Source organism: Macaca fascicularis, chromosome 3 (assembly GCF_037993035.2).
Source record: "Macaca fascicularis isolate 582-1 chromosome 3, T2T-MFA8v1.1".
Classification (NCBI taxonomy): Eukaryota; Metazoa; Chordata; class Mammalia; order Primates; family Cercopithecidae; genus Macaca; species Macaca fascicularis.
This window is the reverse complement of record NC_088377.1, coordinates 74,401,692-74,545,870: the sequence shown is the minus strand read 5'-3', so window position 1 is coordinate 74,545,870 and position 144,179 is coordinate 74,401,692. Positions and strand designations below refer to the sequence as shown.

The window sequence follows — 144,179 nt, the reverse complement described above, 5'->3', positions numbered from 1 at the left end:
AATCGCTGGGAGGTGGAGGTTGCAGTGAGCCAAGATTGTGCTACTGCACTCCAGTCTGGGTGACAGAGCGAGACTCCATCTCAAAAATAAATAAATAAAAATTTTTTTTGAGACTGTCTTGCTCAGTTTCCCAAGTTGAAGGGCAGCGGTGCTATCAACCTCCTGGGCTCAAGTGATCCTCTCACCTCAGCCTCCTGAATACCTTGGACTACAGGCTCGTGCCATCACACCTGGCTAATTTTTGTAATTTTTGCAGGGATGGGGTCTTACTATGTTGCCTAAGCTGGTCTTGAACTCCAGGCTCAAGTGACCCTCCTTCCTTGGCCTCCCAGCTAACTGGGACTACAGGCACGCACCACCGTACCTGGCTAATTTTTTATTTGTTGTAGAGGTGGGCTGTCATTATATTGCCCAGGCTGGTCTCAAACTCCTGGCCTCAAGCAGTCCTCCTACCTTGGTCTCCCAAAATGCTGGGATTACAGGTGTGAGCCACCGCATCTGGCCAAAATTTTTTTTAAAAAAGAAAAACTAGTGGACGGGAATGGTGGCTCACACCTGTAATCCCAGCACTTTGGGAGACCAAGGCAGGTGGATCTCCTGAGGTCAGGAGTTCGAGACCAGCCTGGCCAACATGGTAACCCCCGTCTCTACTAAAAATACAAAACTTAGCCAAGTGTGGTAGCTCTTGCCTGTAATCCCAGCTACTCAGGAGGCTGAGGCAGGAGAATCGCTTGAATTTGGGGGACAGTGGTTTCAGTGAGCCGAGATCGTGCCACTGCTCTTTAGCCTGGGTGTCAGAGTAAGAATCTGTCCCATAAATAAATAGAAAAAATAAATTGGCAGAGCCACACAGAGTGTAAGAAACTAATCAGATCTGTTCAGCTGGAAAAACAGTTTTGCACAACTGTGTCCATTTTCCCCCCATGGAGTTTCACACCTTGATGCAAACAGGGAGATTGTGGGAAAGTGGAATTTTTTTTTTTTTTTTTTTTTTTTTTTTTTGAGACGGAATCTCGCTTTGTTGCCCAGGCTGGAGTGCAGTGGCCGGATATCAGCTCACTGCAAGCTCCGCCTCCCGGGTTTACGCCATTCTCCTGCCTCAGCCTCCCGAGTAGCTGGGACTACAGGCGCCCACCACCTCGCCCGGCTAGTTTTTTGTTTTTTTTTTTAGTAGAGACGGAGTTTCACCATATTAGCCAGGATGGTCTTGATCTCCTGACCTCGTGATCCGCCCGTCTCGGCCTCCCAAAGTGCTGGGATTACAGGCTTGAGCCACCGCGCCCGGCCTGGAAAGTGGAATTAATGTTAATTTGCATTTCTGACCTTGGAGGGGTAGGTGAAATGCGCCTTCTTTTCTATGGCATAGATAAGACAGTGGCACTCTGAGAGGCTCAAAAGGAAGCTTCCTCCCCCAAAAGCCATCCCCAGCATAACCATAAAACAAAAATGGCGCATCTCAGAAGGACCTTGGTGGTGTCGTTGGAAGGTTGATCAACAAGCATGACACCTGCAAGCTGTAATTGCACTTGCATTCCCTGAAATACGGTAGGTGCCCCATAAACATCTGATGGGATGAATTAATAAGTGAATGAGCTCTTTACTCAATGGTCCAACCCCAAACCAGCATCCCTCAACCAGTCCTTCCATAACCATCTAGGTGAGGGGGGGTTGTTAATGGAAAAAGGTAAGAACAAAATTTTCAAACTCCCCTGTTAGCTTCACAATAATTCATGCTCATCTGCATCTAACAAAATATGGAAGCAATTTTACAGGAACATTTTGTGCTTTAGCGATTCATTTAACTCTTTCCTCCAGGGGGCAAGTCGTATATCCTCATCCAGATATGTGGGAAGTTCCGTGAATACATCTGCAAATATCTTATGATGAGATGCTCTTCTCCCCGCCGGGCGCCTGACTGTAGTGAAGGGAAGCTTGAACGTGAACACCAACCGGGCTTACGCTGACCTCCTCTCCTACCCATGGTTTCGTGCCCCTGTGTCTGTCCCACTGCCAAAGTAACCTGAAATGACTAGAGGAGGTGAGCGCTGAAGTCACAGAGCCAAGGATATTGTCCTCTAGAGCCAAGTCCACCCCTTTACTTGGCAGGGCCTCCAAGAGATGAGCTGCTGTCCACCCCATCAGCCCTCACCACCAGACCACCAGGAAGGACAGACGCTCAGGTGCCAGAGCTGCTGCCACCGTCCCCCAAGACACCACAAACAGTCCCTTCACTGCTTCCAGTTGTGTCCGCCTCTGCGCACTGCCCCCAAACTCCTTGCAGATTTGAAAACTGAGGAATAAAAATGAGCAACACTTGCCCTGAGCCGCCTTATTGCTCCATTCACATCCGGATTTTCTGGGTCACCAATTTTCCAGGTTTTTTTTAATTAAACTCTTCATTTTCAGATGATTGTGGATTCACATGTGGTTGTAAGAAGTACTACAGAGAGCTCTTGAACTGTCTTCCCTGCTTCCCCTGCAGTGGTAGCATCTTGCAAAACTATAGTACAATATTGGGTTATCTTTTTGTGGTTGTTTTGTTTTGTTTTGCTATGAGATGGAGTCTCGCCCTGTCTGGAGGCTGGGGTGCAGTGGCATGATCTCAGCTCACTGCAACCTCCACCTCCCAGGTTCAAGCAATTCTCCTGCGTCATAATCCCAGGGAGCTGGGATTACAGGTGCCCGCCACCACACCTGGCTAATGTTTTTGTATTTTTAGTAGAGACGGGGTTTCACCATGTTGGCCAGGCAGGTTTCAAACTGCTGACCTCAGGTGATCTGCCCGCTTTGGCCTCCCAAAGTGTTAGGATTACAGGCGTGAATCACTGTGCCTGGCCCAATTTTTTTTTTTTTTTTTTTTGGTAGAGGGCCTTACTCTGTCACCCAGGCTGGAGTGTAGTGGCACAATCATAGCTCACTGCAATCTCTACCTCCTGGTCTCAAGCAGTCCTCCCCAGCTTCAGCCTTCCAGGTAGCTGGGACTACAGGTGCGCACCACTATGTTCGGCTACTGTTTAAAAATTTTTTGTAGCGATGGGGTCTTGCTATGTTGCCCAGGCTGGTCTCAAACTCCTAGCCTCAAAGGATCCTCCCACCTTGGTTTCCCAAAGTATTGGGATTACAGGCATGAGCCACCACTCCTGGCTGGTCTGCAATTTTTTTTAAATGTAATATCCTATCTTTATTTTATAATATTTGGTAGGAAGCTTATTTTCACCAAACAGATTCTTGACCCCACCTGCCCACTCTAAAATCTGCTTGACTTGTTTACCCGATATTTCCCATCTGGATAAAGGGCGCTCATTGCGCAAGTCCCAGCCCACATGCAGGAGTGATTCCTCTCTCTTCCCTGCTTTCTCCCACCCAAATCCCAAATATCAGCCAGTCTTACGGATCCTAGCCAAAAAGTCCGGAATTCACCCACTTCTCACATCCTCTTCCACGATGACCCTGACGTTACCCACTGGCCCTGCCCTTCAGCAGAACTCCCTGTGGAACTTCTGGGGCCCAGTGAAAAACCAACACAGGGAGCCCCCTGTACAAAAATTATTAAGAATTTCAAGCCGGGCATGGTGGCCTCGACCCGGGAGTTCAAGACCAGCCTGGGCAACATAGCAAGACCCCCACCTCTAAAAAGAAATTTTTTTAATTAACTGGGCATGGTGGCCGCACCTGTAGTCCCAACTACTCAGGAGGCTGAGGCAGGAAGATCGCTGGAGCTCAGGAGCTTGAGTCTGCAGTGAGCTGTGATCACGCCACTGCAGTTTAGCCTGGGGAACAGAGAAAGAGACCTTGTCTCTAAAATATTTAAAAGAATTCAATATGGCAGCAGCCAAGCATTAATCTGGTCAAGGGATTAATGCTTCTAAGCCCAGGACTTTGTGGATTGCACAGGTCCACACACATGAAGCTGGCCCTGCCCCTCCAAGACCACCAGGAACACACTGACAGCCGAACAAAGTGATGCGATGCAAGAAGAGCACACGGATCATGGAAAACCCTAGGGCACCTCAGTAAGGATGTATTTAGGATTCATGCTGGTGTTGTATGCTTTGGAAAATAGCACAAGGAAGCAAGGCTTTGCTCTGGATTGCATGTTATTAAGAACCAGGTCATTCCACAACTGAGCATCTTTTTTTTTTCTTTTTTTTTTAATTTAATTTTATTTTACATTCTGGGATACATGTGCAGAACATGCAGGTTAAATATGTGCCATGGTGGTTTGCTGCACCTATGGAACCATAGGTATTAAGCCCCGCATGCATTAGCTGTCTATCTGGTGCTCTCCCTCCCCTGCCCCTCCAACAGGCCCCAGTGTGTGGTGTTCCCCTCCCTGTGTCCATGTGTTCTCATTGTTCAGCTCCCACATAAAACTGAGAAATGCGGTGTTTGGTTTTCTGTTCCTTGCTGAGGATAATGGCTTAGCTCCATCCATATCTCTGCAAAGGACATGATCTCATTCCTTTTTATGGCTGTGTAGTATTCCGTGGTGCATATGTACCATATTTTCTTTATCCAGTCTATCATTGATGGGCATTTGGGTTGATTCCATGTCTTTGCTATTGTGAAGAGTGCTGCAATGAACATACGTGTGCATGTATCTTTATAATAGAATGATTTCTGTTTCTTTGGGAATATACCCAGTAATGGGATTGCTGGATCAAATGGCATTTCTGGTTCTAGGTCTTTGAGGAATCGCCACACTATCTTCCACAATGGTTGAACTAATTTACATTCCCATCAATAGTGTAAAAGCATTGCTATTTCTCCACAGCCTCACCAGCATCTGTTGTTTCTTTTTAATAATTCCATCCTGACTGGCCTGAGAATGTATCCACAATTGAGTATCTTGATAATTCTTTTTTTTTTTTTTTTTTTTTTTTTTGAGACTGAGTCTTGCTCTGTTGCCCAGGCTGGAGTGCAGTGGCACACCTATAGCTCACTGCAGTCTCAATCTCCTGGACTCAAGTGATCCTCGTGCCTCAGCTTCTCTAAACGTGTTTCTCCTCCTCTGTGCCCTGTCCCAAAGAGCCACCCATCATTCTCTACCTAAGTCATTCAAATCCCTGACTCCTCCTTCTCCTTTATCACCCCACTGTCTGTGTCAAAGTCCCGTATATTTTGAGACAACTGTTCCCCACGTTCCATTCCTTTTTTTTTTTTTTTTTTTTTTTGAAACAGAGTCTTGCTGTGTCACCATGTGGAGTGCTGTGGCTTAGTCTCGACTCACTGCAACCTTCGACTCTGGTTCAAGCAGTTCTCCTGCCTCAGCCTCCCGAGTAGCTGGGATTACAGGCACATGCCACCACGCCCAGCTAATTTTTGTAGTTTTAGTAGACACAGGGTTTCACCATGTTGGCCAGGATGGTCTCGATCTCCTGACCTCGTGATCCTCCCGCCATGGTCTCCCCAGGTGCTGGGATTACAGGAGTGAGCCACTGTGCCTGGCTTCCATTTTTCACAAATGTTACCTTGCCTCAGGTCAGCCTCATTTCTTGCCTGAATCACTGAAATTGTTTGTCATTTGTTTTCCCTCCTGACAATTTTGCTAGCTAATATACTACTGAGAGATTTCTAAGTATAAGGCCCACTCCATGACCTCAAAAAACTTACCCTTCTCTCTGGTGGGAGGGAAGAACACATGAGCAAATAATTACAATCCTATCCCATGAGAGGCTTGCAATGAGAGAGGGGAGAAGCATAGTTACTATGGGATCATGGAGGAAGACTAGCCAATTCTACCACCAACCCATCCCTCAAAAACTATGCAGGTGAGGCCAGGCATGGTGGTTCATGCCTGTAATCCCAGCACTTTGGGAGGTCAAGGCAGGCAGATCAAGAGGTCAGGAGTTTGAGACCAGCCTGCCTCAGCCTCCCAAAGTGTTGGGGTTACAGGCGTGAGCCACCATGCCCGACCCGTAGTTCATTCTTTAAAATTCTTCTATTTTCCTGTTTTGTAATATATACAACATATTAGTACTTGGGTACATGTAAATAATTTCTAAATAAAAATATACATATATTGAATTGTGTGTGTCTTTTAAAATTTAATTTCCAGTTGATGGCGTGAAACAACAGAAAGCTTCAAAGGCCAATAACCTACCTCCTGTGTCAATCAGTTCTCCAGAGAAAGAGAACTGATAGGATTTATTTATCTTTTCTCCCCTAGGGATGAGTGTTATGAGAGAGAGAGAAAGAGAGTTGAAGAAATTGGCTTTTATGATTGTAGGGACTGGTAAGTCCAAAATGTATAAGGGCAGGCTGGAAACTGGGGCAGAATTAGTCTATCACAGTCTTGAGGTAGAGTTTGTTCTTCTCCAGAAAACCTCAGAGATGGAGTTTCACTCTTGTTGCCCGAGCTGGAGTACAATGACACGATCTCAGCTTACTGCGACCTCCGCCTCCCTGGTTCAAGTGATTCTTTTGTCTCAGCCTCCTGAGTAGCTGGGATTACAGGTGCCCGCCACCACGCCCAGCTAATTTTTGTATTTTTAGTAGAGATGGTGTTTCGCCATGTTGGCCAGGCTGGTCTTGAACTGCTGACCTCTGGTAATCTGCCTGCTTTGGCCTCCCAAAGTGCTGGGATTATAGGTGTGAGCTACTGTGCCTGGCCCTCAGTTTTACTCTTCAGGCCTTCAACTGAAAGAAGAATCCATGGGTGGGAAGAGGAATCCACCCATTTCACAGACTTTACTTAAGCCCCCTTCACTTAAAGCTACTTTAAAGTCTATGGATTGTTCAGGTGTGGTGGCTCACACCTGTAATCCCAGCACTTTGGGAGACCGAGGTGGGCGGATCACCTGGGGCAGGAGAATCACTTGAACCTGGGAGGCGGAGGTTGCAGTGAGCCTAGATCATGCCACTGCACTCCAGCCTGGGCAACAGAGCAAGACTCCGTCTCAAAAATAAGAAGTAGTCAATGGATTGGAGCTGTTAATCACATCCACAAGACACCTTCACAGAAACACCTAGATTAGTGTTTGATTCCATAAGTGGGTACCACAGCCTAACCAGGTTGACACATAAAACTCACCACCCTACCCTGTTGCCAGGTTCCCTAAATTGGCATCCCAATTCTAGTCTCCCCTGTTCTGAGCGCCTTCCATGCCACTTCCAGGCTAAGCTTACTAAAGGAAATCTCTGGCCAGGTCTCTGCTTAACTTCCACCACCCCGAGATGTTTAGACTGACATCTGCTGCTCTTTATAGACTGTGGTCCAAGCTCCCCCTATCCCTCTCCCCTGGCTTTCTGTCAACATGAACGTCTCATTCATGCTCACTCTTCCTCCCTGCGGCTCTCCACCCTATCACAGCCCCACACCTGGGCTTTTCTGTAACTGTGCCCTGTGTTAGGCCATTCTCGCTTTGCTATAAAGAAATACCTGAGACTGGGTAATTTATAAAGAGGAGCTCCTGGTTCTGCAGGAGGTATAGGAAGCATGGAGGAATCTGCTTTTGGGAAGGTTTGAGGGAGCTTTCAATAATGGCGGGAAGCAAAGGGGGACGCAGGCACTTCACATGGCTGGAGAAGGAGCAAGAGCAGGGGAGGAGGGTGGGGGCGGTGCTACACACTTTTAAACCACCAGATCTCAAAATAACTCATGATCATGAGAACAGCACCAAGTTTAGTGTTAAACCATTCATGAGAAATCCACCCCCATGACTCAATCACCTCCTACCATGCCCCACATCCAACACGGGGAATTACAACTGAACATGAGATTTGGGTGGGAACACACATCCAAACCACATTACAGCCTGTAAAAACATGCCATTCCCATCAGTTGGTACATATTTGGCTTTGCCTGTCAAATTCCTACACTCTTCAATCAATATGTCTACTCTCCAACCTTACCTTACTCTGAAATGTGCTTCTTCCACTGTATTTCTGGGGCTCAGTTAATGCATTACTTCCCCTGGCATAAGCTAGAAACTGCAAATACAAATTAAATAGACCTCAGAGTGTGGGAAGAAATTCCCAGTGCCTAAAACAGTCAAGGGAATAATTTCTAGAGTACACAAAGAAATCCTCCAATGACAAAAAGGACAAAAAAAAAAAAAAGAAAAATAGGCCAAAGATATTTCAAGGCAATTCGCGGAAGAAGGAGCTCTGGTAGGCAAAAAAGAATATAGATAAATACCTAAATGAAAAGTAGAACAGCATTGAGGTGCTGTCTTATAATGGCCCAGTTGGCAAAAATTAGATAATACCAAATATTGTACAGCAGGTGACTGACTTCATGTCTTTCTCTGTCTTTATCACTCTATTGATTTTTGGAGTCATCGAATTCCTTAGCTCAACTTTGTTTCTGAACCTTATACATGCAAATCCAACCCATTTTAGACATCTCTGCTTCAAAGATCCATTGGTTTGTTAAATACAACATGTCCCAAACTGAACCTATGCTATGCTTCTCTAAATGTGTTTCTCCTCCTCTGTGCCCTGTCCCAAAGAGCCACCCATCATTCTCTACCTAAGTCATTCAAATCCCTGACTCCTCCTCCTTCACCCCCACCATCTGTGACAAAGTCCTGTATATCTTCCAGCTAAAGCATAGCAGACATCTGATGCCCACATTCCATTCTTTTTTTTGAGACAGAGTCTTGTTCTGTCGCCAGGCTGGAGTGCTGTGGCATGATCTCAGCTCACTGCAACTTTTGACTCCCTGGTTCAAGCAATTCTCCTGCCTCAGCCTCCCAAGTAGCTGGGATTACAGGCACGTGCCACCATGCCCAGCTAATTTTTGTAGTTTTAGTGGAGGCAAGGATGTTGGCCAGGATGGTCTCGATCTCCTGACCTTGTGAGCCTCCCACCATGGCCTCCCAAAGTGCCGGGATTACAGGCGTGAGCCACTGTGCCTGCCCTCCATGTTTCACAAATGTTAGCTTAGTTCAGGCTAGCCGCATTTATTGCCAGAATTACTGAAATTGTTTGTCATTTGTTTTCCCTCCTGACAATTTGCTAGGTAATACAATACTGAGAGATTGCTAAGAATAAGGCCCCACTCCATGACCTCAAAAACTTGCCCTTCTCTCTGGTGGGAGAAAGGACACATGAGCCAATAATTACAATCCTATTCCATAAGAGGCTTGAAATGAGAGAGGGGAGAAGTGTAGTTACCGGCCGGGCGCGGTGGCTCAAGCCTGTAATCCCAGCACTTTGGGAGGCCGAGACGGGCGGATCACGAGGTCAGGAGATCGAGACCATCCTGGCGAACACGGTGAAACCCCGTCTCTACTAAAAAAATACAAAAAACTAGCCAAGCGAGGTGGTGGGCGCCTGTAGTCCCAGCTACACAGGAGGCTGAGGCAGGAGAATGGCGGGAACCCGGGAGGCGGAGCTTGCAGTGAGCTGAGATTGGGCCACTGAGCTCCAGCCCTGGCGACAGAGCGAGACTCCGTCTCAAAAAAAAAAAAAAAAAAAAAAAGAGGTGTAGTTACTATTGCAGCAGCGAGGAAGACTAGCCATTCCTACCACCAACCCATCCCTCAAAAACCTTGCAAGTGAGGCCGGGCATGGTGGCTCATGCTTCTGATCCCAGCACTTTGGGAGGCTGAGGCGGGTGGATCACGAGGTCACACGTTTAGGACCAGCCTGGCCAATATGGTGAAACACTGTCTCTACTAAAAATACAAAAAATTAGCCAGGCATGTTGGCGCACACCTATAATCCCAGCTACTCAGGAGGCTGAGGCAGAAGAAACGCTTGAACTTGGGAGGTGGAGGTTGCAGTGAGCCAAGATTGTGCCACTGTACTCCAGTCTGGGTGACAGAGTGAGACTCCATCTCAAAAACAAAACAAAGAAAACCATACAGGTGATCTTCCTAAAACGCAGGTTCTGACCAAATGCCCCAGTTTTAAAACTGTCCAAAGGCTGCTTTTAGGATGAAGCCCTTGACACAATGTGAGCCATACATGGGCCGTCTTTGCCTACTTGCATAACTCTTACAAATTCTCAGGCAATGATAAACGTCTCAATACTCCACACACACACAAATCATCCTTTCTATTCCCCTTTGATGGATGAACCTTTAGGACCTGTTTTAAATTGAATGTTAATTTGGTTGGTGAAAAAAAACAAGTTCCAGTTTGGATAAAGTTGCATTTAAAATATTCGCAGTTGCCTTCTGTCACGTCCTTGATCAAGGAAGTAAGTAATAATGCAACAGACATTACTGTCATTAAATGCCAGCAGTGTGCAATGCAGTATGCTAAACATTGTGGGGGAGGCAAAGAGGATGTAGCCAAACTCAACCACCTGCTCTCTCCCGGTCTCTCTCCCGGTCTCCAGAGCTCCACATCAACAAGCTGTCTCTAGACAGACTTGAAGCTCTTTGTCCTTCCATCTCTCCACACTGAACTCCTACCTCTCCCATGCGGCAGGCATCCTTCCTGTTCTGTGTTATTGCTGCTCATGTACACAGCCAATCCCTGCCCACATTCAGAGTCTGGTCTCCTTTAATGGAGGGGTGCTCTCTGATTAAACTTTGTATGGTGTCTGGCACAGTCTACTACTGAATAAATTCACTGAATTAATGATTATTGGGAAATCTTGGTTTGTTTGTTTGTTTGAGACATTGTCATACTCTGTTACCCAGGCTAGAGTGCAGTGGCACAACCCCAGCTCACTGCAACCTCTCCCTCTTGGGTTCAAGCGATTCTGCTGCCTCAGCCTACCGAATAGCTGGGATTCCAGGCGCCCACCACCATTCCTGGCTAATTTTTGTATTTTTCAGTAGAGACAAGGTTTCACCCTGTTGGACAGGCTGGTCTTGAACTCCTGACCTCGAGTGATCCACCTGCCTCAGCCTCCCAAAGTGCTGGGATTATAGGCATGAGCCACTATGCCCGGCCAATAATTTTTGTTTTCCAGGAGCTCACAATTGTCTACTGACTATGGTATTAAGAGCAGATTTTCCAGCAAAGATGTCAGAGCCTTCTGGAACTAGGCACTGCCTTACCTGGTCAGCTGGCCTGACTCATTCATTCATTTAAACAGTGTCCATTGAGATGAACATTAAAAACATATATTGAGAACCTACCCCATACTAGATCCAGTTCTAAGATGCTCAGGATAAAATAATTAAAAAAAAAAAGGTTGGATGTGGCCCTTGCCCAACTAGCATGTATAGGAGAAGGATGAAACCAACCCTAAATAAATGAACAATAATTACAAATTGTGAAAAGTGCTATGAGATAAACAAATGGTGTTTTATGAGAGCACTTAGTGGGGGGTGCTCAGCTATTCCCTTGGCTGAAATATTCATTGAACGCTGTCTGCCAATCTGAACCCCAGATCTCTTTAAACCCATGGCTCACTTCTGGGAAGCCTTCCCTGATGACTGCAAGCCCTGCCTGACTCCTAAAACATTTAGTATGTGTTCACCAAATCTGTAGAACTCTTCCAGCCAGGAAAGCTGCATGGAGCCTGTGACACATTGTTATCTGGTACGTGAGCCACATAGGTGACGTCATTGTGGCCACCACGCCTCCTTCAGTTATCCATCATGCAGGCCCTTCCATGTGTATAGAACCAGGCTCATGGGCAAAATGGTGCAATTTCTGGGATCTTTATGCATACTCATTTAGCAATGGAGAGAAAACTCACATACAACGCAGCCACCCCAAGGGCACAATCACAGTAAGTTGATTGCAAAGTTCTATATCCATCCCTCTAACTTATCCTTTCTTGACCCTGGCTTGATTCATCCTCTCTAGGAGCTAGCCATAAATCTTTCTTCCCTTTCCTGCCATCTCTACCTCATGCTGAAGAGTTTACTCATGGTTCACTCATTTGTAATAGTTCAGTCATTTTTGTTGATGTTTGCGATAGATCGCTCAGTTCCCAAAGCCTAGCAGACTCTCCACCTGGAATTATACCTCTTGGGTGGGTCTCTTTGGCAAAGCAATGGGCAGTTTTATATGCAGACCATTACACTAGGCAATCATGAATAAACAGTTGAGAGGTGAGGGTGGAGGGATCTGGAGGACACTAGTGTTTGAGATATATTATAGATCACAGTTTATATTTATTAATGCTAATTTGAAGCATTCTTGTAAGGTAAAATGATCATTCCTACTTTTAAAAGATGAGGAAAATTAGGACACAAGAAGGTAAAAGAAGTTGGCTAAAAGCTAACTCTTGTAGGACAGAGTCATATGTTTAAGCACGTGATTTTGAAAGTGCAGGAGGTATGGTAAAGTGGAAGTTTGCATCGAGCTATGGTTCTCTAATGTGAGTGTGCATCAGAATCATGGGAAAGGCTCCTTAAAGCGCAGGTTGCTGAGTCCCAGCCGCAGTTTCTGATTCAGTGGGTCCACGATGGAGCCAAGTAATTTGCATTTCTAACACATGTTAAGGTACAAAAAGCTCACTATAATAATAACAACAACAAGTGGTATTTCTCCAGCCTCTATTACAGTGATACTGGCCTAATATGTGCCCAGATGATGCTGCTGCTTCTGGTCCAGGGACCACAATTTGAGAAGCACTGGCATCAAATATGGTGTGAACCCAGAGGAGGGCGCCAAGGGATGGCTTCACAGGGAAAGGGGCATCTGGATTGGGCATTGAAGATCACATAGGAATTCTCCGACCCACTCCCATCTGCCATTTGTTGGTCATAGAGGAAAGGACTGAGCACATGCTATGTTCGGACCCACAGGCACAAGTCAAGTTCAAATGCGGTGAATGTTCAGTGAGTGTATGTAATTTCAGGTGGCTCAGCAGAGCTTGTACTGACAGGGAAGAGGCCAGTGGGTGAGCGTGGCGCCAGATGGAAAGCCACGCGACAGAGTTCAAATTTCATCCTTTGGGTATCAGGCTTTTAATCAGAAAAGTAATGCAATTCTCTTTGCTTAATTGGGTTCTAATTGTTCATTCATTAAAAATAAGATGATATTAATCACTCACTACACCAAGGAATGCTAAGGTATAAAAAGCTCACTATACAAATAATAACAACAAGAAGTGGTATTTCTCCAGCTCTTACCACAGTGATACTAGCCTTGCGTGTATGATATGATTTGCTCCCTACAGCAATCCTTTGCAGCTGATGTTACTGTTATCCCATTTTAGAGATGAGGAAACCGAGGTTTAAGGAGGCAAGGGCACAGTGCTTCAAAGTAGCTGAATAGCAGTCGGGCACGGTGGCTCACGCCTGTAATCCCAGCACTTCAAGAGGCCGAGAAGAGAGGATCACTTGAGGCCAGGAGTTCCAGACCAGCCTGGGAAACATCTCTACAAAAAATAAATATTTACAAAATTAGCTGGGCCTGGTGGCACACGCCTACGTACCAGCTGCTCAGAGGCTGAGGCAGGAGGATCACTTGAGCCCAGGAGTTTGAGGCTTCAGTGAGCTATGATCACGCCATTGCACACACTTCAGCCTGGGCAACACAGGGAGACCCTGTCTCCAAAAATAAAGAAAGTAGCTTATAGCAATTTGGGGTTAAGTGTAAAGGGTTATTTTTGCATCTTAAACTTTGCTTTCCATTATGACATCCTTGAGTTCAAGGACTGTATCTCTACCTTCCCTCTCACCCAAATGTTGCCTTTAACATGAAGCTTCCCCTACTGTGTTTCGTAAAAGTAGCCCAGGCTCTCCCAGCAATGCCCTTTCCCTTGCAGGTATTGTGACCTCTACACAAAGACATGAGGCAACCAGGAGCTACTGTTTGTTACTGGAGGATCTGTGGTCTTCAAAGTGGGAATGTCATCCCGAGGGGACAGTAGGATCTATTGCTGTCATACCTGAGGCCCTATTTTTTTTTTTTTTAATTCTTGCAAACTCAGGACTTTTCAGATATTTAGGGCTGATTAGAGATAGAGCACTACAATAGACAGCTTAAATTGCAGCAAGTGGGGAGAAGAGACAAAGAGAGGTACCACGCATAAAATAAAGTACATTGTCTTTTTTTGGGAAGAAAACACATACTTCTTGGTAAGCACAGCACAATAAAAGTTCTTGGACAACAGAGAAGATCTTTGTCGGAAATTGTGTCTCATTTAGCAACATTGTTTCACTGTGTTCCTTTCAGAATGAAATTGATTCATGTTGCTTTTGTTTCAGGTTGCTTTTATTTTTTCCCTTCCTGGGAAATTTCTCTTCCATTAGGAGGCAAGCACTTTTTCCTTTCACCTGTCATCACAAACCAGGACTTTTCTTCTGCAACGTGTTTATGCTCAGCTCTCACAGTCCAATTTAATGATATATATATATATTCATTTTGCCAAGTAGTGATTCAGTTAACATGGACAATATTGATGTGAAAGGGGTTAAAAATATTTTAATGATTCCCTTCATTGGAAGTGGTGTGTGTCTGTGTGTGCATTGCATACAAAAAACATAGTCATTTACTCACTCAGGAAGTATTTTTGCATTTTTTTCTAACTTCATTGTGCTGCTGAGGACATGAAGTATTTGCTAGGAGGCAGTCATTGCACTGGGCGTAGCTCTAAAATGAAAAGCAACACAAAAAGTAGTTAATTACGGTGGGAATGTTGAAGAGCAAAACGGTATGATAAGAGATACCCCAAGGGCAACTTTAGAGGCTCTGTTCACTGCACCGGGAGAAAGGAGGAGAGGATTCATGATGAAAATTCATAATTCATTTAGACTTTTATCAGAAAGCTTTTTGACAAAAGAGACTGAAGTAACACGAATATCTTCTCGGACGCACTGTGTCTGCCAGGTAATAACCACTTTATTTCATTGTCTCTGTTCCGCTTCAAGCAGCCTTAGTAGCAAGGTGCAGTGGCTCATACCAGTAGTCCCAGCACTTTGGGAGGCCAAGTTGGGAGGATCACTTGAGGCCAGCAGTTTGAGACCAGCCTGGGCCGCATACCAAAACCCCATCTCTACAAAAGATTTAAAAAAAAAAAATAGCCAGGTGTGGTGGTGCACACCTGTAGCCACAGCTACTCAGGAGGCTAAGGCAGGAGAATCCTTGGAGCCCCGAAGTTTCAGGCTGTGGTAAGCCATGATCGCACCATTATACTTCAGCCTGTGTGACAGAGTAAAACCCTGTCTCAAAAAAAAAAAAAAAGCAGACTGATTAAGGGACCTAAGTTTATAGCAATTGAGCACCTAAATTTACAATTGAGCAGCCTTCAGAAAGCTGTATAGCTCAAGGACTGGTACAGTGGCTCAGGCATGTAATCCCAGTACTTTAGGAGGCCAAGCCAGGCAGGTCACCTGAGGTCAGGAGCTCAAGACCAGCGGCCAACATTGTGAAACCCCGTCTCTACCAAAAATACAAAAAATAGCCGGGCATTGTGGTGAGCACATGTAACCCTAGCTACTTGGGAGGTGGAGGCAGGAGAAACACTTGAACTCAGGAGGCGGAGGTTGCAGTGAGTCCAGATCGTGCCATTGTACTTCAGCCGAGCTGACAGAGTGAGACTCCATCTCAAAAAAGTAAAAAAAAAAAAAAAAAAAAAAAAAAAAAGAGTCCTTTCAGCACTGAATGCTTTTGGTTCTAAGTCATTTGACTACATATACAAGGGTTTATTTCTGGACTTGATTCTATTCCACTGGTCTGTGTGTCTGTCTTCATGCCCTATCGGTTGATTTACAGCACTAGAAGGTTAGTTCCATGAGGGCAGGTGGCTTGCCTGGCTTTCCACAGCCCCACCTCTGGCACAGAGGGGCTCACTGAATTTCCAGTAGCTGACCAGCTGTGACAGTTTCTAGCTTTCCCTTGCACAGCCCAGATGGACTTCCCCGTCTGTCTCCAGCTTGTCCTGTGTTGGGCATACCACCTGTCCTGGGCAGTCTGTCATGCTCTTTTTCCTTAGACTTCAGAGGGGTCCTGCCTTCCCTCCAAACTCATCTCAGTGTCTGCTGGATTATTTGACCCAGCTCCTTCCTCCTTCTGTTCATAAGTGGTGCTTGTGCATCCAGCATTTGCCATTTGCTCACCCTTCTTCCAGGCATCCTCCCTGCACCTATGTTCCTGTCCTCCTCAGACCTGTGTCCACCAGACTCTCATGGACCCCCACCTGCTTTCTGGGATTTTCCTGCTTCACTTGAGTCCTGGCATCTCAGGGGCATGTGGAAAGCTAAGCCTCAGGCTCTGTTCCAGCCTTGTTTAAGTCACATCAAAAGGCGATCCTGTTTTTTTTGTTTTTGATTTTGTTTCCATTCTCATAAATAAGGCCTCCGTAATGGCAGGAGGAAATCCAGAGGGCAGGAACACAGCATTACATCATCACATTACCTACAGGGATGCATTTTCAAGGCCAGCAAACTCAATTAGCTTGTTGGTAATAGCGGATCCAGCACCAGGACGCGTACAGCAGAGTTCATCATGCTGAAGGACACAAACGACAGGTGAGAGTGTGGTCCACCATGCAGATCTGCCAGCAAACTAGCCCAGAGAGACAGCTCCAAATGTGATTTCCTTTCAATAATCTTGGGCTGTTATAATCTTGAGAAATTGAATGCTATTTGTTAGCTTCATCTTCGTTATTTGTTTCATCACCCATCCTTGAGCAACTTTTCTTTTCTCCTGCAAATTTCCAGCTATTGCGCCGGACCCTTGTTGACTCCAGTAGAGATGGCACCATGTCCCAGAAGCCAAAGAGGAGACCCAGAGCCAGTGAAGGTGACAGGAGGAAGTGGCAGGAGGAAGACAAATTCCTAGGCAGCCAGAGGCAGGTCCCTGGTGAAGTCCGACCTTCAAGCCAAAGACAGCTCAAAGCCTGAAAACCTAGTTATTACAGCCCAGGACTGGAGTGAGAACTTCCTCTATGCCTTTTTAGACAATCAAATGATGCTTTTTCCAGGCCCACCCATGGATCAATCAGCACGCACTCCCCCATTCTGAGCCCATAAAACCCCAGACTCAGCCACACACTGGGACTACCTGCCTTGGGGAAGGGGCTACACTTCGGGTTCCCCCTCATGTTGAGAGCTGTTATGTTGCTCAATAAAACTCTTCTCCACCTTGCTCTCTCCGGTTGTCCACATAACCTTATTCTTGGTCATGGGACAAGAACCCAGAGCTTGCTAAATGGCAGGAGCGAAAAGGGCTGTAACAAGTTCCTGGCTGGCCAGCCAAGAAGTGGGTGGTGACACACTCATTTGCTGGACTACAAGGGAAGAGCGGTAAACCTTCTGGGGTCCCAGGTCTTGGGACTCCCTAATCCACAGCTGTGACACGGTGTAACATGCACTTAGGCCTCTGTGGTTGCTGGTGTCTGAATTTTCAGGAACCATCATGTTCCCCTTATCCAGATGCCAGCACCCAAGGCGGAAGCCACTTGAGGCACATCTGGTCCAGCCACAGCCTTGTACAGAGCTTGTGCCTGTGCTGGTGCCTGGAGCTGCCCACCCCACCTTAGCAGGTGGTGCACTTGGCTGTGCCATGGCTGTGCCCCATGCTTGCTCGCTCACACAGCCCTCGCCACTCTGCACCTGGCTCACTCACAGCGAGTGTGGGATCTGGGCCGGTATTGAGAGCTGAGCACAGCCTGCTGGGCTGAGTGGGCAGAGCCAACCCAGCGGTCATAAGCAAAGCTCAGACAGAGGTGCTGCCAGCCACAGAGGTTTCCAGCTGGCGAAGCGGCACCCAAAGAGTCCTGTGACAAAAGGGTTTATTGAGGACTTACAAATGGTGCAGTCCAGGAGTGGCAGGCTGGACAAGAGACTCCCTACCTTTTACAAAAATGTATGCAGGTTATAACGTTTTTTCACTTAGCAACCCCCACCTAGCAACCTGTATGTAACCCAAAACAAAGGGCCTCGAGCCCCTGTAGAGCCTGCATTTCAAGGGGATGGGCCAGGGCTTCTGATGTCCTTCACAGATAAGGAGTGAATCTTCAGGTTGGCCACTTCTGGATTCCTTAGCTTGGAACTTTGAACACACATTTCCTTAGACCATAGTGTTATTTTCAGGCTTAAGTTATTGCTATCAAGTATGTCTTCCATACACCAGCATTGAGACCTAGAGAGGTTAGAACACTTACCTACATACATTTAGCAAGTGGCCTTTTCTCAGTCACCGTTTAGTCATTGTTCAGCGTGTCAGATCATCAGCTGCGCTAATGTTTTGGGTAAGTTAGAGCAGGCAGAAAATCTCTGTTGAGAATCAATGGGGAAGAAGGACAGTCAGGGTTACGAAGAAGTCAAAATAACTTACTATTTTAACCACAGTGTCCTGAAAGCAGGGAATGTTTTAGTTCAACAGTTCTTAGTTTTTATTTATTTATCTATTTATTTTTTGAGACAGCGTCTAGCTCTGTCACACAGGCTGGAGGGCAATGGTGCAATCTCGGCTCACTGCGACCTCTGTCTCCCGAGTTCAAGTGATTCTCCTGCCTCAGCCTCCCGAGTAGCTGGGATTGCAGGCACATGCCACCACGCCCGGCTAATTTTTGTATTTTTAATAGACACGGGGTTTCACCATGTTAGTCAGGTTGGTCTCAAACTCCTGACCTCGTGATCTGCAGCCTCCCGAAGTGCTGACATTTCAGGCATGAGCCACCATGCCCGGTCAGTTCAACAGTTCTTAGAATTAAACTTGTCCGACCTTGTAATTTTACAGATGAGAAAACCAAGAATCATAGAAAGTTAAATCATGTCTGCCGGGCGGCCATGGCTCATTAGCACACGTGCAGAGTGACTATAAATAACCCACAGTCCACTTACGGAAAGCTGGTCTTGCAGAGTCTCTTCAGAGCGTGCTTTATCACCCAGAGATGAGGTGGATTTCAAAGCAGCACACAGTGGGCCTTCAGGTGCTGTCAATCTTGTGTTGATGGGGTATTTGCTTTTGTCTGTAAACTAAACAAGCCCTTCAGAATCTCAGTCAGCTTTCTATTTTCAATAAGGAGTTCCTTGTTCATAGTGCTAAGAGAAGTGTTAGTTATGCTGCTAAACATGAAAACTGTCAGAGGCATTCAAATTCTTTTGCAGGAAGGTTATGTGAACCTGAAAATGTGAGACAGGTCTCAGTTAATTGAGAAAGTTGATTTTGCCAGGGTTGAGGGTGCACACCTGTGACCCAGCCTCAGGCGGTCCCGACGACATGTGCCCAAGGTGGTCAGGGTACAGCTTGATTTCACACATTTTAGGGAGACATGAGACATCAATCAATATGTGTAAAATGTACATTAATTCAGTCCAGAAAGGTGGGACGGCTGGAGGCAAAGGCCAGGCGACTCGAAGTGGGGAGAGGCTTTCGGGTCATAGGTACGTAAGAGACAAGTGGTTGGATCATTCCTGATGAGCCTTTGTTTCAAATGAGGCAATCAGATATGCTTCTATCCCAGTGAGCAGAGGACTGACTTTGGATAGAATGGGAGGCAGGTTTGCCCTAAGCAGTTTCCAGCTTGACTTTTCCCTTTAGCTTAGTGATTTGGGGCCCCCAGATTTATTTTCCTTTCACAGTTACGTCATACTTCTCTCAAAGGAACCTCTGTTTTCCAGGCCTCTTTAGCCGTAGATGCATTTTTCATCTCCCCCCTTTTCTGGAACAAGAAGAGGAATCCTGTGTACAGAGGCCCTTATATCTTGGATACCAACAATCCCTGCTTCTATGCAGAACGCACTTAGAAAGCATGTGGATTCTGGCATGTGTTCTACATGGCTCATTAATCATGCATTTCCTTTTTTTTTTTTTTTTGTCAAAATTCATCTTTATTAATAGAAAATAAACACTTATTCCAGTTTCAAAGTTGTTATACTTGAAGTCGCTAATTTTAAAAAATGAATTTTAAATAATCACTTAATCCTGCTTTGACTAAGACAATGAAATATGGCTTAAAAAAAATGTGTTCACCACCATTTGCTCATAGGTCTTTCAGAGTTTGTTCTTAAAGTTTCTGGAACTTTCCTGTCTGTAAAGTATAGGAATTACTGAGCTCCATTGGAAAGCTTCTCTGGGACAGGCAATGGGGGTTAAGCAGTCATCATAAAGGAATCAGTGTACATTCAGCATGGTGACTTGGACTACACAACAATCCCTTCCCCTCTATAGTAGCTCAAGAGAAACATGCTTCTAAGCTCTGAGGTATGAGAAGTCTCAGACTGTTATTTGCTGTTAGAATTGGTCTTCCCAGCTAATAACAGTGAATATCTGGCACAGATGCTAGTGGTCCTTAAAGTCCTGTGATTTTAGGAAGTAGTTTGGATTTAGTTCAATTTATTCAGAAATCAAACATGTTTAATTAGCTTCACTACTTTGGCAGAGTAAGGATATGCTGGTTTAGTGTCTTTATAAAATATACATAATGTATAGGTAAATCATAGTCTTAAATCAAATACCTAGAATACTATATTATTTAAACCAATATCTATTTTAACAAAATGTTTATAACTAAAAGCAGCAGATGAAACTAAATCCAAAGGTATGACAAAGAGGACTCAGCTCTGTGTTGCTTAGAGAACTTTTAAAAGGCATGTGCCCATAAAGTCATTCAAGGAGAGGGAAGGAGGCCCCCTTCGCCTCCTCCTTACTATAGAATTCCTGTTGGGGCTGGGCCAGAAATGAGCACTTCTAAATATTTCAGAGAAATCCAAAGTGTTAAAAAGTATTTTATGCAAAAGAACGTCTTTCTTCATCAGTGAATAGTAATGCTCATCAGAATTTCCTAATAACACAAAAACAAAGCCAAGATACATTTGATCAGATGTCAAAGTAATGGGAGGTGGACTATTATGTCAACCTTAGTCAGAGCTCCTGCTGGCTTCTTCCTATACACTGTTCACCAATTTGAGTAGTGGACTTTGTGAGAGAATAATGTTTGATGGCCAGGACCTCTCTTGGGCATTTCTTCCTAAGTGGAATACACAACAGATAAGGGAGTAGGGGAGGTAATACAGGGAAGCTACTCTTTCCAGCTCAGAAGGAGTTGATGAAGCCCATATATGCATTCAAGAAGCCCATGGGATCCTCTAGCTGTGGATAGTGGCTAATGCGGTCATTCAGAATCGACACTGTGGACCGCGGCAGCATTTTCCTGTACAGCTCCAAAAACTCTGGATAGGGATTTACAGGATCCAATAGCCCATAGATAAAATGAATGGGGATAGTTATAGAGGCAAGAGCTCCCACCCAGCGCCTTCTGAACTTCTTCCGCTGATTGATGTACTGTAAGAGACTGTCAATGACTAAGTTCCCATCATTGTTGCGGATCCCTGCCCACATGTCCCACAGCTCACTCTCAGAGGGCCGAGTATAGGGCCCAAAGACTGGGGTGAGACCTCGAGAGAACACGAAGAAGTTCATCAGTCGTGTGAGGATGGGTGACAGCACACCTCCGTCTTTGAGTAGCTTTTGGAGAAGGAGTGGACGGTGAGTCTCAGGAAAGATACCTCCATTTGACAGACAGAGACTCTTTATGGTAAGCCCACCAGATCGATTCTGCTTGTACCTGTAGAGAAGCTCCTGAGCAACCGTATGTCCATAGTCATGAGAAAGAAGGTTGATCCTGCGGTTCTGGAGCCCCAGATGCCGCAAAAGTGCTTCCACGATGCTGGCCTGCTCAAACATGGAATAGTGATGTGGTCTCAGTTTGTCACTGAAGCCAAAGCCTAAGAAATCAAGGGCAATCACCCGATGAAACCTCAAGGTCAGACCTTCCCAAATCTTGTACCAATCGTAGCTGGATATTGGAAAACCGTGTAAAAGCACAACTATCTCTGGACTTCCAACCACACCCACAGAGTCTTGGTAGAAGATACACAGTCCCTTGTAAGTGAAAAACTTGCCTGAAGGCTTCCATGAGTGAAGGGCAGGGGAAAGCTGAGGGGGTGGGATGTGCAGGTACACAGCAAGCAGGGGCACGGCCAACAGCCCCACCTGGACCCACCACTCCCTCATCCTCCCCCCCAGGACTGCTGTGGCCCACGCACACGAGCCACACCCACCAAGGAGCGCTAGTTCCAGTCCTGAAGCGGGCTGCGAGGGTGCACGGGGAGATCACTCCTTCCTCCCCGCCTCTTACCTGATTCAGGTAAGACCTGGGCTACAGGACTCCATGTTTGGGAGAACTAGTTGCCTGCATTTTCTCAAGAAGGATTCTAAAGAGCTTCAATTTGCTGGGAAGCTTTCTCCTCAGGTGGACTAGCAAGTGCAGAGTCTTGCAGTTCTTTCATCTATTTATAGCTCAGAGAAGCCACCCGGGTGCGGATGTGTGATTCCAAAGCAGAAATCACTCAAATTCATGAAGATTCTCCCTCTGCCCTTATAATGGAGGCACATCGTTAAAAGGACTTTGTTGAAGCTATGCTAAAGTGTTGGACATTTCAGTGGATAAACAAAACAATATAAACAGTCAAGATGGTTTTCTAGTTACGGGACTCGGAATACTCTACTTGAATTTAGCAGGGTTTAGGTATATGTGGATGTTGTGACTTCCTTCCTCCTCCCTCACTTCCTTCCTCATTTTCTCTGTCTGTATCTCTGTAATGAGGCCATGCATGTTACTGGGAAATATAGTAGATTTGGAGACAGGTGTGGGTTCCCATCCAAGGTCCAACACTCAGAATTGAGTGATCCCATACACATTATGTGAGTGTTCTAGCTCTTAGTAATTGAAGGATAACAACAAAGTAGAGAAAAATTGTATAAGATTATATATAAATGGATTAAATTTTATATAAATTGTGTAAGATTATATATAAATGGATAGATGGATGGCTAGATCGATGGATAAATGGATGGATAAATGGATGGATGGATAAATGGAGGGATGGATGGATGGATAGATGGATGAATGAATAGATGGATGAATGAATAGGTAGCTAGATGGATAGTTGGATGGATTAATGGATAAATGGATGGATGAATGGATAGATGATATACAGATATGTAGATGGATAAATGGATGGATGGATAAATGGATAAATGGATGGATGGATAGATGGATGAATGAATAAATGGATGAATGAATAGGTAGCTAGATGGATAGTTGGAAGGATGAATGGATAAATGGATGGATGAATGGATAGATAATATACAGATATATAAATGGATAAATGGATGGATGGATGGATGGATGGATGGATAGATAGATGATACATAGATGAATAGAGTCTGCAAGACAATGCATAATAGGTCAAAGACTTTTTTCATTCTTTTTTTGTTTTTTCTTTTTTAGTGATGAAGTCTCACTCTGTCACCCAAGCTGGAGTGCACTGGTGTGATCATAGCTCATTGCAGCCTGGAACTCTTGGGCTCAAGCAGGTATTTGTCATCATGCTTAGATTTTTTTAAAAAAATTTTTGTAGAGATAGGGTCTTGCCGTGCTGCCCAGGCTGGTCTCAAACTTCTGGCCTCCAGTGATCCTCACGCTTTGGTCTCTCAAAGTGCTAGGATTACAGACATGAGCCACTATTCTTTATTCAGTAAAAGTCTGTTTCACTGAGCACATTCTTTGGCCATCCCACTTGTAAATGCTAAGGATATAACACTGAATAAAACCGACAAACCCCTGCAGTTGTAGAACTGATATTCTAGTGAAGGAGCCAAACATGAATCATAGTATATAGAAGGCAACACCCACCATAGAAGGAAGTAAGGCAGGGAAGTAGGGCAAGAAATGTGACTGGGGTAGAGGTGTTTCAGATTTTAAATGGGTCATCAGGGAAGAACCTATGCAGAGGATGGCATTTGAATAGAGACCTTGAGTGGTGCTGGAGGCTGCAGCAGAGGTCCAGGGAAGAAGTATCACTATTGAAGTAGGCCCTGCCAGAGGCCTACTGCAATACACTGCAATAATTTCCATGTAAAGAGAAGCTGTTCTGCCTTCTTGTGAATGGGATGAAGTTACAAAGCAGTTGCAGTTCTTTATACCAATCTTTTTCCCACTTATCTTCCTCAGATGTTGGAGCACAGGGGATGAGTTGACCAGTTACCCAGCTGCTGTGCTCAGAAATCTACCAATCACCATGGTTCCATGGAGGCCAAGCTTTCCCGACTGCTCCCAGGCAGTGATTGAGCATGGCAGGATTCTCAGGCAAGCCCACTCCTGGGAAATGCACCACTCCTATCATGGGCTCCCCATTAGCTTTGCAGAAAATTCTGCAGAACCTCGTGTGAAGTCTTGCCCTGCACTGTGTTCCCATCCTTCCCTTCTCCACTGGTGCTAGACTTGCACTGAGGTCTGATGACTCTCCTGGACTTTGCTGGCTCCCTTCCCATTTTCTCTTGCAGAATTTTCCCTAATAAATTACTTACACTCTATTATTAGAGTTTTCTCAAATAAATCCAGACTTAGCATCTGCTTAGAATACCAGGACTGACACAGGCACCACTGAGGAACTGTAGGTGCCCAGCTAATGGCCAGCACTAACTGTTGGACCTTTAAGTAAGGCCAGCTTGGACCTTCTTGTGCAATTGATATGCCCATAAATTACAGTCATGTGAGATATTGAAGCTCTTGTGAACTATTGGTAGGAATGTAACACGGTACGGCCATTGTGGAAAACAGTGTGGTGGTTCCTCGAAACATTAGAAGTACAATTGGCCAGGCATGGTGGCTCATGCCTGTAATCCCAGCATTTTGAGAGGCTGAGGCGGGCAGATCACCTGAGGTCAGGAGTTCAAGACCAGCCTGGCCAACATGGTGAAACCCTGTCTCTACTAAAAAATACAAAAATTAGCTGGGCGTTGTGGCGGGTGCCTGTGATCCCAGCTACTCGGGAGGCTGAGGCAGGAGAATCACTTGAACCTGGGAGACGGAGGTTGCAGTGAGCCGAGATCACGCCACTGCACTCCAACCTGGGCCACAGAGAGAGACTCCATCAAAAAAAAAAAAAAGAAAAAAAATTACCATATGATGCAGCAATTCTACTTCTGGTTATATACTCAAAAGAATTGAAAGCAGGGACTCAGAGATCCTTGTGCAGCCACATTCAGGGTGGAATTATTTACAATGGCTAATACATGGAAACAACCCAAGTGTCCATTGCACATGAATGAATAAACACAATGTTCATTTAACACAATGAAATACCATTCAGCTTTAAAAATAAGGAAAATTCTGACACATGCTATACAACCTGGATGAAACTTAAGGACATCATGCTAAGTGAAATAAGCCAGCCCCTAAAAGGCAAATACTGTATAATTCCATTTATATGAGGTACTTAGAGTAGTCGCAATCATATAGACAGAGAGTTGATTGGCAATTTCCAGGGACAGGGGAGACAGGAAAATGGGGACTTCTTGTTTAATGTATATAAAATTTAAGTTTCTAAAGATGAAAAGAATTATGGAAGTGGGCGGTAATAAAGGTTGTACATTATAAGTGTATTTAATGCTACCAAAATGTACACTTAAGAACGGGTGAGTCAGTCTGTTTTGCCATGCTGTAAAGGAATACCTGAGGCTGGTAACTTACAAAGAAAAGAGGCTCACACCTGTAATCCCAGTGCTTTGGGAGACTGGGGCTGGAGGATTGCTTGAGCTCATGAGTTTGAGACCAGCCTGGCAACATGGTGAGACCCTGTCTTTTCAAAAAAGACAAATATTAGCCAGGTGTGGTGGTGCATGCCTGTAGTCCCAGCTACCTGGGAGGCTGAGGTGGGAGGATGGCTTGAACCTGGGAGTTTGAGGCTGCAGTGAGCTATAATCACACCACTGCAGCACTCTATTGTGGGTGATAGAGCCAGGCCTTGTCTTCAAAAAAAAAAGAGGTTTATTTGGCTCAAGGTTCTACAGGTTGTACATGCAGATTTTACATGCATGACACTAGCATCTGCTAGGCTTCTGGTGAGGCCTCAGGAAACTTACTCATGGTAGAAGGTGAAAAGAGAACAGGCAGGCACATCACATGGAGAAAGAGGGAGAGAGAGGGAGGAAGAGAGAGAGAAAGAGAGAGAGAGAAGGAGGTGCCAGCTCCTTGAAACACCCAGCTCTTTTTTTTTTTTTTTTTTTTTTTTTTTTTTTTGAGACGGAGTCTCGCTCTGTCGCCCAGGCTGGAGTGCAGTGGCCAGATCTCAGCTCACTGCAAGCTCTGCCTCCCAGGTTCCCGCCATTCTCCTGCCTCAGCCTCCCGAGTAGCTGGGACCACAGGCGCCGCCACCTCGCCCGGCTAATTTTTTGTGTTTTTAGTAGAGACGGGGTTTCGCCGTGTTAGCCAGGATGCTCTCGATCTCCTGACCTTGTGATCCGCCCGTCTCGGCCTCCCAAAGTGCTGGCATTACAGGCTTGAGCCACCGTGCCCGGCCAAAACACCCAGCTCTTGTGTAAACTAACAGAATGAGAACTCTCTCATCACCATGGGGAGGGCACCAAGCCATTCACAAGGGATCCACCCACATGACCCAAACACCTCCTGCCAGACCTCACTTCCAACAATGGGGATCATATTTCACCATGAAATTGGAGGAGACACACATCCAAATCCTATCAGATGGTAAATTTTATGTCGTAGTTTAGCACAATTTTAAAAAAGAAAAAGCAATTATAGCCAGATGAATGAGCCCAGGAAAAATCAGTAAAGTAAAGTTGCACCCAATGCATAGAAGTGTAATTGTTTTCAAGCACTAATGTTTGGGTGGCTTGTTACATGGCAAAGGCTAGGGACACAACACCACAGGAAGACTTAGAGGATCCAGGAAAAAAGGAATAAACTAGCAGCTGAGGCAGAAGTTGCAGTGAACTGAGAGTGCATTCCAGTCTGAGAGACAGAGGGAGACTCACTACAAAAAAAAAAAATTAATAATAATAATAATAAACGAACTCATGGTTCTGCAGGCTGGCTCAGGTATAAAGGGAAGATATGACCAACCCAGCACGTGCTGAGGATCGCTGCCTGGGTTCTGAGCTGAGCAAGCATTCCTGGGCCAGACTGTCTTTCCATAACCTACTCCTGTCGACCTGATTGTTTAGTATAGTGTCATCCTATGCCTGCGTTCACACTTTGATTTAGGCCTCAGTATGTCCCACCATTGGATCCTGTTCCTGCCTCTAACTGGGCCATTTAATGTCCACCCATTCCTGCCTTACCAATATATATTCAGAATTGGGCTTTTTAATTAAATATTCAGCTGGGCACAGTGGCTCACACCTGTAATCCCAACACTTCGGGAGGCCTAGGCAGGAGGATTGCCTGAGGCCAGGAGTTTGAGACCAGCTGGGGCAACATAGTAAGATCCCCAGGTCTACAAAAAATAAAAATACTAACTGGGTGTGGTGGTGCATGCCTGTATTCACAGTTACGTGGGAGGGTGAGGCTGGAGGATGGCTTGAGCCCAGGAATTCCAGGCTGTAGTGAGCCAGCAGTGAGCCATGCAGCCTGGAACTCCTGGGCTCAAACCATCCTCCAGCCTCACTCAGCCTCCCAAGTAGCACTTGTACCACTGTGCACCAGCCTGGGCAACAGAGGAAGGCCCTGTCTCAAAAAATAAAATAAAATAAAAATATTAAGTGTTCACCCTCCTGCAACATCTTTTGCTGTTCCCTGCTGATCTCCTAAATCTGACCTGGCTCACCACCTCCTCATTCTGGTCCTAGGTTTCACCTTCTTACTCCACCCCTATCAGGTACCCCAGCAAACCTGGCATCAAGAAATTGTCATCACAGCTGAACCTTGGGGCTGGAACCCAGCCTCGGTTCTCTTTCATTGTTTCCTTCTCAACATTGCACTCTATTCTGCCACCTGAAGCCTGTCTTCTCCTTCTCCTTCTTCTTCTTTTTTTTTTTCAGATGAAGTTTTTGCTCTGTTGCCCAGGCTGGAATGCAATGGCATTATCTCAGCTTACTGCAACCTCCCCACCTCCTGGGTTCAAGCAGTTCTCATGCCTCAGCCTCCTAAGTAGCTGGGATTACAGGCACCTGCCAACACGTCCCCCTAATTTTTTTTGTACTTTCAGTAGAGACAAGGTTTCACCATGTTGGCCAGGCTGCGCTCGAACTCTTGACCTCAGGTAATCCACCCACCTCGGCCTCTCACAGTGCTAGGATTACAGACATGAGCCACTTTGCACGGTCCTGAAGGCTGTCTTCTAAGGCCCTCCTGAATCCCCCACTGTTTGTCCCTGTGTTCTCACAGCTAACCTGCTTTCCAGCACATCAAGATGTCACTTACTGAGAATTTCAGCTTCTGCCAGCCAGTGCCAGGCAGCCTGATGCAGGCACCTCTCTCCGCCTGACCCTACAGAAGGGCAGCACTTCCGACGCCAGTGGCTGCTTCCTCCAAAGGGTTACTCAGGACTTTCCTGGCAAGGGCGGATGATTATGCCTGCCACAAAATTTATTGACTTGCGAATCCCTGATGGAGGACTTGCACCTGAAACTGTTGTCAAGTAGCAAGAATGCACTTGATTCATGGAGAGAGGCATTTTTTATTTGAGAAAAAAAGTAAATCCCTTTTCTGCACTCCAGTAAATGAAAAAATCCATACTATTAAATAGCACTAAGAAAAACTAGCTCTTAGAGGACTAACAAATACTTTCAAATCATGGTGAAACAAAGGCGTACAGAGGGCAATATCACCAATATAAGATGTTCTTTTTTTTTTTTTTTTTTTTTTGATGCTCTGTCATTCAGGCTGGAGTGCAGTGGTACGATGATAGCTCACTGCAGCTTCCAACTCCTGAGCTCAAGCATTCCTCCTGTATTAGCCTCCTGAGTAGCTGGGATTACAGGTGCACACCACCATGCTGGGCTATTTTTTGAATTTTTTGTAGCGACGGGATTTTGCCATGTTGGCTAGGCTGGTCTCGAACTCCTGACCTCAAGTGATCTGCCCACCTTGGCCTCCCAAAGTGCTGGGATTACAGGCATGAGCCACCGCGCCTAGCCCATAACACTTTTTGATCCTAAAAATCCTAAAAACACTATAGGCACAAGCCACCAAGCTTAGCTAAATTTTTGTTTGTTTGTTTTATAGTAGAGACAGGTTTTCACTCTGTTGGCCAGGCCGGTCTCGAACTTCTGACCTTAAGTGATCTGCCTACCTCGGCCTCCCAAAGTGCTGGGATTACATGCATGAGCCACTGTGCCTGGCCCCTAGAGATTCTAAGTAACGGGAAAGCTATTACTGCTCGCCTTGATGCATATCACTATATCACTTTTCTTTTTTTTTTTTTTTTTTTTTTTTTGAGGCAGAGCCTCACTCTGTCGCCCAGGCTGGAGTGCAGTGGTGCAATCTTGGCTCACCGCAACCTCCACCTCTTGTGTTCAAACGATTCTCCTGCCTCAGCCTCCTGAGTAGCTGGGATTACAGGCGTGGACAACTATGTCCAGCTAATTTTTATATTTTTGGTTCGCCATGTTGGCCAGGCTGGTCTCAAACTCTGGACCTCGAGTGATCCGCCTGCCTTGGCCTCTAAAGTGCTGGGATTACAGGCGTGAGCCACCACGCCCGGCCAAACTTGCCTAGTGCTCTTTAAGGAAGGTCTGTTATCTGTCAGAAGTTTTATGCTGTGACTGCTGCTTTAGCAGTGCGGTGGGGGCAGGAGGCATTTGAATTCTCCATGAGCAGTCACTGACATGGAAATTCATACATCATTGTAGGTGAGCTAGACAACCAACCACACGTGTAATGCAAAATACACACGTTCTACATAGAATGTGCTATGTAATCCAGATGTTTCAGGGCAGTGTTATAGTCAATTACCTTTTCTTTCTTCTTTCTCTCTTCCCTTCCCACCTTTCCCTTCCCTTCCCTTCTCTTCTCTTCCCCCCGTTCCTCCTTCTCCCCTTCCTCTCCTTCCCCTCCCATCCCCCCTCCCCCTCCCTCTCCCCTTCTTCTTCTTCCTCTTCCTCCTCTCCTTCCTTCCTACCTTCCTTCCTTCCCCCCTCCCTTCCCCTCTTTCTTTCTCCCTCTGTCTTTCTGGCTCTCTCTCTCTTCCTCTTTCTCTTTTTCTCTTTCTTCCCTTCTTTGCAACAAGGGTCTTACTCTGTCCCTCAGGCAGGAGAGCAGTAGTGTGATCATAGCTCAGTGGAGCCTTGAACTCCTGGGCTCAAGCAATCCTCTTGCCTCACCTTCCCAAGTAGCTGGGACTAGAGGTCTGCCACACATGCATGGCTTTTTATTTTATTTTATTTTTTTTATTTTGTGTAGCGATGAGGGGTCTCATTATGTTACCCAGGCTGGTCTCAAACTTCCGACCTCAAGTGACTCTTCTGCCTTGGGGTTCCAAAGTGTAGGGTTTATAGGCATGAGTCACTGCACTCAACCTACATTTTCTTATATACTGCTACTATATTAGAAATTCTGTATTTCTGGAAATAATGACTTAGTTAATCTAGTCTACAAAACTAACAAATGAACAAGCTGAGATTTCCCAAAAAAGGAGTGTAATGGTGCCTCCTGTCCTCTGTAGATGTGAATGATGAAAGGGACCATGTACGTTTCTTATTTACACGTACAGCAAATTTGACTTTTTCCATGTAATTTTGTATAAAAGATAATATAATAGATAACATAAAAAGATTTTTTTTTTTTTTTTTTTTTTTAAGATAGAGTCTCGCTCTGTCGCCCAGGCTGGAGTACAGTGGCGTGATTTTGGCTGACTGCAACCTCTGCCTCCCGGCCTCAAGGAAATCTCCTGCCTCAGCCTCCCGAGTAGCTGGGACTACAGGCACCCATCACCATGCCCAGCTAATGTTTATATTTTTACTAGAGATGGGGTTTCACCATGTTGGCCAGGCTGATCTCAATCTCCTGACCTCAGGTGATCCGCCCGCCTTGGCCTCCCAAAGTGCTGGGATTACAGGCGTGAGCCACCACGTCTGACCAGAAAGAAATTTTATGTTTACATCTAAGACTTTGGAATCATTTAATAATGCTTTTGACTACATGTAACGTGAAATCAAACTAATGGTAGCCAAAGCAAGAAAGCCATTACACTTTTCACATACCAAAAAGTTGTAGGTAGATTCTTCCAGGGTGGGTTCATCAGCTCAGTGGCATCAGGGTGCTGGCCTTTCTTCCTTCTTAATCCTTCCTTTCTTCCTTCCTTTCCTCCCTCCCTCCCCATCTCTGTTCCTTCCTTCCTTCCTTTCCTCCCTCCCTCCCCATCTCTCTTCCTTCCTTCCTTCCTTCCTTTCTTCCTTCCTCCTTCCCTCTCTCTCTCTTTCTCTTTCCCTCCCTCCCTCCCTCTCTCCTTCTCTCCCTCCCCCTCTCCTTCCCTCCTCCCCTCCTCCCTTCCTTCTGTTCCTTTCCTTCCTTCCCTTCCTTCCTTCCTTCCTTGGTCTTGCTCTACTGCCCAGGCTACAGTGCATTGGTACAATCATAGCTCATTGCAGACTTGTACTCTTGGGCTCAAGCAATCCTCCTGCCTTAGCCTCCGGAACAACCAGGACTTCTCTGCTTTCTCTTGGTTTTTCCTCACAGTCACAAGACAGTTGCTGCAGCTCCAGTCATCCACATCACACACAGGAATCTTAAACTGAAAGAAAGTATCTAAAGCAAAACTGAATTTTCTTCAGCAGGTTCCTTTTACACACTTTTTCCTTGAAAGACAGAGAAGGAAACATTTTCAAGTTTTCCTTTTTGACTTCATTTGGTAGATTCATGTCACATGTCCATGTGACAAGGGAAAGTTAGAAAGTTAGAATCTAGCTGTATTAGTCCATCTTCGCATTGCTCTAAAGAACTACCTGAGACTGGGTAATTTATAAAGGAAAGAGTTTTAATTGACTCACAGTTCTGCATGGCTGGGGAGGCCTCAAGACACTTACAGTCATGGTGGAAAGTGAAGGGGAAACAATGCACATCTTACATGGTGGCAGGAGAAAGAGAGAGTGAAAGGGGAAGTGCCACTTTTAAACCATCAGATCTTGTGAGAACTCACTCACTGTCACAAGAATAGGATGGGGGAAACCACCTCCATGATCCAATCACCTCCCACCAGATCCCCCCTTCTACACATGGGGATTACAATTCAAGATGAGATTCGGGTGGAGACACAGAGCTAAATCATATCACTAGCAAAGAGAAGTTCCATGTATACTTGTTGGTTGTGTCAAGCTGCTATCAAAAGGACTCCAACATAAAGTAACCTAAATAATCTAAAGGTTTTATTAATAAATACATATAAATTATTTCCTCCTCCTCCTCCTCCTCCTCCTCCTCCTGATGGAGTTTCACTCTTGTTGCTGTTGGCCAGACTCGTCTAAAACTCCTGACCTCAGGTGATTTCAGCCTGGTGTGATGGCTCACACCTGTAATATCAACACTTTGGGAGGCCGAAGTGGGTAGATCACCTGAGGTCAGGAGTTTGAGACCAGCCTGGCCAACATGGTGAAACCCCGTCTCTACTAAAAATACAAAAAATTAGCCAGGCTTGGTGATAGACACCTGTAATCCCAGCTACTTGGGAGGCTGAGGCAGGACAACTGCTTTAATCTGGGAGGCAGAGGTTGCAGTGAGCTGAGATTGCACCAGTGCACTCCAGCCTGGGCAACAAGAGCGAAACTCCATCTCAAAAACAAACAAACAAACAAACAAACAAATAAATACATACATAAAGTAGAAGTTTCCAGGTGTGCATTTCAGGGTAACAGGAAGCTTTACTCCATGTAGTAGCTCCGGAATTCAGGCTGATGGCCTCAAAAGTTACTCTGAGTGTCACCTTTCCTGCCAGTGGGAAGATGGAAAGTATGGAAGTTTAAACCCCCGAATTTCCTTTTCAGTAAATGAGGCAGAAATTGCACATATTACTTTGTTTCCAGTTCCACCAGCAGGTCACCCTAGGGAAACAGGGCTGGAAAATGCAGTCCCAAGCTGGACACAGGTCTGCTACAACTATAGCAATAGATGTGTAGAAGAGCTCGGTTGCAGCTTGCATCTCTACCACACCATGACTGGCATAGACAAATTATGATTCATACCACATTGTGGATGAGCGACATTCCTTCCTGAGATCAAAGGATGAGATCCTACTACCTGCACTCAACATGGAGATTTCATTAGGAAAAAAAGTGAGGATTGGCTATAGGTGAGGTAATAAATAGTGTCGACTATATACTTCTCATATAAATAAACTGACAGTTGGGAAAACATAAATTTAGGCATTATGTCTCTGCTTTGGTTTTATTACTCTGTGTCTGACATGTTTAATTCTATGTGAGTTTTCAGGACCAGACTCTGTCCTCTGAGGACAAGGACTTTGTTGATGACATCCCTTTGCCCCCCACCTCTCCCTGTGGCTTCATGCTTGAAACACTGGAGGTGTCCCATGTTTGCTAATGGCCAGAACGTACAAGGTTGAGGTTTCCCGACCATAGCCCTGGGCTCTGTATCTACCCACACCAAGGAGAACAAGGAGTTGGCCATCAGGGTGCTCCATGGTTTTAACCATTGAGCCAACTTAGACCAATGGTTGAGGACAGAAACAGAGTGACAATAAAGTGAGCACACGTGGCTATAGTTATTGGAACATTGAGTTGGTATCAACGTCCTCGGCCTCTGTGTTCTGGGTCAGCTCTATGCGTATGTATTGAAATTTTCTCTGCTTCCCACTCTCCTGCGGTGTATACACTTGGTACATTGCTCTGTATAACTCAGTTATGTTGTCAAAATAACTAACTGTGTATATATCACTTCTCTTTCCTTGAGAATTTAGGATCCTCAACATCAAGGGACATTTATTAATCTAATTTTGTTCCAGCATCTTTTATAATGCCTAGGAGGAAGGGTTTTTTTTTTAAACATTGAGAAAACTAAAAGAAAAAAGAGTTTGCTTATGTTGACTTAATACATCTTTCAAAACTCCTGACATGACTGGCCAATTATACAAATCTTACTCACCATGACTTCCGGGCAATATGCAACACTATTGAATTTATAGATTAAACACATATTTACTGAGCATCTGTTATGCACAATAAAGTCATCTACTACACAGCAGGGAGTAGTTCAAATGCAAAGTGACTCCGTGCAGCGAAGGCATTATCTAACATTCGTAATTATGGGAATATGGACCCTTTTTCTATTTAAAGTAGAATTTAGCGATTAGTGAGATGTTATGGGAATTTCTACGAAATAGTGAGCTTTCTACAATTAGCCATATCCAAGTAGATGGTGAATGATCACCTGAACAGAATATTACTCAAGGGAAGTAAAGGTCAGTTTCTGGAAAAGTCTCTTCCAAAACAAAGTTTCCATAATTATAAGGGGAAAAGGGTCATCCTTTGGCTATATTCTATAGGAACTAAACTTACACTACCTTGTTCAACCATTGGTAAAGACTTTGACCATTCTTAATGAGTTGAAATACCAAGATAATTTTTTTTTTTGGAGACAGAGTCTCACTCTGTCACCCAGGCTGGAGTGCAGTGGCGTGATCTCGGCTCACTGCAACCTCCCTTTCCTGGGTTCAAGTAATTCTTGTGCCTCAGCTTCCTGAATAGCTGGGATTTCAGGCATGGGCCACCATGCCTGGCTAATTTTTGTATTTTTTGGTAGAGATGGGTTTCACCGCGTTGGTTCAGGCTGGGATGGTCCCGATCTCCTGACCTCAAGTGATCCACCCACTTTGGCCTCCCAAAGTGCTGGGATTACTGACATGAGCCACTGCGCCCAGCCAATACCAGGATAATGTGATAGTGATAGTGTGTTTAGGGTCTAAGAATGCTCTAATTTTGTCCAATGCCCTAATCACTCATCATGGTGATATAGAAGTTAAGAAGAAATTACTTAGGCAGATAATGAGGGTTCAGGAGTCCTTGATAAGGTTTTCCTTTTTAATGAAAAGCAGCATCAAAATCTTTTTTTTTTTTTTTTTGAGATGGAGTCTCACTGTCACCCAGGCTGGAGTGCAGTGGTGCGATCTGGGCTCACTGCAACCTCCACCTCTGAGGTTCAAGTGATTCTCCGGCCTCAGCCTCCTGAGTAGCTGGGATTACAGGCACCCGCTACCACACCTGGCTAATTTTTTTGTATTTTTAGTAGAGATGGGATTTCACCATGTTAGCCAGGATGGTCTTGATCTCCTGACCTTGTGATCTGCCTGCCTTGGTCTCCCAAAGTGCTGGCATTACAGGCATGAGCCACCATGCCCGGCCTCCTCTTCCTATAAAACCTCTGCTCCTAAACTCCTCGTGTGTGTCCATGTCCTAAATTTCTTGGTGCAAGACGACAAAACCGCAGGTATTTACTCCAGACAACAACGCTGCTTCAATGGTGAGTTTCAGAAGGAGATGTCCTCACTTGAGAGGCAAAGCCAAAAAAGAGAAAAAAAAAAAAAAAAAGAAGACAAAAAAAACACAACATGACTAAGAATAGGACCTAGGTCCTAGACCCCAATTCAGAGCTCAGATAAGCTCTATTGAACAAGTTAAAACATTTTTCCTAAATTGTTAGGTATTAACTTCTTCAAATTAGAGCCCAATTTCCTATACCTGCCAGTCCCAATGGAGAATCAGAGGACATATTCATGAAGATTGTCAGTGCTGGCCGGGCGCAATGGCTCATTCCTGTAATGCCAGCACTTTGGGAGGCCAAGGTAGGCAGATCATGAGGTCAGGAGATCAAGACCAGCTTGGCCAACATGGTGAAACCCCATCTCTACTAAAAATACAAAAAAAATTAGCCAAGTATGGTGGAGCACGTCTGTAGTGCCAGCTACTTGGGAGGCTGAAGCAGGAGAATTTCTCAAACCCGGGAAGCAGAGGCTACAGTGAGCTGAGATGAGATCATGTCACTGCACTCCAGCCTGGGCAACAGAGCGGGACTCTGTCTCAAAAAAAAAAAAAGAAAGAAAGAAAGAAAATGATTGTCAGTGCTGGCCAGGTGCAGTGGCTCATACCTGTAGTCCAAGCACTTTGGGAGGCTGAGGCAGGTGGCTTACCTGAGGTCAGGAGTTCAAGACCAGCCTGGCCAACATAGTGAAAACCTGTCTCTACTAAAAATACAAAAATACAGTCAACTGATAACAATAGTGATATGAATCCAATGTTTCAATTATCTGATAAGGATTCTGTAGCTGTTGTCATAAAAAAGCTTCAGTTACCAGTGACAAATTTTCTTGAAACAAATGAAGAAATATAAATTCTCAGCAAAGAAATGGAAGTTATGAAAAGGAATCTGTATTAGTTCATTTTGATACTGCTATGAAGAAATACCTGAGACTGGGTAATTTATAAAGGAAAGAGGTTTGATGGACTCACAGTTCCGCATGGCTTGGGGGGACCTCACAATCATGTTGGAAGGCAAGGAGGAGAAAGGCACGTCTTACATGGCAGCAGGCAAGAGAGAGCGTGCAGGGGAACTGCCCTTTATAAAACCATGAGATCTCGTGAGACTTATTTACTGTCACAAGAACAGCATGGGAAAAACCTGCCCCCATGATTCAATTTCTTCCCACTGGGTCGCTCCCATGACACATGGGGATTATGGGAGCTACAATTCAAGATGAGATTTAAGTGGGGACACAGTCAAACCATATCAGAATCAAACGGAAATTACAGAACTTAAAAATACAACAGAAAATAATTTGCTCAGTAGGCTCAATAGAGGAGTTGATAAACCATAGAAAGTTGGATGAAGCATAGAATCATTGGGTTTAAGGATAAGCGAATGAAATTTGTTCAGTTTGAACAATATACAGAAAACAGACTAAAAAAAATGAAAAGAGCCAGGGCCTCAGAGACCTACGGAACACTAACACAAGATTTGTTATTCATACCATCAGAGTCTTAGAAAGAGAGGGAAAACACAGTGAGACTAAAGAACAATTTGCAAAAACAATGAATAAAAACTCTCAAAATTTGGCACAAAGAAAAACTTATAGATTCATGGAACTGAGAGAACCCTAAACAGCATAAATACACACACACACAAAATCATGCCAAGACACATCATAATTAATCTTCTGCAAACTAAAGAAGTTGAAAAAAGCCTGATAGAAACAACACATTACCTATAAGGGAATACCAACTACAATAATTGAATTTCACATCAGAACCCCTGGAGGCCAGAAAAAAGTGGCAGAATATTTTTTGAGTGCTGAAAGAATAGAAGTAACAGTCAAAAATTCTATATCCCGCAAAAGTATCCTTTGGCAAGGAAGGAGAAATAACATTCTCATAGTAAAAAAAACTTTTTAAAATAGTCCCTGACTTAAAGAACTGGCTAAAAGAAGTTCTTCATACTAAAGAAAATGATAAAAGAAGAAATCTTAGAACATCAGGATGGAAAAAAGAACAATGGAAAGAGCAAATCTGGGTACATACAATAGACTATTGTTTTCCTCATGAGCTTTGTAAATTATATTTGATGATTGCAACAAAAATCATGAAACCATCTGATACTCAGGACTGACATGTTAAAAGGTAGAGAAGGTAAAGGGACCCAACTGAAAGTAAGATTTTCATCCTTCACTTAAATTAGTGAAATTCTGGTACCCTTAGAGCATGATAAGTCACATTATATATATTTTAATTTCCATAGCAACCACTTAAAATACTATACACAGATAAGTGCCGTGGCTCACTTATATCCCAGCACTTTGGGAGGCCGAAGTGAGTGGAACATGAGGTCAGGAGATGGAGACCATCCTCGCCAACATAGTGAAACCCTATCTCTACTGTAAATACAAAAATGAGCTAGACGTGGTGGTGTGTGCCTATAATCCCAGCTACTCAGGAGGCTGAGGCAGGAGAATCGCTTGAACCAGGGAGTCAGAGGTTGCAGTGAGCTGAGCTTGCACCACTACACTCCAGCCTGGCAACAGAGTGAGACTCCATCAAAACAAACAAATAAACAAAAACACTATACAAAGAAATACAGTCAAAAACATTACAAATTAACTGAGATGGAATATTTAAAAAACATTCAAGTGGTCCTCAGGAAAGCAAGACAAGAAAAGAAAAACAGAGGGAACAATCAGGAAAAAAAGATATATTTAAGCACTAATGAGTCAATAATTACTTTCACTGAAAGTGGCCTTAACATATCAACAAAATGTAGACATTGGTAGGGTAGATAAAAACATTGTGATACAACTGTATGATGTTTACAAGAAACTCACATCAAATCCAGACATAGGTAGGTCAAAAGTAAAAGGATGGAAATATACAGGAAATAATAAAAGAAAATCAAGGGTGGCTATAATACTATCTGTTAAAGTAGACTCATAGCAAAGGAAATTACTACAAAGAGAGACATATCATTATTATATACGGTAAACCAATTCTCAAGGAAGACTTACTGATCCCAAATGTGTATGGACCAAAGAACAGAGCATCAAAATCCATGAAGCATCGAATGATTATTTGCCTGGAGGAAGAAGTTCTTCCCTTCATCCCATCTGCTTCAGAACATATGCTCAAAGATTGTGAAGCAAAAGACCTCCAGGAGTTCATTCCTCTTACCACCCAGATTACGGCCAAATTGAAGACACAGGTATCCCCGTTTTTACCACAGATATTCATGCCCCTGCTTCATGCAAGGTTTGAAGTGCTGCTCCGGCCAGCGGAAGAAAATGACTAGTCTGCTGCTTTAGAGAAGCATATGTTGCGAAGGAGTTACTTTGTTTTCCTGCGAACAGTCACAGGCAGTGGGATGAGCGAAGCTATAGCAAATCAAGATGCAGAAAATGTAGAAAGAGTGCTGGTTACTGTTACCCAAGGAGCACTTGAATATCCAGATCCAATTGCACAGAAAACATGTTTTATCATCCACTCAAAGTTGGTAGAACCCTGGAGAGGTAAAGATGGACCAGTGGGATTTGTTGATTTTGTTTATAAGCACATTGTCCCCACATGTTTCCTGGCACCTTTAAAACAGACCTTTGACCTGGCAGATACACAAACAGTATTGTCTTTATCTGAGTGTGCAGTGACACTGAAAACAATTCATCTCAAACGGGGCCCAGAATGTGTTCAGTATCTTCAACAAGCATACCTTCCCTCCTTGCCAGTAGCTCCAGAAATAATTCAAGAGTTTTGTCAAGCACTTCAGCAGCCTGATGCTAAAGTTTTAAAAAATTACTTGGCTGGGCGCGGTGGCTCACGCTTGTAATCCCAGCACTTTGGGAGGCCGAGGTGGGTGGATCACGAGGTCAGGAGATCGAGACCACGGTGAAACCCCGTCTCTATTAAAAATACAAAAAAAAAAATTAGCCGGGCGTGGTGGCAGGCGCCTGTAGTCCCAGCTACGCAGGAGGCCGAGGCGGGAGAATGACGTGAACCCGGGAGGCGGAGCTGGCAGTGAGCCGAGATCGCGCCACTGCACTCCAGCCTGGGCGACAGAGCAAGACTCTGTCTCAAAAAAAAAAAAAAAAAAATTACTTAAAGGTGTTCTTCCAGAGAGCAAAGCCCTAAGGACTGGATTTCCCTGTGCTTACTAAGATGAGGAATTCCAGTTAGTTTATAAAGAAGTGATTTTGGCTGGGCATGGTGGCTCACGCTTGTAATCCCAGCATTTTGGGAGGCCGAAGCGGGCGGATCACGAGGTCAGGAGATGGAGACCATCCTGGCTAACACGGTGAAACCCCATCTCTACCGAAAATACAAAAAATTAGCCAGGTGTGGTGGCGGGTGCCTGTAGTCCCAGCTACTCAGGAGGCTGAGGCAGGAGAATGGTGTGAACTCGGGAGGCGGAGCTTGCAGTGAGCCGAGATCACGCCATTGCACTCCTGCCTGGGTGACAGAGCGAGATTCCGTCTCAAAAAAAAAAGGCCGGGCACGGTGGCTCAAGCCTGTAATCCCAGCACTTTGGGAGGCCGAGGCGGGCGGATCACAAGGTCAGGAGATCGAGACCACAGTGAAACCCCGTCTCTACTAAAAATACAAAAAATTAGCCGGGCGCGGTGGCGGGCGCCTGTAGTCCCAGCTACTCGGGAGGCTGAGGCAGGAGAATGGCGTGAACCCGGGAGGCGGAGCTTGCAGTGAGCCGAGATCGCGCCACTGCACTCCAGCCTGGGCAACAGCGTGAGACTCCGTCTCAAAAAAAAAAAAAAAAAAAAAAAGCGATTTTAGTGTGCCATTCACACTGGTCTTTTTCACATTGTTTTGAGCTTATTGCAGTATATGTTTGGGGATTTTTCTGTAAAATGGGTGTAATTTTCCTAATACAGGTATGTAGCAACAAAAGAAGTTGCCTGCATGCTGGTCCAAATTGTTCTGTATAAAGATGCCCTTGAAAGACACAGAGTTATCTTAGAACCTTAATTCTTTTTTATTTGAAATTTTAAGTCAAGTCCTTTGTAAAGACCATAGCAGTAGAAAACAGTGCACTTTTTAAAAAATTACTGAATATAAAATGTTTGAAAATTTTCTTTATGTGTGAAGACACATGAAGTATGGGGGGAATACAACAATCAAAATTAGCCTTTCGTAGATAGCCATTTCATTGTTTTAAACTGTTTCGATGCCAATATGTATTCTACAAAAGAGAGTGGTTTTAGGCTCCAGTGTTACACTTTGTAAAATATATATATACACATACATTTTACGTAGTGAAATCTAAAAAATTCCCAAAAAACAAAAAACAAAACTTTTATTTTTTTCTTTTTTTTGAGAGGGAGTCTTGTTCTGTGCCCAGACTGGAGTGCAATAGCGCCATCTTGGCTCACTGCAACCTCCGCCTCCCGGGTTCAAGTGATTCTCCTGCCTCAGTCTCCCCAGTAGCTGGGACTACAGGCGCCCGCCTCCATGCCCGGCTAATGTTTTGTATTTTCAATAGAGACGGGGTTTCACCGTATTAGCCAGGCTGATCTGGATCTCCTGACCTTGCGATCCGCCCACGTTGGCCTCCCAAAGTTCTGGGATTACAGACATGAGCCACCGCGCCTGGCCAAAAAAAACTTAACTAAACATTATGTTTAAAAAGTGGTTGTGATAGTATGAGATAAATTGTTTGTAAAATAGCCGTAAGCTTGAAACGCTAAAATATTCGTGAAATTTACCTACAGCATGATTATACTTACATTAAATGGATTCAAATGAAGCAAAATAAAAAGGGTATAAAATGTAAAATTAGGCTGGGGCACGGTGGCTCACTCCTGTAATCCCAGCACGTTGGGAGGCTGAGGCAGGTGAATCACCTGAGGTCAAGAGTTCAAGACTACCTTGGCCAAAATGTTGAAACCCTGTCTCTACTAAAAATACAAAAATTAGCTGGGGCGTGGTGGCAGGTGCCTGTAATCCCAGCTACTTGGGAGGCTGAGACAGGAGAATAGCTAGAACCTGGGAGGCGGAGGTTGTTGCAGTGAGCTGAGATTTTGCCATTGCACTCCAGCCTAGGCAACAAGAGCAAAACTCCATCTCAAAAACAACAACAACAACAACAAAAACATAAAATTAAAGGAAGAGGCTGGGCGTGGTGGCTCAAGCCTGTAATGCCAGCACTTTGGGAGGCTGAGGCGGGTGGATCACGAGGTCAGGAGTTCCAGACCAGCCTGGCCAAGATGGTGAAACCTTGTCTCTACTAAAAATACAAAAATTTGCCAGGTACAGTGGCAGGCACCTGTAATCCCAGCTACTCCAGAGGCTGAGGCAAGAGAATAGCTTGAACCCGGGGGGTGGAGGTTGCAGTGAGCGGAGATCAGGCCACTGCACTCCAGCCTGGGCAACAGACTAAGACTTTGTCTCAAAAAAATAAATAAATAAAATTAAAAAAACAAATGCCGGACATGGTGGCTCACACCTGTAATCCCAGCACTTTGGGAGGCCAAGGTGGGAGGATCACAAGGTCAGGAGTTCAAGACCAGCCTGGCCAAAATGGTGAATGTCTGTACTAAAAATACAAAAATTAGCTGGACGTGGTGGCGGGCACCTGCAGTCCCAGCTACTCAGGAGGCTGAGGCAGGAGAATTGCTTGAACCCAGGAGGTGGAGGTTGCAGCGAGCCAAGATTGTGCCACTGCACTCCAGCCTGGGCAACAGAGTGAGACTCCATCTCAAAAAAAAAAAAAAAAAAAATTAAAGAAGAATGGAAAAGTCAAAAGGAGGTAAAATACACTATGTTAAAACTTTTATTTTTATAATGAGCATATCAGACTTTTATAATAGGAAAAACTTAATTTGATTACATATATACTTTTTTTTTTTTTTTTTTGAGACGGAGTCTTGCTCTGCCGCCCAGGCTGGGGTGCAGTGGCCGGATCTCAGCTCACTGCAAGCTCCGCCTCCCAGGTTTACGCCATTCTCCTGCCTCAGCCTCCTGAGTAGCTGGGACTACAGGCGCCCGCCACCTCACCCGGCTAGTTTTTTGTATTTTTTAGTAGAGACGGGGTTTCACCGTGTTAGCCAGGATGGTCTCCATCTCCTGACCTCGTGATCCGCCCGTCTCGGCCTCCCAAAGTGCTGGGATTACAGGCTTGAGCCACCGCACCCGGCCTAAAATATATACTTTTAATCATTCTGATTTTTTTTGGGTTCCTGGAACTTGTAGCATTATCAGAATCACCTACTTTTCTCTTGCTTAAGGCTGCTTACATGGCTTCCTTGTAGATTTCTTCCCCATTCCTCTGCAATCTACTTTGGACCTGTCTTGAAATTATCCATCTGTGAAGACACAGAATTTCAGATTTGCCTGCCTATGCACAGACATCAACACAGCAGGGAGGGTTCTATAGGGAAAAGCTGAAAGCAAATGGAGATGCTAGAGGAGTTTGGAGAAGATTGTTTTTTACATGGACAGTTCTGGGTGCAATTAAGTTGTACTCAAAACCAGATAGGCTAGAAAATATTGGGGAGGTAAATGTGGTTCCATTCTTCGAACAAAGAATGGTGTTTCATATCTGGATAAAAGAAAACCATCAGTGAATCGCAAAATCATTAGAGGCAGAAGGCACCTGAGAGACAGGTCACCATGTAGAACAATTCCAGGTGGCTCCATTCACATTTAGCCTATGTACGTGGCGGCCCCTGGATTGTGCAGTGTGCACCTTATACAACCGTATGCGGGGATTCTGCTGAATCCAGTCATTACCACCCTTGCCCTTCCTCACACACAGATCTAGGATCCTTTTACAGAGGAGGAAAGGGAGGCCCAGAGGAGCAAAGCAAGTTGTTCAAAGCCACACAGCTAACCGCAGAACCAGACTAATATCCAGATTCTTGAATTTTAGAACAATATTCTTTCCTCTCTACAATGATGGCTGGAAAGGATATTGTCACTCAAAACAGCCACTTCCACCACAGCAGCAAGTTCATTCTTTTTTTTTTTTTTTTTTTGAGACGGAGTCTCACGCTGTCGCCCAGGCTGGAGTGCAGTGGCGCGATCTCGGCTCACTGCAAGCTCCGCCTCCCGGGTTCCCGCCATTCTCCTGCCTCAGCCTCCTGAGTAGCTGGGACTACAGGCGCCCGCCACCGCGCCCGGCTAATTTTTTGTATTTTTAGTAGAGACGGGGTTTCACTGTGGTCTCGATCTCCTGACCTTGTGATCCGCCCGCCTCGGCCTCCCAAAGTGCTGGGATTACAGGCTTGAGCCACCGCGCCCGGCCCAGCAAGTTCATTCTTAAAAGCATTTGTTTCACATCCACATGGTGTAGGCTAAACCAGGGCTGTTTTTATAGCACCCCAAATTCTAAATTGAGTGCAAATTCTAAGCACACTTTTCTCACATATGAATTGACAACAATAATAGTACCTACCTCTTAGGATTCTTCTGGAGACAGATGAATTAATATTTGTAGAACTCTTGGAACAGTGCCTGTCATATAGAAAGTACTATATAGGTATTGGATATTATTGTTATTATTTCTATTAGCATGTATTTCTCCCCCATTAATATGAAGATTCTTCAAAGACCACATATTTTTTTTTTTTTTTTTTTTTTTTTTTGAGACGGAGTCTCGCTCTGTCACCCGGGCTGGAGTGCAGTGGCCGGATCTCAGCTCACTGCAAGCTCCGCCTCCCGGGTTCCCGCCATTCTCCTGCCTCAGCCTCCCGAGTAGCTGGGACTACAGGCGCCCGCCACCTCGCCCGGCTAGCTTTTTGTATTTTTTAGTAGAGACGGGGTTTCACCGTGTTAGCCAGGATGGTCTTGATCTCCTGACCTTGTGATCCGCCCGTCTCAGCCTCCCAAAGTGCTGGGATTACAGGCTTGAGCCACCGCGCCCGGCTAAGACCACATATGTTTTATCTGTGGTTCCATAGGACCTGGCATGGCTTTGAGGAGTGACGTATTAATGTTGTTTGATGATGGTTGGATGGATGAATGGATGGATGGATGAATAGATGAATGAATGGATGGATAGTTTAATGGATGGATAGATGGACAGATGAATGGAGAGATAGATGGATAAAGGAGTATGAATGAATGAAGGAGGATAGATGAATAGATGAGTGGTGGATGGATGGTTGAAGGAGGATGGATGAATAGATGGATCGTGGATGGATGGATGAAGGAGGATGGATGAATGGATGTGTGGTGGGTGAATGATTGAATTCAAGCTCTTGTGAGTAACACCAGGGAATGAGTATTTCATTGGACTTTTTTCATGAAGAACAAAGATATGACACCACTCACAAGTGATATGTGAATGCTTTCATTTCATTGAATTCTAGAACTGTCAAGGCCTTTGATGATTCATCTTACCCGACTTTTGGCTTGATGCAGGAAATCACATGACCAGCAGCCTGAACACACAGCTCTGGTTTAAAACTGTGGCAAAGTGAGAGCTCCTTCCCTAGGAGGCAGATAGTCCTGTGACTATACCAGTGTAATGATTAGCAAATTATTCTTAGGTCCATTCTTTTCTTTTTTTAGATGGAATCCTGCTCTGTCGCCCAGGCGGGAGTGCAGTGGTGCGATCTCTGTTCACTGCAAGCTCCTCCTCCCGGGTTCATGCCATTCTCCTGCCTCAGCCTCCTGAGTAGTTGGGACTACAGGTGCCCACCACCACACCTGGCTAATTTTTTGTATTTTTTAGTAGAGAAGGGGTTTCACCGTGTGAGTCAGGATGGTCTCCATCTCCTGACCTCGTCATCCACCCACCTCGGCCTCCCAAAGTGCTGGAATTACAGGCATGAGCCACCACCCAGCCCTCTTCTTAGGTCCATTCTATTCCTTCAACTTACCTGCACCTCCTGATGACATTAAGAGTTAGTCTAATTTCCCCACCACCAGGTTTTTTGTTCACTTGTTCAGCAAATATTTAGTGACCATACAATGATTAAAGAGTAAATATGGTTCCTGTTGTCTTGGAGTTGACTTTGCTATGGAAGAGACAGAAGAGAAAATAATTAGCTGAAGATTTAAGGACACACTATGGAAAGTGCTACAGAGGAAATGCACAGGGGGAACTGTTTAGACCAGGGCACCCTGAATCTGCCCCGAGATGCAGAAGAGAGGAGGGGCTGCTGGTTTTCAGTGCTGCAGAGTCTTGGATCTTGGCTCACTGCAACCTCCACCTCCTGGGTTCAAGCAATTCTCGTTCCTCAGCCTCCCGAGTAGCTGGGATTACAGAAGTGTACCACCACACCTGGCTAATTTTTGTACTTTTATTAGAGACACGGTTTTACCATGTTGGCCAGGCTGGTCTCAAACTCCTGAAATCAAGGGATCTTCCTGCCTCAGTCTCCCAAAATGCTGAGGTTGCAGGCATAAGCCACCATGCCCATACTCCTATGCCCTTACTGTGGTCTTAACCCCACAATGTGACTATACAACTAATCTCAACAATGAGGCTATATTAGAATCAATTCTTTATTCCTAAGATACCAATATCATCAGAATCCGTGTTATCATGTCTTTCTTCTCTGTTTACTTATGCCACTAGGAGAACTGAAGATATCCATGACAATACCAGCAGCAGACTCTCATCTTTTTTTTTTTTTTTTTTTTTTTTTTAGACGGAATCTCGCTCTCTTGCACAGCCTGGAGTGCTATGGCGTAATCTCAGCTCACTGCAACCTGCGCCTCCTGGGTTCAAGCAATTCTCCTGCCTCGGCCTCCCAAGTAGCTGGGATTATAGGCACGTGCCACCAAGCCTGGCTAATTTTTTGTATTTTTAGCAGAGACAGGGTTTCACCGTGTTAACAAGGATGGCCTCAATCTCCTGACCTTGTGATCCACTCACCTCAGCCTCCCAAAGTGCTGAGATTATAGGCATGAACCACCACACCCGGCGTCTCATCTCTTTATGTGATGCAAACCCCTACATTCCCCTGACCTTCCAAATCCTTCCACTGTTTTCTCTGAAACAGTGTGGCATCAGCCAAAACCCCTTCGTGTTAAAGCTGTCCGCCAATGTTTTTCTTAGCCTCTTGATCTTACTAAATTTAAACCGTCCCCTGAGAGGTGCCTGTGCAACCCTATCAAACAACAATGCTTTCTCCCCACCCAACATCCTACCAAATTATTATTATTATTATTATTTTGAGATGGAGTCTTGCTCCGTCACCCAGGCTGGAATGCAGTGCCGTGATCTCAGCTCACTGCAGCCTCTGCCTCCCAGGTCCCAGTGATTCTCCTGCCTCAGCCTCCTGGATAGCTGGGATTATAGGCACATGCCACCATGCCCAGCTAATTTTTGTACTTTTAGTAGAGATGTGGTTTCACCATGTTGGCCAGGCTCGTCTCGAACTCTTGACCTCAAATGATATGCCCACTTTGGCCTTTCAAAGTGCTAGGATTACAGGCGTGCGCCACCGCGCCCAGCTGTACACAATCATGATCACTGCTTCTAGGTTACTCCTTTCAGCCTCTCCATAAAGTCTCCATCTTTGGGGGAGCTTATTCTATAAGACCACACTGTTGTTGTGACCATCTACAGCTCTGCAGGCTTCCCTTCTTCTTCGCTCTTGGAAGAGTTTAGTTTCTGGATTGACACCTTCCTCTCCACCAATAGTCCCATTGCATTTTTTGGTTGTTTCTGCAACTTCGCAAATGATCCCTCTAATCATTTGACCTTACAGTTCCTTGGTTTTCTCGTCTCTGATGGTTGCTTTTGACCCACCTATGCAACTTGCAGCCTCAGGGATAGCCAAGATGCCATTGTCACTCACTGTAATTCTCTAAAATCTGGGTCTGACCACCACATTCCACCTTTTTGCCTCATTCTTTCTAAAACCAACCCTCCAAGAGTCCTTCTACTCCACCCAGACATCCAATCCATTGATCCTCACACACAGACCACCCTCCTTGTGTTCTCTGGCTCATCTCCAGAGACACTCTCTTGCATGCACTCTCAACTTTTAGGCCCAAGTATTCCACCTTTTTGCTCTCCTTTCTTTTGTCACAATTGTCCAGTAAAACACCAAGCCTGATGAAAATCTAGCTCTTCATACTCCATCCACTCTTGCCCCTGAAAAGCTGAATATAGAAAGAGTAAACAAAACCAATCTTGCTAGTTGGTCTCATTTTTAAAATTAATGACCACAAAAGTGAGTCCTCCACCATGCTTAGCAATCCCATAACAATTCCCGAGTCAACACACTCCTCCATGATCTGGAAAAACTATTTCATCTTGTATTTTCTCAAACCTCTGATTCCCCCACTTTCTTCCTCTTCACACTAATCCGGTGGTTCTCTAGATTGAGCACACATCATCATCACCTGGAAGGCTCATTCTTTTTTTTTTCTTTTTTCTTTTTTCTTTTTCTTTTTTTGAGATGGAGTTTTGCTCTGTCTTCCCCAGGCTGGAGTGCAGTGGTAGGATATCAGCTCACGTCAACCTCTGCCTCCCAGGTTCAAATGATTCTCCTGTCTCAGCCTCTGGGGAGCTGGGATTATATGCGCTCGTCACCACACCTGGCTAATTTTGTATTTTTAGTAGACCTGGGGTTTCACCATCTTGGCTAGGCTGGTCTCGAACTCCTGTCCTCAGGTGATCCTCCTGCCCCGGCCTCCCAAAATGCTGGGATTACAGGCATGAGCCACTGCACCTGGCCTTGGAAGCCTCATTCAAACGCCGATTCTGGAACCCCTTTCCAGGTTGCAGTTGTGGTTGGGTAGACCTGCGGTGGGGCCCAGGAATTCGTATTTCTAACAAATTCTCAGGTGATGCTGATACTGCTGGTCTGAGGACCACGCTTTGAGAACCACTGCGCTAATCTAACCTCACATTTCATTGGGGAATTAGAAACAAACTGAAAAGGACCACATCATCTTCCTACTACGCATTACTAGTATGCGTACACAAGTGTACGCATTATCTTTATGTCCACCCACATTCTCCCTCATTACAATGGTGGTGGATCTCTGCTCCAACCCACGGCCAATCTTCCTGTGCATTTGTCTTATCCCTTCTTGCCTACAAGATAAGAACTGTGCTTTTGCAATTGCCCTTTTGTTTTTTTCTCCTAAGCATGCAAACATGCTGCAATATCTCCTCTTTGGGGAAACTCCTCACTTGATCTCACATATTTATTTAGCTGCCAACTAATTTCTCCGCTTTTCCTTCAGAGCAAAATCCTCAATAACTTTCTGTGTACCTCCAATTAGTCTCCATATTATTCTCTCTTGGACCCACCGTGTGGACTTTCTTCTCCACAACTGAACCGAAACTTCTATTGTTAAGGTCAACAGTGGCTTCACGTTGCTAAATGTAAGAGAAGTCTCAGTTCCCATCTTACTTAACAATGCTTGATGCAGCTGATCCCTCTCTCCTTCTTAACTTTCTTCCCTTGGATTCCAGAATACCACTTTCTCAGTTCTACCCCTCCTACCTAATTCGGAGGCTACTCCTTCTTAGACTTTTTGTTACATTCTTGTAGTCTTCCTGATTTTTTTTTTTTTTTTTTTGAGATAGGGGCTTGCTCTGTTGTCCAAGTTAGAGTGACACGGCACAATCTTGGCTTACTGCAGCCTTGACCTCCTAGGCTCAAGCCTCCCAAGTAGCTGGGACTACAGACGTGCACCACCACACCAGGCTATTTTTTGTATTTTTTGTAGAGATGGGGTTTCCCATCTTGTCCAGGCTGGTCTCAAACTTCTGAACCCAAGTGATACACCCACCTCAGCCTCCCAAAGTGCTAGGATTACAGGCGTGAGCCACCTTGCCTGGCCTCTTCAGATTTTTCAACACCATAGTGCCCAGGGCTCAGTCCCCACCTGCCTTCCCTCTTTTAGATTAACTTCCACACAGGAGATTTCATACACCCTAAGAATTTCAATGTCATATATATGCATTGATGGATTCTAAATTAATACCCAGCCTCTCCCCAAAACTGCAAGTACTTAATGTTACCACTTATATTAACAGGTAGCTTTATTTTATTTTATTTATTTTTATTTTTTTTTTGAGGCAAAGTCTTGCTCTCTCATGCAGGCTGGAGTACAGTGGTGTGATCTCGACTCACCGCATCCTCCACCTCCCAGATTCAAGCGATTCTCCTGCCTCAGCCTCCCAAGTATCTGGGACTACAGGTGCGCACCACCACGCCTGGCTAATTTTTGTATTTTTTTTTGACTCTTCACTGCTTCTTTATTATGATGCATCCACAGTACAGAATCTCTCACACATCTGTGAAAGGGGAAGGTTACATTTCCTTTTGGGGAGCACCTTCATTTTTGTTGCTGTTACCACCTTGAAGAAAGCAAATCATTTCCAAAGAAGAACATTTTAAATTCCAAGTGTTTAAGACTCAGCTTGCTTTTGTTGTGTTTGAAAAGGAAGTAGCATGTTTTAGCCAGAGGTGGAAGATAGTTTTGTGACATCTTAAGTTTGATGTGGATCAGAAGTCTTCACTGTCTGGATGAACAGGTCTATAATTTTCATATGCAACTTTTCATGTCAAAACTGTTTCACTTTTAACCTGGGAGGCAGAGCTTGCAGTGAGCTGAGATCACATCACTGCACTACAGCCTGGACAACAGAGCGAGACTCTGTCTCAAAAATATAGAAATAAATAAATAAATAAATAAATAAATAAATAAAACAGAAATGTTTCATTTTTACCTCTACTCACAAACAGATGCTGTTTAAACACACACACACACACACACACACACACACACACACACACACAGCTAAATTTAAAACCAATCATGAACCACAGCATTACTAACAGGGAAAATGAACTTTTGCTGCCCTTTCCTGCTAAAACAATGAAATACTAAAACACCAAAAGATTTATGAAGCTAAAGTGAAGTCCTCAAACCAATAGCAACAGATATGTCATTCTCATTATACTTCAATAAAAAATCAGACAACAACCAGCAAATGCATTGGTAATATATATATTTGAAAGTTCACCATTGATTCATGAGGTTTGGATTACAATTTATTTACAATAAGTGAGTTCAAAAAAAGTAAACAAAGAGGAAGGGAAGAGGGAGGGAGGAAAAGAGAAGCTCAGAGAGAGAGAGAAAAAGAGAAAGGTGGGGGAAGAAAGGAGGGAGGGAAGGAAGAAAAGGAAATCTATATTCGTAGACATCATAATATGGGATGTTTATTTCCAAGAGAGATACTATTGCTGCTATCGTGCACAAGAAGCAGCACAAATTCACATTCCGCTAGATCACAATTTGCTCAACTTTCTCTCAAGATGCACAATCCTTTTTTTAGATTTTCAAAATTAAATATAGAGGAATATAAAATGCAATGCCAATATACCTACTACAAAAACCCTTTGTGGCTCATTCCTTAACTCCACTCAGAGAAGCAGCTGAGCCAGAATACAAAAATGAAAATATTGATGTGCAAATAAAACATCAGTGATCATGTCTGGTGCCACCTTTTTGTTACAGGTGACTGTCACCTTATGATAACATTGGTAATAGCATCAAAAGAGAATCTCTTCATTTCCTGGGCAGGTCGGTGCATCCAATTAAAAGGAAAAAAGGAAAACGAGGGAAAAAAACCACCCCAAACCTCGCAAAACTCTAAACACTTAAAAATGCCAGTAACATCCATACATCCCTTTCCCATCCCACCCTCATCCCCACAAAAAATAAAAAAGCTTTTAAAGCTCTAAATATACTTTTTTTGTTGTTTCTTTCCATAGTGTGATTGAGCCTAAGCCTATACATTTAAGTATAGCAGGTGCAATTACAAGCAAGTCCTGGCTCTGCACCCTGGACTATCCCACCCATAGGAGGTACAAAATAAATTAAACCCTTTCATTTGGGCAAACAAGCCCAAGACGAAGGAGCATAACCCTGCTTGTGAGTATCCAGTGGCATCAAGGGTATTATTTATTTCTTATTTTTTTATTTTTTCTTTTCTTTTATAAAAAGCAGTCAAATGTTAGGGAGAGCAACATATAATAAAATTCAAAAGGACAAAAACTCAACACTGAAGGAAAACAACTGGGGATACTTGCACAATGAGAAAAAGAAATGCATGCTTGATTCAAAGTATGAGATGGGTGAATTCACTCACATGATCGTTCTAGGCCCACAGCCTAAGGCCTCAGCATCCTTCTAAACCACAGGGTTATGTGTATTTTTCTCTTCCAAAGACACTCTTAATCCTATCCCTGAAACCCATATGGTAAGGATAAGGTTGGAGTGATCATCACTCACTAACTACAGTATTTGCTATTTTAAAACTTATGTTTATATATAGTTCTGGAAATTATGAAGCAAACAAAATGTAACACAAAGATGCATTTGTCACAATTAACTCAAGTTGCAGCAATGGCAGAATTGTGGGAAGGGGCAGAGACAGAGGGCTGCTGCAAATGCAGCAAGTAAGTCCTGAAATATATCACGTAGTGCAACAGTCAGATTACCTCAGTTACTCTGTGTCACCGCACACAACATGACTAATGTCAGGCTGTCACTTTCCACTAAAAGAGAAAAAGACAATGTTCCTTCACAGAAGTTGCCCTATGAATTTTAGACATATAGCTTTAATTGATTCTTTAAATATGTCTAAAATTTGGCTTTATTCTTCTCAGTTTGGAATGATCAACATACAAAATTGACATCAGGGAGGAGAGCTGTAAGTGTTCACCTTTACTCTCGAAGACAGGGTAAGGAGCAAAAAAGGATCCCGGCCTTTCTCATTTCAAATGACTGCATTTCCTCCCAATGGACAGAGATTCTTCATAAACCTGTGATTTTAGTGTCTTCTACCTAAAAAGATGAATTAACAGCAAACAAAAGTTTACGCCATCAAAAATAGATATAACGCGGAGTTGAACCTAAAGGGCTAAAATGACAAGGACTAAAAAGAAGAAGATTCGTTACAAATTTATTTTTTATCACTTTGTTCCAGCATTTTTAAAGTCAGTTGTTTTGTCTTTGGCAGCCTCTGCCAACCTTACAGTGAATCCCCATCAATGTTCTTTTTTTAAAAAAAAATCTATTAATTCCATTAAACCATGTTGTGTCTAGTGTTGCATATGACTTTTTTTTTACTGCTGGTTTTTTTTTTTTTAAGGAATTAACGATGCCAGTTTTGTTTTTGTTTTTTTTATTTTACAAAGTTACTGAGATAACAATATCCATAAATAGCTGACTCTTACGCACACACTGTGACCTGATAATCCTGAAAAACTTTATGGGAGAGAAAGTCAGCAGCTCTTTTTCCTTTTTCTTGAAAACAATAAAACTGCACATTCTACTTTATATTTCAATGTAAGGAAGAAAATATACAAGCCCATATTTATATTGTATTTCTATTAAGAGCAACAGTAGTTCATACGTTCATGTTTGCTACCGTCACAATTCAACGCAGGAACACAGAATCAGCTCTATACCATGAATACTGCTGGAAGTGATGGTTTAGGATTACCAGCTCACTGCTGCCATGTCCATAACAAGCAAACGCATCCTGGAAATAACCCCCCAAACATATATCTTTCAGTATGCAATAATGCAACTGCATTAGGTAAGTACATACTGTACACAAGTTTTATTAGCAGTTTACCTACCCTAGAACATCTCTGGTATGTGTGTTCAATGATACATGCAGCTAATACTGGTCAGGTACTGAAATCTGTGATGTCCCAGTGCCTGTTTTCAAAGGATTCAAGCCATTGATTTGGATTCACCATAAACTGATGCATGAATTCAAAATTCCCTTCCCTACTATGTTTATCACCTCTTCTCTTTTAACTCCTAATTTTAAAACTAAAGGAGTACCAGGACTACCTGGTTACTGGAAAGATGTTCACCCCAGTAAACAGAACTTTTATCAGGGACCTTTATAATTCATGACTCCATTCCACGTGGACATTCAACTCAGGAAGATGTGCAAAAGAAAAAGATGTCAAATTACAGTCAAGTTATCCAGAGGAGGATGTTACACAAACTTATAAGGAAATGACAGTCTTTTTTTCTTCCTTTACTATAAATACATTTAACAGCTTAGCAGAAAGACAAGCTAAATTTAAGATTGTTCACATTTGAAAATTGTATCATACTCTCTGCTAGTGATAAAGAACTCCCAATAATGGAATTTTAACATAGCAATTTCATTAACAAATCTTTGAAGCCCGATTTTTTTAAGAGGGTTAGAACAGTGATTATGTTTGCAAAGTTTTGAGAAGTCCATCTGCTGTCCAAACTGTGGATTGAAGACCTTATTTTTCTTTTCCTTTACTTAGAGACAGGTATATACAGTGCTGTTGTAATAATGAAACAAATGCAAAATCTACCGTAAAGTTGCACAATACAGAAAACTGTTGCTCCATCTTCTGCTACATAAATGTGTGACTCCACCAATTAGCAATGTTGCTGTCATTGTTTTTGTTAAGTTGGAATTATTCCATCACATCCAAGACCTCTCTTTAACTCCGGATCTTCCCATTTTTTCCACAATTCTTCAGCTCCTTTTCTTTCTTTTTCTCACGCTGATGATCTGACTTGTATGTGGCTGTCAGCTCGTCAAACACGGTGCTGTTCATTTCTATAAATGCCTTCAACACATTGTACACCAACGCCACAATAGCCGGATTCTAACGTTCTTTCGAAATCCTGTAAAGCCTGGAAAACATGATGCGAAGGATGATGTTAGAGTTTTCTTCTATCAAACTCATGATGAATTCATTATTCCAATACTAGAGTGCTCTTCCTGCCACCTGAAAATGAGGGCTGGATCCACACTTGGTGATTTGTTTGAACAAAGGTTCTTGGATTTTAACACATTGTGAAGGTTCAATCACATCCAGTATTTCTTCCAGTTCCCTAAGGAACATGACCTCTTTCTGACTACATGTTTTAGACCAAAACTTCATTAACCCCCTGATAACTGGTTCTGTGAGTGAAGGATCTTTCTCCAGAAACTGCACTATACAATATGCCAGCTGTGCATGGCAGAGTGAGAAGCTCCTGACAGTGTGTAAGGGGACCAATACTTTCACCGGAAACTGTGTTCTGCCTGAAGAGGTAAAGCAAAGCCATTGATAATACTTTCTAGTATTTCCAGCAGTTCAGCTACACCATTGAAGTGTTCCGTTTCATAAACAAACCTTAGGAAAATATTGTTAATCTGTTTTCAGATGAATGCTCTAAGACTGAGAAATTTGCCATAAATTCTATGTTAAGACTGTTTTTAAAGTAGTCCCATTCCCGAGGGTCTTCGCTGTCAAATAGCTCCAGAAGTGAGATCATCAGGCAATTTTCCAAGCAATCTACTTATTAATCCTCCCGAGGAGGTGTAGTTTTGTCCCCCTTTTACAGAAGAGGAAACTGGGGCACATAAGGGTTAATGAATGTGCCCATGGTCTCACAGCTAATAGGTGGTAAAGCTAGAATTTGAACCCCAGCAGTTAAGGCCAAAAGTCCATGATCTCAACCACTGCACTATACTACCTACTGATATTCCAAATACCATTTTTGTATTTTTAATAGAGATCGGGTTTCACTATGTTGGCCAGACTGGTTTCGAACTCCTGACTTCGTGACCTGCCTGCCTCGGCCTCCCAAAGTGCTGGTATTACAGGCGTGAGCCACTGCACCCAGCCCATTAACAGGTATCTTATTCCAAAAATAAATTCTTGATTTCTTTCCCCAAACTTAACTCCTGCCCTAGTTTATCTTAGCTTCAATGGCACCTCCAGCCTTAAAGTTGCTCAGACCAACTTTGGAGATGTTCTGAATTCTTCTCTCTCACTCTGTAGAACAAATGCGTGAGCAAATCCTACCTATTATTACATGTGAAATGTATCCAGAATCCAACAATGTCTCCCCATCCCATCTCAACCATCCTAGACCAAGCCATCAGCATCTCCTTTTTTTTTTTTTTTTTTTTTTTGAGACAGAGTCTCACTCTGTCACCAGACTGGAGTGCAGTGGCACTATCTCGGCTCACTACAACCTCCGCCTCCCAGGTTCAAGTGATTCTCCTGCCTCAGCTTCCCGAGTAGCTGGGACTATAGGCGTGTGCCACGACACCCAGCTAATTTTTGTCTTTTTAGCAGAGACAGGGTTTCACCAAGTTGGCTGGGATGGTCTTGATCTCTTGACCTCGTGATCCGCCTGCCTCGGCCTCCCAAAGTGCTGGGGTTACAGGTGTGAGCCACCGCACCCGGCCTATCACCTCTTTTAATTGATCTTCCTGCTTTTACGTCTGTCTTCCCATAGTCTAACCCCTCATTGCATGATCTGGTCCTATCTATTCTCTAACTGTGTCTGTCACTGCTGTCCTACTCTCTCACTCTGACCCAGCTGCACTCATATCTTAATTGTTCCTGGGGCAAGCCAAGCGTGAGTTCACCTCGAGGTCTTTGAAATGCCTCTCCATCTGAAATGCTGTTGAGTTGCAGGTGATCATTTCCATTTTCATGGTTCTCACCTTATGGCTTCCTTGCCAAGCTTGTCTAACTCACATTATTTTGTTGTTGTTGTTGTTCTGTTTTGTTTTAGGCTTTTGGCAGCCTGAAGTCATGATTTTTAGTTTCTGTCTCTAGTGATAAGTGGAAAAGAGGGATAAGGAAGGGGCTTTAATGACCCCACAAGAAACAGAAACTAAGAACCCATAACAGTATTTTCTCCCTTGGACACCCTTGCTTCCTTCTGCTGTAGTTGAGATAAGAAAATTAATGGCAGGGAGAATGGTGGGGCTCTCCTCCAGATATGGGGAGGTGCCAAAGACTTATGTTTATGCCTCTGCAAAATTCATAGGTAGAAACCGAATCCCCAAGGGGATAGTATTTGGAGGCAGGGCCTTTGGGAAGTGATTAGGTCATGAAGGCGGAGCTGCAGTGAATGGGATAAGTGCCCTCATCAAAAATGCTTGAGCGGCCAGGTGCAGTGGTTCATGCCTGTCATCCCAGAACTTTGAGACCCCGAAACGGGCAGATCACTTGAGGTCAGGAGTTTGAGACCAGCCTGGCCAACATGGTGAAACCCCATCTCTACTATAAATACAAAAATTAGCCAGGTGTGATGGTACTTGCCTGTAATCCCAGCTACGCAGGAGGCTGAGGCAGGAGAATCACTTGAACCCAGGAGGTGGAGTTTGCCTGGGTGACAAAAGCGAGACTCTATCTCAAAAAGTAATAAAAAAGAAAAATGCTTGAGGGGATGAATACCGCGCTCTCCATGATGTAATAATTACACATTGCATGCCTGCATCAAAACATCTCATGGGCCGGGCACGGTGGCTCAAGCCTGTAATCCCAGCACTTTGGGAGGCCGAGACGGGCGGATCACAAGGTCAGGAGATCGAGACCATCCTGGCTAACACGGCGAAACCCCATCTCTACTAAAAACACAAAAAAAATTAGCCGGGCGAGGTGGCGGCGCCTGTGGTCCCAGCTACTCGGGAGGCTGAGGCAGGAGAATGGCGGGAACCCGGGAGGCGGAGCTTGCAGTGAGCTGAGATCCGGCCACTGCACTCCAGCCTGGGTGACAGAGCGAGACTCCGTCTCAAAAAAAAAAAAAAAAAAAAATCTCATGTACCCCATAAAAAATATACCTATTATGTACCCACACAAATTAATGCAAAGTATCCCCTCATTCCTTCTGCCACGTGAGTACATAGCAAAAATACAGTTGTCTATTAATATAAATCAGGAATTGGCTCTCACTAGGCACCAGATCTCACCTTACCACTTACGTTAACAGGTATCTTATGCCAAAAGTAAATTCTTGATTTCTTTCCCCAAACTTAACTCCTTCCCTAGTCTACCCTATCTCCAGTGGCACCACCAGCCTCAAAGATCTCAGCACCACCAGATCTCACCCTTACCACTTACATTAACAGATATCTTATGCCAAAAATAAATTCTTGATTTCTTTTGATAAATCAGAAGAGGGGCCAGACACCTTGATCTTGGACTTCAAGCTTCCAACACTGTAAGAAATATATTTTCCTTGCTTGTAAGCCACCCAGTCTATGTTACTTTAGTATAACAGCCAAATGAAATAAAACAAGGGTGACTGTGGAAGGCGACCCTGGTGGGGAGTCTGCCATCATGAGATTGAGGGCTATATCACTATCCATGGAGGCATCTGGGGCCTAGAATGCTATATAAGTCTATTTTGTCATGAAGAGTTTTGAGACATAGTCCCTCTGTGGCCCATAAACTTAACAGAACTTCTTCTTCTTTTTTTTTTTTTTTGAGATGGAGTCTCATTCTGTTGCCAGGCTGGAGTACAGTGGTGCAATCTCAGCTCACTGCAATCTCTGCCTCCTGGGTTCAAGTGATTCTCCTGCCTCAGCCTCCCAAGTAGCTGGGATTGCAGGCACCCACCAGCACGCCTGGCTGATTTTTTTTTTTTTTTTTTTTTTTAGTAGAGACAAGGTTTCATCATTTTGGCCAGGATGATCTCGATCTCATGACCTTGTGATCTGCCTGCCTCGGCCTCCCAAAGTGCTGGGTTACAGTCATGAGCCACTGCATCCAGCCCAGAACTTTTTTAAACTTTATTTTACTCTAAGTTCTGCGATACCTGTGTGGAACATGCAGGTTTGTTACATAGGTATACATGTGTCATGGTGGATTGCTGCTCCTATCAACCCATCATCTAGGTTTTAAGCCCCGCATGCATTAGGTATTCGTCCTAATGCTCTCCCTCCCCTTGCCTGCCACCCCCCGACAGGATTGATCATGCCCATTTTACAGATAGAAAACTGAGGCATAGTGAAGGCAAAAAATTTGTACACAGTGGGGTCAGGAGAAAACCCAAATATCCTGGCCTTACAGCCTTATGACATTGGCATTAAAACTGTGTTAAATAATGTTCAATAGAAGAGTACCTGTCTGAGTGAATATAGAGCTGAATAACCGCTCAGGTCTGGTCAGTTCTTATGAGGAAGGAACATGGATAGTAACAATCCTCGAATCAGTGGTATATACTTCTGGACACAAATGATTCCTCATGGAAAGGGTTAGACATTTCTGCCATCTGGACCTTACGAGTTCCTGACAAGTCTTTTACATATGTATCCCTAATGGATGGCTCAGAAAAATCACTGAAATATATTATGTGTGGGAAAGAGAAAGGAAGAAAATAAGTAAGCGGGTTGGGGTGTCAGAGGCATTCGAACCAAGAGTGACTCCATTTTGAACAGGGGCTGGGTAAAATGAGGCTGAGAGCTGCTAGACTGCATTCCCAGCAGGCTAGGCATTCTTAGTCACAGGATGTTTATGGTTAAGGGAACAGGTTAATATTGTTTGCTAAACAGACCAAGGATGTAACAGACCCAGGAAATGGCCTGATGTCTTGATATCAAAAGCATGATTTGTTTAAGTTTTGCAGCTTGGCCTGCAATCCCAGCACTTTGGGAGACAGAGGTGGGTGGATTGCTTGAGCCTGGTAGTTTGAGACCAGCCTAGGAAACCCTGTCCCTATGAAAAATAAAAAAATTAGTCCCGCATGATGGTGCACCCTTGTAGTCCTAACTACTTGGGAGGCTGAGATGGGAGGATTGCTTGAGCCCAAGAGGTTGAGGCTGTAGTGAGTTTGATCACACCACTGCACTCCAGCCTGCGTGACAGAGCAAGACCCTGTCTCAAAATAATAATAATAAGAAGAAGAACAGAATGAGTTTTGCTTTAAATATAGTGATACAGATCTTGCAGAAAACAGTAGTTACAGAAAGATGAAAAATCCTTTATCCCAGCACCTTGTAGTAGAGCCACCACCCCGTGAGTTTTTGACATTTTTATCTTATATTTGAGCAAACATTGTAACTAAGGTGGGCGCGTTCTTCCTTTTGCTTTTGGGAATGTCCTGCTCTGTCTATGGAGCAGCCATTCTTTTACTCCTTAGTTTTTTTTTTTTTTTACGGAGTCTCGCTCCTTCACCCAGGCTGGAGTGCAGTGGCGCCATCTCAGTTCACTGCAAGCTCTGCCTCCTGGGTTCAAGTGATTCTCCTGCCTCAGCCTCCCGAGTAGCTGGGACTACAGGCACCCGCCACCACGCCTGACTAATTTTTTGTATTTTTAGTAGAGACGGGGTTTCACCATGTTATCCAAGATGGTCTCAATCTCCTGACCTTGTGATCCACCCGCCTCGGCCTCCCAAAGTCCTGGAATTACAGGCGTGACCCACCGCGCCCAGCCTATTCCTTTACTTTCTTAATAAACTTGCTTTCCCTTTACTCTGTGGACTTACCCTGAATTCTTTCTCGTGTGAGATCCAATAACTCTCTCCTGGGGTCTGGATCGAGACCCCTTTCTGATAATAGGGGGAGAAGATGGAAGACGTGGAGGTGAAGGAAAGGAGAAAAGAGAAGGTTTAGAAAAGGAAGGAAAAGCAATTCAAATTCTATTGAGGGTAGAGAATCTTCCATTTGTCTCTGACAACCACTGATACTCATTCTGAATGTAGCATTAATCTGTCTACGCAAAGGCTTGGAGGATCATCAGGGCTCACTGTTGAACAAGGTAAAGAAACTGTAGCCTGTCTTCTATCTAAGTCCTGATGTTTACTGGCCCAACCTCTTCCAGAGTGGGTAAGGGGCCTGCTTGGTGAGACCCTCACAGCTTCCCCCTTTCTCAAGAATAGGAGCATGTAGACAGTGCGACACATCCAAGACAGAAGCGAAATCCTCTTGGCTTTCTCAACATCCTTCCCCTACCCCCAAGTATGCTGACACTATTCAATAACTCACATTGACTTTTGAGGAGAAAAAAAAATGTAATTGTTAAAGTGTAAATCCCCTTAAATGCAAAGATCAAAAGGAAAGTTTCCACCCAGTGACATGAAATTAAATATGCAGACGTGCCCCACTCTGATTCATGAATGCTTATGCACTTCTCAATTGTTGCCAGGAAGATCAGGGCCTAAGAAAATTAAAACCATTATGCCTCAAAAGGATACATGATTTTCACAGCTTTCTAACGTGATTTCCTGTCATGCAGAACTTAGTGTTTTCCCATATTCCCCTCATGCCTCTATACTGATGTTCAGGACTGAACAGAAGCAGCTTTGCAAACATCCTTCAGTAGAGAATTCCCACAGGCCCAGCCTGAGGTGAGCATAGAAACAGACAGCAAGGCCTAACATTGTCCTACGGCTTTATGTTCAGCCAGAGGATAAATGCCCCCTTAGACAAAGTACCCTGAGGGTAGTCTCAGGCTGGGGTTGAGGAGAAGGCAGCATTGTAAGTAAAGTTACAATGTAACCCAAAGTTATGAGGTGTCTCCATTTACATCAGGGTGACTTGCACAATTTATTTAGCTTCTCTATGCCTTAATGTCTTCTGTTGAGTTCTCCCAGAAGTAGACTCAGAGACAAGTATTTTAGCACAGAAAAATACAGGAAACAGCAGTAGAAGACTGGGCAGAGAAGGAAAGTATACTAATAAAGCCACTTACCACTGTGGAGCCTACCAGGGAGTGCTGGGTAATGGTGGAGAAATTCTGACACAGAATTCTCTGTGTCCCCACCCAAATCTCATGTCTAACTGTACCTCCGGTGTGGGAGGAAGGACCTGGAGGGAGGTGATTGAATCATGGGGGCAGACTTTTCTCCTTGCTGTTCTCGTGATAGAGTTCTCACGAGATCTGGTTGTTTGAAAGTGTGTAGCACCTCCCCCTTCACTCTCTTTCCCTCCTGCGGCCATGTGAAGATATCCCTCCTTCCCCTTCACCTTCTGCCATGATTGTGAGTTTTCTGAGGCCTCCCCAGAAGCAGAAGCCTGTAAGCCTTAATGTCTTCAGTTGGGAACCTCGAGCCAATTAAACCTCTTTTCTTTATAAATTACCCAGACTCAGTAATGTTTTTATAGCAGTGTGAGAACGGATAATGCAAGTTCACTTAAATGCTTTCTCTCCCAGGCCTGGTGCGGTGGCTGATGCCCGTAATCCCAGCACTTCGGGAGGCCACGGCGGGGAGATCATCTGAGGTCAGGAGTTCAAGACCTGGCTGGCCAACATGGAGAAACCCCGTCTCTACTAAAAACACAAAATTAGCCAGACATGGTGGTGCATGCCTGTAATCCCAGCTACTCGGGAGGCTAAGGCAGGAGAATCGCTTGAACCCAGGAGGCAGAGGTTGCCATGAACTGAGACCGTGTCATTGCTATCCAGCCTGGGCAGCAAGAGTGAAACTCCATCTCAAGAAGTAAAGAAAAAAAAAAAAAGCTTTCTCTCCCAAGAGGCACGGAAGTTGGAAATGTATCTAACTCACATTGGACACTGCCTGAGGTTATTCACAGGGAATGGTAATACTTCTCTTTGCCTGGTAGAGCAACCCTCCTGGCATCAGAAAAAGGCCCCCAGAAAAAGAGACAAAGGTACTAGCAATTGTAAATTATCCAGAGTCCTTATAAGTTGTAAGATCTGAAGGAAATGCCCGCCATCTATATTCTCAGCCACACTTAGTTTCTTAATCAGCAAAATGGAGTTAATAATAGTACTTACTTGATGAGGCTGTTGCAGAAATTCATTGAGTTGCTACACGCAAATCACTGAGAATCCAGCTGGGCATATAATAAGCATTTTATTGCATGGCATTATTGTCATTTTTTTTTTTTTTTTTGAGATGGAGTCTTGCTCTGTTGCCCAGGCTGAAGTGCTGTGGCGCAGTCTCTGCTCGCTGCAAGCTCCATCTCCCAGGTTCATGCCATTCTCCTGCCTGTAGCTGGGATTACAGGCACCCCCCACCATGCCTGGATAAGTTTTGTATTTTTACTACAGATGGGGTTTCACCTTGTTAGCCAGGATGGTCTCGATCTTCTGACCTTGTGATCTGCCCGTCTTGGCCTCCCAAAGTGCTGGGATTACAAGTGTGAGCCACCGCGCTGGAGTTTTAGACCAGTCTGGCCAACGTGGTGAAACCCCGTCTCTACTAAAAATACAAAAAATTAGCTGGGCGTGGTGGCAGGCACCTGTAATCCCAGCAACTCAGGAGGCTGAGGCAGGAGAATTGCTTGAACCCAGGAGGTGGAGGTTGCAGTGAGCCAAGATCACTCCATTGCACTCCAGCCTAAGCAACAAGAGTGAAACTCCATCTCGAAGAAGAAGAAGAAGGAGAAGGAGAAGGAGAAGAAGGGGGGGAGGAGGAGGAGGAGGAGGAGGAGGAATAAGAAGAAGAAGAAGAAGAAGAAGAAGAAGAAGAAGAAGAAGAAGAAGAAGAAGAAGAAGAAGAAGAAGAAGAAGAAGAAGAGGAAGAAATTTATATGTATTTAATAATGAAACCTTTAGATTATTTAGGTTACTTTTATGTTGGAGTCCTTTTGATAGCAGCTTGACACAACCAGCAAGTATATATGGAACTTCTCTTTGCTAGTGATATGATTTAGCTCTGTGTCTCCACTCGAATCTCATCTTGAATTGTAATCCCCATGTGTAAAAGGAGGGATCTGGTGGGAGGTGATTGGATCATGGAGGTGGTTTCCCCCATCCTATTCTTGTGACAGTGAGTGAGTTCTCACAAGATCTGATGGTTTAAAAGTGGCACTTCCCCTTTCACTCTCTCTTTCTCCTGCCACCATGTAAGATGTGCGTTGCTTCCCCTTCACTTTCCACCATGACTGTAAGTGTCCTGAGGCCTCCCCAGCCATGCAGAACTGTGAGTCAATTAAAACTCTTTCCTTTATAAATTACCCAGTCTCACGTAGTTCTTTGAAGCAATGTGAAGATGGACTAATACAGCTAGATTCTAACTTTCTAACTTTCCCTTGTCACATGGACATGTGACACGAATCTACCAAATGAAGCCAAAAAGGAAAACTTGAAAATGTTTCCTTCTCTGTCTTTCAAGGAAAAAGTGTGTAAAAGGAACCTGCTGAAGAAAATTCAGTTTTGCTTTAGATACTTACTTTCAGTTTAAGATTCCTATGTGTGATGTGGATGACTGGAGCTGCAGCAACTGTCTTGTGACTATGAGGAAAAACCAAGAGAAAGCAGAGAAGTCTTGGTTGTTCCGGAGGCTAAGGCAGGAGGATTGCTTGAGCCCAAGAGTACAAGTCTGCAATGAGCTATGATTGTACCAATGCACTGTAGCCTGGGCAGTAGAGCAAGACCAAGGAAGGAAGGAAGGAAGGGAAGGAAGGAAAGGAAGGGAAGGAAAGGAGGAGGGGAGGAGGGAAGGAGAGAGGGAGGGAGAGAAGGAGAGAAGGAGGGAGGGAAAGAGAAAGAGAGAGAGAGGGAGGGAGGAAGGAAGAAAGGAAGGCAGAAAGGAAGGAAAGAAGGAAGGAAGGAAGGAAGGAAGGAAGGAAGGAAGGAAGGAAGGAAGGAAGGAAGGAAGGAACAGAGATGGGGAGGGAGGGAGGAAAGGAAGGAAGAAAGGAAGGATTAAGAAGGAAGAAAGGCCAGCACCCTGATGCCACTGAGCTGATGAACCCACCCTGGAAGAATCTACCTACAACTTTTTGGTATGTGAAAAGTGTAATGGCTTTCTTGCTTTGGCTACCATTAGTTTGATTTCACGTTACATGTAGTCAAAAGCATTATTAAATGATTCCAAAGTCTTAGATGTAAACATAAAATTTCTTTCTGGTGAGACGTGGTGGCTCACGCCTGTAATCCCAGCACTTTGGGAGGCCAAGGCGGGCGGATCACCTGAGGTCAGGAGATTGAGATCAGCCTGGCCAACATGGTGAAACCCCATCTCTAGTAAAAATATAAACATTAGCTGGGCATGGTGATGGGTGCCTGTAGTCCCAGCTACTCGGGAGGCTGAGGCAGGAGATTTCCTTGAGGCTGGGAGGCAGAGGTTGCAGTCAGCCAAAATCACGCCACTGTACTCCAGCCTGGGCGACAGAGAGAGACTCTATCTTTAAAAAAAAAAAAAAAGGCCGGGCGCGGTGGCTCAAGCCTGTAATCCCAGCACTTTGGGAGGCCGAGACGGGCGGATCACGAGGTCAGGAGATCGAGACCATCCTGGCGAACACCGTGAAACCCCGTCTCTACTAAAAAAAAAATACAAGAAAATTAGCCGGGCGCGGTGGCGGGCGCCTGTAGTCCCAGCTACTCAGGAGGCTGAGGCAGGAGAATGGCGTGAACCCGGGAGGCGGAGCTTGCAGTGAGCTGAGATCGCGCCACTGCACTCCAGCCTGGGGCACAGAGCAAGACTCCGTCTCAAAAAAAAAAAAAAAAAAAAATCTTTTTATGTTATCTATTATATTATCTTTTATACAAAATTACATGGAAAAAGTCAAATTTGCTGTACGTGTAAATAAGAAACGTACATGGTCCCTTTCATCATTCACATCTACAGAGGACAGGAGGCACCATTACGCTCCTTTTTTGGAAAATCTCAGCTTGTTCACTTGTTAGTTTTGTAGACTAGATTAAGTCATTATTTCCAGAAATACAGAATTTCTAATATAGTAGCAGTATATAAGAAAATGTAGGTTGAGTGCAGTGACTCATGCCTATAAACCCTACACTTTGGAACCCCAAGGCAGAAGAGTCACTTGAGGTCGGAAGTTTGAGACCAGCCTGGGTAACATAATGAGACCCCTCATCGCTACACAAAATAAAAAAAATAAAATAAAATAAAAAGCCATGCATGTGTGGCAGACCTCTAGTCCCAGCTACTTGGGAAGGTGAGGCAGGAGGATTGCTTGAGCCCAGGAGTTCAAGGCTCCACTGAGCTATGATCACACTACTGCTCTCCTGCCTGAGGGACAGAGTAAGACCCTTGTTGCAAAGAAGGGAAGAAAGAGAAAAAGAGAAAGAGGAAGAGAGAGAGAGCCAGAAAGACAGAGGGAGAAAGAAAGAGGGGAAGGGAGGGGGGAAGGAAGGAAGGAAGGAAGGAAGGAGAGGAGGAAGAGGAAGAAGAAGAAGGGGGGGGAGGGGGGATGGGAGGGGAAGGAGAGGAAGGGGAGAAGGAGGAACGGGGGGAAGAGAAGAGAAGGGAAGGGAAGGGAAAGGAAGGGAAGGGAAGAGAGAAAGAAGAAAGAAAAGGTAATTGACTATAACACTGCCCTGAAACATCTGGATTACATAGCACATTCTATGTAGAACGTGTGTATTTTGCATTACACGTGTGGTTGTCTAGCTCACCTGCAATGATGTATGAATTTCCATGTCAGTGACTGCTCATGGAGAATTCAAATGCCTCCTGCCCCCACCGCACTGCTAAAGCAGCAGTCACAGCATAAAACTTCTGACAGATAACAGACCTTCCTTAAAGAGCACTAGGCAAGTTTGGCCGGGCGTGGTGGCTCACGCCTGTAATCCCAGCACTTTAGAGGCCAAGGCAGGCGGATCACTCGAGGTCCAGAGTTTGAGACCAGCCTGGCCAACATGGCGAACCAAAAATACAAAAATTAGCTGGACATAGTTGTCCACGCCTGTAATCCCAGCTACTCAGGAGGCTGAGGCAGGAGAATCGTTTGAACACAAGAGGTGGAGGTTGCGGTGAGCCAAGATTGCACCACTGCACTCCAGCCTGGGCGACAGAGTGAGGCTCTGCCTCAAAAAAAAAAAAAAAAAAAAAAAAGTGATATAGTGATATGCATCAAGGCGAGCAGTAATAGCTTTCCCGTTACTTAGAATTTCTAGGGGCCAGGCACAGTGGCTCATGCATGTAATCCCAGCACTTTGGGAGGCCGAGGTAGGCAGATCACTTAAGGTCAGAAGTTCGAGACCAGCCTGGCCAACATAGTGAAAACCTGTCTCTACTATAAAACAAACAAACAAAAATTTAGCTAAGCTTGGTGGCTTGTGCCTATAGTGTTTTTAGGATTTTTAGGATCAAAAAGTGTTATGGGCTAGGCGCGGTGGCTCATGCCTGTAATCCCAGCACTTTGGGAGGCCAAGGTGGGCAGATCACTTGAGGTCAGGAGTTCGAGACCAGCCTAGCCAACATGGCAAAATCCCGTCACTACAAAAAATTCAAAAAATAGCCCAGCGTGGTGGTGTGCACCTGTAATCCCAGCTACTCAGGAGGCTAATACAGGAGGAATGCTTGAGCTCAGGAGTTGGAAGCTGCAGTGAGCTATCATCGTACCACTGCACTCCAGCCTGAATGACAGAGCATCAAAAAAAAAAAAAAAAAAAAAAAAGAACATCTTATATTGGTGATATTGCCCTCTGTACGCCTTTGTTTCACCATGATTTGAAAGTATTTGTTAGTCCTCTAAGAGCTAGTTTTTCTTAGTGCTATTTAATAGTATGGATTTTTTCATTTACTGGAGTGCAGAAAAGGGATTTACTTTTTTTCTCAAATAAAAAATGCCTCTCTCCATGAATCAAGTGCATTCTTGCTACTTGACAACAGTTTCAGGTGCAAGTCCTCCATCAAGGATTCGCAAGTCAATAAATTTTGTGGCAGGCATAATCATCCGCCCTTGCCAGGAAAGTCCTGAGTAACCCTTTGGAGGAAGCAGCCACTGGCGTCGGAAGTGCTGCCCTTCTGTAGGGTCAGGCGGAGAGAGGTGTCTGCATCAGGCTGCCTGGCACTGACTGGCAGAAGCTGAAATTCTCAGTAAGTGACATCTTGATGTGCTGGAAAGCAGGTTAGCTGTGAGAACACAGGGACAAACAGTGGGGGATTCAGGAGGGCCTTAGAAGACAGCCTTCAGGACCAGGCAAAGTGGCTCATGTCTGTAATCCTAGCACTGTGGGAGGCCGAGGTGAGTGGATTACCTGAGGTCAAGAGTTCGAGCGCAGCCTGGCCAACATGGTGAAACCTTGTCTCTACTGAAAGTACAAAAAAAATTAGGAGGACGTGTTTGCAGGTGCCTGTAATCCCAGCTACTTAGGAGGCTGAGGCATGAGAACTGCTTGAACCCAGGAGGTGGGGAGGTTGCAGTAAGCTGAGATAATGTCATTGCATTCCAGCCTGGGCAACAGAGCAAAAACTTCATCTGAAAAAAAGAAAGAAGAAGAAGGAGAAGGAGAAGACAGGCTTCAGGTGGCAGAATAGAGTGCAATGTTGAGAAGGAAACAATGAAAGGGAACCGAGGCTGGGTTCCAGCCCCAAGGTTCAGCTGTGATGACAATTTCTTGATGCCAGGTTTGCTGGGGTACCTGATAGGGGTGGAGTAAGAAGGTGAAACCTAGGACCAGAATGAGGAGGTGGTGAGCCAGGTCAGATTTAGGAGATCAGCAGGGAACAGCAAAAGATGTTGCAGGAGGGTGAACACTTAATATTTTTATTTTATTTTATTTTTTGAGACAGGGCCTTCCTCTGTTGCCCAGGCTGGTGCACAGTGGTACAAGTGCTACTTGGGAGGCTGAGTGAGGCTGGAGGATGGTTTGAGCCCAGGAGTTCCAGGCTGCATGGCTCACTGCTGGCTCACTACAGCCTGAAATTCCTGGGCTCAAGCCATCCTCCAGCCTCACCCTCCCACGTAACTGTAAATACAGGCATGCACCACCACACCCAGCTAATATTTTTATATTTTGTAGACCTGGGGATCTTACTATGTTGCCCCAGCTGGTCTCAAACTCCTGGCCTCAGGCAATCCTCCTGCCTAGGCCTCCCGAAGTGTTGGGATTACAGGTGTGAGCCACTGTGCCCAGCTGAATATTTAATTAAAAAGCCCAAGTCTGAATATACATTGGTAAGGCAGGAATGAGTGGACATTAAATGGCCCAGTTAGAGGCAGGAACAGGATCCAATGGTGGGACATACTGAGGCCTAAATCAAAGTGTGAACGCAGGCATAGGATGACACTATACTAAACAATCAGGTCGACAGGAGTAGGTTATGGAAAGACAGTCTGACCCAGGAATGCTTGCTCAGCTCAGAACCCAGGCAGGGATCCTCAGCACGTGCTGGGTTGGTCATATCTTCCCTTTATACCTGAGCCAGCCTGCAGAACCATGAGTTCGTTTATTATTATTATTATTAATTTTTTTTTTGTAGTTAGTCTCCCTCTGTCTCTCAGAGATCCTTGTGCAGCCACATTCAGAGTGGAATTATTTACAATGGCTAATACATGGATCTCTGGAATGCACTCTCAGTTCACTGCAACTTCTGCCTCAGCTGCTAGTTTATTCCTTTTTTCCTGGATCCTCTAAGTCTTCCTCTGGTGTTGTGTCCCTAGCCTTTGCCATGTAACAAGCCACCCAAACATTAGTGCTTTAAAACAATTACACTTCTATGCATTGGGTGCAACTTTACTGATTTTTCCTGGGCTCATTCATCTGGCTATAATTGTTGTTTCTTTTTTAAAATTGTGCTAAAATACGACATAAAATTTACCATCTGATAGGATTTGGATGTGTGTCTCCTCCAATTTCATGGTGAAATATGATCCCCATTGTTGGAAGTGAGGTCTGGCAGGAGGTGTTTGGGTCATATGGGTGGATCCCTTGTGAATGGCTTGGTGCCCTCCCCATGGTGATGAGAGAGTTCTCATTCTGTTAGTTCACACAAGAGCTGGGTGTTTCAAGGAGCTGGCACCTCCTTCTCTCTCTCTCTTTCTCTCTCTCTTCCTCCCTCTCTCTCCCTTTTCTCCATGTATGTGCCTGCCTGTTCTCTTTTCACCTTCTACCATGAGTAAGTTTCCTGAGGCCTCACCAGAAGCCTAGCAGATGCTAGTGTCATGCATGTAAAATCTGCATGTACAACCTGTAGAACCTTGAGCCAAATAAACCTCTTTTTTTTTTTGAAGACAAGGCCTGGCTCTATCACCCACGATAGAGTGCTGCAGTGGTGTGATTATAGCTCACTGCAGCCTCAAACTCCCAGGTTCAAGCCATCTTCCCACCTCAGCCTCCCAGGTAGCTGGGACTACAGGCATGCACCACCACACCTGGCTAATATTTGTCTTTTTTGAAGAGACAGGGTCTCACCATGTTGCCAGGCTGGTCTCAAACTCATGAGCTCAAGCAATCCTCCAGCCCCAGTCTCCCAAAGCACTGGGATTACAGGTGTGAGCCTCTTTTCTTTGTAAGTTACCAGCCTCAGGTATTCCTTTACAGCATGGCAAAACAGACTAACTCACCCGTTCTTAAGTGTACATTTTGGTAGCATTAAATACACTTATAATGTACAACCTTTATTACTGCCCACTTCCATAATTCTTTTCATCTTTAGAAACTTAAATTTTATATACATTAAACAAGAAGTCCCCATTTTCCTGTCTCCCCTGTCCCTGGAAATTGCCAATCAACTCTCTGTCTATATGATTGCGACTACTCTAAGTACCTCATATAAATGGAATTATACAGTATTTGCCTTTTAGGGGCTGGCTTATTTCACTTAGCATGATGTCCTTAAGTTTCATCCAGGTTATATAGCATGTGTCAGAATTTTCCTTATTTTTAAAGCCGAATGGTATTTCATTGTGTTAAATGAACATTGTGTTTATTCATTCATGTGCAATGGACACTTGGGTTGTTTCCATGTATTACCCATTGTAAATAATTCCACTCTGAATGTGGCTGCACAAGGATCTCTGAGTCCCTGCTTTCAATTCTTTTGAGTATATAACCAGAAGTAGAATTGCTGCATCATATGTTAATACTTTTTTTTTTTTTTTTTGATGGAGTCTCTCTCTGTGGCCCAGGTTGGAGTGCAGTGGCGTGACCTCGGCTCACTGCAACCTCCGTCTCCCAGGTTCAAGTGATTCTCCTGCCTCAGCCTCCCGAGTAGCTGGGATCACAGGCACCCGCCACTACGCCCAGCTAATTTTTGTATTTTTTAGCAGAGACAGGGTTTCACCATGTTGGCCAGGCTGGTCTTGAACTCCTGACCTCAGGTGATCCGCCCGCCTCAGCCTCTCAAAATGCTGGGATTACAGGCATGAGCCACCATGCCTGGCCAATTGTACTTCTAATGTTTCGAGGAACCACCACACTGTTTTCCACAATGGCCGTACCGTGTTACATTCCTACCAATAGTTCACAAGAGCTTCAATATCTCACATGACTGTAATTTATGGGCATATCAATTGCACAAGAAGGTCCAAGCTGGCCTTACTTAAAGGTCCAACAGTTAGTGCTGGCCATTAGCTGGGCACCTACAGTTCCTCAGTGGTGCCTGTGTCAGTCCTGGTATTCTAAGCAGATGCTAAGTCTGGATTTATTTGAGAAAACTCTAATAAGAGTGTAAGTAATTTATTAGGGAAAATTCTGCAAGAGAAAATGGGAAGGGAGCCAGCAAAGTCCAGGAGAGTCATCAGACCTCAGTGCAAGTCTAGCACCAGTGGAGAAGGGAAAGATGGGAACACAGTGCAGGGCAAGACTTCACGTGAGGTTCTGCAGAAGTTTCTGCAAAGCTAATGGGGAGCCCATGACAGGAGTGGTGCATTTCCCAGGAGTGGGCTTGCCTGAGAATCCTGCCATGCTCAATCACTGCCTGGGAGCAGTCGGGAAAGCTTGGCCTCCATGGAAACATGGTGATTGGTAGATTTCTGAGCACAGCAGCTGGGTAACTGGTCAACTCATCCCCTGTGCTCCAACATCTGAGGAAGATAAGTGGGAAAAAGATTGGTATAAAGAACTGCACCTGCTTTGTAACTTCATCCCATTCACAAGAAGGCAGAACAGCTTCTCTTTACATGGAAATTATTGCAGTGTATTGCAGTAGGCCTCTGGCAGGGCCTACTTCAATAGTGATACTTCTTCCCTGGACCTCTGCTGCAGCCTCCAGCACCACTCAAGGTCTCTATTCAAATGCCATCCTCTGCATAGGTTCTTCCCTGATGACCCATTTAAAATCTGAAACACCTCTACCCCAGTCACATTTCTTGCCCTACTTCCCTGCCTTACTTCCTTCTATGGTGGGTGTTGCCTTCTATATACTATGATTCATGTTTGGGTCCTTCACTAGTATATCAGTTCTACAACTGCAGGGGTTTGTCGGTTTTATTCAGTGTTATATCCCTAGCATTCACAAGTGGGATGGCCAAAGAATGTGCTCAGTGAAACAGACTTTTACTGAATAAAGAATAGTGGCTCATGTCTGTAATCCTAGCACTTTGAGAGACCAAAGCGTGAGGATCACTGGAGGCCAGAAGTTTGAGACCAGCCTGGGCAGCACGGCAAGACCCTATCTACAAATTTTTTTTTTTTTTAAATCTAAGCATGATGACAAATACCTGCTTGAGCCCAAGAGTTCCAGGCTCCAATGAGCTATGATCACACCAGTGCACTCCAGCTTGGGTGACAGAGTGAGACTTCATCACTAAAAAAGAAAAAAACAAAAAAAAAATGAAAAAAGTCTTTGACCTATTATGCACTGTCCTGCAGACTCTATTCATCTATGTATCATCTATCTATCCATCCATCCATCCGTCCATTTATCCATCTACATATCTGTATATCATCTATCCATTCATCCATCCATTTATCCATTCATCCATCCAACTATCCATCTAGCTACCTATTCATTCATCCGTCTATTTATTCATTCATCCATCTATCTATCCATCCATCCATTTATCCATCCATCCATTTATCCATCCATTTATCCATCGATCTAGCCATCCATCCATCCATTTATATATAATCTTATACAATTTATATATAATTTAATCCATTTATATATAATCTTATACAATTTTTCTCTACTTTGTTGTTATCCTTCAATTAATAAGAGCTAGAACACTCACATAATGTGTATGGGGTCACTCAATTGTGAGTGTTGGACCTTGGATGGGAACCCACACCTGTCTCTAAATCTACTATATTTCCCAGTAACATGCATGGCCTCATTACAGAGATACAGACAGAGAAAATGAGGAAGGAAGTGAGGGAGGAGGAAGGAAGTGACAACATCCACGTATACCTAAACCCTGCTAACTTCAAGTAGAGTATTCCGAGTCCCGTAACTAGAAAACCATCTTGACTGTTTATATTGTTTTGTTTATCCACTGAAATGTCCAACACTTTAGCATAGCTTCAACAAAGTGCTTTTAACGATGTGCCTCCATTATAAGGGCAGAGGGAGAATCTTCATGAATTTGAGTGATTTCTGCTTTGGAATCACACACATCTGCATCCCGGTAGCTTCTCTGAGCTATAAATAGATGAAAGAACTGCAAGACTCTGCCCTTACTAGTCCACCTGAGGAGAAAGCTTCCCAGCAAATTGAAGCTCTTTAGAATCCTTCTTGAGAAAATGCAGGCAACGGGTTCTCCCAAACATGGAGTCCTGTAGCCCAGGTCTTACTTGAATCAGGTAAGAGGCGGGCGGGGAAGGAGTGATCTCCCCGTGCACCCTCGCAGCCCGCTTCAGGAGTGGGACTAGCGCTCCTTGGTGGGTGTGGCTCGTGTGCGTGGGCCACACCAATCCTGGGGGGCAGGATGAGGGAGTGGTGGGTCCAGGTGGGGCTGTTGGCCGTGCCCCTGCTTGCTGTGTACCTGCACATCTCACTCCCTCAGCTCTCCCCTGCCCTTCACTCATGGAAGTCTTCAGGCAAGTTTTTCACTTACAAGGGACTGCGTATCTTCTACCAAGACTCTGTGGGTGTGGTTGGAAGTCCAGAGATAGTTGTGCTTTTACACGGTTTTTCAGCATCCAGCTACGATTGGTACAAGATTTGGGAAGGTCTGACCTTGAGGTTTCATCGGGTGATTGCCCTTGATTTCTTAGGCTTTGGCTTCAGTGACAAACCGAGACCACATCACTATTCCATGTTTGAGCAGGCCAGCATCGCGGAAGCACTTTTGCAGCATCTGGGGCTCCAGAACCGCAGGATCAACCTTCTTTCTCATGACTATGGACATACGGTTGCTCAGGAGCTTCTCTACAGGTACAAGCAGAATCGATCTGGTCGGCTTATCATAAAGAGTCTCTGTCTGTCAAATGGAGGTATCTTTCCTGAGACTCACCGTCCACTCCTTCTCCAAAAGCTACTCAAAGACGGAGGTGTGCTGTCACCCATCCTCACACGACTGATGAACTTCTTCGTGTTCTCTCGAGGTCTCACCCCAGTCTTTGGGCCGTATACTCGGCCCTCTGAGAGTGAGCTGTGGGACATGTGGGCAGGGATCCGCAACAATGATGGGAACTTAGTCATTGACAGTCTCTTACGGTACATCAATCAGCGGAAGAAGTTCAGAAGGCGCTGGGTGGGAGCTCTTGCCTCTGTAACTATCCCCATTCATTTTATCTATGGGCCATTGGATCCTGTAAATCCCTATCCAGAGTTTTTGGAGCTGTACAGGAAAATGCTGCTGCGGTCCACAGTGTCGATTCTGAATGACCGCATTAGCCACTATCCACAGCTAGAGGATCCCATGGGCTTCTTGAATGCATATATGGGCTTCATCAACTCCTTCTGAGCCGGAAAGAGTAGCTTCCCTGTATTACCTCCCCTATTCCCTTATCTGTTGTGTATTCCACTTAGGAAGAAATGCCCAAGAGAGGTCCTGGCCATCAAACATTATTCTCTCACAAAGTCCACTACTCAAATTGGTGAACAGTGTATAGGAAGAAGCCAGCAGGAGCTCTGACTAAGGTTGACATAATAGTCCACCTCCCATTACTTTGACATCTGATCAAATGTATCTTGGCTTTGTTTTTGTGTTATTAGGAAATTCTGATGAGCATTACTATTCACTGATGAAGAAAGACGTTCTTTTGCATAAAATACTTTTTAACACTTTGGATTTCTCTGAAATATTTAGAAGTGCTCATTTCTGGCCCAGCCCCAACAGGAATTCTATAGTAAGGAGGAGGCGAAGGGGGCCTCCTTCCCTCTCCTTGAATGACTTTATGGGCACATGCCTTTTAAAAGTTCTCTAAGCAACACAGAGCTGAGTCCTCTTTGTCATACCTTTGGATTTAGTTTCATCTGCTGCTTTTAGTTATAAACATTTTGTTAAAATAGATATTGGTTTAAATAATATAGTATTCTAGGTATTTGATTTAAGACTATGATTTACCTATACATTATGTATATTTTATAAAGACACTAAACCAGCATATCCTTACTCTGCCAAAGTAGTGAAGTTAATTAAACATGTTTGATTTCTGAATAAATTGAACTAAATCTAAACTACTTCCTAAAATCACAGGACTTTAAGGACCACTAGCATCTGTGCCAGATATTCACTGTTATTAGCTGGGAAGACCAATTCTAACAGCAAATAACAGTCTGAGACTCCTCATACCTCAGTGCTTAGAAGCATGTTTCTCTTGAGCTACTATAGAGGGGAAGGGATCCTTGTGTAGTCCAAGTCACCATGCTGAATGTACACTGATTCCTTTATGATGACTGCTTAACCCCCATTGCCTGTCCCAGAGAAGCTTTCCAATGGAGCTCAGTAATTCCTATACTTCACAGACAGGAAAGTTCCAGAAACTTTAAGAACAAACTCTGAAAGACCTATGAGCAAATGGTGCTGAATACTTTTTTTTAAAGCCACATTTCATTGTCTTAGTCAAAGCAGGATTAAGTGATTATTTAAAATTCATTTCTTAAAATTAGCAACTTCAAGTATAACAACTTTGAAAATGGAATAAGTGTTTATTTTCTATTAATAAAGATGAATTGTGACCAAATAAAAGAAAATGCATGATTAATGAGCCATGTAGAACACATGCCAGAATCCACATGCTTTTAAGTGCGTTCTGCATAGAAGCAGGGATTGTTGGTATCCAAGATATAAGGGCCTCTGTACACAGGATTCCTCTTCTTGTTCCAGAAAAGAGAGGAGATGAAAAAATGCATCTACGGCTAAAGAGGCCTGGAAAACAGAGGTTGCTTTGAGAGAAGTATGACGTAACTGTGAAAGGAAAATAAATCTGGGGGCCCCAAATCACTAAGCTAAAGGGAAAAGTCAAGCTGGAAACTGCTTAGGGCAAACCTGCCTCCCATTCTATCCAAAGTCAGTCCTCTGCTCACTGAGATAGAAGCATATCTGATTGCCTCATTTGAAACAAAGGCTCATCAGGAATGATCCAACCACTTGTCTCTTACCTACCTATGACCCGAAAGCCTCTCCCCACTTCGAGTCGCCTGGCCTTTGCCTCCAGCCGTCCCACCTTTCTGGACTGAATTAATGTACATTTTACACATATTGATTGATGTCTCATGTCTCCCTAAAATGTGTGAAATCAAGCTGTACCCTGACCACCTTGGGCACATGTCGTCGGGACCGCCTGAGGCTGGGTCACAGGTGTGCACCCTCAACCCTGGCAAAATCAACTTTCTCAATTAACTGAGACCTGTCTCACATTTTCAAGTTCACATAACCTTCCTGCAAAAGAATTTGAATGCCTCTGTTTGACAGTTTTCACATTTAGCAGCATAACTAACACTTCTCTTAGCACTATGAACAAGGAACTCCTTATTGAAAATAGAAAGCTGACTGAGATTCTGAAGGGCTTGTTTAGTTTACAGACAAAAGCAAATACCCCATCAACACAAGATTGACAGCACCTGAAGGCCCACTGTGTGCTGCTTTGAAATCCACCTCATCTCTCGGTGATAAAGCACGCTCTGAAGAGACTCTGCAAGACCAGCTTTTCCGTAAGTGGACTGTGGGTTATTTATAGTCACTCTGCACGTGTGCTAATGAGCCATGGCCACCCGGCAGACATGATTTAACTTTCTATGATTCTTGGTTTTCTCATCTGTAAAATTACAAGGTCGGACAAGTTTAATTCTAAGAACTGTTGAACTGACCGGGCATGGTGGCTCATGCCTGAAATCCCAGCACTTCAGGAGGCTGCAGATCACGAGGTCAGGAGTTTGAGACCAACCTGACCAACATGGTGAAACCCCGTGTCTATTAAAAATACAAAAATTAGCCGGGCGTGGTGGCATGTGCCTGCAATCCCAGCTACTCGGGAGGCTGAGGCAGGAGAATCACTTGAACTCGGGAGACAGAGGTCGCAGTGAGCCGAGATTGCACCATTGCACTCCAGCCTGTGTGACAGAGCTAGACGCTGTCTCAAAAAATAAATAGATAAATAAATAAAAACTAAGAACCGTTGAAATAAAACATTCCCTGCTCTCAGGACACTGTGGTTAAAATAGTAAGCTATTTTGACTTCTTCATAACCCTGACTGTCCTTCCTCCCCATTGATTCTCAACAGAGATTTTCTGCCTGCTCTAACTTACCCAAAACATTAGCGCAGCTGATGATCTGACACACTGAACAATGACTAAACGGTGACTGAGAAAAGGCCACTTGCTAAATGTATGTAGGTAAGTGTTCTAACCTCTCTAGGTCTCAATGCTGGTGTATGGAAGACATACTTGATAGCAATAACTTAAGCCTGAAAATAACACTATGGTCTAAGGAAATGTGTGTTCAAAGTTCCAAGCTAAGGAATCCAGAAGTGGCCAACCTGAAGATTCACTCCTTATCTGTGAAGGACATCAGAAGCCCTGGCCCATCCCCTTGAAATGCAGGCTCTACAGGGGCTCGAGGCCCTTTGTTTTGGGTTACGTACAGGTTGCTAGGTGGGGGTTGCTAAGTGAAAAAACGTTATAACCTGCATACATTTTTGTAAAAGGTAGGGAGTCTCCTGTCCAGCCTGCCACTCCTGGACTGCACCATTTGTAAGTCCTCAATAAACCCTTTTGTCACAGGACTCTTTGGGTGCCGCTTCGCCAGCTGGAAACCTCTGTGGCTGGCAGCACCTCTGCCTGAGCTTTGCTTATGACCGCTGGGTTGGCTCTGCCCACTCAGCCCAGCAGGCTGTGCTGAGCTGGCTGTGCTCGGCTCTCAATATCGGCCCAGATCCCACACTCGCTGTGAGTGAGCCAGGTGCAGAGTGGCGAGGGCTGTGTGAGCGAGCAAGCATGGGGCACAGCCATGGCACAGCCAAGTGCACCACCTGCTAAGGTGGGGTGGGCAGCTCCAGGCACCAGCACAGGCACAAGCTCTGTACAAGGCTGTGGCTGGACCAGATGTGCCTCAAGTGGCTTCCGCCTTGGGTGCTGGCATCTGGATAAGGGGAACATGATGGTTCCTGAAAATTCAGACACCAGCAACCACAGAGGCCTAAGTGCATGTTACACCGTGTCACAGCTGTGGATTAGGGAGTCCCAAGACCTGGGACCCCAGAAGGTTTACCGCTCTTCCCTTGTAGTCCAGCAAATGAGTGTGTCACCACCCACTTCTTGGCTGGCCAGCCAGGAACTTGTTACAGCCCTTTTCGCTCCTGCCATTTAGCAAGCTCTGGGTTCTTGTCCCATGACCAAGAATAAGGTTATGTGGACAACCGGAGAGAGCAAGGTGGAGAAGAATTTTATTGAGCAACATAACAGCTCTCAACATGAGAGGGGAACCCGAAGTGTAGCCCCTTCCCCAAGGCAGTTAGTCCCAGTGTGTGGCTGAGTCTGGGGTTTTATGGGCTCAGAATGGGGGAGTGCGTGCTGATTGATTCATGGGTGGGCCTGGAAAAAGCATCATTTGATTGTCTAAAAAGGCATAGAGGAAGTTCTCACTCTAGCCCTGGGCTGTAATAGCTAGGTTTTCAGGCTTTGAGCTGTCTTTGGCTTGAAGGTCGGACTTCACCAGGGACCTGCCTCTGGCTGCCTAGGAATTTGTCTTCCTCCTGCCACTTCCTCCTGTCACCTTCACTGGCTCTGGGTCTTCTCTTTGGCTTCTGGGACATGGTGCCATCTCTACTGGAGTCAACAAGGGTCCGGCGCAATAGCTGGAAATTTGCAGAAGAAAAGAAAAGTTGCTCAAGGATGGGTGATGAAACAAATAACGAGGATGAAGCTAACAAATAGCATTCTATTTCTCAAGATTATAACAGCCCAAGATTATTGAAAGGAAATCACATTTGGAGCTGTCTCTCTGGGCTAGTTTGCTGGCAGATCTGCATGGTGGACCACACTCTCACCTGTCTTTTGTGTCCTTCAGCATGATGAACTCTGCTGTACGCGTCCTGGTCCTGGATCCGCTATTACCAACAAGCTAATTGAGTTTGCTGGACTTGAAAATGCATCCCTGTAGGTAATGTGATGATGTAATGCTGTGTTCCTGCCCTCTGGATTTCCTCCTGCCATTACGGAGGCCTTATTTATGAGAATGGAAACAAAATCAAAAACAAAAAAAACAGGATCGCCTTTTGATGTGACTTAAACAAGGCTGGAACAGAGCCTGAGGCTTAGCTTTCCACATGCCCCTGAGATGCCAGGACTCAAGTGAAGCAGGAAAATCCCAGAAAGCAGGTGGGGGTCCGTGAGGGTCTGGTGGACACAGGTCTGAGGAGGACAGGAACATAGGTGCAGGGAGGATGCCTGGAAGAAGGGTGAGCAAATGGCAAATGCTGGATGCACAAGCACCAGTTATGAACAGAAGGAGGACGGAGCTGGGTCAAATAATCCAGCAGACACTGAGATGAGTTTGGAGGGAAGGCAGGACCCCTCTGAAGTCTAAGGAAAAAGAGCATGACAGACTGCCCAGGACAGGTGGTATGCCCAACACAGGACAAGCTGGAGACAGACGGGGAAGTCCATCTGGGCTGTGCAAGGGAAAGCTAGAAACTGTCACCGCTGGTCAGCTACTGGAAAATCAGTGAGCCCCTCTGTGCCAGAGGTGGGGCTGTGGAAAGCCAGGCAAGCCACCTGCCCTCATAGAACTAACCTTCTAGTGCTGTAATTAACCGATAGGGCATGAAGACAGACACACAGACCAGTGGAATAGAATCAAGTCCAGAAATAAACCCTTGTATATGTAGTCAAATGACTTAGAACCAAAAGCATTCAGTGCTGAAAGGACTCTTTTTTTTTTTTTTTTTTTTTTTTTTTTTTTACTTTTTTGAGATGGAGTCTCACTGTGTCAGCTCGGCTGAAGTACAATGGCGCGATCTGGACTCACTGCAACCTCCGCCTCCTGAGTTCAAGTGTTTCTCCTGCCTCCACCTCCCAAGTAGCTGGGGTTACAAGTGCTCACCACAATGCCCGGCTATTTTTTGTATTTTTGGTAGAGACGGGGTTTCACAATGTTGGCCGCTGGTCTTGAGCTCCTGACCTCAGGTGATCTGCCTGGCTTGGCCTCCTAAAGTACTGGGATTACATGCCTGAGCCACTGGACCAGTCCTTGAGCTATACAGCTTTCTGAAAGCTGCTCAATTGTAAATTTAGGTGCTCAATTGCTATAAACTTAGGTCCCTTAATCAGTCTGCTTTTTTTTTTTTTTTTTTTTTTTTTTTGAGACAGGGTTTTACTCTGTCACACAGGCTGAAGTATAATGGTGCAATCATGGCTTACCACAGCCTGAAACTTCGGGGCTCCAAGGATTCTCCTGCCTTAGCCTCCTGAGTAGCTGTGGCTACAGGTGTGCACCACCACACCTGGCTATTTTTTTTTTTAATCTTTTGTAGAGATGGGGTTTTGCTATGTTGCCCAGGCTGGTCTCAAACTGCTGGCCTCAAGTGATCCTCCCAATTTGGCCTCCCAAAGTGCTGGGATTACTGGTATGAGCCACTGCACCTTGCTACTAAGGCTGCTTGAAGCGGAACAGACAATGAAATAAAGTGGTTATTACCTGGCAGACACAGTGCGTCCGAGAAGATATTCGTGTTACTTCAGTCTCTTTTGTCAAAAAGCTTTCTGATAAAAGTCAAAATGAATTATGAATTTTCATCATGAATCCTCTCCTTCTTTCTCCCGGTGCAGTGAACAGAGCCTCTAAAGTTGCCCTTGGGGTATCTCTTATCATACCGTTTTGCTCTTCAACATTCCCACCATAATTAACTACTTTTTGTGTTGCCTTTCATTTAGAGCTACGCCCAGTGCAATGACTGCCTCCTAGCAAATACTTCATGTCCTCAGCAGCACAATGAAGTTAGAAAAAAATGCAAAAATACTTCCTGAGTGAGTAAATGACGATGTTTTTTGTAATGCAATGCACACACAGACACACACCACTTCCAATGAAGGAAATCATTAAAATATTTTTAACCCCTTTCACATCAATATTGTCCATGTTAACTGAATCACTACTTGGCAAAATGAATATATATATATATCATTAAATTGGACTGTGAGAGCTGAGCATAAACACGTTGCAGAAGAAAAGTCCTGGTTTGTGATGACAGGTGAAAGGAAATAGTGCTTGTCTCCTAATGGAAGAGAAATTTCCCAGGAAGGGAAAAAATAAAAGCAACCTGGAACAAAAGCAACATGAATCAATTTCATTCTGAAAGGAACACAGTGAAACAATGTTGCTAAATGAGACACAATTTCCGACAAAGATCCTCTCTGTTCTCCAAGAACTTTTATTGTGCTGTGCTTACCAAGAAGTATGTGTTTTCTTCCCAAAAAAAGACAATGTACTTTATTTTATGCGTGGTACCTCTCTTTGTCTCTTCTCCCCACTTGCTGCAATTTAAGCTGTCTATTGTAGTGCTCTATCTCTAATCAGCCCTAAATATCTGAAAAGTCCTGAGTTTGCAAGAATTAAAAAAAAAAAAATAGGGCCTCAGGTATGACAGCAATAGATCCTCCTGTCCCCTCGGGATGACATTCCCACACTTTGAAGACCACAGATCCTCCAGTAACAAACAGTAGCTCCTGGTTGCCTCATGTCTTTGTGTAGAGGTCACAATACCTGCAAGGGAAAGGGCATTGCTGGGAGAGCCTGGGCTACTTTTACGAAACACAGTAGGGGAAGCTTCATGTTAAAGGCAACATTTGGGTGAGAGGGAAGGTAGAGATACAGTCCTTGAACTCAAGGATGTCATAATGGAAAGCAAAGTTTACGATGCAAAAAAACCCTTTACACTTAACCCCAAATTGCTATAAGCTACTTTCTTTATTTTTGGAGACAGGGTCTCCCTGTGTTGCCCAGGCTGAAGTGTGTGCAATGGCGTGATCATAGCTCACTGAAGCCTCAAACTCCTGGGCTCAAGTGATCCTCCTGCCTCAGCCTCTGAGCAGCTGGCACGTAGGTGTGTGCCACCAGGCCCAGCTAATTTTGTAAATATTTATTTTTTGTAGAGATGTTTCCCAGGCTGGTCTGGAACTCCTGGCCTCAAGTGATCCTCTCTTCTCGGCCTCTTGAAGTGCTGGGATTACAGGCGTGAGCCACCGTGCCCGACTGCTATTCAGCTACTTTCAAGCACTGTGCCCTTGCCTCCTTAAACCTCGGTTTCCTAATCTCTAAAATGGGATAACAGTAACATCAGCTGCAAAGGATTGCTGTAGGGAGCAAATCATATCATACACGCAAGGCTAGTATCACTGTGGTAAGAGCTGGAGAAATACCACTTCTTGTTGTTATTATTTGTATAGTGAGCTTTTTATACCTTAGCATTCCTTGGTGTAGTGAGTGATTAATATCATCTTATTTTTAATGAATGAACAATTAGAACCCAATTAAGCAAAGAGAATTGCATTACTTTTCTGATTAAAAGCCTGATACCAAAGGATGAAATTTGAACTCTGTCGCGTGGCTTTCCATCTGGCGCCACGCTCACCCACTGGCCTCTTCCCTGTCAGTACAAGCTCTGCTGAGCCACCTGAAATTACACACACTCACTGAACATTCACCGCATTTGAACTTGACTTGTGCCTGTGGGTCCGAACATAGCATGTGCTCAGTCCTTTCCTCTATGACCAACAAATGGCAGATGGGAGTGGGTCGGAGAATTCCTATGTGACCTTCAATGCCCAACCCAGATGCCCCTTTCCCTGTGAAGCCATCCCTTGGCGCCCTCCTCCGGGTTCACACCATATTTGATGCCAGTGCTTCTCAAATTGTGGTCCCTGGACCAGAAGCAGCAGCATCATCTGGGCACATATTAGGCCAGTATCACTGTAATAGAGGCTGGAGAAATACCACTTGTTGTTGTTATTATTATAGTGAGCTTTTTGTACCTTAACATGTGTTAGAAATGCAAATTACTTGGCTCCATCGTGGACCCACTGAATCAGAAACTGCGGCTGGGACTCAGCAATCTGCGCTTTAAGGAGCCTTTCCCATGATTCTGATGCACACTCACATTAGAGAACCATAGCTCGATGCAAACTTCCACTTTACCATACCTCCTGCACTTTCAAAATCACGTGCTTAAACATATGACTCTGTCCTACAAGAGTTAGCTTTTAGCCAACTTCTTTTACCTTCTTGTGTCCTAATTTTCCTCATCTTTTAAAAGTAGGAATGATCATTTTACCTTACAAGAATGCTTCAAATTAGCATTAATAAATATAAACTGTGATCTATAATATATCTCAAACACTAGTGTCCTCCAGATCCCTCCACCCTCACCTCTCAACTGTTTATTCATGATTGCCTAGTGTAATGGTCTGCATATAAAACTGCCCATTGCTTTGCCAAAGAGACCCACCCAAGAGGTATAATTCCAGGTGGAGAGTCGGCTAGGCTTTGGGAACTGTGCGATCTATCGCAAACATCAACAAAAATGACTGAACTATTACAAATGAGTGAACCATGAGTAAACTCTTCAGCATGAGGTAGAGATGGCAGGAAAGGGAAGAAAGATTTATGGCTAGCTCCTAGAGAGGATGAATCAAGCCAGGGTCAAGAAAGGATAAGTTAGAGGGATGGATATAGAACTTTGCAATCAACTTACTGTGATTGTGCCCTTGGGGTGGCTGTGTTGTATGTGAGTTTTCTCTCCATTGCTAAATGAGTATGCATAAAGATCCCAGAAATTGCACAATTTTGCCCATGAGCCTGGTTCTATACACATGGAAGGGCCTGCATGATGGATAACTGAAGGAGGCGTGGTGGCCACAATGACGTCACCTATGTGGCTCACGTACCAGATAAAAATGTGTCACAGGCTCCATGCAGCTTTCCTGGCTGGAAGAGTTCTACAGATTTGGTGAACACATACTAAATGTTTTAGGAGTCAGGCAGGGCTTGCAGTCATCAGGGAAAGCTTCCCAGAAGTGAGCCATGGGTTTAAAGAGATCTGGGGTTCAGATTGGCAGACAGCGTTCAATGAATATTTCAGCCAAGGGAATAGCTGAGCACCCCCCACTAAGTGCTCTCATAAAACACCATTTGTTTATCTCATAGCACTTTTCACAATTTGTAATTATTGTTCATTTATTTAGGGTTGGTTTCATCCTTCTCCTATACATGCTAGTTGGGCAAGGGCCACATCCAACCTTTTTTTTTTTAATTATTTTATCCTGAGCATCTTAGAACTGGATCTAGTATGGGGTAGGTTCTCAATATATGTTTTTAATGTTCATCTCAATGGACACTGTTTAAATGAATGAATGAGTCAGGCCAGCTGACCAGGTAAGGCAGTGCCTAGTTCCAGAAGGCTCTGACATCTTTGCTGGAAAATCTGCTCTTAATATCATAGTCAGTAGACAATTGTGAGCTCCTGGAAAACAAAAATTATTGGCCGGGCATAGTGGCTCATGCCTATAATCCCAGCACTTTGGGAGGCTGAGGCAGGTGGATCACTCGAGGTCAGGAGTTCAAGACCAGCCTGTCCAACAGGGTGAAACCTTGTCTCTACTGAAAAATACAAAAATTAGCCAGGAATGGTGGTGGGCGCCTGGAATCCCAGCTATTCGGTAGGCTGAGGCAGCAGAATCGCTTGAACCCATGAGGGAGAGGTTGCAGTGAGCTGGGGTTGTGCCACTGCACTCTAGCCTGGGCAACAGAGTAAGACAATGTCTCAAACAAACAAACAAACCAACCAAGATTTCCCAATAATCATTAATTCAGTGAATTTATTCAGTAGTAGACTGTGCCAGACACCATACAAAGTTTAATCAGAGAGCACCCCTCCATTAAAGGAGTCCAGACTCTGAATGTGGGCAGGGATTGGCTGTGTACATGAGCAGCAATAACACAGAACAGGAAGGATGCCTGCCGCATGGGAGAGGTAGGAGTTCAGTGTGGAGAGATGGAAGGACAAAGAGCTTCAAGTCTGTCTAGAGACAGCTTGTTGATGTGGAGCTGGGGAGACCGGGAGAGAGCAGGTGGTTGAGTTTGGCTACATCCTCTTTGCCTCCCCCACAATGTTTAGCATACTGCATTGCACACTGCTGGCATTTAATGACAGTAATGTCTGTTGCATTATTACTTACTTCCTTGATCAAGGACGTGACAGAAGGCAACTGCGAATATTTTAAATGCAACTTTATCCAAACTGGAACTTGTTTTTTTTCACCAACCAAATTAACATTCAATTTAAAACAGGTCCTAAAGGTTCATCCATCAAAGGGGGATAGAAAGGATGATTTTTGTGTGTGTGGAGTATTGAGTCGTTTATCATTGCCTGAGAATTTGTAAGAGTTATGCAAGTAGGCAAAGACGGCCCATGTATGGCTCACATTGTGTCAAGGGCTTCATCCTAAAAGCAGCCTTTGGACAGTTTTAAAACTGGGGCATTTGGTCAGAACCTGCGTTTTAGGAAGATCACCTGTATGGTTTTCTTTGTTTTGTTTTTGAGATGGAGTCTCACTCTGTCACCCAGACTGGAGTACAGTGGCACAATCTTGGCTCACTGCAACCTCCACCTCCCAAGTTCAAGCATTTCTTCTGCCTCAGCCTCCTGAGTAGCTGGGATTATAGGTGTGCGCCAACATGCCTGGCTAATTTTTTGTATTTTTAGTAGAGACAGTGTTTCACCATATTGGCCAGGCTGGTCCTAAACGTGTGACCTCGTGATCCACCCGCCTCAGCCTCCCAAAGTGCTGGGATCACAAGCATGAGCCACCATGCCCGGCCTCACTTGCAAGGTTTTTGAGGGATGGGTTGGTGGTAGGAATGGCTAGTCTTCCTCGCTGCTCCAATAGTAACTACACTTCTTTTTTTTTTTTTGAGACGGAGTCTCGCTCTGTCGCCAGGGCTGGAGCTCAGTGGCCCGATCTCAGCTCACTGCAAGCTCCGCCTCCCGGGTTCCCGCCATTCTCCTGCCTCAGCCTCCTGTGTAGCTGGGACTACAGGCGCCCGCCACCTCGCCCGGCTAGTTTTTTGTATTTTTTTAGTAGAGACGGGGTGTCACCGTGTTCGCCAGGATGGTCTCGATCTCCTGACCTCGTGATCCGCCCGTCTCGGCCTCCCAAAGTGCTGGGATTACAGGCTTGAGCCACCGCGCCCGGCCAGTAACTACACTTCTCCCCTCTCTCATTGCAAGCCTCTTATGGAATAGGATTGTAATTATTGGCTCATGTGTCCTTTCTCCCACCAGAGAGAAGGGCAAGTTTTTGAGGTCATGGAGTGGGGCCTTATTCTTAGCAATCTCTCAGTATTGTATTAGCTAGCAAATTGTCAGGAGGGAAAACAAATGACAAACAATTTCAGTAATTCTGGCAATAAATGCGGCTAGCCTGAACTAAGGTAACATTTGTGAAACATGGAGGGCAGGCACAGTGGCTCACGCCTGTAATCCCGGCACTTTGGGAGGCCATGGTGGGAGGCTCACAAGGTCAGGAGATCGAGACCATCCTGGCCAACATCCTTGCCTCCACTAAAACTACAAAAATTAGCTGGGCATGGTGGCACGTGCCTGTAATCCCAGCTACTTGGGAGGCTGAGGCAGGAGAATTGCTTGAACCAGGGAGTCAAAAGTTGCAGTGAGCTGAGATCATGCCACAGCACTCCAGCCTGGTGACAGAACAAGACTCTGTCTCAAAAAAAAGAATGGAATGTGGGCATCAGATGTCTGCTATGCTTTAGCTGGAAGATATACAGGACTTTGTCACAGATGGTGGGGGTGAAGGAGGAGGAGTCAGGGATTTGAATGACTTAGGTAGAGAATGATGGGTGGCTCTTTGGGACAGGGCACAGAGGAGGAGAAACACATTTAGAGAAGCATAGCATAGGTTCAGTTTGGGACATGTTGTATTTAACAAACCAATGGATCTTTGAAGCAGAGATGTCTAAAATGGGTTGGATTTGCATGTATAAGGTTCAGAAACAAAGTTGAGCTAAGGAATTCGATGACTCCAAAAATCAATAGAGTGATAAAGACAGAGAAAGACATGAAGTCAGTCACCTGCTGTACAATATTTGGTATTATCTAATTTTTGCCAACTGGGCCATTATAAGACAGCACCTCAATGCTGTTCTACTTTTCATTTAGGTATTTATCTATATTCTTTTTTGCCTACCAGAGCTCCTTCTTCCGCGAATTGCCTTGAAATATCTTTGGCCTATTTTTCTTTCTTTTTTTTTTTTGTCCTTTTTGTCATTGGAGGATTTCTTTGTGTACTCTAGAAATTATTCCCTTGACTGTTTTAGGCACTGGGAATTTCTTCCCACACTCTGAGGTCTATTTAATTTGTATTTGCAGTTTCTAGCTTATGCCAGGGGAAGTAATGCATTAACTGAGCCCCAGAAATACAGTGGAAGAAGCACATTTCAGAGTAAGGTAAGGTTGGAGAGTAGACATATTGATTGAAGAGTGTAGGAATTTGACAGGCAAAGCCAAATATGTACCAACTGATGGGAATGGCATGTTTTTACAGGCTGTAATGTGGTTTGGATGTGTGTTCCCACCCAAATCTCATGTTCAATTGTAATTCCCCGTGTTGGATGTGGGGCATGGTAGGAGGTGATTGAGTCATGGGGGTGGATTTCTCATGAATGGTTTAACACTAAACTTGGTGCTGTTCTCATGATCATGAGTTATTTTGAGATCTGGTGGTTTAAAAGTGTGTAGCACCGCCCCCACCCTCCTCCCCTGCTCTTGCTCCTTCTCCAGCCATGTGAAGTGCCTGCGTCCCCCTTTGCTTCCCGCCATTATTGAAAGCTCCCTCAAACCTTCCCAAAAGCAGATTCCTCCATGCTTCCTATACCTCCTGCAGAACCAGGAGCTCTTCTTTATAAATTACCCAGTCTCAGGTATTTCTTTATAGCAAAGCGAGAATGGCCTAACACAGGGCACAGTTACAGAAAAGCCCAGGTGTGGGGCTGTGATAGGGTGGAGAGCCGCAGGGAGGAAGAGTGAGCATGAATGAGACGTTCATGTTGACAGAAAGCCAGGGGAGAGGGATAGGGGGAGCTTGGACCACAGTCTATAAAGAGCAGCAGATGTCAGTCTAAACATCTCGGGGTGGTGGAAGTTAAGCAGAGACCTGGCCAGAGATTTCCTTTAGTAAGCTTAGCCTGGAAGTGGCATGGAAGGCGCTCAGAACAGGGGAGACTAGAATTGGGATGCCAATTTAGGGAACCTGGCAACAGGGTAGGGTGGTGAGTTTTATGTGTCAACCTGGTTAGGCTGTGGTACCCACTTATGGAATCAAACACTAATCTAGGTGTTTCTGTGAAGGTGTCTTGTGGATGTGATTAACAGCTCCAATCCATTGACTACTTCTTATTTTTGAGACGGAGTCTTGCTCTGTTGCCCAGGCTGGAGTGCAGTGGCATGATCTCGGCTCACTGCAACCTCCGCCTCCCAGGTTCAAGTGATTCTCCTGCCCCAGGTGATCCGCCCGCCTCGGTCTCCCAAAGTGCTGGGATTACAGGTGTGAGCCACCACACCTGAACAATCCATAGACTTTAAAGTAGCTTTAAGTGAAGGGGGCTTAAGTAAAGTCTGTGAAATGGGTGGATTCCTCTTCCCACCCATGGATTCTTCTTTCAGTTGAAGGCCTGAAGAGTAAAACTGAGGGCCAGGCACAGTAGCTCACACCTATAATCCCAGCACTTTGGGAGGCCAAAGCAGGCAGATTACCAGAGGTCAGCAGTTCAAGACCAGCCTGGCCAACATGGCGAAACACCATCTCTACTAAAAATACAAAAATTAGCTGGGCGTGGTGGCGGGCACCTGTAATCCCAGCTACTCAGGAGGCTGAGACAAAAGAATCACTTGAACCAGGGAGGCGGAGGTCGCAGTAAGCTGAGATCGTGTCATTGTACTCCAGCTCAGGCAACAAGAGTGAAACTCCATCTCTGAGGTTTTCTGGAGAAGAACAAACTCTACCTCAAGACTGTGATAGACTAATTCTGCCCCAGTTTCCAGCCTGCCCTTATACATTTTGGACTTACCAGTCCCTACAATCATAAAAGCCAATTTCTTCAACTCTCTTTCTCTCTCTCTCATAACACTCATCCCTAGGGGAGAAAAGATAAATAAATCCTATCAGTTCTCTTTCTCTGGAGAACTGATTGACACAGGAGGTAGGTTATTGGCCTTTGAAGCTTTCTGTTGTTTCACGCCATCAACTGGAAATTAAATTTTAAAAGACACACACAATTCAATATATGTATATTTTTATTTAGAAATTATTTACATGTACCCAAGTACTAATATGTTGTATATATTACAAAACAGGAAAATAGAAGAATTTTAAAGAATGAACTACGGGTCGGGCATGGTGGCTCACGCCTGCAACCCCAACACTTTGGGAGGCTGAGGCAGGCTGGTCTCAAACTCCTGACCTCTTGATCTGCCTGCCTTGACCTCCCAAAGTGCTGGGATTACAGGCATGAACCACCATGCCTGGCCTCACCTGCATAGTTTTTGAGGGATGGGTTGGTGGTAGAATTGGCTAGTCTTCCTCCATGATCCCATAGTAACTATGCTTCTCCCCTCTCTCATTGCAAGCCTCTCATGGGATACGATTGTAATTATTTGCTCATGTGTTCTTCCCTCCCACCAGAGAGAAGGGTAAGTTTTTTGAGGTCATGGAGTGGGCCTTATACTTAGAAATCTCTCAGTAGTATATTAGCTAGCAAAATTGTCAGGAGGGAAAACAAATGACAAACAATTTCAGTGATTCAGGCAAGAAATGAGGCTGACCTGAGGCAAGGTAACATTTGTGAAAAATGGAAGCCAGGCACAGTGGCTCACTCCTGTAATCCCAGCACTTGGGGAGACCATGGCGGGAGGATCACGAGGTCAGGAGATCGAGACCATCCTGGCCAACATGGTGAAACCCTGTCTCTACTAAAACTACAAAAATTAGCTGGGCGTGGTGGCATGTGCCTGTAATCCCAGCTACTCGGGAGGCTGAGGCAAGAGAACTGCTTGAACCAGAGAGTCGAAGGTTGCAGTGAGTCGAGACTAAGCCACAGCACTCCACATGGTGACACAGCGAGACTCTGTTTCAAAAAAAAAAAAAAAAAAAAAAGGAATGGAACGTGGGGAACAGTTGTCTCAAAATATACGGGACTTTGACACAGACAGTGGGGTGATAAAGGAGAAGGAGGAGTCAGGGATTTGAATGACTTAGGTAGAGAATGATGGGTGGCTCTTTGGGACAGGGCACAGAGGAGGAGAAACACGTTTAGAGAAGCTGAGGCAGGAGGATCACTTGAGTCCAGGAGATTGAGACTGCAGTGAGCTATAGGTGTGCCACTGCACTCCAGCCTGGGCAACAGAGCAAGACTCAGTCTCAAAAAAAAAAAAAAAAAAAAAAGAATTATCAAGATACTCAATTGTGGATACCATCTCAGGCCAGTCAGGATGGAATTATTAAAAAGAAACAACAGATGCTGGTGAGGCTGTGGAGAAATAGCAATGCTTTTACACTATTGATGGGAATGTAAATTAGTTCAACCATTGTGGAAGATAGTGTGGCGATTCCTCAAAGACCTAGAACCAGAAATACCATTTGATCCAGCAATCCCATTACTGGGTATATTCCCAAAGAAACAGAAATCATTCTATTATAAAGATACATGCACACGTATGTTCATTGCAGCACTCTTCACAATAGCAAAGACATGGAATCAACCCAAATGCCCATCAATGATAGACTGGATAAAGAAAATATGGTACATATGCACCACGGAATACTACACAGCCATAAAAAGGAATGAGATCATGTCCTTTGCAGAGATATGGATGGAGCTAAGCCATTATCCTCAGCAAGGAACAGAAAACCAAACACCGCATTTCTCACTTTTATGTGGGAGCTGAACAATGAGAACACATGGACACAGGGAGGGGAACACCACACACTGGGGCCTGTTGGAGGGGCAGGGGAGGGAGAGCACCAGATAGACAGCTAATGCATGCGGGGCTTAATACCTATGGTTCCATAGGTGCAGCAAACCACCATGGCACATATTTAACCTGCATGTTCTGCACATGTATCCCAGAACGTAAAATAAAATTAAATAAAAAAAAAAAAAGAAAAAAAAAGACGCTCAGTTGTGGAATGACCTGGTTCTTAATAACATGCAATCCAGAGCAAAGCCTTGCTTCCTTGTGCTATTTTCCAAAGCATACAACACCAGCATGAATCCTAAATACATCCTTACTGAGGTGCCCTAGGGTCTTCCATGATCTGTGTGCTCTTCTTGCATCGCATCACTTTGTTCAGCTGTCAGTGTGTTCCTGGTGGTCTTGGAGGGGCAGGGCCAGCTTCATGTGTGTGGACCTGGGCAATCCACAGAGTCCTGGGCTTAGAAACATTAATCCCTTGACCAGATTAATGCTTGGCTGCTGCCATATTGAATTCTTTTAAATATTTTAGAGACAAGGTCTCTTTCTCTGTTCCCCAGGCTAAACTGCAGTGGCGTGATCACAGCTCACTGCAGACTCAAGCTCCTGAGCTCCAGCGATCCTCCTGCCTCAGCCTCCTGAGTAGTTGGGACTACAGGTGCGGCCACCATGCCTAGTTAATTAAAATAATTTCTTTTTAGAGGTGGGGGTCTTGCTATGTTGCCCAGGCTGGTCTTGAACTCCCGGGTCGAGGCCACCATGCCCGGCTTGAAATTCTTAATAATTTTTGTACAGGGGGCTCCCTGTGTTGGTTTTTCCACAGGGAGTTCTGCTGAAGGGCGGGGCCAGTGGGTAACGTCAGGGTCATCGTGGAAGAGGATGTGAGAAGTGGGTGAATTCCGGACTTTTTGGCTAGGATCCGTAAGACTGGCTGATATTTGGGATTTGGGTGGGAGAAAGCAGGGAAGAGAGAGGAATCACTCCTGCATGTGGGCTGGGACTTGCGCAATGAGCGCCCTTTATCCAGATGGGAAATATCGGGTAAACAAGTCAAGCAGATTTTAGAGTGGGCAGGTGGGGTCAAGAATCTGTTTGGTGAAAATAAGCTTCCTACCAAATATTATAAAATAAGGATGGGATATTACATTTAAAAAAAATTGCAGACCAGCCAGGAGTGGTGGCTCATGCCTGTAATCCCAATACTTTGGGAAACCAAGGTGGGAGGATCCTTTGAGGCCAGTTTGAGACCAGCCTGGGCAACATAGCAAGACCCCATCTCTACAAAAAATTTTTAAACAGTAGCCGAACATCGTGGTGCGCACCTGTAGTCCCAGCTACCTGGAAGGCTGAAGCTGGGGAGGACTGCTTGAGACCAGGAAGTAGAGGTTGAAGTGAGCTATGATTGTGCCACTACACTCCAGCCTGGGTGACAGAGTAAGGCCCTCTACCAAAAAAAAAAAAAAAAATTGGGCCAGGCACAGTGATTCACGCCTGTAATCCTAACACTTTGGGAGGCCAAAGCGGGCAGATCACCTGAGGTCAGCAGTTTGAAACCTGCCTGGCCAACATGGTGAAACCCCGTCTCTACTAAAAATACAAAAACATTAGCCAGGTGTGGTGGCGGGCACCTGTAATCCCAGCTCCCTGGGATTATGACGCAGGAGAATTGCTTGAACCTGGGAGGTGGAGGTTGCAGTGAGCTGAGATCATGCCACTGCACCCCAGCCTCCAGACAGGGCGAGACTCCATCTCATAGCAAAACAAAACAAAACAACCACAAAAAGATAACCCAATATTGTACTATAGTTTTGCAAGATGCTACCACTGCAGGGGAAGCAGGGAAGACAGTTCAAGAGCTCTCTGTAGTACTTCTTACAACCACATGTGAATCCACAATCATCTGAAAATGAAAAGTTTAATTAAAAAACAACTGGAAAATTGGTGACCCAGAAAATCCGGATGTGAATGGAGCAATAAGGCGGCTCAGGGCAAGTGTTGCTCATTTTTATTCCTGTTTTCAAATCTGCAAGGAGTTTGGGGGCAGCGCGCAGAGGCGGACACAACTGGAAGCAGTGAAGGGACTGTTTGTGGTGTCTTGGGGGACGGTGGCAGCAGCTCTGGCACCTGAGCGTCTGTCCTTCCTGGTGGTCTGGTGGTGAGGGCTGATGGGGTGGACAGCAGCTCATCTCTTGGAGGCCCTGCCAAGTAAAGGGGTGGACTTGGCTCTAGAGGACAATATCCTTGGCTCTGTGACTTCAGCGCTCACCTCCTCTAGTCATTTCAGGTTACTCTGGCAGTGGGACAGACACGGGCACGAAACCATGGGTAGGAGAGGAGGTCAGCGTAAGCCCGGTTGGTGTTCACGTTCAAGCTTCCCTTCACCACAGTCAGGCGCCCGGCGGGGAGAAGAGCATCTCATCATAAGATATTTGCAGATGTATTCACGGAACTTCCCACATATCTGGATGAGGATATACGACTTGCCCCCTGGAGGAAAGAGTTAAATGAATCGCTAAAGCACAAAATGTTCCTGTAAAATTGCTTCCATATTTTGTTAGATGCAGATGAGCATGAATTATTGTGAAGCTAACAGGGGAGTTTGAAAATTTTGTTCTTACCTTTTTCCATTAACAACCCCCCCTCACCTAGATGGTTATGGAAGGACTGGTTGAGGGATGCTGGTTTGGGGTTGGACCATTGAGTAAAGAGCTCATTCACTTATTAATTCATCCCATCAGATGTTTATGGGGCACCTACCGTATTTCAGGGAATGCAAGTGCAATTACAGCTTGCAGGTGTCATTCTTGTTGATCAACCTTCCAACGACACCACCAAGGTCCTTCTGAGATGCGCCATTTTTGTTTTATGGTTATGCTGGGGATGGCTTTTGGGGGAGGAAGCTTCCTTTTGAGCCTCTCAGAGTGCCACTGTCTTATCTATGCCATAGAAAAGAAGGCGCATTTCACCTACCCCTCCAAGGTCAGAAATGCAAATTAACATTAATTCCACTTTCCAGGCCGGGCGCGGTGGCTCAAACCTGTAATCCCAGCACTTTGGGAGGCCGAGACGGGCGGATCACGAGGTCAGGAGATCAAGACCATCCTGGCTAATATGGTGAAACCCCGTCTCTACTAAAAAAAAAATACAAAAAACTAGCCGGGCGAGGTGGTGGGCGCCTGTAGTCCCAGCTACTCGGGAGGCTGAGGCAGGAGAATGGCGTAAACCCGGGAGGCGGAGCTTGCAGTGAGCTGATATCCGGCCACTGCACTCCAGCCTGGGCAACAAAGCGAGATTCCGTCTCAAAAAAAAAAAAAAAAAAAAAAAAAATTCCACTTTCCCACAATCTCCCCGTTTGCATCAAGGTGTGAAACTCCATGGGGGGAAAATGGACACAGTTGTGCAAAACTGTTTTTCCAGCTGAACAGATCTGATTAGTTTCTTACACTCTGTGTGGCTCTGCCAATTTATTTTTTCTATTTATTTATGGGACAGATTCTTACTCTGACACCCAGGCTAAAGAGCAGTGGCACGATCTCGGCTCACTGAAACCACTGTCCCCCAAATTCAAGCGATTCTCCTGCCTCAGCCTCCTGAGTAGCTGGGATTACAGGCAAGAGCTACCACACTTGGCTAAGTTTTATATTTTTAGTAGAGACGGGGGTTACCATGTTGGCCAGGCTGGTCTCGAACTCCTGACCTCAGGAGATCCACCTGCCTTGGTCTCCCAAAGTGCTGGGATTACAGGTGTGAGCCACCATTCCCATCCACTAGTTTTTCTTTTTTAAAAAAAATTTTGGCCAGATGCGGTGGCTCACACCTGTAATCCCAGCATTTTGGGAGACCAAGGTAGGAGGACTGCTTGAGGCCAGGAGTTTGAGACCAGCCTGGGCAATATAATGACAGCCCACCTCTACAACAAATAAAAAATTAGCCAGGTACGGTGGTGCGTGCCTGTAGTCCCAGTTAGCTGGGAGGCCAAGGAAGGAGGGTCACTTGAGCCTGGAGTTCAAGACCAGCTTAGGCAACATAGTAAGACCCCATCCCTGCAAAAATTACAAAAATTAGCCAGGTGTGATGGCACGAGCCTGTAGTCCAAGGTATTCAGGAGGCTGAGGTGAGAGGATCACTTGAGCCCAGGAGGTTGATAGCACCGCTGCCCTTCAACTTGGGAAACTGAGCAAGACAGTCTCAAAAAAATTTTTTATTTATTTATTTATTTTTTATTTTTTTTTTTTTTTTGAGACGGAGTCTCGCTCTGTCACCCAGGCTGGAGTGCAGTGGCCGGATCTCAGCTCACTGCAAGCTCCGCCTCCCGGGTTTACGCCATTCTCCTGCCTCAGGCTCCCGAGTAGCTGGGACTACAGGCGCCCGCCACCTCGCCCGGCTAGTTTTTTGTATTTCTTAATAGAGACGGGGTTTCACCGTTTTAGCCAGGATGGTCTCGATCTCCTGACCTCGTGATCCGCCCGTCTCGGCCTCCCAAAGTGCTTATTTATTTATTTTTGAGATGGAGTCTCGCTCTGTCACCCAGACTGGAGTGCAGTAGCACAATCTTGGCTCACTGCAACCTCCACCTCCCAGCGATTCTCCTGCCTCAGCCCCTACAGTAGCTGAAATGGCAGGCGCATGCCACCGTGCCCAGCTAAGTTTTTAGTAGAGACAGGGTTTCGCCATGTTGACCAGGCTGATCTCGAACTCCTGACCCCAGGTGATCCACCTGCCTCAGTCTCCCAAAGTGTTAGGATTACAGGCATGAGCCACTGTGCCCTGGCAAAAATTTACTTATTTATTTTTATTTTTTGAAATGGAGTCTCGCTCTGTCCCCCAGGCTGGAGTGCAGTGGCACTATCTCGGCTCACTGTAAGCTCCGCCTCCCAGGTTCACACCATTCTCCTGCCTCAGCCTCCCAAGTAACTGGGACTATAGGCACCTGCCAAACCTGGCTAATTTTTTGTATTTTTAGTAGAGTGTTTCACCGTGTTAGCCAGGATGGTCTCGATCTCCTGACCTCGTGATCTGACCGCCTCGGCCTCGCAAAGTGCTGGGATTACAGGCGTGAGATACCGTGCCCAGCCGCAAAAATTTATTTTTAAGTTTTTCCATTTCAATAGCTTGAAGGGTACAAGTGGTTTTTGGAGACATGGAAGAATTCTATGGTGGTGAAGTCTAGGATTTTACAGCATCTGTCACCTAAGTAGTGTACTTTGTATCCAATAAGTAGTTTTTCATCCGTCACCACCTAACATCATCCTCCTTCTGAATCTCCAATGTCCCCACTCTGTATGTCTTTGCGTACCCATAGCTTAACCCCCACTTATTGGTGAGAATGTGCAGCATTTGGTTTTCTGTTCCTGAGTTACTTCACTAAGGACAATGGCCTCCAGTTTCATCCAAGTTGCTGCAAAAGACATCATTCTTTCTGTTTTGGAGACAGGATCTTTCTCTGTCACCCAGGCTGGAGTGCAGCAGTACATGATTCACTGCAGCCTTGGCCTCCCAGTTTCAAGCAATCCTCCCACCTCAGCCTCCCAAGTAGTCCCAAGACTACAGGTGTGCACCACCACAGCCGGCTAATTTTTAAATTTTTCGTAGAGATGGGGGTCTCATTATGTTGCCCAGGCTGGTGTCGAATTCCTGGCCTCAAGCAATCCTCCTGTCTTGGCCTCCCAAAGTGCTGGGACTTCAGACATGAACCACCTCACCCAGCCTCTATTTCATTCATTCATTCATTCATGCATTCATTCATAGATGAAATCTTGTTCTGTCACCCAGGCTAGAATGCAGTGGCATGATCTTGGCTCACTACAACCTCTGTCTCCTGGGTTCAAGTGATCCTCCTACCTCAGCCTCCCTAGTTGCTGGGACTACAGGCATGTGCCACCACGCCTGGCTCATTTTTGTAATTTTAGTAGAGATGGGATTTCACCATGTTTGTCAGGCTGGTCTCAAACTCCTGGCCTCAAGTGATCCACCTGCCTTAGCCTCCCAAAGTGCTGGGATTACAGGTGTGAGCCACCACACCCGGCCTCATTTTTTTTTTTTTTTTTAGGCTGAGTAGTATTCCATAATATACACACACCACATTTTTCTTTATCCACTCATCTGTTGATGGGCTCTGCCAGTTTGATCCCAGCTGGACATCTGAGGGGCCTGGCTGCCCCTTAGCACCCCATCCCAGGGTAAGGGCACTGGGGATGAGAGAATGCATATGTTGTATTTCTCAGCTCTCCTTTAGAGATTGGGTATAGCAGAAAGGCTTGTAGGATCACTGGAAGCTGGAGTGATTGGAGTCTTTCACAGGCCCTGTCTGTCCCCACAGAGGAGGGAGTGAGGGTTGTAAAGAGCTTGTCTCTGCTGGCTTTGGCCTGAGCTGCTGGTAGGAGCAATGGCAGCTGGTCCCATGGCCTGTGGGTGCTGGCTCAGTTGAGGGGTGGGGGGTAGGCCCTAAACGCACCTAGGAGGGCTTCCAGGGCTGTCAGGAGCACAAGAAATTGACATCTAGAGGCTGCGGCATCTTTTTTTTTTTTTTTTTTTTTTTTTAACAATCAGACGGAGCGTCTCTCGGTCGCACAGGCTGGAGGGCAGTGGCACGATCTCAGCTCACTGCAACCTCCACCTCCGAGGTTCAGGCGATTCTCCTGCCTCAGCCTTCCGAGCAGCTGAGACTACAGGCGTGTGACCACGCCTGGCTAATTTTTGTGATTTTTTAAAAATTTATTTTTTTGGAGACTCTTATTGCCCAGGCTGGAGTGCAGTGGCATGATCTTGGCTCACTGCAAACTCTACCTCTCGGGTTCAAGTGATTCTCCTACCTCAGCCTCCTGAGTAGCTGGGATTACAGGCATCTGCCACCATGCCCAGCTAATTTTTTGCATTTTTAGTAGAGATGAGATTTCGCCATGTTGGCCAGGCTGGTCTCATACTGCTAACCTCAGGTGACCCACCTGCCTTGGCCTCCAAAAGTGCTGGGATTATAGGCATAAGCCACCACACGTGGCCGAGGAAGCTGTGGAATCTGCCACGAGGAGAATTCCTGAGGAAAACCAGAGGCCACATTGATGGCCCTTCACCTGCGTGGCCACATGGGATTCTCACAGCAGCCCAAAGTAGGGCCTTGAGCAAGGGAGTTCTCCTGGCCCCCAATTTAGGGGCAGAGAAACAACTCAGCAAGACCCAGAACTTATCTCTGATTACCCAGTGAGTTGTGGAGATTGGATTTCCACTTGTCATACTGCCTTTACATCTTGGCTTTTCAGCGAGAAGCTGTGCATTCAGCCCCTTTCAAAGGCAGAAAAGTGTTGCCGAAAAATGTACCAGGGGCCAGGCACAGTGGCTCACGCCTGGAATCCCAGCACTTTGGGAGGCTTAGGCAGTTGAATCACCTGAGGTCGGGAGTTCAAGACCAGTCTGGCCAACATGGTGAAACCCGTCTCTGTAAAGACAAAAAATTAGCCAGGCTTGGTGGCAGGTGCCTGTAATCCCAGCTACTCAGGAGGCTGAGGCAGGAGAATCACTTGAACCTGGTGGGCGGAGGTTGCAGTGAGCTGAGACTGGGTCATTGCACTCCAGCCCTGGAGACAAGAGAAACTCCATCTCAAAAAAAAAAAAGATAACCATACCACAGTGGCTCATGCCTGTAATTCCATCACTTTGGGAGGCTGAGATAGGAGGATTGCTTGAGGCCAGGAGTTTAACACCAGCTTGGGAAATATACTGAGACCCTGTCTTGTAAAAAGAAAAAAAAAAAAATTAGCTAGGTGGTGGTGTGCACCTGTAGTCTCAGCTACTCAGGAGGCCAAGGAAGGAGGATGACCTGAGCCCAGCAGTTTGAGGCTGCAGTGAACTGTGATCACTATCATGCCAGTACACTCCAGCCTGGGCAACAGAGGCCCCTGTGTAGAAAAGGGCACCCTTTGCTGCATCTCTCTCTCTCTCTTTTTTTTTTTTTTTTTTTTTTTTTTAAGATATGCAGTCTCGTTGTGTTGGCCAGGTTGGTCTCGAACTCTTGGTCAACAGCAGTCCTCTCACCTCAGCCTCCCAAAGTGCTAGTGTTGCAGGCATAAGTCACCATGACTGGCCTGCATCTCTTTTTGTGTTAAATGGTGGAGAATGACCCAGAAAATCTACAAGTTTCTTCTTCTGCAGTCTGAGGGCTGCAGTTTATGATCTAGCCACGCAGGCACACAGGCCATCTGCCCTTCATTCCAAATTGTGGGTGCCTGGATTGCTCAGAAATTTGGAAAACACGCTGGGAACAGTGGCTCACACCTATAATCCCAGCACTTTGGGAGGCTGAGGTGGGCGGATCACAAGGTCAGGAGTTTGAGATCAGCCTGGCCAACATGGTGAAACCCCGTCTCTACTAAAAATACAAAAATTAGCCAGGTGTAGTGGTGCACTCCCAGCTACTATTATTTAGCACGTGCTGTGTCAGACATCGCAGAGTACCTGGGAAGCAACAATAAAAAGAACTCTTTCTCTCTCCTGAGCCCCAGTCCAGTCAAAGAGAGGCAAAGAAATAATGACAGTGCCTGGCGAGAACGCTGGGAGAGCCAGGTTCGGGCTGCAACAGGGGCAGAGCACGGGGAAGCCTCCCTCAGCCTGGAGCAGGCGGGGTAAACCTCCCCACGGCGGGACAGCTGTGAGGAGACTCGGCCAGTGAACAGAAATCTTTTCAGTCATGCATCGTGTGACTCACGCTCGTATTCCCAGTACTTTGAGAGTCCAAGGTGAGAATCACTAAGGCCAGGAGCTCAACATCAGCTTGAGAGTGAGACTCCATCTCTACAAAAAAAAAAAAAATTTTTTTTGATACGGAGTCTCGCCCTGTCACCCAGGCTGGAGTGCAATCGCGCAATTTCGGCTAACTGCAACCTCTGTCCGGCTAATTGTTTGTATCTTTAGTAGAGACGGGCTTTCACCATGTTAGCCAGGCCAGTTTCGAACTCCTGACATCGTGATCTGCCCACCTCAGCCTCCCAAAGTGCTAGGACTACAGGTGTGAGTCATGGCGCCTGGCCCCCAAAATTTTAAAAATAGGCTGCCCATGGTGGTTCATGTCTGTTGTCCCAGCTACTCAGGAGGCTGAGGTGGGGGAATCACTTCAGCCCAGGGGTTTAAGGCCGCAGTGAGCTATGATGACACCACTGCACTCCAGCCTGGACAACAGAATAAGATCCTGTCAAAAACAAACAAAAAAAAGGCTAGCACAGTGGATCACACCTCTAACCTCAGCCCTTTGGGAGGCCAAGGCAGGAAGATCAATTGAGTCCAGGAATTCGAGACCAGCCTGGGCAACATAGCAAGAACCTATCTCCAAAAACATAAAGAAAAAGAAAAGGATATTTTAGTTGGTGATTATTGTGGGGAAAAGAGAGATCAGACTGTTACCGTGTCTATGTAGAAAGAAGTAGACATAAGAGACTCCATTTTGTTCTGCATTTGAGATGCTGTTAATCTGTGACCCTACCGCCAACCTTGTCCTTGCAAGAGACATGTGCTGTGGTGACTCAAGGTTTAAAGGATTTTGGGCTGTGCAGGGTGTGCTTTGTTAAACAAGTGCCTGAAGGCAGCTTGCTGGTTCAAAGTCATCACCATTCTCTTAATCTCAAGTACCCAGGGACGCCTACACTGCCAAAGTTCGCAGGGACCTCTGCCTAGGAAAGCTAGGTATTGTCCAAGGTTTCTCCCCATGTGATAGTCTGAAATATGGCCTCATGGGAAGGGAAAGACCTGATCGTCCCCCAGCCTGACACCCGTGAAGGGTCTGTGCTGAGGAGGATTAGTATAAGAGGAAAGGCGGCCTCTTGGCAGTTGAGATAGAGAAAAGCATCTGTCTCCTGCCCGACCCTGGGCAATGGAACATCTTGGTGTAAAACCCAATTGTATGTTCTGTTTACTGAGAAAGGAGAAAACCGCCTTAGGGAGAAAGGTGGGGACTTGCTAGCCAATGCTGCTCTTCATCCACTAAAAAGGTTTATGGAGATGTTTGCATATGCGTATCAAGGCACAGCACTTTTCCTTAAACTTATGTCACAGAGATCTTTATTCATATGTCTTAATGTTGACCTTCTCCCTACGATGATCCTATTATCCTGCCACTTCCCTTTTTCTAAGATGGTAAAGATAATTATCAATAAATACTAAGGGAACTCAGAGACCGGTGCCAGCGTGGGTCCTCTGTATGCTGAGCGCCGGTCCCCTGGGCCCACTTTTTCTTTCTCTATACTTTGTCTCTGTGTCTCATTTCTTTTCTCAAGTCTCTCATTCCACCTAATGAGAAACGCCCACAGGTGTGGAGGGGCAGGCCACCCCTTCAATTATGGTGCAAACATGGGCATTCCAGACAGAAGAAACAGCTCAAGCAAGAGCAGGAGAGCAACGAAGGCAGTGTAAACAGATGAGTGGCTGGGAGTGAGGAGAGAAGAGGATGAAAATCCAGGAGAGAGCAGAGGACACTGAGTGTCCTGACCAGGGATTACGGCTTTGTCCTGTGGGCCTGGGGGAGCCAATCACAGGACTCCCAAATTTTAATCTGTGGCCGGGCACAGTGGCTCACACCTGTAATCCCAGTGCTCTGTGAGGGTGAGACAGGAGGAACACTTGAGCCTAGGAATCAAGATCAGCCTGGGCAACACAGCAAGACCCCATCTCTATGAAAGTAAAAAAATTAGCCAGGCATGTTGGCATGTGCCTATGATCCCCGCTACTCAGGAGGCTGAGGTGGCAGCATCGCTTGGGCCCAGGAAGTTTAGGTTGCAGTAGCAGTGATCACACCACCACACTCCAGCCTGGGTGACAGAGAAAGACCCGGTCTCAAAAGCAAACAAATACAAATTTGGATTTTTTAGAAAGACCACTTGGGCATGGGTGATAGGAGGCTGTCTGGAAACAAGGCTGGTAAGGAGGCCACCTCTGAGGACCAAGCGAGTGGGGCAGAGGCCTGGCTGCTGGCAGGAAGGGAATATGGACGGGACAGAGGGAGGTGAGCCCAAAGCTGAAGTGAGGGGAACAGTGCAGTGGGCGCAGGGCAGGCCGGGGGAGGCGAGTGACATCTCTGTCCCAAGATAACACATAAGCAGAAAGTTCAATAGCACTTACCTAATGAAACCCTGCAATCATTTCCGCTCTGTACTTGCTCTGAATAATGGGTTTCTGAAACATCTTACACCACTTCTCAAACTGGGTGGCCAGCTGCAGCTGAATCAATTCCAGGTGCCTGTAGTCATGATATCAAGAGTAGCAGCTGTTCACACAGATCACATCCACATACGGAGCCTAGGACCAGAGCAGGAGAGCCCGTTCAGCACCCAGAAGACTGCATGATTCACAACTCACATGCTTTGGGGGCTCTTCTGGCAGGAAGGTAAGAAGAGGATGTAATAGAGGCACTCAGGGAGGCTGAGGCAGGAGGATGGCTTGAGGCCAGGAGTTCGAGACCAGCCTGAGCAACACACCAAGACCTCAGCTCTAAAAGTATAGTAGTAAGACAATTAACAGGGCACAGTAGCTCATGCCTGTAATCCCAGCACACTGGGAGGCCAAGGTGGGAGTATCGCTTCAGCACGGAAGTTTGAGACCAGCCTGGGCAACATCGCATGACCCCATTTCTACAAAACATACAAACAAAAAAACTAGAAGAGGAAGAGCTGCCTCTCGGGACTGAGAACATCCAAGTTCGCCAATTTAGATCCTGAAATTACCCTGCCCCACAGGCAGGAAACATGGTCACAAAGTAGCCCAAAGGAGGCAGGCCTGTGACTCTGCACTGACGTGCGCAGCTGAAAAGGACTGTGAGAGGCAGAGCAGCTGCCAACGCGCAGTCCTCAGCCAAAGCCGAGGGCCCCCGCCACTGGTGCTGACTCCTCTCCAGGCAGCAGTCCCATCACTGGGACTTGCCCTGGACTTACCTTGCCCTGGAGAAGCGCTCCAACCTGAGGGGCCGATGCAGTCATTCTCACAGAAAATCTTTTTCTGTTTTGTTTTGGATACAGAGTCTCACTCTGTTGCCCAGGCTAGAATGTAGTGTCATCATCTCGGCTCACTGCAACCTCTGCCTCCCACGATCAAGTGCTGCTCATGCCTCAGCCTCCCAGGTAGCTGGGATTACAGGTGCGTGCCACCACATCCAGCTAATTTTTTGTATTTTTGGTAGAAACAAGGTTTCACCGGTTTGCTGGTCTGGTCTCTAACTCCTGACCTCAAGTGATCCACCCGCCTTGGCCTCCCAAAATGTTGGGATTGCAGGTGTAAGCCACTATGCCCGGCCATCACAGAGAATTTTTTTTTTTTTTTTTGAGACGGACTCTTGCTCTGTCGCCCAGGCTGGAGTGCAGTGGCCGGATCTCAGCTCACTGCAAGCTCCGCCTCCTGGGTTTACGCCATTCTCCTGCCTCAGCCTCCTGAGTAGCTGGGACTACAGGCGCCCGCTGCCTTGCCCGGTTAGTTTTTTGTATTTTTTAGTAGAGATGGGGTTTCATCGTGTTATCCAGGATGGTCTCGATCTCCTGACTTTGTGATCCGCCCATCTCGGCCTCCCAAAGTGCTGGGATTACAGGCTTGAGCCACTGCGCCCGGCCCATCACAGAGAATCTTGAGGCAGCTTTCATGAGGCAGCACTGTGGGCTGCAGAGGGCCTGAAAGAGTCCCACCTAGGAGCAGGGCAGAGATGACCGAGTAGGACCACCATCAGCTTCAGCAAACTGGTGCTCAGGGCTGAGCAGCAGATGCTTCTGTGTCCAACTGGCTAGTTTCTAATGCGTCCTGAACACACTACTTTCTAGTAAGAATGCTGGCTGGGTGCGGTGGCTCATGCCTGTAATCCCAGCACTTTAGGAGGCCAAGGTGGGTGGATCACCTGAGGTCAGGAGTTCGAGACAAGCCTGGCCAACATGGCAAAATCCTGTCTCTACTAAAAAATATAAAAATTAGCCAGGTGTGGTATCGTGGGCCTGTAATCCCAGCTACACTGGAGGCCGAGGCAGGAGAACTGCTTGAACTCGGGCAGAGGAAGTTGCAGTAAGCCAAGATTGCACCATTGCACTACAGCCTGGGCAACAGAGCAAGACTCCATCTCAAAAAAAAAAAAAAAAAAAAAAAAATGCTAATGTCAGCCAGGCATGGCAGCTTGTGTCTGTAATCCCACCACTTTGGGAGGCCAAGGCTGGAGGATCACTTGAGCTCAAGAGTTTGAGACCAGCAGGGCAATATAGTGCAATCCCATCTCTGCAAAAAGATTTAAAATTAGCCCAGCACACCTGAAGTCCCAAGTTACTCGGGAGGATGAGGCAGGAGGATCTCTTGGGCCCAGGAATTCAAGGCTACAGTGAGCTGTGATTGCACCACTGTACTCCAGCCAGGGCAACAGAGTAAGACCTTGCCTCTACAGAAGAAAAAGGAAAATGCAGGTTCCAACTTTGGAGTTACTGAATCAGGATCTCAGAATGCAGAGATTTGCCATTTCAAAAAAAATTCCCCTAGAGATTCTGAACATCCAGGCGTGGGCCAGATGAACTCTAAGCCCCCTTAAACCTTTGACATTCTATGAGTCTATTAAATCAAAGTGCAAAAAACGCTGAGTCCAAACTGAGCAAACAAATCCCATCTCCCTATGCCCAGCTTCCCTGGATTCAGAAAGCCACACTGCCTGGCGAGTAAGCAGGGAGAGAATTCTCATTAACCCAAAGACCATCTTTGAAAACAGACTGGCTGCAGCTGGGTGCGGTGGCCCATACCTGTAACCCCAGCCCTTTGGGAGGTTGAGGCAGGAGGATCGCTTGAGCCCAGGAGTTCGAGACCAGTCTGGGCAACATGGCAAGATCCTGTCTCTATCTTTTCAAGTAAAAAAACAAAATAAAAAATCCCTGGCTGGCACCTCATGGTCCTTTCCAGCTATTCCCATGAGCAGACTTCAGGACAAACCCAGGCAAAGGTGGGGAAAAATGGGGTGGGGACCCCCAGGCTCACCCCCTTGTCCGCTGCATAGTTGGAGTTGGTCACAAAGGTCACAGGCCGGGAGGGGTCCAAGGCTTTGGCATGAGCAATCACCATCCTGTCCACAGAAGGCAGAAGACACAGGTTCCGTCAGTCCAGGAAGGGCTCGAACACCCTCCCATCCTCCCCCATCAGAACACAACACGGGGCCAGGCACGATGGCTCACACCTTTAATCTCAGCAGTTCGGGAGGCCAAGGCAGGTAGATCACTTGAGGTTGGGAGTTCAAGATCAGCCTGGCCAACATGGCAAAACCCTGTCTCTACTACAAATACAAAAATTAGCCAGGCATGGTGGCACATATCTGTTTAACACCAGCTACTTGGGAGGCTGAGGCACAACAATTGCTTGAACCCAGGAGGTGAAGGTTGCCGTGAGCCAGGATCACACTGCAGTCCAGCCTGATCCATAGAGCCTGGTCCATAGAGCCCTGTCTCAAAACAAACAAAAGAAAACACACACACACACACACACACAAAGCATAAAGCCACTGCTTTCTTCCCTAACTTGAGATGTATTTTACATAAGGGCACATGATCCTCTAGTCCTAGACCGAGCTCTCTAACATCACTCTTTCTCCCCCCGCCTCCGAATCCTATCCCCTCAGAGGAGAGCCACCCTTCCAGGCACACAGAGCTGAGGTCAGTGGGCTGGACACTGCCAAAAATGAGGTTGACTCCCTGAAACAGCTCTTGAACACAGGAGTGGATGGGTGCAGATTTGGGTGGGATATTTATTAATGCATCAAGCAAACAGGGAGTGCAGACTCTCAGATGGGAAGTTTCAAAGCCTTGTGACAGCCTGGCTGAACCTCTCCAGGCTGGGCAGCTCCCTCCAATTCCTGCCCCAGCAAACAGACATCTCCTCTGGCTACCTTCCGAAGAAGCCTGTCTGTCAGGCACCTGCTCCTGGAAGCCTGTGCTCTTCACCTTCGCAACAAAGGTCCTGTCCACCCAGTCCTGCTGAGCACACCCCTGTGCCCCAGAGCTCTGAACTGTTCTTTGTCCAGGCTGGGACGACTTCTCAGAGCCTTCTGCCTACTGCAGACTTGGCTCAGCCCAAAGCACTCCATGGAATCGGGGTGTAGTGTCTGCCTCAAGGAGCATTTCCAAAACCTCTACTGCCTCTGCTGCAAGTGAAAAATCTACCTCTGAATGCTGAGTTAGAACTGCATGATTGTAAGGAATAAAGGGGGCCCGGGCACGGTGGCACACACCTGTAGTCCCGGCACTTTGGGAGGCTGAGGCAGGTGGATCACTTAAGGCCAGGAGTTCAACGCCAGTCTGGCTAACATGGTGAAACCCCGCCTCTACTAAAAATACAAAAATTAGCCAGGCACAGTGCCTCATGCCTGTAATCCTAGCACTTTGGGAGGCCAAGGCAGGTGGATAACCTGAGGTCAGGAGTCCAAGACCAGCCTTGCCAACATGGTGAAACACAGTCTCTACTAAACAATGCTAAAGTTAGCTGGGCATGTTGGCATTAGTGTTGTGGTGCGATCTCGGCTCACTACAACCTCTGCCTCCTGGGTTCAAGCGATTCTCCTGCCTCAGCCTTCTGTGTAGCTGGGATTAGAAGCATGCATGAGCCACTGCACCTGGCCTGTGCAACAGAGCAAGACCCTGTCTCAAAAAAGAAAACACACACATACACAGACACAAACAGAAAACAAAACAGAATAGCATCATTTCCTTATCATTAGCTTGAAGGAAGTGAATTGCCTGTAAAAGTTTCCATTTTCAAAAAAAGCATTAAAATACAGTGTAATCCCCGCACTTTGGGAGGCTGAAAAGGATTGCCTGAGCCCAGGAGGTGCAGCCTCCACCTCCTGGACTCAAGCGATCCTCCCACCTCAGCCCTACAAGCAGCAGGGACTACAAGCGCGTGCCACCATGCCCAGCTAATTTTTTGTATTTTTGTAGGGACAGGGTTTCACCATGTTGCCCAAGCTAGTCTGGAACCCCTGAGCTCAAGCGATCCACCGCCAGGGCCTCCCAAAGTATGGGATTACGGGCGTGAGCCACTGGGCCCGGCCCAATTACTTTCTTCAGTCTGAGCATGAGCGCTGGAAGAAAAGCTCTCACTTGCATGTAAGGTTTTAGAGACAGAGTATCCCTCTGTCACACAGGTTGGAGTACAACGGGGCAATCTCATCTGAGTGTAACCTCAACCTCCCGTGCTTGATCTTTTATATAATCTCGGCTCAGTGTAATCTTAACCTGCCGGGCTCGATCACACACACACACACGCTCGATCACACACACACACACACGTTTAGACAAAGTCTCGGTCTGTCGCCCAGGCTGGAGTGCAGTGGCGCGATCTCCGCACACTTCAACCTCCGCCTCCCGGGTTCAAACAATTCTCTGCCTCAGCCTCCGGAGTAACTGCGATTACAGGCGCCCGCCACCACGCCCGGCTAATTTTTGTACTTTTAGTAGAGACGGGGTTTCACCATGCTGGCCAGGCTGGTCTTGAACTCCTGACCTCGTGATCCACCCGCCTCGACCTCCCAAAGTGCTGGGATTACAGGCGTGGGCCACCAGGCCCGACCGATCGCTTATATTTTTAAAAAGATGTTTTCTTCGTTTTCTAGCCCCTTTTACACCGCTACAAAGTTTCAAAGGCTTAATGCGATTACAACGGCCCCTGAGAGGTCGAGCTCCGTGGTGCAGCTCCCTAATGCGGGGCAACCTCAGAGGGGGCCTACCCTGCCCAGGATGAGCCGCGCCAGGTGGCGGGGGACGCCCCCGGGGGTCCTCGGGTCCTGACTGGGGGAGGTGTTGTGGGATGCACGTACCCGGGATCAGGTGAGGCGAGTGCACTGCCGAGGCTGCAGCTGCCGCTGGCCATTGAGGAGCTTCTCCGCAACGGGCCCGCCAGGAGCCGGCCGGTTGGGGCGCAGCGCCTGCTCGTGACGCGTCTGGCCCTTGCTACGCCCGGCCCTGCAGGCGGGGAAGTCGTAAAGCTCCTCCCGGTAGCTATGGGCGGCGGCAGCCGGGCCGAAGCTTGCGGACACAAAAAGGCCAGCTCAGCTGCCGGTTATATCCCCCCCGGCGGCCTGTGGCCAGGCGTCCGCGCACGAGCGCTCCTGGAAGACCTGCAGCCCCGCCGCGAGTTCCGATCGGCTCCGCGTGAGGAGCGGGCTTCTGCAACGTCACAAGCGCGCGCCTTCGGTGACGTCACAAGGATGGGCCTTGGAGCGATGTCACAGGCGGGGGCGTTCGGCGGCGTCACCGAGGTGGGAGTGTCAGTAGCTGAGCAGTTTTCTCCTGAGAGTGGAGCCTGGTAACCGCGACCTCCCCTCCAGGTCCTGTGTGTTGCTGGCTGGAGAAGGGTAGTTGACAAACTCAGACCCAGCGCAGTGTTTATGTCGGTCAAAAATACAAAAATATGTCCAGGCGCGACCAAGGCGGGAGGATCGCTTCAGGCCACGATCAGTCTAGCAACATGGTGCGACCCTGTCTCAGTAGTCCTACCTCAGCCCCCCAGCTACTTGAACCCCAAGGTTCAAGGCTCCAATGAGCTATGGTCCCACCACAGCATTCCAGCCTGCGAGACTGAGGTAAACCCTGTCTAAAAACGTAAAAAAAAAACACCTAAGTGTGCAACAGGGAGGGACTGCCAAATAAAACTGCCATCCCAGTACTTTGGGAGGCCGAGGCGGGAGGATGGATGGCTTGGGCTCAGGAGTTCTAGACCAGGCTAGGCAACATGAAGAAACCTCGTCTCTACAAAAGATACAAAAATTGGCCGGGGGCGGTGCTCACGTGCCTAATTTTTGTAGAGATGGGGGTCTCGCTGTGTTGCCCAGGCCAGTTTCGAGCTCCTGGGTTCAAGCGGTCTTCTCACCTTGGCCATCAGAGTCGTCAGGATTACAGGCGTGAGGGACTGTGCCCCGCCTGGGTTAGGCTATTTAATAACAAGAAAGTGCTCCACCAGGCTTGGTGCCTCAAGCCTGTAATCCCAGCACTTTGGGAGGCCGAGGTGGGTGGATCACCTGAGGTCAAGAGTTTGAGACCAACCTGGCCATGGTGAAACTCAGTCTCTACAAAAAGTACAAAAATTAGCCGGGTGTGGTGGCACATGCCTGTCGTCCCAGCTACTCCTTGAACCCAAAAGGCTGAGGTTACAGTGAGCCGAGATTGCACCACTGCACCCCAGCCTAGGCAACACAGCGAGACTCCAAAGTATGACACCAGCCTGGGCAATGTAGTGAAACCCTGTCTCTACAAAACAAAAAACCCAGGTGTAACTGTGTCCACCTGTGGCCCAGGCTACTTAGGAGGCTGAGGTAGGAGGACTACTTGAGGCCAGGAATGAAAGCATGTCTCTAGATAGTTAACTAGCTAGCTAGATATGTAGTTTTCGACTTTTTTCCCTAGATTTGAACATGTTTTTCTAAAGTAGCATTCAACACATCAGCATTTTACAGTGTTATTAGTTGTTAATATGATTCTGTTTTTCTGAAATACAGTATCCTTCACAAGCAGTTTTGTCTTTCAAAGTACATAGATAGGTCCTCAAGTGAATTTGTCTGATGTTGGCGACCTTGGTACCATTTTCTCCAGTTGACTGGAATAGTCAGTCAATAATTTCAGGTTACTGTTGGCCTGAGAAGAAGAGCCCAAAGGCAACAAGCAAATGTGCTGGTGTCCAATCACCTTCTAGAAACATTTTCACTTTCCTGTAAGGTTTCCCTTGATGAACATAGAAGTAGTGTATGTAGAACTGACCCAGTGCTGCCGTGGCAACTTCGTATATTAGGCCAAATTTACATTTCTTACCTTTGTGACAGGCACCCTGGTAGGCTAGTGGAGTTACACACGAAGTCTGATCTCAGCTGCACTGGCCAGAGATCCAACACGGTCCAATCAAATAACATTCTCTGAGCCTGTTTCTTAAGCTGTAAAATAAGAATAACAATTATACCTGTCTAAAAAGACAGCTTATTGTATTTGAGTGGTCTTTTATTTTCTACGAAGCTGTGTTTAACACGGTAATTATTTTTATTTCCATACCACATTTGTGTTTTGTTTTGCTTTTCTTTTTGTTTTGAAATGGGGTCTGTTTTTGTTTTTTTTTTTTTTTTGAGATGGAGTTTTGCTGTTGTCTCCCAGGCTGGAGTGCAGTGGCAAGATCTCCGCTCACTGCAACCTCCACCTCCCAGGGTCAAGCGATTCTCCTGCCTCAGCCTCCTGAGAAGCTGGGATTACAGGTGCCCACCACCACACCCAGCTAATTTTTTTTTTATATATATATATATATATATATATATTCTTAGTAGAGCTGGGGTTACATCATGTTGCCCAGGCTTGTCTCAAACTACTGATGTCAAGTGATCCACCTGCCTCTGCTTCCCAAAGTGCTGGGATTATAGGCGTAAGCCACCACACCTGGCTTGTTTTTAAATAAGGGTTTCTTGGCCAGGTGCGGTGGCTCACGCTTGTAATCCCAGCACTTTGGGAGGCCAAGGTGGGTGGATCACCTGAGGTCGGGAGTTGAAGACCAGCCTGACCAACATGGAGAAACCCTGTCTCTACTAAAACTACAAAATTAGCCGGGCATGGTGGTGCATGCCTGCTGTCCCAGCTACTTGGGAAGCTGAGACAGGAGAATTGCTTGAACCCAGAAAGTGGAGGTTGCAGTGAGCCGAGATCGCACCAGTGCACTCCAGCCTGGGCAACAAGAGCAAAAGTCCTGTCTCAAAATTAAAAAAAAAAGATTTTTTAAAATGATATTTTCAGTATTTTATAGATATGTGAGCAGCGATCTTAATAGGACGTTACCTGACACTTTGCGGGACTAGACGATGACAGAAGTAGCTGATTTGATCCAGATGTCTAACTTATTTTTTTTCTTTCTTTTTTTTTTTTTTTTTTGGAGACAGTCTTGCTCTGTCACCCAGGCTGGAGTGCAGTGGCACGATTTTGGCTCACTGCTACCTCCACCTCCCAGGTTCAACCGATTTTTCTCCCTCAGGATCCCGAGTAGCTGGGATTACAGGCACATGCCACCAGGCCAGGCTAATTTTTGTATTTTTGATAGAGACAGCAGTTCCCCATGTTGGCCAGGCTGGTCTCAAACTCCTGACCTCAGGTGATCTACCTGCCTCGGCCTCCCAAAGTGTTGGGATTACAGGCATGAGCCACTGTGCCTGGCCCAGATGTCTCTAATTTTAACAAGAGATGTATTGCAGGATCATAGCAGATTGAGTTGCTGGTGTATCCAGAAGGAAGTAAGCATGGAACTCAGGATAGCTGTCCTGAGTAGAGTGTGTGTGCTGTGCTTGAATATCTTACTGCTCATTTATACACAGGCTTTCTTGTGACCGAGTCAACAGTATCTGTTTCATAAATAATGTAGCTTGCTTGCTTTCTTGCTTTCTTTCTCTCTTTCTCTTTTTTTTTTTTTTTTTTGAGACAGGGTTTTACTCTGTTACCCAGGCTGAAGTGTAGTGGTGCAATCGCAGCTCACCGCAACTTCAGCCTCCCAGGTTCAAGCAATTCTCCTGCCTCAGCCTCCCAAGTAGCTGGGATTACATGTGCCACCACTCTTGGCTAATTTTTGTTCTCCTTTTTTTTTTGAGACGGAGTTTGACTCTTGTTGCCCAGGCTGGAGTGCAATGGTGCGATCTTGGCTCACCGCAACCTTTGCCTTTCGGGTTCAAGCGATTCTCCTGCCTCAGCCTCCCAAGTTTCTGGGTTTACAGGCATGCGTCACCATGCCCAGCTAATGTATTTTTAGTAGAGACAAGGTTTCTCTATGTTAGTCAGGCTGGTCTCAAACTCCCGACCTCAGGTGATGTACCCGGCTTGGCCTCTCAAAGTGCCGGCATCACAGGTGTGAGCCACCGCTCCTGGCCTAATTTTTGTATTTTTGGTAGAGATGGGGTTTCACCATGTTGGCAAGGCTGGTCTCGAATTCCTGACCTCAAGTAATCAGCCTGCCTCGGCCTCCCAAAGTGTTGGAATTATAGGCGTGAACCACCATGCCTGGCCAGCCCTATTTCTTTAAGCCTCCACATTTTGCACTTGTTAAAAGTATTTGAACATACAATTACCCAGCTTCCCTTGTTTATGTGTGCTTGAATTTTGTACAATCTTAAATATTTTTTTCCGATCTAAGCTTTATTTTACCCCGTTTCTTCTATATTTGTATAACTTTAGGTGGCTCTCTTCATTGAAAGTTTTTTCTCAAAAGCCTTAAAATAGATTATTGTTCTTGGCAGCAAGTTGAAAGCTATTTGAGGAGAAGGGGAGACTTATGATGATTCAAATGAAGCAAACTAAAATGTAATGAAGCAAGACAGAAGAAAAAGCAGTATTCACTTGCGCACATCCCAAAAGAATAATATTTCAAATATAACTAGAAAAAAGTATGCTGAAGTTCGCAATACAGAAATAATTATTAATACTCAAAATAGCTTTAAAGCCCTGCTCAGATTTTGAATGTTGGGAATTGACCCGGAGGTGGCTGTAACCTAAGATGGTTCCTTCAGTAATGAGCATTTGTTCTTTTTCAAGATGATGATTCTCCACCTTCTAAGAGACCAAAGACCATTGAGACACCACAGCCACCAGTCCCGTAACCTGCCAATGCTGGGCAACAGAAAGTGCGGGAGTTCAACTCTGGTAAGTTCTCAGTGAAATCCACTACCTTTTCCTTCATCTTCTGGACTCTCAGTGTGACTGATGAAAGTTACAACATTCTCTGCAGGGGGAAATGTTTTAGCATGTATTACTACATTTTAATCACATCTTTGTAAAGCCAGGAGCATTTTGAAAGTCACATTACAGACATTGTTTAAACATAGTTTGTATTTGCCAAAACATAGGACACTGTGTCATCTCGTATTAATTAGTTAGTTGGCTCAAAATTAGTGCTAATGACTTAGTAATTCAATGATTTCTCTTAGCTTTAAAACCCTTTTTATTTCAGAACTATTTCACCTCTTGGTTTTCATTTTTGCTATGTGTCACTGCCTGCCAGCTGCTAATTTATTAACTCCCAGTGAATCATGTGTCCTGTGAAGGGACTGAATGAGATGTTAGTGGCAAATTATGTTGATGATTTGTATTTTGAATAGTTTGAATAAATAGAACATTAAGCTTGTATACATTTTGAAAATAGTATTTTAATATTCTACTGTCATAGTCACAATGATTGGATATATATTGAATTTATATGTACTTTAGGATATATTTTGAATTTGTATGTATATCTGTTAAGTTTTTTTTTTTTTTTCTCCACGAAAATTAGACTCTGATTTATTGAGGCATCTGTTTGATGCCACGTTAGGCGGCCCGGGCTCTGTGTAGGGGGTGAGGTTAAAGCAAGAAGAAGGGTGGTGAGAGGCAGGGGTGCCAGGTTTAGGTTGGAATACCTAGGGGTACTGAGGCTCCCCAGGTTTCCTTGGTCCTGGCCGGCTGTGCTGCTGGCCTGGGCATCTGATGAGCCTGCAAGGGTGACTCCCAAGAGGTGAGTGGTCCAGGTAGGGCAGGGACTTTCGAGTCATGCTGTTTGTTGGCTTTGAATCCAGACTCGTACACTTGGTAGCTGTGAACTCTCCATGCCTCAGGGACCTGCAGAACTGAGCTCTGTCTGAGCCAGGTTCCATCCAGGCACTGCAGATCCATCCAGAGGGAAACCGCCCCAAGTTGCTCACTATTCAGTGCCTTCTCAAGCAGACCCTTGTCTCCTTCTAGGCCCTCACAATCCAGTGGAGGAGACGAAACCCATCTGCCTCTGTCCGTCTGGGCGCACCTCATGCCGGTGCATCTGTGGACATGGGCCATGCTCCTGGGCTTCCGAAGTTGGAGAAAGCTGCCAGGCTCAGGTGGGTACCTCAGAGCAGCTGCTGCCCTCTGGACACAGTGACAAAAGAACCCTGTGGGTCTGGAGCCCTGGTCTGGGGCATTGGGCAAGGCTCTTGCACTTCTCTGAGCCCATTTCCCCATCTGGATAGTGTGCTGATTCTATCTCCCTGTGGGCAATGAGGGCTCAGTGTTGGAGAGTCAGCATCTGGGGTTTGGGCTGTAATTCCCCTTCAGCCCCATAGCTGGGGGGAGCCAGGGACTTTATGGGGATTAACCTAGGTGTCATTCTAGCTTCCTGCCCCTGGCTTGGGTTCAGCATCTGAAGTAGTCTGGGCGGCAGGTGGTCCTGGTGGGGGTTGGGGCTTTTCCCCACTCTGAGGTCACACCCAGAGCCAGAAATGTTGGTGCCTGCTCTGGGCAAAGGTGGCAGCCTGTGCGACAAGAGCGAAACTCCATCTCAAAAAAAAAAAAACAAAAAACCTTCCACCATTTCAAGGGGCTCACATCTCCCTAAGGGCCCGGTAGTTGGCCTGATCTGGCCTGCAGTTGGCCCCCAGGGTGCAGGTAACACCCCACCTTACCTGGCTTCTTTCTGCCTCGGCCAGTCTTCAGACCTCAGGACTTTCCAGCCTATCCCACCTCCCTCTCTGGCCAGCCTTGAGCCCTTGTGGGTCCAGCACATTTTCCAGGCTGTCTCCTGGTTGTCCTTCTGCCTCAAGGTCTGGATCATGCTGCTCCCCCTCCCATTCACCAAGACCCACAAGGACCACTCCACACCCAGCTCAGCCCCATCCCCTTGGATAGTCCTTTCTCTTGCCTCAGGTGGCCAGGTGCATATCTTGGTGTCAGGACATTCACTGCACCTGGGAATGCCTACTGGTCACCTCGGTGACAGGACCAAGGCATTTACTTGATATGACTACCCTGGTTCACTGTCTACATGGCCAGGGAAGAAGTCAGTAATAGGCTTTTGACTTGCTGAAAGGATCAGTTCTCCTGGCCCCATGGTCTAGGGATGGAGGATGCTGCAGGAGATGCACCCCTCACTTCCCAGCTGAGGACTGTGGGTCATCTCAGGGCAATTTCACAGTCCCCACGTGCCCCACCCCCTCAGCTCTGCAAATACCAAGCAGTGCAGCCTGCCTAGGGGACAGTGGGCTCAGGGGTGCCCAGGTAGTCCCCAGAATGCCCTTGGCAGGCCCCTCACCTAGGTGCTCCCACAGCTCTGTAGCAAGAGTTCTAACCTTTTTTGACTGTGGAGCCTGCTGAGAATAAGCTGTGGACTGTTTTCCAGAAAAGCATGTCCATGCTCTCCATGCAAAACCTTGCATTGCGGCCAAGCGCAGTGGCTCACGCCTGTAATCCCAGAACTTTGGGAGGCCGAGCCGGTCGGATCACCTGAGGTCAGGAGTTCGAGACCAGCGTGCCCAACATGGTGAAACCCCATCTCTACTAAAAATGCAAAAAATTAGGCGTGGTGGCGGCCACCTTACAGGTGGCCTTACACCTTACAGCCTACTCTGGAGGCTAAGGCAGGAGATTCACTTGAACCCGGGAGGCAGAGGTTGCAGTGAGGTGAGATTGCACCACTGCACTCCAGCCTTGGTGACAAGAGCGAAACTCCATCTTCAACAAAAAACCCTTGCATCCTTTCAGGGGGCTCACACTTCCCTAAGGGCCCGGTAGTTGAACCCCTTGGACCTGAGGGTGAGAAACCTTGCTTCAGTTCTTCCCTGGGTGATCAGCCCAGGGTAAAGAAGGAGAAGCCAAAAAGGAGGACCCATGAGAAGGGCCCCCTCCAGGAGTTTGAGGCCCACTCCCTCCTCCCCTGCCTGTCCTCTGTCCAGGTCTCCTCCCTGCTGTGCCCCACTCCTGGAGCCATAACCATTTGGAGCTGTGTTTTTCTACAGGCTCCTGGGCACAAAGTGGGCAGGCTCACCTGGAGGGGATCAGAGTAACATGGCAGGAAATGAGGGGGAAAGCTGCCCTGGAACCGCGCCTCTCTTCCCCCTCATGTCACTGGGGTGCACTCCTCCCTCACCTCACTGAGGCAGCCACATGGGTTTCATGTGAGTGCTGTCCTGCTTCCTCTGCTGCCTCTTTTTTTTCTTAGGGCTATCATAAAACTTCCTCTTTCCCAGCTCTGCCAATCTGGTGGGACATTGGGCTTCCTTCTCACAGGGTCCTGGGGACAGGCCCATCCTGTATCATACCTGCAGAGAGACCTGTTTTTCTCCAGGGCCTGGGGAGCAGCCAGGTTCCATGAGTGAAACGCAGATCTGAACCATACCAAGCTGGGGTTGGGGTCCACACTCCTCTACTGAGAAGGAGCTAGGGATTCCAGCTAGGTGAGAGGGAGAGTGGGCAGAGCCAGACCAGACCAGGACTGATCCCCTGGAAAAAGCCTGCCTTGGCGAGTGCTGGGTGCGGTGGCTCACTCCTGTAATCCCAGCAGTTTGGGAGGCTGAGACAGGTGGATCACTTGAGGTAAGGCGTTCAAGTCTAGCCTGGGCAACATGGCAAAACCCCATCTCTACTAAAAATATAAAAATTAGCTAGGCATACTATGTTCCTGTAATCCCAGCTACTCAAGAGGCTGAGGCAGGAGAATTGCTTAAACTGGGGAGGCAGAGGTCGAAGTGAGCCGAGATTGTGCCACTGCACTCCAGTCTGGGGACAGAGTGAAACTGTGTTCAAACAAAAACAAAAACAAAAAACACCATAATATGGCTTTGGCAGAGAGCCTGGCCCGGCAGTGCCTTCCCTTGGGTTTCTCCTGGGTAGGCCTCTGCCACGAGGAGGTGCTTCCTTTTGCCTGTCCATGGCCCACAGCAATGGAATGTCTGCTTCCGAGGGTTGGGTGGGGGACTGCTGGCAGAACTGGAAACTTCTTCAGGTGGGTTTTTTGTTTTGTTTTGTTTTTGTTTTCAAGATGGAGCCTTGGTCTGTCACCCAGGCGGGAGTGCAGTGGTGCAATCTCAGTTCATTGCAGCCTCCACCCCCCCACCCTGGGTGCAAACAATTCTCATGTCTCAGCCTCCTGAGTAGCTGAGATTACAGGTATGTGCCACTGTGCCCGGCTAATTTTTGTATTTTTTGTAGAGACGGCATTTCACCACATTGGCCAGGCTGGTCTCGAACTCCTGACCTCAAGTGATCTGCCCTCCTCAGCCTCCCAAAGTGTTGGGATTACAGACATGAGCCACTGAGCCCAGCCCCTTCAGATGGGTTTTGAGGCTTCACTACAATACTAGTTTCCCATGGCTGCTGCAACAAATTACCACACAGTGACTTCAAACAACATGAATGTATTCCCTTACAGTTCTGAAGACCAGAATTCTAAAGTAAGTCCCACTGAAGCAAGGTGGGAGCAGGGTTGTTGCCTTCCGAGGCTCTGTGGGAGAATCTGTCTCCTGGCCCTGGAGGCGGCCTGCACTTCTCAGCTTGTGCTGCATGTCCTGAATGACTGGAGTTTCCTGCTTCCGTCACTACACCTCCCACCCTCTCCATCACCTTCTCTGCTCTTATAAGGATCCGGGTGAGTACATTAACCCCGCCAGTACAAGCCAGCCAAAGACCCTTAACTTCATTATATCTGCAAAGCCCCTTTTGCCATACAAGGTCATGTTCACCAGTTTCCGGGGTTAGGATATGGGCATCTTGGGGGCATCAGCCTGCTACAGCTAGGCTGCAAAACTGTTACACCCTCCTGGTGTTGCAAAGATTGAGAGAAAAAGGGTTGGCATTTTTTGCTTAGGGGTCCCTCTTAAACTTGTACCTTTAAGGTCTGGGGTCCCTTTTAACCTTGTTTTTGTTTTTGTTTTTTCTTTTTTGAGGTGGAGTGTTGCTCTGTCGTCCAGGCTGGCAGTGGCATGGTCTTGGCTCACTGCAACGTCTGCTTCCTGGGTTCAAGTGATTCTCCTGCCTCAGCCTCCTGAGTAGATGGGACTATAGGCACCCACCACCATGCCTGGCTGTTTTGTATTTTTGGTAGAGATAGGTGGGGGTGGGGAGGGGGGTTTTGGCTATGTTACCCTGAGCTCAAAGAGATCCGCCTGCCTCTGCTGCTGAAGTGCTAGGATTACAGGCCTGCACCACCACACCCAGCTGCTGTAGACTTATTTCCACACAGCTGAGACAAGTTTTAGGAAGTTTGCTAAAAGACCCCTGGAGACCTCCTCTTTGTGGCCTCCCTGTTACCGTGTTTAATTTGATTGAACTTTTCTGCCCTCTTGCTTTTCAACTTCTCTAATAGTCTCTCATTAAACCAATTCTAAGAAGCACCAAAAAAGGGAAAAATTTTTTTCAAAGCAGTAAAATGATGTGGACTGTTAGAATGTAAAATATATGAAATAAGTTCTTACATGTTAGTGCTGCTCTGACATAGGGACATATTATTGAGAATCAGCTTTTGCTCAGTTTTCAGAGAAATGGAATAATCATATTGCTGATCTACATAAGCAAGTTGAAGAATTGTCTGAAAGAAAATATGGTATGTCTAAACTGGAAAAGTCCTGTAATCCTGTGTTCATGAGCATTTACACAGTGGAGTTACTCTTCATCATGGGGGTACCGTGGACAGGCCCAGGGCTGCCGATGAGTCATGCCTCCTTACACGTTTCTCCTTGTCAGGTGCTTTGTAGTGTCTAAATATTGGAAACATTCTCTGTTTCTAAATTGCTACAAAGCTAAGGAAAAGTTGTGTTTCTTTAATTATTAGAATTTTTTTAAACTTTCAGCATGGAGATTGGGAATTTATTTACATATGTATTGCAAAGCCCTTCATCTTAGGGATTTCATTGAATTATTATTATTATTATTTTTTGAGACAGAGCCTCACTGTGTCGCCCAGGCTGGAGTACAGTGGTGTGATCTCTGCTCACTGCAACCTCTGCCTCCTGGGTTCAAGCAGTTCTCTGCCTGAGCCTCCTGAGCAGCTGGGATTACAGGCGCCAGCCACCACGCCTGGCTGATTTTTGTATTTTTAATAGAGATGGTATCATGATCTTGGCCAGGCTGGTCTTGAACTCCTGACCTACTGATCCACCTGCCTCAGCCTCCCAAAGTGCTGGGATTACAGGTGTGAGCCACCATGCCTGGCCAAATGTTATTTTTTTAAATGAATTGTTTCTCTTAGTCTGCTTCATTAAATTTGGTATTCATCCAGGTGTGGTGGCTCACGCCTGTAATCCCAGCACTTTGGGAGGTCGAGACAGGCAGATACTTGAGGTCGGGAGTTCAAGACCAGCCTGACCAACATGGAGACACCCCGTCTCTACTAAAAATACAAAATTATATGGGCATGGTGGCACATGTCTGTAATCCCAGGTACTCGGGAGGCTGAGGCAGGAGGATCGCTTGAACCCGTGAGGCAGAGGTTGTGGTGAGCCGAGATTGCACCATTGCACTCTAGCTTGGGCAAAAGGAGCAAAACTCCATCTCAAAATAAATAAATAAATAAATAAAAATTCAGTACTCACCAAGGTGCCCCTATTGTCTCTGCTTTTATCTTGATGCATCACTGAGTTGACATTAGATTTCAAATTCGTCATTGCACTTATACTATTCTATCCTGAAGCCACCTTTATATAATGATGAAAGAAATTAGCAATTTGTTATTATCCTCTGTCTGTTGGTATATATCAAGTGCTTACCTAAAAAGAGCAATAACCAGTGGAAAACATCATGTGTTTTACTGTTTTTATTTGGATGACTACTTGTAACCTACTAGCAAACTATAAAATTGTATGAGATGCGGAATTTTGACTGAATTGCCTTAAGTGAACGTTTAATCATGATAAATCATATTGATGGTATTTATGTTAATATACTTAAGTGAACATTTTTTTCTTCATCATGAATAATATAACCTACTCCTCAATGAAAATCTAGAATTAAATTTGCTAGTGAATTCAGTAACATTTCCATAATATTTTTAGTTACGTGCTTAAGGTTCTCTTAGTGTTTCTCCCACTTTTCAATAGCTTGTGCCTTTTTTGCGTTTGTTTTTTTTTGGTTCATTTTAAAGTAAAAATCTCACAACATGTGATACCTGTAACCAGTGTAACGGACTCACCTGGTGGTAAGACCGTAGGCTCTGGGGACACAGGCTGGCCATGTCTCTTCTCCTGTCTGAGCTTTAGTGTCCTCTTTTGTGGTCATGAGAACTGAAGATCTATCCTGAAGATTTGATAAGACACTAAAGTGCTTCATATAATACCAGGCATATACATGCACAGTAAATGCTTCCTCCTTACATTTTTATTGATTGATTGATTGAGACAGAATCTTGCTGTTTCACCCAGGCTGGAATGCAGTGGTGTGATCGTGGTTTCTGCAACATCTGCCTCCTGGGTCAGGCAATTCTCTTGTCTCAGCCTCCTGAGTAGCTGTGCTTACAGGTGCCTGCCACCATGCGTGGCTAATGTTTGTATTTTTAGTAGAGACAGGATTTCACCATGTTGGGCAGGCTTGCCTCGAACTCCTGACCTCGTGATCTGCCTGCCTCAGCCTTCCAAAGTGCTGGGATTAAAGGCATCAGCCGCCGTGTCCAGCCTGTCTTTTCTTATCACAACCACCCTTGGTGATGAAATGTTAAATAAGTACTAGTGGATATTATTTTGCTTAATGTTGCCTAGTGAATATTAAGTATTCTTACCTTTCAGAAATGAACTTACGAATTCAACAGGTGAAGATTTACAGTTTGATTAAACAGCTTCAGGAGGTAGGTCTTCAATCTTAAATCAGATTAGAAGATTATGTGAAATAATTATTTAAGGTTTAACATTGAATTCTTTTAATGGTACCCTCCACATGAAATAATATGCCTCTAAGTATTAATTATGTGCCAGGACAAGAGAATTCGTGTTGTCAAAATTCTCATACTCTCTAGAACAATGAACTCATTTTCTTTTTAATAACCCATTACAAATACATGTAAATATTGCATTTACGGGTAGACAGAACTGGAAGAACAGTATTTGTCCTACTTTTGAGATGCAAGATTTATCTGGTTTAATGCATTGAACAGATTATTATTGAAGTCTACACCGGTCAACTGAACAAGCATTTGTCATATGTCCATGATACGTAGGACAGAAGGTTTTCTTTTAGAGTGTGGAGCCATGCATATTATCTTTTAATTAGATTTAGTTAGATAGGTTTTTAAAGAAATAGAAGTATAATTGATTTTCTTGTTTTAGCTCTGGAGTGGGGACAAAACAGAATGGAATGACACTGTTTAGATTTACTAAAATGGAAGGATAGCCAGTGAGATCATATCCCATCTCCCTGGACCTTTGGCTTTTACAGGTTGAGCTATAAGAACAATTAGAAAAATGGATATCATTTAAACACAGTATGTAGAAAAGAATAATTTCTACATATTGTGAATAATTGCACCTGCTAGCAGTTCTTTTTTTTTTTTTTTTTTTTTTAGATGGAGTTTTGTTTTGTTGCCCTTGCAGTGCAGTAGTGTGTTCTCAGCTCATGGCAAGCTCTACCTTCTGGGTTTAAGCAATTCTACCTGCCTCAGCCTCCCAAGTAGCTGGGATTACAGGCACCTGCCACCATGCCTTCCTAATTTTTGTAATCGTAGTAGAGTTGAGGTTTCACCATGTTGGCCAGGCTGGTCTTAAACTCCTGACCTCATGTGATTTATCCACATTGGCCTCACAAAGCGCTGGGATTACAGGCATGAGCCACTGGGCTTGGCCATAATTTTTTTAATAATGTTGTTTTATTTTAGGAAAGTAAATACAATGAGTAGGACTTAGCTCCAGTTTTCTCTTACTGTTTTTTGTTTGTCTGTTTTGTTTTGTTTTGAGATAGAGTTCAGCTCTTGTTGCCTGGGCTGGAGTGCAATTCCGTGATCTTGGCTCACTGCAGCCTCCGCCTCAAGCGATTCTCCTTCTTCAGCCTCCTGAGTAGCTGGGATTACAGGCGCCCTCCCCAGTGTCTGGCTACTTTTTGTATTTTTACTAGAGATGGGGTTTCACTGTTGGCCAGGCTGGTCTCGAACTCCTGACCTCAGGTGATTCACCCGCCTTGGCCCCTCAAACTGCTGGGATTACGGGTGTGTCACGACAACCGGCTTTAACAGGATATTTCACTACAGACTTTGATAAACAGAATATTAGCATTTTTGCTGTTGTTTTTATTTCAGTCATTATTTAAGGTTTAACATTGAATTCTTTTAATGGTACCCTCCACATGAAATAATATGCCTCTAAATATTAATTATGTGCCAGGACAAGAGAATTCATGTTGTCAAAATTATCATACTCTCTAGAACAATGAACTCATTTTCTTTTTATTAACCCATTACGAATACATGTAAATATTGCATTTACGGGTAGACAGAACTGGAAGAACAGTATTTGTCCTACTTTTGAGATGCAAGATTTATCTGGCATAATGCATTGAACAGAGTATAATTGTTCAATGTTTTGAACAATAATATTTTTATTTTATTGCTATTTTTCTTTAGACTCAATTATATCAACAGAAGTAAAGATAAAAGTATAAAAGTTAAAGACCAATACAGATTTAATAGTTATTCTATTCTACATATTGTGTTTATATGATATCCCTTTTTCTTTTTGTCCTTATAACTCAAGTTGTAAAAGCCAAAGGTCCAGTGATGATCCCATACCCTTTTTTCCAGTGTCATGTTGAAGATCTTTATGTAGAAGGCCGTTCCAAAGGAACTTTTTTTTGTGTGGTGGGGGATGGGGTTTTCATTCTTCTTGCTGAGGCTGGAGTGCAATGGTGTGATCTTGGCTCACTGCAACCTCTGCCTCTTTGGTTCGTGTGATTCTCCTACCTCAGCCTCCCGAGTAGGTGGGATTACAGGCGCCCAACATCATGCCAGCCTGATTTTTGTATTTTTAGTAGAGGCGGGGTTTCAGCATGTTGGCCAGGCTGGTCTTGAACTCCTGACCTCAGATGATCCTCCTGCCTCAGCCTCCCAAAGTGCTGGGATTACAGATGTGAACCACTATGCCCTGCCAGGAATTTTTTTTAAGAAGACTGTCTACTAATGGAATTCCTGGCCTGGAGAGGATGTTGCTGTCAAAGGAATGGATTCATTTTTTTATTAAAAGGTAAGACTCTTGGATTCTTATTGGACTCTCCTCTCTGTTCTGAGTAATAAATTTTTTTTATTGTTGACAAATATTTATTCACCACCAGGGTTATATTTAATTAAGTCTGAGTTATTTTATGGTTTTGTTTTGTTTTTTTTTGAGATGGAATTTTGCTGTCCTTGCCCAGGCTGAAATGCAATGGTGCGATCTCGATTCCATGCAATGTCTGCCTCCTGGGTTCAAGTGATTCTCCTGCCTCAGCCTCCCGAGGAGCTGGCATTACAGGCACGTGCCACTATGCCTGTCTAATTTTGTATTTTTAGTAGAGTTGGGGTTTGTCTATGTTTGTCAGACTGGTCTTGAACTCCCGACCTCGGGTGATCTGCCTGCCTCAGCCTCCCAAAGTGCTGGGATTACAGGCGTGAGCCACTGCACCGGGCCTATTTTAGGTATTTTTATCTTCCACTTTTTAATTTATCTGGGTCCAACATTGAGTAAGTCATGCCAGTGTTAGCTTTTAAAACGTGAAGACTGCCCTCACCTGACTGGCACGCAATTGACATTTTCTTTCACAGTTTTCTGCTGCTTTTGCTAAAGAAAATAGTATCCATGTCTTGTTTTTAAGCCTGAGATTTTAAAGCCTATGTGGGAATAAATGATTTTTATAGATGTGTAGAGGAAGATAGTCTTGAATGCAATGTGATATTAACGGATCCCATTTAAGATTATTGTAATATGTTTCAAAGACCTGTGGGCTGCAAAGTTACCAGTTTATTTGTGAGGACACATCCTCCACGAAGTACCTGATGAGACCATTTGCAATTATTATTTTGTTTGGTTAATGTATAGAAACCTCCAAAGAAGATTTAGCTGTGCTCAAGCATCCCGATTGTCTTTTCTTTTCTTAATTAATTAATTAATTAATTAATTATTTTTTTCCCTTCTGAGATGGAGACTTGGTCTTTCACTTAGGCTTAGAGTACAGTGGCATGATGTTGGCTCCCTGCAATCTCTGCCTCCTGGGTTCAGGCAATTCTCCTGCCTCAGCCTCCTGAGTATCTAGGATTACAGGCATCTGCCATCACACTTGGCTAATTTTTGTATTTTTAGTAGAGACGGGGGTTTCACCATGTTGGTCAGGCTAGTCTCGAACTCCTGACCTCAAGATCTGCCTACCTCGGCCTCCCAAAGTGCTGGGATTACAGGTGTGAGCCACGGTGCCCAGTCTGTCTTTTCTTTTCACACCCACCCTTGGTGATGAAATGTTAAATATGTACTAGTGGATATTACTTTGCTGAATATTGCCTAGTGAATATTAAGTATTTATTCTTACCTTTCAGAGATGAACTTATGAATTCAACGTGTGAAGATTTACAACTTGATAAATCAGCTTTGTGAGGTAGGTCTTCAGTCTTTAGTCAGGTTAGAAGATTATGTGAAGTAACGTTTAACATTAATTTCTTTTAATGGTAGCTTTCACATGAAATAATATGCCTCTAAGTATTAATTATGTGCCAGGACAGGAGAATTCATGTTTTCAAAATTCTCATACTCTCTAGAACAAACTCATTTTCTTTTTATTAACCCATTTTTAAATACGTGTAAATACTACATTTTGGGTAGACAAAACTGAAAGAACAGTATTTGTCCTACTTTTGAGATGTAAGATTAATGTGGCGTAATGCATCGAACAGGTTATTATTGAAGTCTACACCAGTCAGCTGAACAAGCATTCATCAAATGTCCATGATACTCAGGACATAAGAAGTTTTTTTTACTAGTATGGAGCTGTGCATATTATCTTTTAATTAGATGATTTAGTTAGATATGTTTTTAAAGAAATAGAAATATAATTGATTTTCTTGTTTTGGCTCTGGAGTGGAGTGGGGATGAAACAGAATGGAATCACACTGTTTGCAATTACTAAAATGGAAGAAGGATTGCAGCAAGATCATATCCCTAGTCTCCCCATAGCAAATGTCATGTGCTAGCTGTTTTGTGTGTGTGTGTGTGTGTGTGTGTGTGTGTGTGTGTGTGTGTGTGTGTGTGTTTTAAGATGGAGTTTTGTTCTGTCACCCATGCTGGAGTGCAGTGGTGTGATCTCAGCTCATGGCAAGCTCACCTCCTGGGTCCAAGCAATTCTCCCTGCCTTAGCCTCCTGAGTAGCTGGGATTACAGGCCCCTGCCACCACGCCTGCCTAATTTTTGTATTTGTAGTAGCGTTGGGGTTTCACCATGTTGACCAGGCTGGCCTCGAACTCCTGACCTCAGGAGATTCACCGGCCTCAGCCTCCCAAAGTGCTGGGATTATGGGTGTAAGTCACTGCACTTGGATTTAATGGGATATTTCACTGCAGACTTTGATAAACAGAATATTAGCATTTATGGTGTTCTTTTTATTTTACTCATACTATTTTTCTTTGGACTCAATTACAATAATAGAATTAAAGATCAAAGTATGAAAGTTAAAGACCAATACAGATTTAATAATTATTCTTTTCTACATATTGTGTTTAAATGACATCCTTTTTTCTTTTTGTTCTTACAGCTCCAACTGTAAAAGCCAACGGTCCGGGGATGATCCCATACTGTTTTTTCCAGTCTCATGTTGAAGATTTTTATGTAGAAGTTCTTCCCAAAGGAATGTTTTTTTTTTGAGACAGAGTTTTCACTCTTGTCGCCCAGGCTGGAGTGCAATGGCGTGACCTTGGCTCACTGCAACCTCTGCCTCCTGGGTTCAAGTGACTCTTCTGCCTTAGCCTCCCGAGTTGCTGGGATTACAGGTGCCCAGCACCATGCCAGGCTAATTTTTGTATTTTTAGTGGAGATGGGGTTTCGCCATGTTGGCCAGGCCGGTCTCGAACTCCTGACCTCAGGTGATCTTCCTGCCTCAGCCTCCCAAAGTGCTGGGATTAGAGGCGTGAACCCATGCCCGGCCAGAAATTTTTCTTTTAAGAAGGCTGTCTACTAGTGGAGTTCCTGGCCTGAGAGGATATTACTTTCCAAGGAAAGGATTTCTTTCATTATTTAAGGGTAAGATTCCTGGATTCTTACTGGACTCTTAATCTCTGTTCTGAGTAATCCATCTTTTTTATTGTTGACCAAGAGTCATTCACCACTAGGGTTGTATTTAATGAAATCTGAGTTATTTTATGGCTTTTTTTTTTCTTTTGAGACCGAGTTTTGCTCTCATTGCCCTGGCTTGAGGGCAATGGTGTGATCTCAGGTCATCACATTCGCTGCCTTCTGGGTTCAAGCTGTTCTCCTGCTCGGCCTCCTGAGTAGCTGGGTTTACAGGCATGCGCCACCATGCCCAGCTAATTGTTTGTATTTTTAGTAGAGATGGTGTTTCACCAGGTTGACCAGGCTGGTCTCGAACTCCTGACCTTGGGTGATCCACCCGCCTCGTCCTCCCAAAGTGCTAGGATTACGGCACTTTAATCCTAGCACCGTGCCCAGCCTGGGCCTGCTTCTTTCATTCTCTTTTTCTTTTTTTTTCATTAGCAGTTTAAAATTGGTGACTTATTCAGACACAAGCAAAAGAATATTAGCTCAGCTTTGGAAATAGGTGTGAGCCCATGTATGATTTTCCTAGTTTCTCCTCCCCCTTCGCTTTTTGCTCTCTTGTTAGAATGTTAATTGTTTTCTCTCTTTCAATCTTTTTTCCCCATTTCTTTTTTTTTTTTTTTTTTTTTGAGACGGAGTCTCGCTCTGTCACCCAGGCTGGAGTGCAGTGGCCGGATCTCAGCTCACTGCAAGCTCCACCTCCCGGGTTTACACCATTCTCCTGCCTCAGCCTCCCGAGTAGCTGGGACTACAGGCGCCTGCCAGCTCGCCCGGCTAAGTTTTTGTATTTTTAGTAGAGATGGGGTTTCACTGTGTTAGCCAGGATGGTCTCGATCTCCTGACCTCGTGATCCGCCCGTCTTGGCCTCCCAAAGTGCTGGGATTACAGGCTTGAGCCACCGCGACCGGCTTCCCCATTTCTTTGGCAGACATTTTTATTTGTCTTGGAAGAGTAGGCGAAGAGCTGTTTTTAGGACTCTTTGAAAGGGTACAGTATGGATGACAGTCTTGGCTAATGGTAACCAGATCCAGGGAGCCGGGGTCAGTGTGAGCTGGAATCAGTTCAAATTAGCAAAGCACTGGTACTCACTGGCAGGAATACAAGTGACCGCAAATTGTTCAACACATCTGGAAAGGGATACTGACATCATCTTCAGAATCTGTGGGGAATACACATAGCCCGTAAGACACATTCCTCTTTGACCCTATAAAGATTCTTTGAAGAATAATACCCTTAGCAATTTTCTAGCCAGCTTGCCTGCTTATTTATCTTTGAGGACAACATGCCTCGTGGAGCTCCACAGGCCCCAGAGGATTCTGCATTTGAAAGTGCTGAAGCTGAGAGACTGGGTCTTGGTGGACCCCAAGAGGCCTGCTTTTCCTCTACTCATTGTTCCTTTTTTTTCCCGGCAACTGGCATTGCTGTTTAAATGGGTTGTTCTTTGCCGTTTAAGTTGTTTGGTAGTGGTGTGTCAGGATTTGGGTTTTCTGAATACTTTCCCAGCTGGTGACTTGAGTGGTGGTTGGGGAGGAGCTGTTTTAGGGCTGTTCTGGAGCTATTGAGTTAGGTATATGGATACTCACAGCTCGTCTGTTGAGGAGAATGCTGTTCTCATTGTGCTGCCTTTGGTGGTGCTGTGTGTCGCCCTTTAGATGTAGGTGGAGGTGAGTTGGGGCAGTTAATGAGATCTTTTTTTTTAGGTGCTTTTGATAAAGTAGCCTGCACTACAGGATTCATTGTGACTTTTTTCCTTAACCTGCGCGTATTTCTCTGCTAGCCTTTGCTCTCTTTCTCATGCCTTTGATTTTCCCAGCACCTCTTGGTTGAATTTACATAAGTGCTCTGCTGTGGTTTAAGTGTGTCCCCCAAAGTTTATGTGCTGGAAACTCAATCCTCAATGCAACAGTTGGGATGTGGGGCCTAATAAGAGAGCCCTCATGAATGAGTTAATGTTGTTATTATGGTAATAGATAAGTAATCACAGAGTGGTCTTATTATAAAAGAGAGTTCAGCCCCTTTTGCCCTCTTGCTGTCTTGCACTCTGTTGTCCTTCTGCCTTCTGTCGTGGGATGATGCAGCAAGAAGATCCCTACTAGATGCAGGCCCCTCAACCTTGGATTTCATAGCATCCAGAACTACAAGAAATAAAGTTTCTTCCTTTCCCCTTTTCCTTTCCTTTCCTTTCTGTTCTGTTCTGTTCCGTTCCATTCCATTCCTTTCCATTCCCGTCGCTTCCCTTCCCTTCCCTTCCCTTCCCTGTTCTTCCGTTCTCTTCCCTTCCCCTCCCTTCCTCTCTCTCCCCCTCCCACCTTCCTTCCCTTCCTCCTTCCCTCTTTCCCTTCCTTCTCTTCCTTCCCTTCCCTTCCTAACCTTCCTCCCCTTCCTCCTTCCCGCCTTCCCTTTTTCCCTCCTTCCCTCCCTTCCTTCCCTTCCCTTCCCTTCCCTTCCCTTCCCTTCCCTTCCCTTCCCTTCCCTTCCCTCCCTCCCTCCCTCCCTCCCTTCCTTCCTTCCTTTTTTCCTTCTCATAAATTATGCAGTCTGTGGCATTCTTTTATAGCAGCATGAAATGGACAAAGACCGACTCCATTTTCAAGAGCAAGCCCTTTTGTAGTTTCTGAGCCAATTATGACTACAAAGGAAGTTCTGTAGGTAGCCTCAGATCCACCACCTAGGAAGCATGCTACCAAACAGTCCTAGCATCTAGGATTCAATCAAGTGCTGGGCAACATGATACCTCTGCAATTTAGCACCACCCTATGTACCTCCAGTTGGCTCAGCCCATCAGGGCTAAAACTACCCCTCATATCCTAGTGTCTCTTGTAGGCAGAAGCCTTGCCTAAACCCTAAGCTGCTTGGCTCACATTCTGTCTTGTGCTTTTTTTGTAGGGGGTTCAAACATACACAAAAGAAATAGGATGAACCTCCACGTACCCAACCCTCCGATTAAGCAGTTACCTCCATTTTTCCAGATTTGTTTCATCTACTTTCATCTCCCTAAAAATTTATGTTTGTAAGGGAAAAACTGAATAAATAGCTCCACGCTACCTCTCATTTTAAGTCACTTTTCAGAGTAGTAAGTTAGTGACCTAGTAACCTTCCCTCTAGTGACCAATAGATTTTTTTTCTGAATATCATCATGAACTCATAGATTATTGTTTGCATTTGATGTATTTCAGGCCATTGTTGTCTTTATTGTTTTGGATGCTTACATTGTCTCATCGAGGTTAATAATTATCTCTTCAAGTTGACGCTCCTGTCTTTTTGATGTGATCCTGTTGGACTTTGATGACTTCCTTGCTTTCTGTCAAAAAAGATGTTCCAGGATCAATATACTGTACCATACATGGAGTCAGCCATTTCTCTAGGGGGCCTTAATTCCTGTTAGTAGAGAACACAGTTTGGGGTCTTGGACTGAATGACTTTTGTGAACCTCCTCTTCTGAGACTACAGCCTGCATCCCTGCATATAGCCCATTTGGAGATCTTGCTGGGCACCAGCAGATCTCCTGAAACTGCTATATAGTTCTGCCTCACTCTTACAAAGATTCATCTCTTGAGAGTTTTGTGCTCTGTCCCCAGATATAGTCTTTCTGGTTCTGAAGCTTTTGTTTCAGTCCCCCTGAATTCCACCAGCCCTATGCATGCCATACCTTGGATTGCTAACCCAACCCCAGTGGAGCCTCTTTGGTTAGAATAGTTGCCACACCCCGTGCCTAGTACTCTGGTAAACAAGGTTCTACCTGGGCTTAGGTTAACTTTTGCTCCTTTGGGCCCTGTGTTCTACCAGCATTTCATTTATCTGAAACTCCCCCCTCACCTCCAGACCTTAATTGTTCTTTAATGGTTTACTGCTGCTTCCTGGGTTCTCAAGAACCCAGTTCAGGAGTTTCTGTTTTAGTTTGAGATCTTACAGGCCTGTCTCATCAGGTTGGTGTCAGCCCAGCTAGGATTAGGCAGAATTGGGTGGGGGTTGTAGTGCATTTTTGGCCCAGCATGTACCTGTCTGACTAATTATGTGTCTTTTCTTTCCTGTTGCAATTCATGGGCCTTAGCATCTTCTGAATGGTGTTTAGTAGGTCATCCTGTTGATTTCCTGCTAGGGAGTAGCATACTCTGGCTCTGTACCATTGGCCAAGGGACTTAAGGATAGATGACAGGCTGCAGTTTTGTTAAATGGAACAATATGAAGAGATGGCATTTTGGCAGCAGGGCCTATTTGAATGGTTGGTCCTTTGTCCCTGTGTTGATATAGGCAGATCCTTGACGGGAATTTGGAATGATCCCAAATATTGTAGATCACTGGTACATCAAGTTATCCTCAAGGCTGTCTTTCTAACAGTCTTGAATGATATTTTGTGAATTTTTGGAGATTCTCTGTGTAGGGTTTAATCGTTTAGTTTTTTTAGTAGTGCCTGTTTAGTTTCTTTGCAAAGAAATAAGAAATCTGAAAGAGATGGCAGGCATTAGGGAAAAAAGCCAGGAGCCTTGTTCCCCCACCCTCTACTTAGGTTCTGGAACTGTACTCATAGGTGAGTAGTGAGGAGCTGGGCCCAAGCACATTAATCCTAGATGTAGCTCTGCTTTGCGCTCGCTCCAGTACTTGTATCAAATTCACTTCAAGTCACTCAGAGTAGTATGTAGAGGAGTCATTCAGGAGCGTGCTTATACTTAATTATATCAAATGGGAGATCCTGTAATTTATAGCCTATTATTTCTGGAGTCTGGAGATGGCTCTGCATAAGCTTTGCTGAAGCAGATTTTATTACATTAGAAGAGAACCTAGCTGGCTGCATCCTACACTGGAAGCTTTTAGATGCTAATAAGGAGGTCACAGAACGTAAAGGTCACAGAATGACTCTGGAATCCATTCCCTGCCAAGAAAGAATAATGATGCTCTAGGTTGGCCTCTTTTCGTTTCCCTTTGATTTTGAGTAATAAATTATCTCCTCACTTCCCAGCTGAACAGTTTGGGAGTCTCTATTCCCTAGAAAGACTCTGGTCACATGCCCATCAGATTAAATTAGGTGACAACTCTTTGACCTTAATGAATGTTGAAGGATTTCAAAGGGCTAATGGAAATTCTTCTAGAAGTAATTGCAACCTCTGCCTTTTCTGGGTTCAAGTGATTTTCCTGCCTCAGCCTCCGGAGTAGCTGGGATTACAGGCGTCTACCACCACGCCCAGCTAATTTTTGTAGTTTTAGTAGAGGCGGGGTTTCACCATGTTGGCCAGGTTTGACCTCAGATGATCCATCCGCCTCGGCCTCCCAAAGTGCTGAGATTACAGGCGTGAGCCACCGCGCCTGGTTAAACTCCAGTTTTTCGTGTTCCCTGCATAGGTCAAGGTCTTAGGGAGTGATTCATTCTAGCAGAACTCCCTGGATTTTAAGGCAGGTGTTCCATTTATTAATTGACAAAGGAGGCATATTTCTCCCCTGGTAACCTGAAGATTTAGGTTGTTTTCCCAGGGACTCTGTTTTCACTGTGAGGGTTCTTGGAAACTAAGCAGAGGATGAGGAAAAGGCTGTGAACAAGCTTGCTGGTCTCTCCCTGTCCTATAAAAGAGCATACTTCTTCTGTAACCAGAAGACCCTTTTGATTAGTCAAGGCTGGGCAGACTGAGATGGGGGTGTGTGTGTTTGTGTGTGTGTGTGTGTGTGTGTGTCTGTGTGTGTGTGTGTGTGTGTGTGTGTGCGTGTGTGTTGAGACAGGGTCTCACTCTGTCACCCAGGCTGGAGTTCTGTGGTGAGATCAGAGCTCACTGCAGCTTCTACTTCCTGGGCTCAAGCGATCCTCCTATTTCAGCCTCCAGAGTAGCGTGGAGTATAGGAATGTGTTACCACACCCAGCTCATTTCCTAATTTTTTGTAGAGATGAGGTTTCACTGTGTTGCCCAGGCTGGTCTTGAACTCCTGGCCTCATGGGATCCTCCTGCCTTTGTCTCCCAGTGGCTGGCATTATAGGTATGAGCCACCTCACCTGACCTGCAATGATTTTTCAACAATATACTTTCTCTTTTACAGAGCCACTTAAGCTAAAGATTCCCTTGAGAACAAGTACTGTCCTGTGGTTTCATGGCCTTTCTTCCATTTGTGGTTCTTGCCAAGTGGAATTTCAATGACATCTTATCAAGATGGATAAACCCAAGTTTCCCAGTGCTGGAATAGAGAAAATGGATGGACAAGTAAGTCCCACTCAGCACCCATAGCCCAGGCATGGGGACCTCAACACACCTGAGCCCCAGACGTCACCTTTCATTGTGAGTAGCTCTGAGATGACACTTCTGGTTGGTAAGTGCCTCCTGGCAATAGTTTATATAACAGCAAGTGAAGGAATAAATAGTCACCAAAACGTTTTCTGTCCCCAACTCCAGCATTAATTGGATTAGATAGTTATTTTATGAAAAATTTTCCTATGCCACAGTCCTGACCATATCTTCAAGTGAACAGAAAAATTCTATTAAAAAGTGAACCTTCTGTCTCACTCTGTTGCCCTGACTGGACTGCAGTAGTGCAATTATGGCTCACTGCAGCCTCAACCTCCTGGGTTCAAGCAGTCCTCCTGCCTCAACCTTACAGGTAGCTGGGACTACAGGTGCTTGTCACCGCACCTCACTAATTTTCCCATTTTTTAAATATTTGGATTCCACAGGACTGACTTCGAAAACTTGAGTAGGCATGGATTTTGGTATACACAGAAATGGGGTAGCTGGAACTAATCCCCCCATATGCCAAGGGACAAATTGTATCTGTTTTTACAATTATACTGTAGGATACATTATGTTCCATGACAATGGTAATTTTTAATGACAATTTTTAATTGAGTGAAATTACCATAAAAATAATAATTTGCTGAGCTGTTACTAGGTGCCTATAAGTACCACAGATTTTTTAAATTCCCCATATCTCTTCCTTATTTCACTTAACCACTCTATCTTAAATTACTCATGCTTGCTTCAGTGGCACATGTACTTAAGTTGGAACAATAGGCCTCTGTGAAAGAATGACATGCAAATTTGTGAAGCATTCCATATTTTTTAAAAAATGAGAAAAAAATTACTCCCAGATTTTCACTGTGTTTGTGCATATCACCTTTTGTTTAGGTTGAATTATATCCAAAGATGATATTTCCGGAAGTGAGATTACTGTGAGTGACAGGGTATGAGCATTCTTATTACCCTTGATGTAAATTGCCAAGCTTTCAGGCATGGTGGCTGTCAGCCTATAATTCCAGCACTTTGGGAGGCTGAGGTGGGAGGATTGCTTGAGGCCAGGAGTTGGAGGAGGCAGTATAATGAGTAACTGTCTGTATTATTTTAAAAAAATGTCCAAGCTTTATCCTGGAAGGTTTATATACAATTTAAACACCAGTGATAGTAGAAGAAAATGGCCATTTCACTGCACTTTCACTGGCGCAGGTATTATAATTTAACAAGTTACTTTCTGTGTGATAAATAAAAGACTTCATATTACTTTGTCACCTTTTTTTTTTTTTTTTTTGAGACATAGTCTCGCTCTGTCGCCCAGGCTCTAGTGCAGTGGTATGATCTTGGTTCACTGCAACCTCTGCCTCCCAGGTTCAAGCAATTCTGCCTCAGCCTCCTGAGTAGCTGAGATTGCAGGCACACACCACCACGCCTGGCTAATTTTTGTATTTTTAGTAGAGATGGGGTTTCACCGTATTGATCAGGCTGGTCGCAAACTCCTGACCTCGTGATCTACCCGCCTCGGCCTCCCAAAGTGCTGGATTACAGGCGTGAGCCACGTTCCCAGCCTATTTGTCACACGTTTTATCTTTCCTTGTGTTAGCTTCTTAGCTTTCTTTCTTTATTGTCCCTTTTTTTTTTTTCTTTTTTTGAGATGAAGTCTCGCTCTGTCTCCCAGGCTTGAGTGTAGTGGCACAGTCTCAACTCACTGTAGTCTTGACCTCCTGGTCTCAGGTGATCCTTCCACCTCAGTACTTGGGTTTATGGGCACATGCCACTATGCCTGGCCAATTTTTTTTTAATTTTTAGTAGAGACGAGGTCTTGCTTTGTTTCTTAGGCTGGTCTGGGACTCCTGGCCTCAAGCGATCCCCCCACCACCCCCTCCCAAAATACTAGTATTATAAGTGTGAGCCACCATGCCTGGGCTGTCCATGTCTTTTCCATTTATTTATGGAATTAATTTGTCTTTTACTAATGCGATGATCTGTTTAATCTTTTATTAAATTATAAAAACAGTAAATACTTTTAAATAAATAAGTGAAAAATTTCCTTCAGTCTTTAGACCCATAGTCTTATCTCAGGAAATAATTGCTATTGAGAAAATGGGCCATATCCTTCAAGACACATACATGGTGATTGAACATCACTTCACATTTTCATATTTCGTGGACATTTGTGCCAATACCTATTGATCTATCTTAATCCTTTTCATGGTTGCATAATATTTTGTTATATAGATGTATCACAGTTTACTCATCAGCTGCTGTAGGCACTTAGGCTCCTTCTAATATTTGCTTTGAGTTCTTTATATAATTAAAAATTAACCCCCTCAGCCAGGTGTGAGGTCACACCTCTGTGGTGTTACAGGCAGGTCACACCTGTAATCTCAGCACTTTGGAAGGTTGAGGTGGGAGAACTGCCTGAGTGTGGGAGATCACCACCAGCCTGGTCAACATAGCGACACTTTGTCTCTACTAAAAATTAAAAAAATATTGAGCTACACATTGCACTGTACACCTATAGTCCCAGCTACTGGGGAGGCTAAGACTGGAGGATCACTTGAGCCTAGAAGGGTGAGGCTGCAGTAAGCTATGATCACACCACTGCACTTTAGCTTTGGTAAGAGCAAGACTGTTTCTTAAATAAAATAAAAATTAGATGGGAATATTGCTCGAGCCCTGGAGGTTGAGGCTTCAGCTAACTGTGATTGCACCACTGCAGTCCAGCCTAGGCGATAGAGCAAGACCCTTTTTCTAAAAATAAAATAAAAAGTAACCTTCTGTTATATTTCCCGGTAACACTTTCCCTCCTATGTTTCTGCTGGAAGCCCTTGCATTTTGTTTGTTTTTCACATACCATTTAAAACTTTTAAGTACTGATGTCTGTCTGTGTCATCCCTCTTGTTTCTTTTCTTTTTTTTTTTTTTTTAAAAGAATGTGTTTTTGTCACTCCAGCTGGATCTACCATGAAAGACTTCTGAATCCAGGAAGAGAGACTGACTGGGCAACATGTTATCCAGGTACGAAAAGACTTGGACTATAACTCAGAAATGATCAAGTAATAGTGCATGCATCAAGTGCAATGGGAAGCTCTTCTGGAGGGTGAGAGAAGCTTCCAGTTAAGGTGACATTGAAGCCAGGTCCTGAAAGATGAGGAAGAGTTGTATGAGAGTGGGGAGGGAAGAGGGACGTGGAGGGATGAGGAATGGGCTGGGATGGGATGGAGTGAGCAGCCCAGGCAGGGAAACCAGCACTGTACAGACCTGGACAATGAAGATGTCACATTTTGTTCAGGGAATGGTGAATTAAGTGTGGCAGGAATGCTTTGTAGAGACAGTAATTTGCTTGTATGGAATTTTGCCCGAGACCTCATTACAGTTTCTAAGTTTTTGTGTTATCATGCATCACTGTCCTTGTCAAAGAGTGTGATGATCACAATAACATCAAGCATAGTATTTCATTAATTCTCACAAAAATAGGTAGGTGCCACAGTTATCCCCATTTTATGCATGAAATGATGAAGACTTGGGGTTAATGAGCGATTTGCCCAAGCTCACATGGATATTAAGACTGAGTCAAATGTTAGGTCTGGTCTGACTTTAATGCTTGCCTTGTTCATGAGCACCATGCATTGTCTCTCCTATGCAGTTAAGCAGGTAGACAGGTGAGAGAAGAACTCATGTTTTTCTCTACTCACACACTTCTAACCAAATGTATGTGTGGAGTTTCTACACCGGTTCTCCAACTCTCTGGATACCAACTGCGTATTCCACAATCCCATTCCAACACTACCTGGGGTTAGTGCAGACCTCACAGGTTAGGGGCTCAGTCCCACAAGACCACCCTTACTTCAGATGCCAATTGCAAGTCCTAGGTTGTCACCTGTATTTCGACCAACCAGTTAGAAATCAGGGTTTCCCATGACTCTCTTCTTCAGTTTAGTTATTTGCTAGAACAACTCACAGAACTTAGAAAAACAGGTATTTCCTTTTCTTTCTTTCTTTTTTTTTAAAAGACAGGGCCTTGCTCTGTTGTCCAGGCTGGCGTGCAGTGGTGCAATCATAGCTCATTGAAGCCTCAACCTCCAGGGCTCAAGTGATTCTCCTGTCTCAGCCTCTCAAGTAGCTGGAATTACAGGGTTCCCACCACCACATCTGGCTAATTTCTTTTATTTTTTGTATAGATGGGGTCTTGTTATGTTGCCCAAGCTGGTCTCAAATTCCTAGACTCAAGTGATTTCCCCCCACCTCTGCCTCCCAAAGTGCTAGGATTACAGGCATGAGCCACCTCATCTGGCCAGCTTATTTTCTGTTACTGGCTCAATGTAAAGGCTCCATCTCAGGAACAGCCAGTGAAAGAGATGCACAGGGCAAGGTAAGTGGGGAGCGGCACAGAGCTTCCATGCCCTCTGTTGAGCACGCTACCCTCCCAGCACCTCCTTGTGTTCAGCGACACAGAAGTTCTCCAAACCCTGTTGTTTGGGTTTTTATGGAGGCATGATTGATTGACATTGGTAGCTAAGTCAATCTCCAGTCCCTTTTGCCTCCTGGAGTTCGGCAGGTGAGGCTGAAAGTTCCAAGCCTCAAGAAATGTGGTTGGGGCTGGGCGCAGTGGCTCATGCCTGTAATCCTAGCACTTTGGGAGGCCGAGGCGTGCAGATCACTTGAGGTCAGGATTTTGAAACCAGCCTGACCAACATGGTGAAACCCCATCTCTACTAAAAATACAAAAATTAGCTGGGCGTTGTGGCACATCCCTATAATTCCAGCTACTCAGGAGGCCGAGGTAGGAGAATTGCTTGAACCTGGGAGGCGGAGGTTGCAGTGAGCTGAGATTGTGCCATTGCACTCCAGGCTGGACTACAAGAGCCAAACTCCGTTTAAAAAAAAAAAAATGTGGTTGGTTCCTCTGGCAGCCAGCCCTCCTCCTGAAGCAGTCTGGGAGCTTGCAGCCACTCTGTCAGCTCAACAGCATCCCACATGCATTCTTACCATGCTGCAGATCTGAAAGACCTCAGAGGCCCTTGTGTCAGGAAACTGGGACTAAGACTGAATATTAAAACAGAAAATGCTCCTATTACCTCCGTCACTAAGGACTTTATAAGAGCTTTAGAAGTTCTATGCCAGGAACCAGGGGCAGAGACCAAATGTATATTTCTTTTCTTACATTTGAGACAGAGTCTCGCTCTGCCACTGAGGCTGGAGTGTAGTGATGTGATCATAGCTCACTGCAGCTTTGACCTCCTAGGCTAAAGCGATCCTCCACCTTAGCCTCTCCAGTAGCTGGAACTACAGGCATGCATCACCATGTCCAGCTGATTTTAATTTGAATTTTATAAAGGCGGGGGTCTTCCTATGTTCCCCAGGCTGGTCTCGAACTCTTGGCCTCAAGCGTTCCTTTCTCTTTGGCCTCCCAAAGTGTTGGGATTACAGTTGGGAGCCCCCATGCCCACCAATCAAGGATCTTTATAAGAGAAAGGAGGAGGTAGGAGAGTCAGAATTAGAGAAGGAGATGTGGTGATGGAAGAAGAGGTCAGAGAGGGAGATTTGAAGATGCTGCACTTCTGGCCTTGAATATGGAGTCAGGGGCCATCTTCAAGATGAGTCAAGGAATGGGGGTGGCTTCTAGAAGCTGGAAAAGGCAAGGGAGCACATTCTCTCTAGAGCCTTCAGAAGGAATGCAGCCCTTCTGACACCTGACTTGAGCCTTAATAGACCTAGTTGGGCTTCTGGACCCCAGAACTGTAAGGTGGTAGATTTGTGGTGTTTCAAGCCACTAAATATAGGGTAGTTTGTTGTAGCAGCAAGAAGAAATGAACATGAAGCTGGGGCTTTATGTTACAGTTGCTCATGCCTGTAATCCCAGCACTTTGGGAGGCTGAGGTAGGAGGATCGCTTGAGCCCAGCAGCTTAAGACCAGCCTGGACAACATAATGAGACCTCATGTCTAAAAAAGTTTTTTTAAAAAAAGACTGGGCGCGGTGGCTCACATTTGTGATCCCAACACTTTTAGGAGGCTGAGGGGGTTGGATCATGAGGTCAGAAGTTCAAGACCAGCCTGGCCAAGATGGTGAAACCCCATCTCTACTAAAAATACAAAAATTAGCCAGGTGTGGTGCCTGTAATCCCAGCTACTCGGGAAGCTGAGGCAGAGAATCACTTGAACCTGAAAGGCAGACTTTGCAGCGAGCCGAGATCGCGTTGTTACACTTCAGCCTGGATGACTGAGACTCTGTCTCAAAAAAAAAAAAAAAAAAAAAAAAAAATTGCCAGACATTGTGGCATGCAGCTGTAGTCTCAGTTCCTAGGGAGGCTGAGGTGGGAGGATTGTTTAAGCCCGGGAGGTTGAGGTTGCTGTGAGCTATGATTGCACCACTGTACTCCAGCCTGGGCAATAGAGCAAGACCTTGTTTCAAAAAGAAAGAAAGAAATGAGCATGATGGGAATGGGGACAAATGGCAATGTTGAGTAGAGTGGTCAGTGTTGGCCTCATAAGTGAATATTGAGCAAAAGTTTGAAGCAGATGATGGAGCTGGCCAAAGTGCTGAGGGAAGAGCTCTGTAGGCTGAGTCAACAGGATAAAGGCATTAGGAGGAAACTCCCTGGTGTGTCTGAGGCTCTGGAAGGAGGCCAGTGGAGCAAAGAGACAGAGGGAGCGAAGTTGGCGAGGAGGCCAGGGAGTTGCTGGGCTGGGATCGGTACAGATCGTGTAAGCCCTGGGACGCTATTCCTGGGGCTTTGGCTTTTACTCTGACTAAAATGGGAACCACCGAGGGGTTCTGAGCAGAGAGGCGACATGACCTGTCTCCTGATTTAAAGCACACCCTGGCTGCCAAGTTGAGAAAGACTCTGGGAAGATTTGTGTAGAAGCATGGGGGCCAAGCTGTGGCAACATCCCAGTGAGAGATGATAGTGGTCCTGACCTGGTGCACAGTGGTAGTGAGAGATGGTCAGAGCCTGGATACATGTTGAAGTCAGTCAATAGGATTTCCTGACAGACTGGATGTGAGCTGTGAGAGAAGGCAGGGGTCAAGGTTGAGTTTGATTCTAATTGAATTATTAAGTAATTAAAAAAAAAAAAACCCTACTGCCTTTCCCAATCCTACCAAGTAAAAGATGCTAGATAAAAAAAATCCTAAGTAAGGCCAGGGGCAGTGGCTCACACGTATAGTTCCAACAGTTTGAGAGGTAGAGATGGGAGTATGTTTTAAGGCCATGAGTTTGAGAGCAGCCTGGGCAAACATAGTAAGACCTCCTCTCTACAAAAATAAAAGAAAGAAATTTAATAAAATAAAATAAATATAGCGGCGCATGGTGGTGTGTACCTACTCAGGAGGCTGAGGTGGGCAGATCTCTTGAGGCTAGGAGTTTGAGGCCAGCTTGGGCCACATATTAAGACTTCTCTCTCTAAAAAAATTAATAATAATTTTAAAAAAGCCTGACATGGTGGTACTTGCCTGTATTTCCAGGTATTGGGGCAGCTGAAGCAGGAGCATCTCTTGAGCCCAGTTGGTCAAGGCTGCAGTGAGCTATGATTATACCACTGCACTCCATCCTGGGTGACACAGTGGGAACCTGTCTCAAAATACAAATACAAATGAAATGAAATCCCAAGTCAGACCAGTCCCTTCTAGGCTATGTAGGCCTTGCAACCACATAGCTGCATGATCAGGTTTGTGTGGCTGTGGATGAGGAGACCCCTGCCCAACTGTTGTTGGCTTTATAATCAGTTTATTTTTCAGTATAGTAATCAAATATATTTCATCATACTTGATGGTCTCAGATATGTGTGGGTTTTGGAATTCCCCTTGGAACAGGTTGTAACATCTTATTTGCTCCATCATTCCATAATTTTAAAAATCTGATCATTGTTTAATAAGATCGGAATTGATATTAGACTACCTAGTCAGTTTTGATTATTGAGAAAATGAAATTGTGTTGTTTGTACTTTATCCAAGATTGGTGTCATATTGGGTAAATCTAATCAATACTTGAACAAATGCAAAATTAGAGCTTTATCATGAAAAACTATGTCATTCTTGAAGAAGATGCCATTTCTTTTTTTCTTTTTTTTGTTTAAGATAGAGTCTTGCTCTTGTCGCCCAGGCTGGAGTGCAGTGGTGCAATTTTAGCTCACTGTAACTCTTGCCTTCTGGGTTGAAGCAGTTCTCCTGCCTCAGCCTCCTGAGTAGCTGGGATTATGGGTGTCCGCCACCATACCCAGCAAATTTTTGTATTTTTAGTAGAGACACGGTTTCACCATGTTGGCCAGGCTCATCTTGGACTCCTGACCTCAGGTGATCTGCCTGCCTCAGCCTCCCAAAGTGCAGGGATTAGAGACGTGAGCCACCAGGCCTGGCCTCCATTTCTTTTTCGTAGTCTTTAATAAACAGCTGGTATTGTTGCAGACTTGCTATTTAGGCACTTAGGAATTTTTCACTAGAAGGCATGTAAAGAAAGACCATGGGCATTTGTAATGAATTTAGCATTCATTCTTTGCGTGACTGTCCCCAGAGCTGTAACTTTACTAATGAATTGTTTACAAACCACTTAGCTAGCAACCGAGCCTAACCAGCCACTCACCCTCGTTATTCAGTGCTCTTTTGTTCTTGTCTGTTTCTCCTCCAACTTGGCTGCACTCACAAAGTGATACAAACTTGCATTTGTTTTCCTTCCTTTTTAGAGACAGGGTCTTGCTCTGTTGCTCAGGCTGCAGTACAATGACATGGTCATGGTTCACTGTAGCCTCAAACTCCTGGACTCAAGCAGTTCTCCCACTTCAGTCTCCGAAATAGCTGGGACTACAGGCGTGTGCCACCATGCCCAGCTAATTTTTTCATTTTTTATCATAGAGATGGGATCTTGCCAGGTTGCTCACACTAGGCTCAAAACTCCTGACCTCAAGTGATCCTCCTGACTCAGCCTCCCAAAGTGCTGGGATTACAGGCAAGCATGACTACCTGTGCTATTATTTTAAATAATAGCTTTATTAAAATATTATTCACATGCCATTCACTTTATTTACTGAAATCTGCAATTCAGTAGGTTTTAGAATACTCAAGAGAGCCGTGCATCGATCACCACAGTCACTTTTAGAATCTTTTATTACCCTATAGAGAAATCCATACCCCTTAGCCACTACCTCCTACTCCCCCCACCTGCCTTGGCCCCCAGCCTTAGGCAACCATTGATTCATTTTTTTGTCGCTATAGATTTGCCTAATCTGGACAAATAGAATTGTACAATATGTGATCTTTTGTGGCTTTTTTTTCCTCTTAGCACAATGTTTTCAAAGTTCCTTTATGTCATAGTGTGTATCAACCTTTCATCGTCCTATTGCTGAGTAATATTCCGTGGTAGAGACACGCTGCATTTTGTTTATCTGTTCATCAGTTGGTGGACATTTGGGTTGTCTTCATGTTTTGGCCATTATGAATAATGCTGCTCTGAAGATTGTTGTACAATATATATTTGTGTGGATATATATTTTTATTTCTCTGGGATATATGCCTAGGAGTGAAGTTGTTGCATTATATGATGACTGTACATTTTGAGAAACTGCCAGACTGTTTTCTTAAGTGGCTACACCAGTTGGGTGTGATGGCTCACACCTGTCATCCCAGCTACTCAGGAGGCTCCGATGGGAGGAATTGAGCCCATGAATTCAAGACCAGCCTGGGCAAGATAGTGAAACCCTGTCTTGATTAAAAAAAAAAAAAAAAAAAAAAACCAATTGAAATGACAGGAAAAGAAATACCCAGTGTTTACACGATTTTATGTTCCCACCAGTAATGTATGTGGGTTCCAATTCCTCCACATCTTCACTGACATTATTATTTTTTTTTAGATAGGGGCTTCTCTGTCTCTTAGGCTGCAGCCCAATGACACCATCACAGTTCACTGCAGCCTTGACCTCCCAGGCACAAGTGATTCTCTCATCTCAATGCCTGGCTAATTTTTATATTTTTTTGGAGTGATCGGATTTTACCGTGTCGCCCAGGCTGGTCTCATACTCCTGGCCTTGAGTGATCTACCCACCTCAGCCTCCCAAAGTTCTGGAATTACAGGCTGAGCCACCATGCCTGGCCTTCACCAACATTTGTCATTATGTTTTGTTTTTTCTTTTATACCTTAAAGCAGTATAAGAACAAGTGTCTTCAATTATAGGAAACAATATAATCCCAGGGCATTGGGAGGCTAAGACAGGAAGATGTGTTGATGCCAGGAGTTTGTTTTCTGTTTTTTTTTTTCAGACAGAGTCTCACTCTGTGGCCCAGAGTGGAGTGCAGTGGTGCGATCTTGGCCCACTGCAACCTCCGCCTCCCAGGTTCAAGTGATTCTCCTGACTCAGCCTACCAAGTAGCTGAGACTACAGGTACACGCCACTACTGCCCGGCTAATTTTGTATTTTTAGTAGAGTCGGAGTTTCACCATGTTGGCCAGGCTGGTCTCGAACTCCTGACTTCAGGTGATTTGCCTGCCTCAGCCTCCCAAAGTGCTGGGATTACAAGCATGAGCCCCCATGCCCAGCCTGATGCCAGGAGTTTTAGACCAGCCTGGGCAACCTAGCAAGACCTTGTCTCTACAGAATATTTAAAAATTAGTCAAATGTGGTGGTGCCTGCCTATAGTCTGTCTCTCTCTCTCTCTTTTTTTTTTTTTTTTTTTTTTAACTTTTTGAGACATGGTCTGGCTGTGTCTGAAACTCCTGGGATCAAGTGATCAGTCCTCCCACCTCATCCTACCAAGTAATAGGGACCACAGGTGCATGCCACCGAGGTCTTGCTATGTTGCCCAGGCTGGTCTTGAGCTCCTGGCCTCAAGCAATCCTCTCACCTTGGCCTCCCACAGTACAAGGATTACAGGTATGAGCCACCATGCCTGGCCCCTACCCTGCCTGTTGAGAACCAAAAGAAGGATCCAAATTCTCCTTAGCTCAACTCGAGCCATTTCCTGATTGCATCATCAGCAAGGAGCTGGTTATTGGGCTGTCCAGACCTCCCAAGTGGCACAGAAATGAGGTGAGGGAGTTTTCCTGCTCCTCCACTCTGTGAGGAGTTGGAAGATGATGTTTACTCGTTTGCAGAGAGAGATGCCTTGTAGGCACCTTAGGATGGAGGGGACCCTGATTCCAATGTCGTTTTTTTCTTTAGAAATAGGACCTTGCCTTGTCACTCAGGATGGAGTTCAGTGGTCCAACCACGGCTCACTGTAGCCTCAAACTCAAGCAATCCTGCCACATCAGCCTTCCCAGTAGCTGGGACCACAGGTGAGCACCATGACACTCAGTGAATCTTGTGATTTTTTTGTAGAGATGGGGCCTCAAGTGTGTTCCCAGAGCTGACCTTGAACTCCTGCACTCAAGGGATTTTCCTGCCTTGGCCTCCCAAAGTATTGGTATTACAGGCATGAGCCATTGTGCCCACCGTCTCTGGTTCTTAACCTTCTGCCTCCCTCTTCCACTTTTAAAGAATGCTTGTAATTACATGGACTCTTCTAGATATTCCAGGATAATCTTGTTTTAAGGTCAGCTGATTTTCAACATTAATTTTATCTGCACTCTTAATTCCCCCTTCCTATGCAATTGTGCTGTGTAAATAGGACATGAACAATTGGTGGGGGTGGGGGTTATTACTTTGGCTACCACAGTAACTGTTTTGTGCTAGGTACTGAGCTAAGCACTGGTGAATTAAGCATGAATAACACACTCTCCCTAATCTCCATCCATTCATGGGAGGAGCACCTCACCTGCCATGCTCCTGAGAATCTGGGGAGTCAAGGAAGTCTTCCGTGAGGAGGTGATGCCAAAGCGGACAAGTGACAGAGGAGCCGAAGCTAGCCAGGAAGAGAGTAGAGGTTTAAGGGGAAGCGTATTATAAGCAGAGGGCATCACCCACTTCAGAGAGTCCCAGAGGAGAAAGATGAGGCTCAGCTGGACTCCATAGTAGGTGAAATGGAGAGGGGCAAGCAGTGAGGCTGCCTTGCAAGGCAGGGCAGAGCAGGGGCTGTTAAGGAGTCTGGACTTAATCCCGGAGGCAAGGAGAAGTGATGTAAATGGGGGAGTAACGTGATGAGATTCATGGATTAGAGACATGGTTCAGGCTGCTATAGCGAAGGCACCAAGGGGAGCAGATGGCTCAGTGGGTGTGCAGGAGACCTCTCACTGAGTTTAGGAAGAGGTTTTTAAAATAGAAGAAGTTTGAGTAATTTAAATGATGGTGGGAAGGAGCTAAAAGTGGGGGATAGGTTAAAGATACAGGAAAGTGGGAGGAAGAACTGACAAGTGAGGTTCCTGAGAGGGCAGGAGAAGAGGAGATTCCCATAGGGGGATTAACACTTTCTTTTCTTTTTCTAAGACAGGGTCTTACTCTGTCACCTAGGCTGGAGTTCAGTGGCATGATCTTGGCTCACTGTAGTGTAGACTTCCCAGGCTCAAGGGATCCTCCCACCCCAGATGCCCAAGTAGCTGGAACTACAGGTGTACACCAGCACCACACCTGGCTAATATTGTTCTTTTTTTTTTGGGTAGACACAGCGTCTCACTATGTTGCTCCGACTGGTCTCCAACTCCTGGCCTCAAGCGATCCTGCTGTCTAGGCTTCCGAAATTGCTGGGATTACAGGCATGAGCCATAATGCCTGACCTCTGCTAGTTCTGTATTCTCTAGAGATGTCTTTACTTTGTGCTAGTGTGTCCCTCATTATGCTGATCCTCTGTTAAAATTAATACCTTTTTTTCTTTTGAGACGGAGTTTCACTCTTGTTGCCCAGGCTGGAGTGCAATGGCGCCATCTCGACTCACCGCAACCTCCGCCTGCCGGGTTCAAGTGATTCGCCTGCCTCAGCCCCCTGAGTAACTGGGATGACAGCCATGTGCCACCATGCCCAGCTAATTTTGTATTTTTGGTAGAGACGGGGTTTCTCCGCGTTGGTCAGGCTGGTCTCGAACTCCTGACCTCAGGTGATCCGCCTGCCTTGGCCTTCCAAAGTGCTGGGATTACAGGCATGAGCCATTTCGCCTGGCCAAAATTAATACTTTTTATATTAAATTGACATATATGTATTTTTTTCTTTTTGATACCGGGTCTCACGCTGTCACCCAGGCTGGAGTGCAGTGGCACAACCTCTGCTCATCGCAGCCTCCACCTGCCAAGCTC

General features: G+C 45.3%; 2 long non-coding RNA genes and 4 pseudogenes across 15 annotated transcripts in view; 3 read left to right on the top strand and 3 right to left on the bottom strand.

Annotated features, from left to right (window-relative positions):
- LOC135970137 (uncharacterized) overlaps positions 1 to 2,316 on the top strand; it is a 14,889-nt gene extending 12,573 nt beyond the window's left edge. For 5 of the 9 annotated variants that reach the window (XR_012432452.1, XR_010585647.1, XR_012432449.1 and 2 more), the window contains one exon: positions 1,816 to 2,316. This is a non-coding gene — a long non-coding RNA (uncharacterized lncRNA). Of the gene's footprint in view, positions 1 to 1,366; positions 1,546 to 1,815 lie in introns of all 9 variants that reach the window. The other 4 variants (XR_010585648.1, XR_010585649.1, XR_012432451.1 and 1 more) reach the window with 1 other exon arrangement.
- Positions 2,317 to 19,613: 17,297 nt separating this feature from the next.
- Positions 19,614 to 22,010, bottom strand: LOC135970136 (mesoderm-specific transcript homolog protein pseudogene; annotated as a pseudogene).
- A 16,151-nt stretch (positions 22,011 to 38,161) lies between these two features.
- On the top strand, positions 38,162 to 39,231 carry LOC135969957 (exportin-T pseudogene; annotated as a pseudogene).
- A 13,601-nt stretch (positions 39,232 to 52,832) lies between these two features.
- On the bottom strand, positions 52,833 to 54,363 carry LOC135969886 (serine/threonine-protein phosphatase 2A 56 kDa regulatory subunit epsilon isoform-like; annotated as a pseudogene).
- Positions 54,364 to 72,190: 17,827 nt separating this feature from the next.
- Positions 72,191 to 74,571, top strand: LOC135970135 (mesoderm-specific transcript homolog protein pseudogene; annotated as a pseudogene).
- A 17,184-nt stretch (positions 74,572 to 91,755) lies between these two features.
- Positions 91,756 to 107,012, bottom strand: LOC135970134 (uncharacterized). 6 transcript variants are annotated; one of them, XR_012432446.1, is made up of 6 exons: positions 106,652 to 107,012; positions 104,021 to 104,281; positions 103,825 to 103,909; positions 100,960 to 101,136; positions 92,617 to 92,795; positions 91,843 to 92,346 (listed from the first exon to the last, which is right to left on the bottom strand). It is a non-coding gene; the product is annotated as an uncharacterized lncRNA (long non-coding RNA). The 6 variants fall into 6 exon arrangements; XR_012432443.1 differs by lacking the exon at positions 104,021 to 104,281 and adding an exon at positions 98,558 to 98,643; XR_012432444.1 differs by lacking the exon at positions 92,617 to 92,795 and having other exon boundaries at positions 91,756 to 92,346.
- Positions 107,013 to 144,179: the final 37,167 nt, after the last annotated feature.